This window comes from Trematomus bernacchii, unplaced genomic scaffold (assembly GCF_902827165.1).
Source record: "Trematomus bernacchii unplaced genomic scaffold, fTreBer1.1, whole genome shotgun sequence".
NCBI lineage: Eukaryota > Metazoa > Chordata > Actinopteri > Perciformes > Nototheniidae > Trematomus > Trematomus bernacchii.
Window position 1 is genome coordinate 1,493,568 of NW_022987839.1, and position 144,179 is coordinate 1,637,746.

The 144,179-nt window shown below is 39.9% G+C and overlaps 2 protein-coding genes across 3 annotated transcripts; both read right to left on the bottom strand.

The window, feature by feature from the left end:
• Positions 1–6,516: 6,516 nt before the first annotated feature.
• On the bottom strand, positions 6,517–63,476 carry LOC117500159 (netrin-G1-like). 2 transcript variants are annotated; one of them, XM_034152890.1, is made up of 7 exons: positions 63,398–63,476; positions 57,227–57,870; positions 37,398–38,041; positions 19,770–19,942; positions 16,837–16,863; positions 15,787–15,831; positions 6,517–9,409 (listed from the first exon to the last, which is right to left on the bottom strand). In XM_034152890.1, exons 2-7 carry the CDS (start codon positions 57,482–57,484, stop codon positions 9,171–9,173), a joined length of 1,386 nt encoding a protein of 461 aa, XP_034008781.1. In that variant the 5' UTR covers positions 57,485–57,870; positions 63,398–63,476; the 3' UTR covers positions 6,517–9,170. The 2 variants fall into 2 exon arrangements, with proteins under 2 accessions (XP_034008781.1, XP_034008782.1); XM_034152891.1 differs by lacking the exon at positions 63,398–63,476 and adding an exon at positions 62,006–62,364.
• A 62,480-nt stretch (positions 63,477–125,956) lies between these two features.
• Positions 125,957–130,476, bottom strand: LOC117500124 (pancreatic alpha-amylase-like). Its single transcript, XM_034152821.1, is given in 10 exon segments — positions 125,957–126,187; positions 126,810–126,935; positions 127,052–127,173; positions 127,266–127,488; positions 127,985–128,118; positions 128,822–129,052; positions 129,209–129,406; positions 129,859–130,005; positions 130,310–130,443; positions 130,446–130,476. Coding segments are annotated over 10 exon segments (1,536 nt in total). The 3' UTR covers positions 125,957–125,997.
• Positions 130,477–144,179: the final 13,703 nt, after the last annotated feature.

The following is a 144,179-nucleotide window of genomic DNA, read 5'->3' on the forward strand; positions in this document are numbered from 1 at the left end:
CACTACAAGCGCAATGTCTTATTGTAAAGAGCTGTGGGTGGCAAATGTATAACCCATACCCATTACCTATTCTATCCCTATTTTAGTTTAGTCCCAACTAAGTACACAACTGTTAAGTCTGTATTTGTCTTTATTGGTTTGCTATTGTGTTGACATCTGTCCACTTATCCAGTAAAAAAAATATCCACATCTGCTACATGGATAGCCATAAAACATGGAATCATCACATCACTTCAAAATGTAATTCTTTGCCGATTTAATTTCCAGTTATAGTTAAATATTACCAAGCTGAACCAATAAGCGTACTACATGCCAACAATCATTATTTCAGCATGCTCAAATTAGCATTCCATTCATAGCACTGCTGTACAACTGTAAAACTTCTTGGAGCTTCAAGAGAGGTTATAGACGCTTATACTTTCTAATCATTCATCTCCATTTTATTAAATAATAATGTTCTGAGATTAAGATGAGTTCGTCCAGAGAAAGAAGGAATAAGGAAGGGAAGGTAAGGACAAGACCACCCTCCTCTCTCCTTGTCTGGAAAGTGTTGCTAAGTCGCTGTGAGGACTCCATCAGTGCTACCCAGCAATTAAGATCTCACAGATCAAAGCGGACTAAATGAGCTAATCCTCAGAGAACTCTGCTCTCTTTTCCTCCGTCTATCTCCCTCTTTCCCTCTCTATCTCTCCCTTACCCTGGTAACTTCATCTTGACTCATTGCTCCATATGCTGACTGTGCTTTGATGCTTGACAGCGGTGGGTCTCCTTAATGTAAAATGGTGAATAAATGTGCATTAATGGGTAACACTTTCATATCCTTAATGCCAATTTGCACAGTCTGGAGAGCATGTTTTCAAAGGTTTTAAGACATAATTGGTGATCATGAATCTTTAGCTACTCTATCTGATGCCCACATGCAGCGCAGCCGAGCGCACAAGCCTAACATCGACTCATGAGGAAATTATTTTACAACACTTGATAACAAGTTATATACATACTATATGCCTGCATTAAACGTATGGTGCGACAAGCCCCTTCTGAGTATGGTGATTGGAACCAGCGCTGGCTTGAAAGCGACTGACTGCTCTGAGGTCAATAGTGGTTCAAAGGAGCGTGACGGTGCTAGCTGCTTAGCAGCTCGGCCATTATCATAGAAAAAGCAGAGCATCTGCCTGTGACTCCTGAGGACAGGTTTAACGAGGTGGTGCTGCTCAGCATGGGGGCTTTTTGGCACGGCCTGTCTGTCTCTCCCCCCTCCTGCTTCTTCTCTCTCCCACCTCTGTCTCCCCCTTTTTCTCCAATCCCTTCCTCCAGGTTTGCCAAACAGGCATGTTTGTGCTGCCTCTTTCCATCAGGGAACCATTGTTTCATGGCGGCTTTCGTTCTCCCTCCTTTACATGTATTTCTCCCCACTGTAACTTGAATCTCTTTGTTTTTGTGTGCCAGTTGTCTGCCTCAAACGACCTCCTCTCTGTCCCTTTCAGTGTCTCCGACTATCTTTCAGTGTGTCTTTTTTTTCTCTAGCCGCTTTTTTTGTACCAGTATCTCTTTGTTTAGGGATTTTCTACCACCAGCACCACCTGTGCCTCTTTTTCTTCCAAACCACAAGACAACACTTAGCTTGAATTAACCAATACCACCAGAAACTCTGATTTTCAACAAATGTTGAAAAATTTAGTTTAAAAAAATAAAAAGATTCCAGAATATTTATAGCGATTTTCAAGCACTAACATTCTATAAAGAGAGGTGTGTCCGACTAATAGATCTTTGTTGTGTCTATTGCACATGTTATTATTAATGTGTCATCTTTCAGATGTCCGCCTCTCAGAGTGTCAGAACCAGCAGCTGTCAGTTCTCTGCTCACAGCTTGTTTTTTATCTCCCCAGCAGGTCCATGGTTGGATGCTTCTCTGCGGGCAATAAGAGGACCTGCAGGCTCTATTTTCAAGAACCCAGCAGCGCAGCTACATCGCAGTCAGGTGCATTTTGCCAAATGTGTCGGGAACGTGCCAAACACACCTTTGGTAATTTTGTTACCAGACTCTTGGTGCAGCTATAGCACACTCTGTGCAGAAGGTGGGATTAAACATAACCATTTGTTATAGGTGGGTGCGTTACAGGCTGTGTCAATCACATTTACTACATACTGTCACTTTAATCACAGAGCTATTCCCGTCATGACGCACTGACGGTTTGGGAATCTTTTGAAGAGTTTTGCTTGGAGGAAACTAATTGTTCTCTCGGTCTTGGGACAGAAAGTATTTTTTTAAGTTGAGTTTTACACCGGAACAATCTCTATCACATTATTTTTCTCATCCCAGCCACGCATCTAGCTCTACTATCATACAACATGGAGACCAGTGGATCTGCTGTGTGTAATTGTGGCTCGAGAGTGACATCATTGTTAACAAAACTGACTTGCAACAATAATTGTACACAACTTTTTTAATATTTTTAATATTTTTATTTCTGCTGCCTGCCACTCTAGTATGGAGGTTACCCTTTTTCACGGAGGAAATAGTCCCTAAGTCTCCTGTAAAGTGCAGCATACTTACATCATGCATTAAAATACCTAAACCCATTGTTATCTATGTGTGTAAGTCTGCACAAAGGAGATACCCTGACCTTTCTCTGTCAGATGATTGTGGGATAACCAAGTCAACAACAGGGTGCACATCATTGTCCTATTTCGTAGCTTTGATGCATTTCTACTACATAGAAGCAACAACTGTGTCCCATTTCCTCCACTAATGAGCGCATTCTGTCAGCTGTACCTTGACAACTTCCTCTGTTGCATTTGCTGTGTGTGTTATGGTAGTCAGCTGACTCGTGTCATCCTGCAGTCACACAGGTCAGGATGCTGCCATTGTGCAGGCTTGCATACATAGATAACAATAGGTGCAGGTAGATTGATGTGTGTTGCCCTTTACTAAATAATGCCTATAACTCTTCTTGATGCACAGAATTACAGCTTTTGCATTTTTGTCATTTATTTTATTGTAGCTTTAACTTAGTGTATGTGTGTCCCTGACTGTTAAAAATGTACTGAATCAAAATGCAAAGTAGAAACAAGAGCCAAGACTTCGGAGTGCAGTCCTGTCTGGTTCCTCTTGGAATGATACTGCAAAAATACTAATAGTTAAAGTAGGCCGAGTATGGGTTTTTGTTTGCAATGTGCTTTGAAACAGGTGATAGTCTTTTATTATTATACTGGTACTGCATATTATTTTTGTTTTCCCAGGCAGAGGTGTATACGATGCAACCTAGGGACCAACACAAACCCCAAGTCTTTCTCAGCACGTTCGAAAAAAAAAGGATAAACCGGTTTCTTTCAAGCTCCAGGAACTCCGGAGCAGACTGTGAATGGTATCTTTTATTTATGGACGGCGTCGGTGTGATACATAAATAATTTCTTCAACAGGGTATCGGGGGCTTGCAGTGCCAATCCCAGCCGTGGCGGATTTGCAATTTAGGTGTGGCACTGAAGGCCAGTAGTGCTGGATTTGGCATTGAGAAAAAAATAGACAAGAGCTGTGATCGTGTGTGACACTGAATAGGATTACCATCTGTAGCCGAAGAGCCGATTGCTGCCCTGGATTGTATTAAAATGAGGGGACATCAGATTGGTTTGTGGTCGTGACAAGAAAGCAGATTTTGTTTTATAGCTTGAGCACGGTGCTTCTAAATAGTCCTGCTTAAAGCTGCATATGCATTTCAGATACTGATTTTAATTCAGATTTTGTTGCAATGGTTCAACTGCAATTACAACCTACACAACGTTTCTGGTGTAAGAGCTCAGTGATACAATGATGGTTTCAAATCAAATACGTGACTTGTACCTTTTTATGATGGGAATTTATTTTTCACATCTTTCTTGGGCTAATGGATGGAGGCAGAAAGGAGGCATTGCTTCCTGTTAAGTCTGTTCCATGAACTCTGAAAGGGCAGTAGGGAGAAAGTATTTCCATTATGTTCCAACAGAGGCAGCTTAACTTTCTCTTTGTTCTGTATATTGATTCTAGTGTACTGTGGCTCTGTGCGCCGAGCCAGTGAACCACCCACCAGCTGTCCTTGCGGTGTCAGCGAAGTGAATAGGAGTTTGATAAAGTCACAGATGGCTTGCTGCTCCCACTCCTCCATAACTGCCATTCCTGATGTGTTGCTACATACACGGAGTCAATACAATTTCAACCGTTGGAGCTGAAAATGGATTAGGTTAGGTGGGGTTGAAGGTCCTATGGATGTTGCTGAGTTTGTTTGTCTGTATTGTACACATTAAAGCACACAAGGTTATTTTTTCACATGTGTGTGTTTCAGGCATTCACATGTGATGTTGAACCTGTTCTCTGCACAAAAGCATTATTATTGCCCTTTTTTAATTAATATTTTAATAACATTTTTGTAAATAGAGCATGATACATACATTTTAACAATAAGTGGAATTCTACCCTGCACTGATTTCCCCTGTGAATTTTATTCAGCACTAGTGCATCTTTTTGCTTGGAAGTATACCTGGGGATCAAATCTGAAACAGATTTTGCTGATGTGTACAACTGAGTAAGGCTGAAACTCATTGGGAGGCTTGGTCACATCATCAAGTGAAAGGACAACAATTGCAGCTAAACCAATTAATTTGAATGGAATTGCTATGATCAATAAATGCAGTCGTATGCAGAGACAATGTATATCTGGGCACATTTCTTTTTTCATCATATTTGTGCTAATGATCAATAGTAATCCGACTGACAGTGTTAATGTTTGATTGAATCCAGAGATGGAGAGGAAGCATCTGAGGCATATCCGCTTTTATTGAACCTTCCATTGTCTTCATTTTTATTTGGTTACTGCCAATATTTTGCAAGAATAGATGTATTTTTCTTTTCAAATGGAGGAATTATTTTGCAATAAAAGTTTCTGAAGAAACAAACAAACTCACAAGAAAATAAATAAAGTAAGTAAGTAGTGCTGCTGCATAAAGGAAGAGAATGTCTTTGTGGAAACTGCTATTCTTCATATAGAGCCACATCAAACCTTGCACGGCGGGCAAAGACGTTTAGTTGTTAGTAACACAATACTTCACTTGTGAACAGCATCAACACCCTGCAACCTCTGCTTTATATAGAGATGTATATATCACGTTGCACGAGCATTACACATATTTGAATGCTTTCCAAAAATGCTTGCATAGTATCATTTAAATTGTTTGCTGTTAGAAAAGTTAGGCTTTCCTTGCCTGAGCAGCACCAATTTATGTTTTTGAGTTCTACTGCCGGGCATTTCAAAGACTGTCATTGATGATCTGACAATGGATCTTTGAAATCTAAACAAGCTGAGTGCTCCAGACATGTTGCTGACCCTCTTCTTTCCTAGATACTGAATACCCCTTGTCTTATGTTATGTAACTTTCTCCTGGAGCCACCAGTGCTGACAGTGGCAGAATACAAGGACTGCTCATGTCTAGAAATGTCCTCCTTATACCCCTCCAGAGTCTTAGAAGTGAAAGGAGGAAGGACAAGGCGTCACTGTGACACAGAGCATTAGAGAACAAAGGAGCAAACTAAAAGCTTAGGTCTTTGTGCACTGAATTCTGACCCCTGCTGCCAAATGTAGGTTAAATATGAACGTGTTGTTGAGCTATTAGAAAATATATGCTTGCATATACACAAGTTGGAGTTGCCACAACTTTTTCTGTCTCTAAATCTGGTGTGGAAGACAGGAGAGTTGCTTTAAATATCCCCACACCAATACTCCAGCAGTTAGCTGGCCAGGTAGAGAGTTATAGCGCTCATCTTCCCTCTGTGGCTATTCATGTTGGCATTGGCAGTGGGTTGCACTTGCTCTCAAGGCACAATAATGGTCTCAGTCCAGTTGTTCATCAACCTTTTCTGCCATAATTTGCATTAAAGTGCTAGAGACTTGGATGTAACCTTAAAACTTTTTGTGCTAATGGCTAAATACAGCCCAAAGCCAGGAGCAAGTGTCATAAAACACCAATTTTATTGCACTAACATGCCATAAAGGTAATTGTCTTTCACACACACACTCTGGCACTTAAACACTGCTCTAAAGCTTAGTTTCCTCCAACGGTCACCACAAAGCCTCAAGAGTGCCACTTCACATTCCGCAGAGCCGGTTTAGAGACAGAAACCTTGAATAATACTATTAAATCACAGAAGAGGATATCATTATAATGCTGGATTGATTTGATGCTGTTACTGTATTTGGGGTATAGTTATTTTTCAATTTATAGTCACATCCACAAGCTTGAAAGTGCAATTGACCTTTGGCTGAGCGCTCGTCCCTCTTTGTAATCGTCATTAAACTTAACAAGCTATCTCTTTTGGCGTGGCACTTATGCAGTTTACAATGACAACCAACACACATTGACCATTGTAACTGTTGGTAATTCTTAAAAACTATGGGTCCTTGATTTCAGGCAGGTGGGCATAAGCAGGCTTTCCCACTTCTATCAAGTATCTTTTTTTTTTCTATCCCCTGTAGCTAGCTGGCTATTTAAACTAACGTTTTTCTAAAGAAACCCTATAAAGGGGATATGATCTTACTGGCTTCCAAAAAGTCAGCATCTTCACCAGTTCATGATCGATGTGGAATACATGAAAAATAATGAAATAGTATTTTGCTTGTTTTGCAATGTAGTGCTACTTTGTCCTGGCATTAAGCGGGAATCCATCCGTCTGTTTAGCTTACATAATTTGACAAGCAAGACACAGGTTGGATGTTTACTTTCATATTTTTAAGCAGTATATTTCACTACAAGAGAATAGGCTTTTAGAATAATGACTAACCACATTTGGTAAACATCGGAACTAACACAGTTGGCTAGATTGAGTTCAAACTTTATCAAATAATGTCAACAACAGGATGATGGATGTGTGAGCTTGAAGACTACTCTGTTAACATTTAGGACTGGCTTCCACATAGTGGTTGTATTATTGTTCAACATTTATATCCCTTGTATCCCTTTTTGGCCTTAGAGCAATTCTAGGTTAGTTCGCGAGTGAGCTGGTCATGCTAATGCTCGTAGTTTATGTTAGAGCAGATAAAAGTAGTGTTTAATGCATTACTCAAAATGTTGCCCTTGTAATTTGAGTTCTGAGGCTTAAAAAGGTAATTATACATAATTGTTTTAAACACAACCCAATGCTCACCACTTCAACATGTTGGCTTGTTGTAGCTAATAATGGTTGCTAACCTATGATTGAATGATTGAACAATATCTGTTTTGGGAATTAAAAAATGCTCAATTCTTCAAGTATGTTTCTGATTTATTTAGGTGAATGGCAATCACTTGGTTGTCCTGCTTTTTGTCTAGCATATTTACACTGACAATGAACCTTTCCTTTATCCCCCCAAAAATGTGCTAAATAAGTAGCATTCATTTCTCTCAATTTCATTCACATACGACATTCTGTTTCAAGTACCTAATTTTAGTTTCAAGAAGTTGCTTTCCAAGGCAAGAGTCTCTGTCAAAAAATGCATTCTCTTCTCTTTCATCGACAGTGTCATTTAATGAGAGGCACTTACAGTAGTCTCTAACACAATTAAGTGTTTCATGACACCCTCGGTAAGAAAATTAATCTCTCCAAATGAAATTGGTCTCAGTGCTCAGTATGTCACCCAGTGGGATGCAACTTCATTCCTATTCATTGACCCTCCATGACTTAAAGCTCATTTCCTGAACGTGTCGCTTCTCGAGGCTCCCGCAGCAGGATGCAGGCTTTCAACCATACCAGCTCAGAAAGCCTTCCCCTCTTTCCATTTGATTCAAGGATTAGATTTGATTACAGATTTGAGCTGGACAACCTCTGCGGAAGCCGTGCAATCCCCCCCTTTTTTTTTTTTTTAAGTCTTGTTAAATTTACATAAAGCAGACAGGATTTTGGCTGGAGATTCTTCAGATTTTCCCATGTTTCATGAGCACAACAAGGACGGTTACAACACATTAGAATAACACAAGTGTAGTCAAAGATCTAGGAATTCATTTGTTGACTGATATATTGCTACCATCAACTGTTTCTTCAGTGAATAGGTCCACGATTGGCATTCAAAAATCCTTTAAAATGACATTCACTTTTTGTCATTGGCTTGAACCTATATCTACAAACAATACACTGTTTCACTCTACACATCTTGTCTCAAATGTCATGTTCCTAATTAATAAAATGATTACTGTTCAACAACAAGACAAAGACATGTTTTTTCTTTTTCCCTTTGGTGGAAGTGTATTGTGTAAGTGTTTATGTAAACATAGTTTTGACAGCAGCTCTCAAATGAAGAGTACCATGTGCCACACAAGCAAAGAAATAATACAACCAAACTCTTTGCACACTCATAGTCCACATCTAGGACAGGTTGGCAGCAATAGAAAACGAGTAATACATCTTTTTGTTTTGCGTAGTCATGAAAATATCTGTTTTATACAAAAATTAAATACAGTTACAGTATGTTACAACTTTTTTTGCCCCTTTTACAGGTGAGCTCAAGCATGACTACAAAGCCTCTGAAAAAGAAAAGGAAAAAGTACTAGATTTGTCAAGGGGCTCGATAATAAGACATGTGCAGCATTTGGCAAAAACAACAGACACCCTTCAGCAAAGTAAATTCACCAGAGTCACTGAAGCACAGGGGGGAGAAGGTGAAGGAAAGGAGGGGAACAGTGAGGAAAGGAGATAGCAAGTCGGGAAGGAGGCTGTGAGGCAAGATGTTTTAAGATGTCCCCGTCCACATTATTATTTTTTAATAACTTCAGATGATACTTAGAAATCATGTGTCTAGTTTTGTACAGTTTGCTCTCAGAGTGTGGGCAGCTCTATCCCAGTCTTCAGTCTGCCTTTTAATAAAGTACCAGCCAATGACATAATCAAAAAGCGAAGGCTCCAGCCGCTTCCTCTGTGACACTATCAGACAGCAGTGACTCCACCTATCCCTTCACATACTGTATCCATTTAGCATTCAGTATAACAGATCAGTGCACAAGCTGTTGCACCAGTAACACTGTCACCCACCACTGTGGCCTTGGATGTACAAAAAAAGTTGCTTATATTGTATGCTGAGCACATTGTCCTGTATGTCCTTAAGGTTGAAAGTTCAATCTCAACGTATGTGGTTTTAGGGTTTTGGTCGAGGATGAGAGGCCGTTCAGGTCTCTCAGCAAAGGGAAACAATCAATAGCGGGAGCACTACGAGGGTAAGTGCGAGCTGGCGGATGATGGGGGGATGATGGAAGGAGTCCTGTCCAGACAGTTGGTCGTCACACTCCCCGGGGCCCTGGCAGCGAGCTCTCTCACACAGGACGCCGGTGAAGCCGGGGGAACAATGGCACCGCTGATGATGGTGGCAAGTGCCACCGTTCTGACAGCGCAGCATCGCGTTGTCACACACCCGAGCTGCAGAGACAAAGCAAAAAGGGCAGGGGAGACAGGAAGGGGTGATTAATAGATCACTCAGTGATAGGGCGGCTGAGAACATCAACAGGCAAGTTCACAGGGCACAAGCTGCCTCTTCTTGTCCTGTCTGCATCGCTCTGTGTCCTTAGAGCACAGCTGACACATTAAGGGAGGGTGAAGCCAAGGACTTTGTGAAGAAGTATGCAGAGGAGGAGGAGACAGATAACCAGAACACATACTATATGAAAACTAGAATGTAGTCCACAGCCTGTGACAACCCCTTTCCACATTTGTTATGAAAAACAAGCACAGACAGACATTTTAATGGATTTATGGATATTTTTAGAAGCACCAAAGGGACTTCAGGGCAAATCCTGGCTCAACAAAAGAGCAAACGAACCATGGCAGTGATGAGGTAAATTAACGATTAGTGAATCCAGGGATGCCAGAGTATTGTGAAACAGCCCCCCTGTGTGGGACAGGAGAATTACATTTTGCTTCCCTGTGGCACAATGAAACCTGAAGAACAGAGAGGAGAAGACAAGGGATGGATACCTGCACCTTTTGATATGCAAATAAGCATGTTCAATGATAAACAAATTGCTGTTATTTTCTTTCTGGGTTAACCTTACAAGAAACAATACAACACTATTAGGATATAATAATGTAACATCCTGACCTGCACTGTTCTAATTGCCACCAAACATTTCTTTGTTTTGATATAGATTGATTAGGACTATAACCTAATATTCTCATTTCTAGACAATAAATCACAACACAATTATTCCAGGAAGCCTTTCCGCTGGCAGAGGTGAAATCCTGGAAGAGGTAATGTTTGCCAAGACATTTCATTGTAATTGGATATCTCTGCTTGCATAAATAGTAATCACATTTTTGGTTTTCGGTAATGTGTCTCGTGCATCAGAATACACGTTAGAAGAAAAATAATTGCTCCTGCCAAAACTATTAAAAATACACTGGTATTGCATTTAAGTTAATAATATTCCACTTCCCTTCACACAGACGCTGTTATGTGCTTTAAATGGATATTTCACCTGGGGATAAAGGAGATTTTATGGGATTTGCAATAATTCTGTGATGAATTGTTCTAAATTACTCTTTAGGTAAAACCACTTTCCTTGCGTTGTCTGCCTCTACTTCCGACAACCCTGAGAGGCTGGGTATGTCAGCCTTCTTGTGTTGAACTGTTTTTATGTATTTATAGACGGATTGATAATGATTGCATTATAAGAGCAAATATAGCTGCTCTTCCAGTCAGTCTCCTGACTGCATGATGGATTTCTCCCTGAATGACTGTTGAACACTGGTGCGAAATAATGAGACTGCCAAGAATCCACTGCTCTTTGATGACATTTCCAATTGATGTATTAGATGTAGTACAAATGTTAGATCACAAAACTTGAATCGCTGCGGGAAATATATCATAAGGTTTATAGAAGAAACACAAAATACACACACTACTCTGATCAACAAGTCATGTCATGAAGAATCTGTTTGTTTAGATTCAGGCCAATATTTTACTACATATCTTGGAATAGCCGTAATCCAAAGCAAGAATAGAATAACACTTAAGTGGCTATAAACCATATTTATTAAAAGTAAACCAAATGATATACCAAATTGTTATACATAAAATAAATTCTGTGATAACCAGTTCTACAGACAGTTATTTTTGTGAATTTCAACTCTCATAAAAATAAATGCTAAAATGTTTCTTGTCTGCTGGATGTGTGAATAAATTGATTGCAATACCAACTTAACATTTGATAATATATCAGCGTAGTATTCACAGATCATCTTAACTGGTCCCAAGTGGCCAAAAAATCAGTAATTGCAGGTTTGATGACCATTTAATTTGAGTGTACATCTCTAATCCAATGCAAAATTGCGATGTCCATATTTGTCAAGTAAAACAACTCCTCCACAAATGACATAACATATTTTGCAAACACAGAAGTAACGTGTTAATATTAGTTGGTATTAATATCATTTCTTGAAGAGGTCCCCCTCTAATACTAGCGTACGAGTATAGGGCTTTGACCAAGTCTGACAGGACCAAGACTTATAGTGAGTCCATTTATGCCCAACAAAGTAACACATTACTAATGCAAGAGTGTTTGTAGTTGAACTTTGCATGCATTAAACCAGACTCCTGAACTACAGAGTGCTGCTGCCCTGTCCTCCGTGGGTTCAAACATTAATGGCCCGGTGGCTCCACCCCAACCACTAATTTTCAAAGCAGCTTTCTTATTTTACAGCTAATGGAAAACACCTGCGCTCTGTGTTTTGGTGAAAAATTACCATGGGATCAGCTAAGTCTCCATTAAGGTCTACACATTAACTTTGTTTCCTGTGGCCGAAGAGTAATCTCTCTGTCCTCCAGCGGACCCTCAGGACCGTTGTCTTTCTAAAAGCATCTGTAGCCCAATTCGTTTTCTGATGCTGAGGCTTAAGCCTGCGGTGTACTTGTGGAGCCACAGGGCCCTGCTGCCAGGACAAATACTGAGGGGAGAAAAGGGAATTATTTTGTGTTGCTTAAAGTTAAATCTCACTAAGTGTTATGGTATGTGTGAAATAATTAAAAGTTAGTAAGTTGGTACCTTTTATTTACTATCCAGTAGAGACATGAACATTTTAGTGAACCTTTTGAGTAACACATAACAGTTAGGCAAATGTGATGTTAGGCTATATTTTTACTTTCTTTCTACAATACGTGAAATTAAAAATGGGATTATTATTTCATAATAAAAAGCCAGTCATTCATATGAAAAGGAAAAATAATGTTTAAAGGGTCAATTTATATCAATATCAATGTATTATATCCTATGTTTTTCCATCTCCACTCTGTTTATAACACGGCCTTTTGATTTAAAATGAGGAGCCTCCAAACCCAAGCATTAAAAACCCAGATGACAGCAGTACTCACTGAGATGAGTAGACTGTACTTGTTCCACCCTTACAATTGATAATAAAATTGAAAATCTTTCTTTTTGAATGATTTATACAACTGTCTCTTCTGTAGGCAAGCTGACACATGCCCTGTGTTACTTACTTTCTTACACTTACTCTTGGACTTGTGCTGGCAGCAAGTGAGAACACAGCAATATGAGTCCTGGCTAAGCTGGTACTCTCTCTGAGACATATGTGCACCTCACACCTCCGTCAGATGTGTGACATTTTAGTTGTATAACTGTTGTGACAGATCCAGCCTTGGGCCTTGGTGTTACACGAAGCAACATGGAGAAAATACAGCACAGCAACAGCACAATAGTGAGAGATAGGAAGGACAAAGAGCTGCATTTCATTTCATACTGCTTCTTCCAGAGGACAAAAGAAAATGTGTTTAGGAAACAGGGGGTGTATTCTGTTTTTCGACTGATAATACTACATTGAGAACATCACATCTGTGTTGAGATCAGCAGGAAGAGAGCTAGTTAATGCCCTAAGATGAAGCTTTTTTGTGAAAGATCTCCATCATACATACTAAAGAAGTTCTAAAGAATAGCCAACCTTTTTTAAAATGCGCCAAATTGTCGTTAACCCTCCTGTTGTCTTCGGGTCAAATCTGACCGATTTACTACTTTCATCAATCATAACTTTTTTGTTTTACATTCGAATGCATTAAAGGTGGGCTAGGTAATTTTGGAGAAACCAGCTCGAGTGCGCTAGAATTTGAAAATACACAGCCGGAAAAAATCTGCCACTTCCTTACAGAGCCCCTCCTCCAACACACACGTACGCGCACATGACCAATGAGGGCACGAGATAAGTGTGTGGAAGGCTGACAGGCAGGTAGGCCATCCAGTTATTTTAGCCGGGCCGGCTAAAATAACTGGATGGCCTACCTGCCTGTCAGCCTTCCATCTGTGCACAAACTTATCTCGTGCCCTCATTGGTCATGTGCGTGTTCGTGTGTGTTGGAGGAGGGGCTCTGTAAGGAAGTGGCAGATTTTCAGTTTGCAGTTTGTGCACAGATGGAAGGCTGACAGGCAGGTAGGCCATCCAGTTATTTTAGCCGGGCTGGCTAAAATGATTGGTCGTGCTTTTTACAGTACTACAGCTTCCACAGATGACATTTTTTTATGGATGTTTTGTCAAAGCACTTAAGATATTCATTGCTATCGGGATGTTAAGAGCATTCCATGGAATATAACAAAAAGTGTATCTCGAGCCGGTTTCTCAAACTTACCTACCCCACCTTTAAGGCTTTATGATATCCTTCACAGTAGACATTTGAACATATACAATTGCTGATCACCACTTTCATTGCATTTTGGATGATTTAGTCAACTTTGTAACACCCATGGTGGTAAATGAACACACACACACACACACACAGACAGACAGACAGACAGACAGACAGACAGACAGACAGACAGACAGACAGACACACACACACACTCTAGATGTGTTGCCCCCCATGTGAACACCTGACAAACACACACACAGAACAATTTGACACATTTCCCGCTCGTATGTGCCCATCCCCCCACATGGATCACACCTGGCACACGCAATACATGTTCAGTGTCTATTCTTTGTATATGTACTGCAGTTGTTCATGTATACCAGTAGTCTGATACAATATTTACAGTTTGAAAGGGTGTTAAATGAAATGTGGTGATGATTAATGGTTTTTGTGTTAATGTAATAGCAGTTAGAACAGGACCGGTCAAATTTTGACTGCGAACACCAAAGTAAGGGGGGGGGAACGAAGACAATAGGAGGGTTAAAATACCTAATATTGCACAAATCAAGGCGGATAAGAGCCCAGGGACACAGCAACACATAAACGGAAGCAATACAGAACGGTTTGTGGATATATATAGTTTAGGTATTCATAGTGATTAATTGAATATTTTAAATAGCTTTAATAACTATAGATTCACCATAGCAATCAACTATAACTGGAGACAGTTTTCAGATACAGGATCTTCTAATTATAAGCTCTGAGACAGAATAGTGTTGCTTCAATTACATTGGATCAATATCTTTTGCCATGGTGTCAGAGTAAGCTGAAACCCGCGTTCAGCCATGCCTCGTGTTATCATATTAACATGAAGGTTTCGTCATTAGTCATGACTCGAAGCTCTGAAGTTCAATACCGGGTGTTAGCTGCAAAGAAGCATTTTAAAGTAGGCATACAATATTGCATCTGAAGACGGAGAGGCGTGGTTTTCATTTTAAACATGTCAGGGTTGGTAAATGCTGGGAAATTGTTTAACATTATTTACTTGTTGAGAGTTTTTCTAAGCTAAGATAAACAAGAAAGCAATACACATACTTTTAAACATTTCAAGCTGTTCCTTTTAAATTATAGGATCTTTGAAAAATATTTGGGGTCTATCTATAATTGATGTCCAAGAGGCAAACAGTGTAAGATTGCTTTTCTTTTTAGATGTCAGAAAGGCGTTTTCTTTTTTGGCCCAGCAATAACAATTCCAATTCAACTTTGTTCAGGTAGTAACGATACAATAACATTTAGAATGCAAGGTTTTATTGCAAAAGCTAAATAACTTCCTTTTGTTTATTCCAGAATAATTAAAATGCCACCTCCCATGCACTAAACAAGGATATTCCTATGAAAACACCCACTGTCATGGGCATTTAGAACTGCTGAAGTAAATGCAGAGAATGCAGCACACGCTTTTCATTGACATTGTTCTCGGTGAGATAGATGCTGTGTTCTGACACTTTATATGGAAATGATGCAGATTACAAAGGAAAAGTGTTATTCACACCAGTCCAGTTTGTTTCACCTCTGACGCTGGTACATCTTGTTCCCAGCTTTAAAAGCTTCGATAAGAGAAGAAACACCCTCTCTTGATTGTGGAAATCCTGAAAGTCCTCTTTTCATTGTTTTTTCTTGTGGCTCTGAGAGCAGTGATGCAGATGCAACTTAACACTCACTACACAGGATATCTGGGCCGGAGGATTAGCTTGAGATAGCTGGAGATCAATCTACATAAACCCCCCTCGAGCCTGTTCTCTCCTTCCCCTCTTTCCTTTTTCTCCTTGCGAACATGGCAGAAAGGGTGCAACCCCAGAGAGCATTCTGAGTAATTAAAAAGAGGGCATGATCAAAGAGGTTATGAGGCTGTGGACTTGGTGATCATGAGGCATGTGGTCGATTCCCTATGGTGTTCTCACAACAAAAGGTCTACCTTGTAAGGACCAGTGTGTGTTTGTGTGCATGCAAGATGAAAGCACCTGGGCTTTGGGAAAACAATCAACTCCATACCTCTATTAGCATATTCTACATTACACTTTTTTTTTCAAATCGCCAATCAATAAGCAATCAGTTGTTGCTATGTATTGTTAATGTCATGCTGAAGTTACAAATCCTATAAGCCTACCTTGGTTACGATTTGCAACACCAAGAGATGAAGCATTTGCTCGATCTGTGTAAAAATAGGAAAGGTTATATATTACACTGGGTTGAAATATATTTCATGGTGTTATTTAGTTAAAGCACAGTAACAGCATGCAGAGATTTTAAATATATATAAATAGATATATATTTTTACAATAATCGGTACGTTTGTGGGCTGATTTTCCTTAGAATTATTGGAGAGTTTCTTGTGTTTTAGAGTAGTAAATGGACTGATGTACTGTAGAAAAGTGTGCATGCAGACTTGATGAGTGAATCCCCAAGACAAAATGCAGAGACATACATATGGTAGCTGCTTTTGTTATCCATTATTAGGAGTCCCCTTCAGGCATCAACACAGATAAGATGCATGGTGGGAGCCATGTCTTCATAGCAAAAATAATTGTTTTTTCTCTGGCTTTGGGCCAATATCTGTCTGTTCGCTTAGAGCAAATATTCTAGAGTAAAAGGGAGAACATTTTTCTCAATAGTGCCTGCATATTCACAGGCCAGCACATTTAGGACTCCTATTGTATTTAATGATCTAGAAAATATCTTCTTTAACCTTAAACTGTTATCGTTTTTTCTAAGTTTGTTAACTAAAAGTCTATACTTCATTAATTACTGCTGAAGATTTTGCAAGCCATGCTGCATACTGGTTGGATGGATGCCTGGAAAGAAGGAAACGTCTGTGGCTTCCCTTTTAATCCATTGGTCCATTTTCTATACGGCTATTTCTATTCATTTCTATACAAGATTTTAATAGGCCTTTTAAAACCTGGGTGGGGTCTGTTATTCAAAAAAACATGAACAAAGCTTTATTTTTCAGACAAAGCATTGGCTCACTTAAGATAAGGTTCTGCATTATTGCCTTGTTAGGATGGATATTTTTCACTGTAGAAAACATAGTGATGAATGAAGATGATAATACAGCACAACCCCTCACACCAACTTCATACGTCAAACAAGTGTCAGTCATGACTGAGGGAGGAAACCACAAGTCAGCATGCCAATTAAAAAAGTCTGATCAACTTACGCACTGGTCCATGGTTACTGGGGATACCTGTGGAAAAAGCAGGGACAGTGTTTCATGAAATCATGAACTAGTTTCATTTTACTCTTGAAACTTGAGTCATGAAACTTCTAGAGGAAACAATATTGTTTGCTTTGAATAATTCAAAGCCGAGCAGGCAGCACTTGGTCTCCACTGTGTCCACTGATTAACAGCAGTCATTGCTCTGCAGAGAACCTGACCACATGGTCCAACACCCTGATGATAATAACAGGTCTGCCAATGACGAAATGTCAACGGAATCAAAACTCTATGCGGTAAAGTAATTTTCATCAGGATTTTCATTTATCTTTTAACTTAACATTCTGTGGACCGCTTGCTTCCTTTTTGTTATTGGCTTGATAATTGTAATTGTTTACAAATCTCTGAATGAAACCAGTCAAACAGCATCTGCAAATCATTCAAAGTGTTTGTGTAATCTTCTCCTTCTCAAAGGTCAGTGGGATTTATGATATAAAGAAAACAGATGTTAAGCCAATCAAATAAATGAAATTACAAATATGTTTTGGAACATTTGCCCATGATTGATTTTCAAAATAAACACAGTCGGCTGGAAGAACAATTATAGTCTTTTTTCAAGCACTGTTATATTCAAAAGTCAGAATTTGGCAACCCTGTTCTAGTCTTTGTCTAAAACACGTGTTATCAGTGTCTGCCCGTGGATTCCCCATCTTTGTGTTGCATTAATGTAATCAGCTTTGTCTTGCCCCATAGTTTGAGCAATTTCTGGTCATTTTCTCATGCTTTTCCTCTTCTGTCATTATGTTACAGTGGGATTTTCATATTGTTTGCACCCCATTCATCATGTCATTAGCAGTTTAGGGCTGTCACAACAACGGCAAGCAGATGTTATGCTCCAATTTGCAAGAAAAAAGCAAGCTTAAATTCCTAACCAATAGTTGTTCTGTGTGAGAAATGGAGGGCAAACAATATTGCCCTTTTTAAAGCCAAAGCACATTCTAAAAACTGATCAAACTCTCAGCCGCAACCCCTCTTAACCTGTGAACCTGCTTTGGAACTCAAGATGAGTTGACGCTCCCTGCAAAGTGGACTGTCAACATAATTCTCAAAGTGATTCCTCTTCTGCTCTGCAGGATTTTTTCCCTCCTTTTGAAAGCCTAGGATTTGAATCACTCTCAGTCACTCTAAGCCGCTGACAGCTATGGCCCATAGCAACGCAGGGCTCCATTTTGGGCTCTAATTTATTAGATGAAGGGTCACGTATGTCCATATATCTACATGTGCAGGGATTTGAATATGTAATAGACCTCACCCTGTTCCTATCTGTGAAATAAATGACTTCCATGATTAAAGAGGAAAATTGATGACAGATGAAAGCTATTAAACTATAATTACATTTTGCACGTTCTGGATATTTGTCTTGATACGAGGCCTGTACGTTTAATATCCTTAAAGGGAACATGAGCTTCACATAATGGATAAAGGCATGTTACACGGCCTAGGGCGTTACTTATGAGAGAAATAAGAATAATTCAAGACCAAAGTTTGTTAATTTAACACCTGGGGGACCAATATTGTTACGTCACATGTGCAACATTATTGCATTTTATGCCACTGCCAAACAAGTGCTAATATTGCTTTTGATATGGCTAGACCTTTGTTTCATCGGTTCAGTGCAGATGCGGCCAAGTGTTGGATTTTTTAATAACGGCCTGTCAATCTGACAGTGAGCACCACATTGCAGGGAGGCTCATAACACCGAGGAGGTGCAGGGGCAAATCCAGCAATATCTCCTTAGAGCTCACAGACGTTCCTAAAAACAAACTCCCACTCGCAATCAAATGGGTTGCATGTGCACACACACATCCACACCGTTTCTGTGCTCATACATGCATGCACACACAACCACAGACACATAATACTCATACAAATGACCGTGTAATTGTCCAATTCATCAACACAAGCCCAAAGAAGAGCAAGATGAGGTACTGTTACTGACTGCACAAATGTACTCGCACTAAATCAGTAGATCAATAGCAATATCACATGTCTGGTAAATAATCTAATCAGATCACCATGTTAGAGAATTCAAGTCAGACAATCAAACTGAGCGTCGGGAAAACCTGCTGTCAATCCCCGCAGATGTCTGCCATGAGAGTTGCTGACTGTGAGTCTGAATCAGTGTGAATGGAGGACCAGAGGGCTAGATCTTCACCATCTGGCCTCGCCTGGCCGTCCACCACCACATCCATGAGCGGCTGTATTAGATTTATTGAGGCAATGAGCCCCCTGCCTCAGGCGTGGGATTTGATAAATGCGACTCAACTCCCATCCAAGATTATAATGGGGATAATGCAAAAGAGCACCTTCTGCCTCAGAGATACCGTGTGAACGGGTAAAGAAATACCCAGCATTATTTCACACTTTTCATGGTGTTGAGGCAGGAATAATACATTAAATGTGTAATTATTGGAAGGATGGTTGCTATATACTGAATGAGCAGAAAAAAACACATTATTTATTCCCTACAAATCAACATACCCAACAAGGGCCTAAGGGGGAAATGACTCTTATGACTGTTCCAGCATCACTATGGTTCAAGTATAGGTTATCTATACCCAAATACCTGTTAACAAAAAAATGCTCATTGTCTGCTTGCAAGCCTTTCCAGGAGCTTCCAGCTGTATCCTACTATTTTACTGATTTAAAATTGGACTAAAATAATTCCCTAAGAGTCGGCGGACAGCCAGAAAAATACTTAGCTGAACACAGACACACTCCAGCAGACAAGATCAGTGCATGTGTTGCTAATTAGCTTAAAGGTAACATTTGTACAGTTTGTAAATAGATTTTCTTCGGTGCAAATCCATGCAAAAGTAATTAGTAGTAAATTAGACGTATATCTACCATTACATTACAAATACTCATATACTTACATATATTTGCGGTTCCTTTGGGTATGGGGAGGTAGGAGCCCACACTCCAGGCTCTTCCGTGGTAATGCCTCTTACAGCGGCTGCAGTCTGGCCCTGTGGTGTTGTGTTCACACTCACAGCCCAGCTTCCCCTTGTCAAACACACAGCTGTTGGCATGCAGGTTACACTTGCACCTGAGACAGAGAGATAACAAAAGACAGACACATGAATGGGCATCATTCTGCATCCATTGAATCAATAACCTCTGGAGAGAATAAACAAAGTCTGCCTCTGCTGCAGCGTGTATTAGTGCTTTTCAAATGTTTTGACAGGAGTACATTGAAATCCTGGTGGGTTATCTGACTCGGATCATACCTTCACAAAGCGTCATTGTGCTCTTCATTTGTCTCTGCTTATGTGGAGAGAACAGTGAGGCAAATAACGTTACTTTTGCCACCCTGAGAGCTAGATAAAAGGCAATCTGTGAGATTCGCTAATTGAGCGAAAAACCGGGATCTGATAGAGATGAAGAGGAGCTGCGTAGCCTGAGAGTTCTCTTTTCTTTCTTTTCAAAGTCTTACATTGTCATTTGGCTAGGGAGCCTTCAGGCAGGAGACCCTAGAGGTTGACAGAGCTGGTTTATTAGACAGAGCTGTTACAGATGCTCCTGACCGTAGAGGAGAGAAGGCCTGACAACTTTTCAACACTTAACCAAATATAGCCCCTAGTTTGACCAAAAAGAACAAGTGTGCTTGTCTTTCCAAGATTTTGGGGAAAACACAAGTTGGTTTATCTCAATCTTGTGTTTCTAACAGAATCAGAATGAACAGGGAGTTCATTATTTGTTCTCAGAACTGTTGTGAGACAGAAATGCAGTGTTTGATGTCCAAAGAGATACTACAGTTTCATATTCAATGTGTATTCCAGCTATCATTTTCTATATTTTAGTCATAAGAGGGTAAAAGGTGACACCTCAGTAACCTAGGCTTCCAAGGACATTACGGGGTGATACATAATGAGTTGAATGAGGGGGAGGCAATCGGCTCTATCTGACACACAAACCCTCCCAAGTGGTTCGGGCGGCTCATGGTTTCACATCAGTCCTATGTTTGTTTTTACAAAGTGCTTCCAAGGGAAGATTTCTCCCTTTTGAGAGTGAGGTATCTGTTGCCTACAATCGCCAGTGAACATGAGACGGAGAAATGACAGCAGCCATCCAAAATACATCCATTCTAATTGACTGCCTGACCTTACTGTGACGTCTCACATTAATGATAGATAACTGCGGGAAACTGTAGCCTGGTATGTAAATCTGATGAGCAGTATAGAAGTCAGTGAATATGTTCTAAAGTAATGTGGGTGTCTGGTAACATCCACCTATTGGTAACACTTTAAAAGCACAATTCAGCATTTGTAAGTATCATACGAAAACATACTACATATTTTTATTTTGTTTTGCAATAATTTCTTTATAGATAAATATACCGTACAATTAAGAGACCACTGCAAAATGTCAGTTTCTGTGGTTTTACTATTAATAGGCATGGTCTAATAGAATGAACATGTATTGTTGATTTCGAAACCACTGACAACATTTCTCCCACACAAAAAATATATTAAGATAATTGTCCAGATCTTGCAAAATTCAGAAAGAGGGACATTGGGAAGACATTTTGAATAATACTTGTCATTCATTCATTTCATTTCAATCTTTATTTCGAACAGATTACAAAATAACAAATAAAAAATAACAAATGTGAAAAAACAGAATACCGTATTGTTAAAATACAGTATTTATCCACATTCACGATAATATTTATATATTCAACAAAAAAAATCTTCATATTAATAATAATAATAATAATTAAAAATAAATAATACTTGTGAATTGTGATTATAATTGCTTACTTAACAGAAGTTTCAAACATAGCACAACCATTGGGACACTGGACTGGTGTTTAGCCTCACTGCGATTTAACGACATAATTTGACCATTTTCTATAACTCAAAGTAAAATACTCCCCAAAACCTAATGTGACCATGCAGAAAATCTAAGATGATCATTCACCAGAAAAAATAATTGTCATTTAGCTGGGAAATGGATTTCCAATACTGCCACAACAATAAAGTTCCAAACAACAAAACTTCTTTTGTCAATCTTTAAAAGAAAATCACCATCTTTCCTCGGGTTAAGTGCTGTCTCACTACATACAGTAATGGATGTGACTGAATACCAGATCACATTCACAGCAACTAAACACTAGTGCCTCTTACCCCACATTCCCCAAAGTCCTTCACTTTTTAATCAATTAAAGTCCCTGCTCCATAAAATTAATGACTGGGTGCAGCTCTTCTGCCATGCAGACAGCAGCAGCTCCCTGAAGTCAAGTGCGATGAGATTTGACCTTCCACTTAATTAAAAACCAGCAAAATCTGGATCATCGAGCCCAACCGGTGCGCGCGGCACGCTGATAGAGCAGATGATGGGCACTCCGGGGAGCTCTGGGATGTAATGCTTTTGCCGCTGGCATTGTCATATTGCAATCAGAGAGGTTTTTTGTCCCTAATTTAGCCACAAGAGGGAAGAGATCTACTGTATGTCCAGCCTTTTCAACCTGCACCATTATGAAAACAGATTTTATAATAATGTAATGACCTTTAAACCAGTGTACAGTCAAATAACAATTGATATTTTCCAAACAAGTGACCCTCCCCTAGGAGATACTGGAAATCATCAAGCGTCCTTGACTCTAACTCATCAATTGCATTTGTTCAGCTTGGGGTAAAATGCTCTTAGAAAGGATGAAAGGAAACTGTTATGGATGTTTGTTATTGTTCTGGTGTCTTTCGTGCCACAAAGGAATAGTGGGAGTGATTACTGTACAAAGATGATACTATCAACATCTTGGTGTCTTCGAATGTAATCTTGGAAAATGTGATATTTTGCAAGAAACCTTATTCAAGGTTACAGTTGCTGCAAGGCGATATTTTGAAAGCAATATGAAATATCTATTGAAGAAGAGCGAGGTAAATATGACCTGTTACATTTCCAAACAAAATCAGTATTCACACTGTAATAAAGTAATGTGTGTTACATTTTTGTGTTCGTTTTTTACTGTAGTATTACATTGGTAATGCAATGGCAATATAGTGTTGTGCAATCCCTAGTTGAGGCAAATCATACATTGTTGTACTTCTTTTTAATACCAAATAGTTTAAATGAAAATAGTTTACAGAGAGTCTTTCATTTTCCAGAGTAACTAGAACATCACCTCTGTTTCATTTTGTGAATTAAATGTGTTCATTAACACCACAAGTAATTCCCTTCACCTTCTTTGAACTAGCCAAACGGCTCGCTGCACCAGCACTACGAGGGGGACCCAAGTTCCCATCAGCAAAAACACGTCGGTTTGCTATCCTGACTCCAAAATGGTGGAATGAGCTCCCCATTGACATGAGGACAGCAGAAAGCTTACACATCTTCCGGCGCACACTGAAAACTCATCTCTTTCGACTCCACTTCGAGCAATAAAATGACTAACAAAGCACTTATATACTAACAAAGGACTGGCTTATCTAAAGCCAGTTGAGTAGCACTTGAAATGTGTTGGCTCTATGAAACCAGTACTTATATGATTCTGTTTTCTTCAAGTTTGTATCTTCTTGGTCGAATGCACTTATTGTAAGTCGCTTTTGATAAAAGCGTCAGCTAAATGCAATGTAATGTAATGTAATGTAGCGTGAAGGCATTGTATAAGAAAAATCTCAACGCTATCTGCAAGGTTAAATCCCATTCAAGTAGAAGCATATATGTATTTTATTGATGTATTCAACAGGATGTACTTTAGGCTTTGTCTCATTATGAGTGTTGTCATGACCTTCTTTGTTACAAACTACCTTCTTTAATCCTCATAATCAAAACAATTATAATGTTCTGCATCTTATTAATGCTTCATCTAGTGAATAATGAGACACAGATACTGGACTATAATTGTGGCCTTAGAATGGGCACGCTAAATGTAACGGGACAAATCTCTCCAGTCAAGTAAAGGTGAGGCTAGGGGCTAATTTGTTGATATTCTGGAGCAGACAGCAGCAGTGCCCTGTCTGCCGTCTAACCTTGGCTTCTCCTGGATACTTGGCACTGTGTTGACAGGCTCTCTGAGTCTAACACAGCTTTTCTTTTTTGTGACAGCTTCTACTGTAGCGTCTCTGATTCAAGACAAGAGAGGAGCACAGCACTCGTTAAAAAGGAAACTCAAAGTACGAGCGCCAGAGCTGACGGGTTAGGAAAACTGTTCAACCTTTCAGAGACTGCTAAGAAAAATCACATTAAAGCCACTTAAAGTGAACATTTTTGCTTTACTTACATGGATGTTTCTGGTCTTGGCCACATTTACAGTAATCAAACTTTAAACTGAATTAACTGCATTCTTGCAAGTGTAAGTGTTTCACTGTAAAGCATACAGCCTTGAGGTAATTGTGAAAGACTACAAAGAGTATGATATAACTTCCATCTGTTGCATTACCTCTCAGACAAACTCCCAGTTGATAAATGACACTGAACAAAAAGATTCTGAGACAGTTTCTTCCCGCGGGCAGTGAGACTGTTAAACAATTGAACTGCTAAAACAATTTCATAACATTCATCTGCTACTTAGTAATATATATCTACTATCTAATATATATCATTCCAATAACTTGTATATAGACTCGTACTGCACTATTCCACTTTTTCTTTTCTCTCTCACTTTATTTTAGAACTATTTTTCTTTTTGTATTACTTTTACTATCTGTATTATTATGTTGCATTGTTGGAGAAGCCTGTGACCTAAGATTTTCAACGACATAATTACTCTGTAGCTATGTTAGTTTGACAATAAAGAACCTTGAACCTTGAACTCGGTGCCAAGCGATAGAAATGTTTGAATAGGGAGACAACACAGTTATAAAAAGACATAATAAGATGTCTAAGTGCAGATAATGAATAAAGCTGGATTAAAGTAACTGATAGGTGATGTTTTTTTAACCCATGCCACCCAGTAGAGGTATCTTTGTTTGAAAAATGCATTAAGAATGTAAGGAAAAATGTGGCTTTGAAGCCTACAATACATCAAACCTATACGGCTATATGCCTATTGCTTTAACAGCAACAACACAACGATATGAGCCTGGTGCTCTCTATGATTCATCTTGGGTTCTCTTTCACCCTCTGAGGAGGCAATGCTGTGGTTGACCTAATTTATTTTGTTCACCTTTGGTACAATATAAACCCTGAGGCTTACAGGGCCAGGTCATACACTGCTGAAGGGCTAGTGGTAGCTTAAAAGTCTGTTGCTTTGAAGATACAGAAAATAATAGGAAGAACTGAATATTATTTACCTTTTGAAGAAAGGTTGCAGTAACTCCTACAAAATATATTCTGACTATTCTGCAAAATTAGTTTGGCGACATTGAGCATTTTATAAAATGGCTATTAGGTATTTAAGACTGCACCTTTTCCATTTTTTTTTCCATTGGAGATTTAACCCATGACTGCCACTCTGACTGCTAAGACTGAGTGAGCAGACCAGGCTCCCTGAGCTCTGTGTTTCTCACCTATTCCCTCACACAGAGTGCCCATGGTCAGTAACTGTAATGCGCCTCCATGCTGTATAAATACATACTGAGCTTTCCTGAAACTTTCCTCGACACGGCACTTTGAGAGCCTCACATAGCCCGACCAGTGATAGCTCTGACAGATACAGAGAGATCAAGGCTGTTGAGGGGAAACTTTGGCCTTGTTGAAAGTTTTAGATGAATGTCAGTGTGTAACCTGGACAAACCAGAATAACCTGCCAAGGGCTTCCAGGGAAAGGCTGTTTGATGTCTTTTACAGTAAAAGAAGAGATTCTCTTGAAATGTGGAATGTGAGCTACACAGGAACCGACATGGAATTATTTCATTAAAAAAAATAGTTTTGATTTCCAGCCAAACAAATATAGACAGAAATAATTGTTCCTGGAGCCAAAGAAGAATGTTTATCATTCGTCAGATTTAAAGGGGCCATGTTGTGCTTACTTTCAGGTTCTAAATTTGTATTTTGTGCCTCTACTGTGACATGTTTACATGCTTCAATCTTCAAAAAGTGCTTTATTTTTCTCATCCTGCCTGTGATGCAGCACCTCTTTTCACAATGGACGGCTCTGTTGTGATTGGTCAACCACTTAGTGATGTCCCGCCCCTAAACATACAATGTGTTGGAGCACTAGCCAATAGAAGCGCAAGTGTTACATATTGATGTCACTATGTGGAAGAGCAATTCACTCTGAAGGGAACTTTGGGATTGTAGCCTTTGCAGACCATGTACATGCACAAAAGGAAAGGGAAAACCAAAAATGCATTATACAGTAGGGCCCCTTTAAAAAGAACAAAAATAAAATAGAAGATAAAAATAAGCTAAAGTTGAATAACAAGATTAGAAGGAAAATAACAATTACAGTGCACGGCAAGACACAGCATGAGACAATGGGCCCACATTTAATTTAATAAAAAGCAGAGTCAAACAGAGAGGGGGTTTAAGCCTTCTTTCACAGAAGATCTGTGAGGTCTTGATCTCTATCACATTGCAGCTAATAAGTATTACATCTTGTCTTTATGGGTTGCTCATGCCTTGGGTTTAGTACTCTTAATCTGCTGGCCATTCTACAACAAAAGGACAGCTTGTTTATTTAAAGGCTGTCTCGGTTTCTCAATACATTTAAATGTGACTATAGTTTTAGGCCCACACATACAAAAAAAAAATCATTTTACTACAGAAATACGATTGTGTGGTTAAGACTCAAGTGTGGACAAGGTTTTGAAATCACACCTAGACCTTTATCCTGGGAAATAACATTTACATCAATAAATTACAATAATTGATTGAATAAACAAAGATCAGTATTTATGTTATTCAAATGTGTCGTACAAGCTCTCATGTGAATAAACATGTTAAATGTAATCTGGTTTACTTAGCTGTGTTGACTCTTGGAATAATATCATTGATGTAGATTCAAAATGAATAATACACCTCGCATTAGTTAACACAGGTAAATGTTAAATGGCCCTAAAGCTGATAATAAATATTTGCTGTAACACACTTTGTTTAAAGTGTAGGTTTATTACTGAGAAGTAAACAGCCTACAGTTTACATGCAGATTCATGCCGAGCATTTGACAAAAGCTTAAGTGTTCACATTCAGGCTTCGTTTTGAGAAAACACAGGAGTAGGAAAAGAAAATCTCAACAAACATTTGAGCAGGAACCAGGCCAATCCGGCTAACATAATGAGTTTGACAACATTACTTTACATTGACTTTTGCTCCTGTTACATATCGTATGTTGTTGAGCTCTTTGCAGAGGAGGGGGGGGAGTCACAGAGTCACCTCATTACACCAGGCTGTGTCACCGTGAAATTGAAGAGCCCGATTAGGCTTGTTTTCGTCGCTCTGTGCTGTGGCCAATTGTGTCATTCTTCGATGTGTAATATAATACATCTCAGGCAAATTGTTTGTGTCCGCCATCGAAATATAAAGTAGCCACGCTAGGCCTCCCCAAATTGTTGGAGAAATATTAGGAATGGATCACAAGTTAATTCCCCATGCTTCAATTTTCTGCCGAGGCAAAAATGAAATTTGAATTTACGTAGCTTGGGCCAGTGGCAATGAAAGCCTGTGATTTCATTTCAATGACAGGGAGTGTTATTAAGGTTGTGCATTGATGTAGGCATACAGTATGGTAATATCTACACACCTCAGCCCTAGGAAGACCTTCTCATTCATGTGATGTAAGCCACTGAGACAAGAAAGATGCCATGAAGAAAATGGTATGGGAAGACATATTAATATGGAAATCAGAGGCCGTCTACATTTTTGTGTTCTGTTTGTTTTTTCCATGTCTGTGTGTGTGTGTGTGTGTGTGTGTGTCAGACAGAGCTCAGAAGCACACGAGTAGTGCTTTCTGAATGCACTCACTAGGGTGCAAATAAAATAATTCTGTTTTCAGAAACGTACTGTTAATAATTCAATGTAATAAAAAAAACATTATACTGCATTACTCAGAGGACACACACACATAAACGTAAACACACATTATACACCATTTGAACTGACATAATAACCTTGTCTCTATCACTGGATCATAAAATAACTGACGCAAAAGGACGTGTTGATTTGACTATTCATGGCTGCCGGCCCACTAGAGGCAGCTTATGTTGATGTTCATTCTCTCCATATATTATTTACAAAGAAAGCTTGGGCCTTAATGAGCACTAATTAAACGCTGGAGACAGGGAGATGACAGGGAGATGACTGGCAGGAAACATGGCGGCATGTGACAGACATCTGGTAGAAGATAAGTGAGCAGGAGTTGGCAGAGTCAGAGAGCCTTTTGGTGGAAGCAGAGTAACGCTGGGGGTCGTGTGAACCTGCACTTGAACCTGACTTTCAAACTCTGTCAATCCAGCTTGCTACAGCTGTCACGGTTCACAGGGCACGAGCCTGGAGGATTGAAAGCATGTGTGGATGTATGTTTACTGTATGTGAGAGGCTGGGTACGAGCCAGTGTGGGCGCATATTTACAGTAGGTGTGTGTGCAGTTTGTGTTGGCTGGTGTGGTTATGTGAAGGGCAAGACTGCAATATAGCTATTTAACGTTTTTTAATTAGTGTGTTGTGATTGGTAGGCTTGACTACTGTAGATGGTCCCCCTTCAGTGTAAACATAGCTGTTGGCCATCGTGAGGCTGTTTGAATTGGCCTGTAAACAGGAGACTCGCTGAATGCTTTTCTTGGAAACCAGAGAGAGTAAAAATAAGTCATTTTTAGAGTTGAATTACAGAGAAAAAATCTACAATTTAGAGATATTCAATTAAAAAAATATCAAAGCAGCCTTAAAAATCCCAAGTGCGTATTTTAGAATGTATAATTGTCCGTTTTTTTTAAAACCCTCACATCTCAAACAATATACAAATAAACAATATGTCTTAAAGGGGGAATCATCCAGAAAGATTGATTACTGTATGTACCTGAACTCAGTGCCTACAAAATCTCCACCTCTGTCCCGTTGCCTTCACTTTTTACATCTATGGCCTTTGCTGATTGGCTGGAATAGTTTTGTGTAGCTCCATTCAAGGCACTTTATGTGTTTCACTTTTACGTCGCAGGGATGGTGTATGAACACCAGATTGTTTTCAGCAAACATAAAGAACAGACAGCTAGTTGGCAGTGAGGAGATAATCACTGTTTTTGACAAAAGCAAATTGGATTAAAATCGCTGACTGCACTGCTTAGTGATAATTATGGCCTTGCTAATCAGCTATTTAGAGCTCATCTAAATGCTGTATTCAAGTTACAGTGTGTTGTTACTCAGAATATGTAGTTATGTAGTATGTATATGTGTTATATCCATTTATTCCCCAAAGAGGTTGATTAAAGGTAGGGTAGGTAAGTTTGAGAAACCGGCTCGAGATACCCTTTTTGTTATATTCCATGGAATGCTCTTAACATCCCGATAGCAATGAATATCTTAAGTGCTTTGACAAAAAATCCATTAAAAAATATCATCTGTGGAAGCCGTAGTACTGTAAAAAGTACGACCAATCATTTTAGCCGGCCCGGCTAAAATAACTGGATGGCCTACCTGCCTGTCAGCCTTCCATCGGGGCACAAATTTATCTCGTGCCCTCATTGGTCATGTGCGCGTTCGTGTGTGTTGGAGGAGGGGCTCTGTAAGGAAGTGGCAGATTTTCTCCGGTTTTGTATTTTCAAATTCTAGCGATCTCGAGCCGGTTTCTCAAACTTACCTACCCTACCTTTAAGGTTAAAGATCGCTTTAAGCCCTTAGTGTAATGCATTCCATCCAACAAATACTGGTACCTATCTGGGCGTAATTCAAAATGAAAATGAGGATTAACAATGGAACTTTGGCAATGGCTGATTCGTTCCATCTGCAAGCTTTGACACAGCCTTCAACAGACACGGAAAGAAAAAGCATCGATCTGAGGCAGCAAACATCCCAAAGGGAGAAAAACTGAATTGTTCAAAGATGAGTGTCAATCTGGGTTCAGAAAACCTTTGGAATGTGAAAAAGCTGCAGAAGATAAAAAATGGAGTGGGTTAAACACCCAGCTGTGCAACTGTGGATGCTCTGCTCTCTTTAGAGTGGAAAACTCTGCAACAGGCAAAAATTATGAAATCCATTCCTTCCACTGAGTTAAAAATCAACGACAAATTCCATCAAGCTACTCAGCAACATCCTTTACTCAAACACTCCAGAGGAGTATTGATTTATTTCCTCCTTCTGCATCCTGTCCTGCCTTTATAAATGCTATAGAGAGAAAGAAGGATACACACTAGCATAGTAAGGAAGTCTAGTTGTTCAGTAGGAAATTAAAATGTCAGCAATTTAAATTAGTATACATTAGATCAGTGCTTCTCAAACTTTATTCAGTAATGTACCCCCTTTGAAACATTTTCTCAGCCAAGTACCCCCTGACCGACCCCGGACATTTTTGATAGAAAAAGCCTATATAAATAATTACAATATAGTGATGTTCCATCAGTGTTTGATGTATTAACTCCTTCATGCATGAATTACAACAAACTAAGGATATTTGTATTTTTTCCAAGGAGTTTTTCAATTGAAGTAATATATGTTTAACAAACCAATGAACAAAATGATATATTATGAAAAACTATAAATACAATACACAAATGTAACATGTTTATATGAGGACCCCCTTAGTGGTTCTCGGAATATTTTATATAAAATTGTGTTTTCTATTTAACTTATTGTACTAAGATTATTTTTGTAATCATGCATGGTATTTTTTTAATTACAGTAACCTTTTTATTTTTTTTATCTCACGTACCCCCTGCAGTACCCCAACGTACCCCTAGGGGTCCGCGTACCCCCATTTGAGAATCATTGCATTAGATGATAGGCAAGGCAAGGCAAGTTTATTTATATAGCACTTTTCTGTACGCGACAATTCAAAGTGCTTTACAAAACAAATCAAAATACTTTTTATGAATAAATACAGTAAAAACACATTATATAATGGCATTTTAGGTAGATAGGATGTAATACCATTACACGTTTTAACATCTCGACCATTGAGCATTTCAAGGAATACTGTGGATAATATTTTGAGTGTAGATCTTCCGTATATGTGGTTCAGCGTGGTTTGCTCTGAGTAAGAGCTGCATACTTTGAGATAACATATTTTTTTAGTGCATGATACAGTTGAAGTGTGCGATGCAGTACTTTTATGAGCTCAGGACTCCCACCGGGAGAGGGTGATGCAAAGTTTGTCTATAGCTTGAGGGGGAACATGGGAAGTATTAAATGATGGTAAAATGTTTCATACCTTATCTAAAACTATTATTATTTTTTCCAAATTGCCTTTGAATAACTTATGTATACCTCAGAGGGAAGACTTAGCATACAGTTTTTGTCTTTGAAATGTGCTTTCTTTTCTGATATTCGTCACTTTACAAAGTCTCAAGGGAATAAAAAGTATCTTTGTTTCTTTTGTATTCTACAAGCCTGCAGTCATGTTAACATAAAATATTCTAAACTCCTCATGGGATACAACGCAGAGTTTCTGTGGGTATTGAGTTGCACAAGAATTGCTAGTTTAAAAACTGACATTATTTTTTATTCATTTGTTCTTTGTATAGTCATTTAAACGGGTTTTCAAAGGCTGCATAACTACTAGCTCTTAAAGGGGCCTTTGGGCTTTTGGGGGTTATCCCTTTCCTGTAGTGAGCTATAACGTTTTTTTTTGTATGTAAATGGTCTGCAAAGGCTAAAATCCCAAAGTTTACCCATAGGTTTCTCTCCGACACACTTACCCCGCTTTCTGAAACACCTCCATTAGTCTCCTTTGTTTACTTCTGCGACATAATACAGCTTCTATTAATTAGCGCACCAACACATTGTACATGATAGATTAAGGAGCAGGACATCTCTAAGTAGCTGACCAATCACAACAGAGTCGGCCAGCTAACCACTGGTTTCAGTTAAAAAATATGAACCTGGAAATGAGCATAATAGGGCCCTAGAGATTAGTTGATCTAATATTTACACGCTATAAAGCTGGGATAAAATTCCCACTCTTTCTATGAAACACAAAAGTATCAAACACATATTTCTCTGTACTGTATGTATATATAGTGAGCTAAATATCATAAAAACAGACCGGTGTTCCTGTACAGTTGTTATTTTCATGGCTAGTTTCACACAGGGTTTGTATACCAGGCCAAAATGGAAACAAGATAAACAGTGAGGACAGAAAAACGGTAGAAACAGTTAGGGAAAAGCCGAGAATGACATAGAGGGATGAGAGCAATAGCCCATTAGCACTTATGGATTAGCTGCCTCCGTTTCCCAGGCCCCGCTGCAGCCTTGCAGATGTGCAGCTCTGACCAGCAGCAGCCGGCAGCGGTCAGGTCTTAATTAACGAGCAGACATCAGATCAATAAGTGAGGAACGATGGAGGGGGAGACGTGAAAGGTGGGACAGCCTGCACGGTTCAAGGTTTTTGTTTTTCATTTATGTGGAATAACATTATAAATCAATAGCACGGGAAGTCCCGCCACACACAACTCAGATTAGGTAAAAAAAGTCCTCCTTCTACCATCTCCTCATGTGTTCTTTTACCCATAACCTTTGTATCAAACAATACTATTGTAGTGGAAGATGTATTGAGTATTTCAAAGCAATATAGGCCTGAGCTTTGTGAAGTCAGTTTTATAAACTTGTGCTTTGTAACAATCCTTCGGTTATTAAAGGAGGAATCTACTCTGGTTCTTTTTAGCTGTCATGTGTGGGATCTTAAGCTTTGCAGGATTCATTTCTGAATGAAATGTTATTTACTTTTATTGCTGTGTCTGCTTTGCTTCAACCTGCCTACAGCTCTTAATTTTGGAGATTACATTTTGTTTCTTGCAAACTTTTTCACGGAGGACATTTTGACTTCTCACAGTTGGAAAAACACAGCTGTAAAAACAGGCATTAATCAGTTCAGATTCCTGATATGTTGCATGCTGGGTCTCTGCCAATCATTCTTGAACACTTGAATAGAACGAAGCCATTATTAGGATTATTAGTAACACCTGCACTTTTCCTATTTTGACAAGTCTGCTGTGAGATAGGCATATGGCTTTCAATACCCTACAGGTAATACGCCGACTTAATTAAAGATTTGCACACACAACTTTGGTATCTATTTACAGAAGGGTTGAGGAAAGATTTTGAAAATGGCAGATAAATACTCAAGGTGTGACTGGTATGGTCGATGTATTGTTGATGAAAGCAGTTCAGTCTTTATAGTTCATGGTCAGGTTTCTCGTTATAGCACTATAGCAACTCTTAATGGATGTAACACAATGTTTTTCATTGATCGCTTCGCCATATGTGCATGGCTTTATTTACTGTGAAAGAGAGAGCAGGGGTTGCAGTAAGCAGAAGGTCTGCAGTGGAAATGGCTTTGTGTTGCTAGATGTGTCTTACTGAAAAGGAGAAGAAAGAGTGTGATGGTTCATGAGCACCAGTCTCCTGTTTGAAAATGCACCACGTCCTTACATTGTACTTTCTGTCTGACTGCATAAAGGACTCACTACTTCCTTCATTTGTACTGACTGTTGGTGTTAAACTTAAATCCCAAGGTGCAGAATTATCCCAAATGAATTTTATTGCTTGGATATTGGTGGACAAAGTGGTATATCCTCCATGTTGTAAAGATGTTTTAAGTTGCAGAATGTTTTATGCAATGAAGCTCTATTTTCTGTCTCAACAAACTGTTAAAATATGAAACCATCATAAGTAATTGACAAAATAATCCTTGAAATAACCCAGTGCATTGTTATCAGGTAGACTTAAAGGGACATCATTTTCCGTTCTTAGTATTTATTTGTCCTTCATTCCCCCCCCCCCCCCCAAATTAAGGACTTTTTCATTTGTGACACATTTTTGTATTCTGTTTTTGGTAATCATGGTATATACATTTTACTTTTGTCATTTTCTGAAGTATTGCCAATAGTTCAAAACCATTCACATATAGTTTTAGAAACATCATTTGTTATCCCTATACATTCACAGCTGTGACATTCACACACATGTCTGTAGGTTACTTGACATCGGGAACTGCCAGCAGTGTAAGAGTGAAAGTTAATCAGCGTTTGTGTTGGGTATTCCGGCAATCCACGGACAGGATGGCCACTCTGTGATAAGGCTTTCACATTTGGTTGTAGCCGGAAGGCTGGTGGGAGCTCTAATCAGTCTCCCCCCCACACACCCCCACCAGTCTCAATCACCCTCTTTCAAGTGAGTTACTGATCCATCTCTGGACACAATTCGTATGTTTATTTTATTTTCTTTCTCACTGCAAACTTTCTGTGGAAAATTGAATTTGATACCTGGGGGCAGGATGGAAACATCGGGCAAAATAGCTTATTTCCCTCCCATCCAACCTTTTGCCACTCTTACTAATGAATAGCAATATACAATATCTGTGGGAGATGTTATTCTGTGCTCGGTAGCAAGCCCTGCAATTTAGAACTCATCAATTCATGTTTACAGTACATGTGGAAGAGTGTGTCTGACTGCAGAACATGTATATCTCTCTGATAGGCCTGCATTGCAAATATCCCACCATTATGAAAAAGTTGTGAGTTATGTGAACAAAGATATCAAACATGTTATTAAAGCTCATGTTAGCTGAATTATTTATTAGGGCTTTACAACCAGCACAAACAAAATACTAGAGATATCTTACAATGTGCATTATTTAAAGCTTTTACTGTAGCTTGCTCAAAAAGGAAACCTCATTGATTTCAACATAACTCGTTATAAAACAGGGCAAAGCTACATTTGGAAACATTGACCGGCAAATCTGAATTCTCCACGTTTCACTGATGTCTCTCTGATGATTACCATTTAATCAGCTGCAAATGCTCTTAATTACAAGATTAGTCTCCTACCAATTAGCCAACGTGCTAATGGTTCTGATCTGCCATTGAAGTCGGCTGCATTCTAATTGGGGAGTAACTGTTTCAACTCACAGAGGGCCCATCTGATGGGTCATTACCAACCTAGTTATCCTCATATAAACCAAATGCAGCAAGCAACACCGGTCCCATTTGGAGAGCAGCTGTAGAGGCTTCATGAGCATCATGTGGGCCATTTTCATGCATCATGAAACGACAATGTTTCCATTCCCTGAAAATCACAGAGGCATTCTGATGACTCACTGATGGATATATTATACGATGCAACATCACAAGCTGTGTAAATGACATATGCAGAGGAGGTCTTCCTAATTTTACTGAAAATGTAGGTTTTCAACTTGGAAAAGAACATTTGAACTTTTTAAGTGGAGAGGAAGGAGTATGTAAAGTAAAAAGAATATAATTGTTTCATAACTGCATTTATCTATATAGTTGATATCAACATTAGATCAAAAATAGTATTAGTCATGTTAAGGGGGACTGTCAAACTAAGAAATCAACAACTCTGCAGTCTCTCCTAGCTGTTTGGGTTTTTGGACCTTCAAAACTACGCCCTTATTGAGCCATCACATCTTATGAACCCACAGCACTCTACCTGCTCAGCACCAAAGGGCAGACAGACACAGTTAGCAACTATCTAATGAATAAAGTGGCTCAATTAACAGCTAACAAGTTGGATCTTTCCCTCTAGAGACCAAAACACAAAAAAACATGTTCTCCCTGCACGGGCTATAGAGATAAAACTAGTGGCATTAAGATTCCCTTTCTAAAATACAGCTCATGTTTCTCATTAAAATCCACCCAGAAGAACACAAAAAGTTAGGGACATTTCACTTTAAAGACCACTTAAATCCTCATATAATTGGCAATAAACTCCATCTCTAGTCCCACTTAAATCACATAGTCTTTTCTCGCCAGTACTGCCTTTAGCTAATATACGCATTACAATAACTGTGAAAACAGATCCTTAGCTTTCGGTTTAATTCGCTGTAACAACGCTGTAGTTGTTTTTCATCAGACATTAAACACTTCACTTTAGATGTTTTATATCGTTCAGGTATTGTATGCCTACCAGCTTTTCTCTGCGTTCATGTGAAATCTGTCCTCTCTTTCCCTTAGTTTTAAAAGTGAACTGAATTGGTTTATTTGGACTTAAAGTGGACCTATCATGCTATATTTGAATAATATATTGTAGGGCCATACCTATATAAGGTATATTTATACGTTTTCTTTTTCAAAATATCAAACAGATCATGCATTTTAGCCATGCCTCATTTCGCTCTATTTTGCTCTCCTCCACCCTGTCTTTGCATGAGCTGCAGCTGACCACGCCCCCCTGCAAAGGAGGGGGCCGAGTTACGAGCGTCACGTTACCATGCTGTTACCATGCTGTTACCATGCCACGGCAACCTCTCATTCCCCTGATAGGTCAGCTCCGCCGTCCTGACGTCAGAGAAATGTTCAAATCTGTATCAGTCTGTATCAGATCCATTGCAGCCCCGTTTTTAGAGATTTGGGTATGGAGGAAAAGAGATAGGGTTGTGTTTTCTGACACTTGGTGAGTTCCCTGGAACACCGGGGACACATATTCATGTATAAAAGACGTACAAAAGTGCATTTTGCATGATAGGTCCCCTTTAAAGAAAAACAGTTTTGCTCTTTTTATCATAATTCTCTTTTTTACACATTTTGAAATCCTCCAAAAGTCATTGTTATCAAAAGAAAATATCTCTTTTGTAACGAAACATTTCAAGGCAGATAATTCAACCTAAGGTTTTCCAGCTCTCTAGAAAAGATGTGCTACCTGGCCAAATAATCGTAATGTCATATTGAGGGATTATGCGATGTCTGTTGAATCTTGATGAGTGTCTGCAATAAAAAATGCAGAGGGACATGCATTAAAACTCTTCTCTTTGCCACGGCGCACAGGAGGTAATCTCAGCCCTCTGTCCTTGTCAAGTTAGGGTTGTAATAAGTAATTTAGGAGTGTCGAATTTAGCGGCTGCTCAGGCTGTTCCTTTTTTTGCCTGATTCATTCTCCTTTTAGAAACGGTATTTTGGGCTTGGTTGAACTTACTCCAGGCCACTGCAACACGTTGGCTGCTCCGTGTTAACAAGTACAATTGTACAAAACATAGCCCGAAGGTATGGAGGCATTGAAGCGTCTTTTTGCACTTGTATCAGTTATGCAAAGTGTCAATTCACTTAATTACATGAAGTTATCCTCCTAGTTGAAATGTATTCATAGACACCAATTATCTCACTATATCCAATCCGGAGGACAACAGTAATTTAAAAGGCGTTGATACAGACCTACTCACGTTTTAAACACATTTCCCCAGACAAAGACTATTAAAAAAACAAAACAATCTAAGACTATTTTTACCACAGCTTGTTCCTGTTCAGATTTTGGAGACAAATGTCTGTGCAACGAAGCGAAGTAACAACCTAACAAAAGCAATGAAGAACAAGACTGCTAACAAGGAAACGGGATGTTAAACATGTCCAGTTTAAAATATTGACAAATCAGCTTCATGAATGTTTTACTAGAAAGGATTTGAACCAACACATATCTTTTTAGACAAACAGTGGTTTTTGGTGGAATATAAATGGATCTTACCTGCCCTGCACCTTGATGTCAGAAATAGCGTAGAAGTATCTGGACAGGTTGTTCTCATCCACCATGGTGGCTCCAGTGGCTGCCTTTAGCAGCTTAATCCTCAGATCAGTGATGGTGAAGAAGTCCCGCAGGTTCTTGGTGGTATCCAGCTGGCCGTACAGCGAGGCCATGTTGTGTAGCCGAGGCCCGGCAAAGAGGGCAAAGCGGTCCTTTATCTCAAAGCGTACCGTCTTGTCGTTCTTCCACACGTAGCCTCGGGAGTAGTCCTCAGTGCAGATGATATCCAGCAGAGTGCGCTGGGTGAGGTCTCCGACCGTCTTGGGCTCCATGGTGAAGGCGTCCAGGCAGTCTGTCGCGTAGAACTGGTACGGGGTCCAGGTCCGGCCGTAGTCCAGGGACTTTTCCAGGACCATCTGCTCGGGTCTGCCTGACTCAAAGGTCAGTACGATGTCATCAGTCAGCTCGACGGTTTTGTTCCATGACAGCGTGATGTTCACCTGGAGGGGCTTCGGGTATTTCTTCCATGAGGTGGACTGCCAAAACGTTGTGGGGTTGCGACCTTCAAAGTCAAACATCAGCTCTGGAGGATGAGCCAGCTCCTCAGTCGTAGCATCACATTCATTGTTGCACATGTAAGGATTCTCCTATAAAAAACAGAAATAGATACACGCGTTAGTGCACGTTGAAATCAGGGTATACAAATGCATATTACATCATGTCAAATTACATTTGAAAGATAGAGTTGTTACAAATCAAAGTATTTTTACATTTCAATACCCACAATGTCATTTGGAGACACACGCTCATATGATATGAAGAGAAATGTGCAACCAGTGTGGTAGTATATTATTTTAAAAGTATATTTTCATTACCGTAGCAATGCAATTGTTACTTGTTGAACACTAGGCGTCTGGATTTGGTGCTTCTTATTTTATATAAATGAAATCAATTGGTATAACCGAAAGCATTTATCTTGTTGTCCTTTTATTATGCACAGAGGAAATAATGATCCAAATCCAAGGGTGTGTGATTTCAACAATTCAACAAATACACAAAAGGCAGACCCCTTTAGGATAAAACGAATTGAATTAAACCTACAGTAATTATACCTGAGAGCCAGTTCATAATATGTATCTTAAAGAGGTAGGAATAATATACTCTTTCTTAGACTACTTGACTTCCTTGTTGACTGTTGGGATTACATCTAAACACTCTGGAGTAACTCCACAGCGTTTTTGTGCACATGACAAATGACTAAAAAACTAGGGACAAACTACGCTCTGTAGTTTGAGTAAAGGAGGTTATGCAATTGAAATGTAAAAATGTAGTTAAATATTTAGTTTTGCATAAAATATTCAGAGTAAAAGCGGAGTCCTCATAAACTTGTTACTTATAAAGTCACTGTAGTCCCACCATCACGATTATAAACCCCAAAGCATCTCTCAGGTCGGCTGTTGCTCCACTTTGCGTCAAAAGGTTATTTTATTTTCCAGTCCCTCGTTGGCTTGCCACCCTTTCACCATTCCCCCACCGTACTCAATAGCACTTCTAACACATTCAAGCCCCCCCTGTATTTTATAATCCGCGAAAGCCATAGTGGCCCGAGAGCTATAGGAGACAGTGACCCTCTCATTACGATGACACTGTAGATCCCATATTCTCCTTCAGCGCCATTCCTGCCTACACTGCCACCCAAATTGCCAGTGTAATTGATATTCCTGTGTGGTGTTCCAGCTGAGATGGGAACGGAATCCCGATGAGTGCTTCTTATGAAACACGCAAAGGGGACATGCATTTTTCATGGGCCTGTGTCTGCTCTGTACCACAGACATCCACCCAGTCTGGATGTTTGTGTGAGCGTGTTAGTGGGGAGAACGCGGAGCTCTTGATGTGTTTGTGTTTGTTTGCGAGAGGGATAGAGCGCTCTGAATGTGTTTGCTTGTGTGTGCACGAGGCTTGTATCCCTGTGTGTGTGTGTGTGTGTGTGTGTGCGTGTGTCAGTGTGAGTGAAAGGCAGATAGAGAGAGGGCGCTGAAACAGAGCCAGAGAGCAGAAGACACACTCCAATTGACATTCCTCTCACCTCTGCTCCAGGAACAATGAGGTTAAGTGCAGATGAGATTCAGATCAACTGTAAAGCGGTTCGATAATCAGCAATCATCTGACACTCTACACGCAAAATTATCTAAAGGTGAGAACATTGCTATCTGCTATATTACTCCCTTATCTCTCCAGTATTGCGGCGCATTCGACGGAGACTGCCACTTTGTCGAGTGAAGATCACTGGAAGGAATACTGATAAGCAGACGCCATTATATTTTATTTAAAAGGCCAATGACTGCTTTTTGTCTTTGTAGTAAGAACCATAAATCCTTCCCTCGCAAAGAAAAAAACGATTTGATGCTTTATCTTTTTCACAGTTAGATGTGTGTATGACTTGTTAGATACAGATCTTCTCAGTGAATTGTGTTTCCTGTGGTACTGTGATATGCTTTCAGCTCCTCTGCTACAGTAGAAGAGATAACTCTGGCATGAGGTAGAACAAGACAGAGGGATTGTGGGTCACTTGGCCTGCTCAGCTAACTCAAAGGAGCGTTGCATGATCCAATTAGGAGGGTAATAAGGGTTATGCTGCTAAGATAGAGAGTGAGAGCATAACAGAGAGTGGGAGGGAGAGACAATGTAAAACATGTACAACTTTTTGTGTTTTCAGGAGGTAGACCTGCACTTGCTGCACACCCACACACGTGCAAAGCCAACATGAAACTTGAAAGGCAACATAAGATGCAGAAACACAGAGGAAGAGTGATCTGAAAGAGAGTGTAGGGGTAATAGAGGGTGGCCGTGGCTGCTTGAGTTTGGCCACCGGGACATTCAATTGTACGAATGTCAACTGTTTGCCAATAACGTGTGCTGAGGCTCGTTAAATTCCCCACTTTAGCTCGAACTGCCTTGGAGGTTTGCTCAGACGATGACGGTACACGAAGAGTGCAGGAGGGAGGGAGAGAAACAAAGACAGTGTGAGACGGAAAGTGATTTCCCTGTTGTCATTCAGAAGCATGAGTTTTCACTTTTTCATTTTTCTATTCGTTTCATTTGTTGTCACAGTTAGGCCTGGGACCAGCAGGGTGGCTGCCTTTGCATCTTTCCGAAATGGGAGCCTTGTTCACAGATGATATAAAGAACTCAGACCGCAACGTCCGTGGCTAATGAGAAAAACAATTTCCTGACTTTCAATAGAGGCTCTGAAAAGAGCTTCATCACGCTAGCAGAAAACAAATAAGTGTTCAGAGACCAGAGGAAAGCAAGTCATAAATTCAATCCATAATCATTCTCTCGACTTCAGGCCTTCAGGGAAGTGATCATTCTCTCCGTTCACATATGGGAACTGGCTGGGGACAAACCTTTCATAAAAGCACCCTCTATCATTAATAACACTCTAATGTGAAGGCCATAACGTAATCTAACATTAAGTGGCATCGGTATTTACTTTCTCCCAGTAAAGCCCACCATACCGGAATGATTTCATACAACCCAGTGAAGGTGGAAGGGTAGGGACTTAGCCAAAGGTCAGGACCTTTCATCGGATTTCCTGCAGTGGTTATTTAACAACAAAAACATTGCCTTATGAAGATCGATACGTTCTGTGGTCATTTAAGTCCCAAGGCTTCAGTACTCTGCTGTGGGGCAGCTATTGGAAAACAATAAGTCCTCCTCTCAGCTTGATCCTTTAGCTGTGATCATGACTGTGGGAGAGGGAAATAGTCTGCAGAGAATTAGAGAGAAACAAGAGTTTTGTACCAAAATGAGATATCGACCAATTGGAAAATGTGACCTTCCCTTAAAAAATAATTGCTGCCATGAAAGTATAATTTAGCATGGATTATTGTCAGGTTGAAGGTTTTGTAACTTAAAAAAAGCTATATTGACGATGTAGTGATTGAGAAAGAAATCATCTGTGTGTCGGAAAGTTTTTAATCTTGATGTTTTGATTAAAGCACGGTCTTCCAGGCCTACACTCGTACATTTGATTGAATTATTACTTCTCATAGAATATCATATCACAGTAATACTAGACTTGGCTAACTGTGTTATTGGGATTATTATACCATGCTAATTTATACAATTATTATGCAGTGTCGCTAATAAGCTTTTATTCATCATAATATAATATTTGTATTATTTTATTATTTTGTTCTGAATAAAAATGTAAAACATCATAGCAGTTAGATAGCCTCCCTTAATCCACACCTTTGACATTACATACAGGGCTGCAAGGGCTTCTAATGGGGTCTGTCTCTGCTTGATATTGCTGACATCTCTATTGTCACCATGGCTGCTGTGTAACGGAGCCCAGCTGGTTTCTATCAGTGCTATATGATCTGTCCGGGGGCAGGGGCTCAGTGGAGGAGGCCTCAGCAGCGAGGCTGCGGCTGGGCGCACAGCTAATGATGTCCCGATCTCTGCAGCCTATAAGGTCAATCCAATATCAGGGTGTCACACAGTAGGAGGGCAAGAAAAGAGGAAGAGAGAGAAACACAGACCTGAGATGGGAATGTGCATTCAAATGTCATTCACTGGGGAAAAAGCATTCAAGTCTGCACATAATCATTAGAGCTCAGTGGATATTAAATCTAATTGCATGGTTGTGTTTAAGTGTTTTATTCTATAATAATATAATATACCAAATGAAAAACGCCACAGGACAGAATGTATCCTTTGCACAACAAATGTATGATAAAATCTTCTAAGTATTGACACAAAAATGTAACAGAAATACAGTGTTGGATTGTTTTTCTCTACTAAATGGGCTGCACTGACAACATCTGCAATTTTGCAAATACTCACATGCTTCAAACATCAATGCAAACACCGCACACACACACACACACACTCACACTCACAGATGTTGAAATGAGTGACATATGGCCTGTGAGATTGACAAAGCGTAGCCTCTCGTTGATGTGTCTTTTGACACAGGATGTGGCACGGCAGATAAATTCTCTGGCCAGCGACAGCTCCAGCTGAAGGATGGGAGCAGGCAATCCAACCAATCAGTTTAGTTGACAGATTTCTGGACTTGAAGCTCAGATCATGGATTGAACTCACGGCAGTTTTCCACTCTAGCCATATCCTTTAAATCGAGCTTTTTATTTCACCTTTTTGACATTTTGAAGTTTGATGTATCCTCACTGCTTTGTAACTCTGTAAATCATTCTGAGACACACATTTCTGCTCAGAATATGATTTTAAAAATTAATTTAGCTCTATTTGGCAATTTACCCCTTATTGGAAAAAATAAATATTGGGCTATCAGTCACCCACAGTCTCGAGGGAAATTTATTTTGGGTATGAACAAAGGTCCACATTATGAAATAGGTTCATTCATCACATACATTGATAAGCATGCAGTTTAGTCAAAAGGCACACACATGGAAAGGTATAATAATGATAATTGTCAGCAATTATAATTTAACAAATTGTGGGTCAATCGAAATAGTGACTTATTCAATTTTGTTTATTTCCCACTAGAGTTACCACTAACCTTCTTGCCTTCATATGCCTTCATTACTCCTGTTCTGGCTGCCTTACACTGGCTCCCTATAGAACACAGGATAGAATTTAAAATTCTTCTTCTCGCCTACAAAGCCCTTAATGGGCAGGCGCCATCTTACCTTAAAGAACCCATTATACCCTACTGTCCTACTAGGGCATTGCGTTCCAAGAATGCAGGGTTGTTGGTTGTTCTTAGAGTCTCTAAAAGCACAATGGGAGCCAGAGCCTTTTCTTATCAAGCTCCACTTTTGTGGAATCAGCTTCCAGTTTGTGTTCGGGCGGCAGACACCCTATCTGTTTTTAAGAGTGCGCTTAAGACCTTCCTTTTTGATAAAGCTTATAGTTAGGGCTGATTAGATTCAGCCCCTAGTTTTGCTGCTCTAGGCTTAGACTGTCGGGGGACACCTTACTTCTTCCTTCTCTCCGTCTGTACCTGCGTACTCTCATGTTCCGAATAACCCAGCTTCCCCCAAATTTCTTTTTGGTGTCTATCTACGCTGGGATCCTGAGTCGTGGCTGATCCTGAGTCCTGAGTCCTGATCCGAGTCCTGGATTTCGAGTCGTGGCTGAACCTGTCACTGTGGTCCTGCCTGACTCTCATCATACTACTTCCCTGATGGCTCCCACAGGATTGTTGACATCCTCGTGGATTCATCTTCTTATAGACACATGCATTTCCAAACATTTGGTCTACCTATGTTGTAAATGTATTATCTTTTCGATTTACACACGGCATCTATTGCACGTCTGTCCGTCCTGGGAGAGGGATCCCTCCTCTGTTGCTCTCCCTGAGGTTTCTCCCATGTTCCCCTTTAAACTGTGGGTTTTTCCTTTTTTGGAAGTGTTTCCTTGTACGATGTGAGGGTCTAAGGACAGAGGGTGTCGTATTGTCATACTGATATTCTGTACAAACTGTGAAGTCCACTGAGACAAATGTAACATTTGTGATATTGGGCTATATAAATAAACATTGATTGATTGATTGATTGATTGATTGATTGATTCATATAAAAAAACCTACACACAAACTGCATATTCATTCGTTACATGCATGCAAACATGGAATACCGTATGACATGTTTAAGATTAGAGTTATGGGAGGCCATAAGTACAAGCTGTCGTAGAAAGGTTGACTACAAGTGTATCCAGATTATCTAAACGACTGTGTCTGGAAAAATGAAAAAGCCCTCATTGTGGATTTCAATCTCTTTAGGCTAATGAAAATAATTTCAAATATCAAAATAAAAAAATAAAAAGTCCGTGTTTTAATGATAATTTTGTATAGTTGGTAGTTCATTCACCTCCATTTTTTATTAAGAATAGGTTTGTTGAAACCTACAGTAGGACCATTTGACTTCTTTGTCCCATTTTTGTCAGAAATTGGAATGAACCATATTTTCCCTTTTTTAAACGTGATGTTTCAGCAACCGTTATACAAACAGTTTAAAAGCTAAGGCTACAATGTGAAATCTACAGTAATATACCATTATTGAATCCGTGGCTTGGGCACACTTTACTCGTTAGAGCAGAGCCCTCCGTTCTTTCCTCGCTTCAGAGCCTCTGTGGCGGAAAGTCTCTCCCCCTGGACCCGAGGTGTTGCTGGATTAATCAGCCCATCATCCTGCTCAGCCTTACACCTCCTAACCTGCCGCACGACACCTGCAGACCTGTCGCCGGCCAAAACCTCTATCACACCTCCGGATGCCCATTCTCATTCATGGGGTGCACCAGAGGAGGAGAATTTGACAAATGACAGCTTGGTGAGATCACTTGTCTGTGATTCAATGTTCAGGGAGTTGATCCAGGACAAAGATGACGATGATTTGAGCTGAAGCACCACTTCACAAAATCACAGGATGCCCATTTTAAGACCACAATAAAAACTAAAGTTTCAATCAGTCCAAGAAGTCTAGCTCTCTTCGCCCTGCACTCACATGATACTTACGACATAACTGAGAATGATACGTTTGTGGTGATACTTAGAAGCTCTGCCAAAAAGGATATCAGGAGAGATCTTGGTTGGCTTTTTAGAAGCGGGAATGCTTGAGTTTAGAGCGAACACAGGGACTGGGTGTTGATCCTTTCAGGGCTCGGTATAAGCCCTGACGGAGGAGACAGCTGAAATGAGCCATGGTGAGATATTGGGAGAGTCAGAGCTTTGGCAGAAACTCAATAGAGCTTTAATGACCTGCAGTCAGGGCCAGCAGTGGCTCACTATAGAGGCAGGCTTTTCATTCTTCTGACCTTCAGAGGAATGAAGGACAGGAGGATTGCTCATCTGACCTGTGAGTGCACCATCATATCATAGCTGAGGTTGGAGGGCTTTGAAGGTCTGAGACCTGACAGCAGATAATGGCAGTTCAATATCATGCAAGTACTGTTATGTACTTTTGTTCTACCATTACAGGTAACATTTGGCTCACCTTCATTTCTGTACAGTGTGAAAATCAATTAGCCCAGGCTTGCTCGAGTAATGTAATCCAGTGATCGCCAACCGGTGTGCCTTGGACCATTATCAAGGCGTCTTCAGAAGGAATAAGTCATCAAAGAATATTATTATATTACATATTTGATCTGCGTTTGTTTCAGCAGTTAACAACATTCAAAAGAGGAACATTAAAGGTGGGGTAGGTAATTTTGGAGAAACCGGCTCGAGATCGCTAGAATTTGAAAATACACAGCCGGAGAAAATCTGCTACTTCCTTACAGAGCCCCTCCTCCAACACACACAAACGCGCACATGACCAATGAGGGCACGAGATAAGTTTGTGCACAGATGGAAGGCTGACAGGCAGGTAGGCCATCCAGTTATTTAAATGATTGGTCGTGCTTTTTACAGTACTACGGCTTCCACAGATGACATTTTTGTATGGATTTTTTGTCAAAGCACTTGAGATATTCATTGCTATCGGGATGTTAAGAGCATTCCATGGAATATAACAAAAAGTGTATCTCGAGCCGGTTTCTCAAACTTACCTACCCCACCTTTAAATATGAAATGTGGTTAAATTTGACTCTTGTTGAACCTATCAAATTATTTTAGTCCCTATGGATAACTGATCTCCTTTTAACATATTTGAAACAAAATGAAATGTGAAAAATCTCAAATACCCCATGCAGCACCTTCATTTTAGTTGCAGAGTTAGATCATGATAGCAATAAAGATTGAGTCATGATATGTTGGTACACCTTGCAAAGGCATACCGTTTCCTTTACAGTATGTGTCATGTGTGAGGGAGCATGAAGCAAACTAAATGAAAAAATAAGCATCGGGTAGTTCAGTAAGCAGCACATTACAGGGTGCAGAGGTGATGGCTGTTACTTGCTATCGGCACCGTCGTGTGATCAAAACAAAAACAGTCAAATCTCCCGGCGCTCGTGTTTTCGATTTGCCACACACCAAGCACTCCGCCCTTTGGAACGCAGCCCTTGCCAAAGCGGTCCCTTTGAGGACTGCAGTACAGCCAGTCTGGGCTTTTTGAAGTACACTGCTTGGCAACTCAGCCTTGATTGGGATTCACGCGGCATCGGTAGACGAGGGGAAACGCACTCCACATTAATTAACACCTGGCTTCATTATCTGTCCCATGTGGCAGAGTCCCACTGGGGTAAATTAAACACTGCCTTATTACCATGGGGGATGGTGATGGCATTTCACGTGTGTGTGTGTGTGTGTGTGTGTGTGTGTGCATTTGCTTTTCTGTGTGTAAAGCTAAATCAAAGTAATTTGTACTTGCATATTTGCTGCTTTGTGTGTATGTGATCATACCTGCATATTCAGTGTATTGGTGTGTGTTTCGCTGCATGCCTGTAGGTGTGTGAGCTTGGTTGCGTATGGGATCAGATTCCCTCTGATGTCAGGATTCAATAAGAAGCTTTAACATTGCTTTAATGAGAGGATGTTTAATTCTCTTTGCCAGATCTCTGCCTCTCTTTGCAGAGCTCCGTACTCCAAAGCAGTCTGGGTGAAACGCCGCCTGCTTGTGTGGGAAAATGTATATCTCTCTTGTCAATAGACTTGAGAGAGAATTCTTAATATGGGCAGATATTTGTGTGTAAAATAAACATATCAGATGAATTTTACAAGCATTTGGTTTGATCCTGTAGAGACAGAGCATGACACTAACAGCTACAGGGTTGAAGGTTTCTCGTGGTTTCTCATTGGCTTTAGCTGTGCAAAAAATGTTGAAAAAAACGAATACAAGATGGCGTTTGCAGTTTGCCTTTGGTTGTATTAATGCTTTTCAATTCTTTTATTTTAACTACATCAAGAGAAACCTTAAAAGTGTCATTGTACCGGTTAATAATGACTATAAAGACCATCTTACAGAACACTGTTTTGTCATGAATGAATAAGAAATTAGATGAGATGAAAGATTCAAGCGAATACATGAGATTTAACATGTTAATTAGTGAGTTTTAGAGCTGCTCGTTGTCATATTTTTGAAAAGGCTTATCTCTTCATTCAGCTCTTGCTCCATACTTGATGCACAGACAGTTTTAACAAGCCTTTTATCGAACTCCTATAAAAAATAAAAGAAACACTTCAAAGTGGAATTGTGCTTCTTCTTTTGAAATTAAAGGGCCCCATTATGCTTTGTGGGTTTTTCCCTTTCCTTTAGTGTGTTTATATACTGTAGGTTTTTGTGCATGTCAATTTGTGCAAGTTCCCTCCAGAGAGAGTTTTTCTCCCACACACTTCACTTCCCCCCCCCTGCCTTAAAACGACTTAATTGGACTTCTTTGTTTACTTCTGAACATAGAGAAATCGCTATGTAACACTCGCGCTTCTATTGGTTAGCGCTCCAACACATTGCACTCGATAGGCTAAGGGCGGGACATCTCTAGGCGGCTGACCCACAACAGATCTGCTATGCAATCAGAGCAGACTGGGCTCTGGTTTCAGACAGAGGGTGAAAAGAGGTGCTGCAGCACAGGCAGTATGAGAAAAATAAAGACCTTTCTGAACATTAAAGTATGTACACATGTCACGGAAAAGGCACAAAATACAAATATGTATCTGAAAATGATCCCAATAGGGCCCCTTTAACTGATTTCAACCCTTGCTTTGTATGGTGTAAATAGCAATGTCCTCAAGGATGGCTGACCTTTGCTAAGGCAACAGATTTGATCTCATCACGTCTTACCAGCCCAGAATTTCTATTTCACTCCCATTAGGCTGTACAGAAAATGAAAGTATAATCCATTTGCTACCCTAGAATGGCTCTACCTTAACAATGCCCTGATAAACTATTCTAAAATCATCAGGTTATTGATTTTGATTCTTGGTAGTTTCATATAAGCAGCTTCAAAACACATCAATCTGCCACTGAGGGATTTTAAGTGCTCTCTCATTGAGAAGAAAATCGGAGGACATAGACTCAGTTCTCACCCTGTTACAATGAGATGCAGGGGTCATCGCCGAGAAATTGATAGAAACTGGGATGAAATTGAGAGAGCGAAAGAATGAACGAGACACAGCGAGAGTGAAATTGCTGCATTGTTCATCAGTGTGTTAGCTCATAGTGTGTCAACTCGTCCTCCATCTTTTCAATCTGCATAGTTATTAGAGGCTTTTATTAATTTGAAATGCCAAAGTGAAGAATAAAGCATGACTGAAATGTCACCCTTTCACTGAGCATGATAAAATCACACCGGTCACTTTTGGAATAGGACATTCTTTACTTTGATCTGCCTCTCTCCTTCTCTTTCTTCCTACAGCACACTCTCTTTTCTTTCTCAGAGATCGATATGGCGTGACAACATGATGGCTGCGTTTCCTTAGGGGAGGTTGGTTGCCTGTCATCTTGCCATTATTTCTCTCTTTCAAGTCTTGGCCCTTTGACTCAGTTCATGATGTCTGGAAATAAATAATAAAATGAAAACAAAAAAATTGAATTCTGCCATGTAATGTAATTGACCTTTTCAAAAACCACAGCCAGTGTTTTGACCTCTAAGGGATTCTGGACACACAGACCATTCAAAATGAAAGTGCTGCCTGCAAATATTTAAACCTTTAATTAAGGCACAGTTTTGGGAAATTCGCTTATTTACTTTCTTTCAGAGAGTGAGATGAGAAGATTGATAGAAATCTCGTGTGGTCTGTACATTACAGTATAGAGCTTATGCTTGGATATTATTGGCCTAGCTTAGCAAATAGACTGGAAACAGAGGAAATCGATAGGCTTGGTTCAGTTCAAAGACACAAAAACCTCACTCATAAACACGTACGCACACTAAAATGTACAAATTCAAATGGGTTCTCCTCATTTGTGATCGTCCCCTGCGGCAAATTGTGTCAAGCAGCTAAAAACAGACGCCACATGATGCGATTAAGTAAAATATTGTTCCAAGACTTGATTTTGCACAATATCTGCATGACTTCTTACCTTAGAAAAATATTAAAGTCATTCCAACTTGATAGCCTCTTCTCCACATTAGTGCTATCCTTAATATTGACTCAGTTTCTCAAGCCACGGCAAGAAACTCTATATACGTATATGTCTGTTATTATCAGTCAATATCCTGTATTCATTCCTGTATAAGATTCAGGAAGAGTTTACCTGCTGTGTAAATATACAGGTGAATGTGCTCATTTTCAAAAAGGCTGTCAATACACAGTTTTATTTTCACCAACACACACTTTTGACGGTTAATTTCCCTTGATCGCTTGACACTACTCCGTCTTGCCAAAATGATAGACCGTGTCTTGAGGGAGGGGAAGTCTTTCACAAGCACATGCACTTCCCTGCTATGAAGGAAAAAAAAACCTTTGGCAAATGGGTGAACCAAGTTGAGTTCTTTTGGGCAGCAACACAGAGCTATCCTGCCAAATAGCTTTGGAGTAATTCAATTATTGTATCTTTTACAAGAATCCCATTCAGCTTGTCAGGCGTAAAAGAATGCTGAATGGTTGTGCAAGCACTGAAGGCTGGGAGGGCGCAAAGAATTCAGTTTAATGGTGAAGAAATTCTTTTTTTAAATGACAGTGAGGACAGTCTTGTTGTTACCCTGTTATTTCTTTATTGAAAGGGCAGCAGAGCTGTGTCAAAGAAGCTGAGGCACACAGGTTACCGCAAACCATTATTTACTAAGAAAGTAATCAATTTAAAGCTCTGAAATACTATGGCTCTCTAAAAACTGCTGTATATTTGGTATCGACAGGCACCACACAGTCTTATATAACTAATTATTTCCTGTGTAATCAAAAGTGTCAGACAAACACAGTGATTCATCGATGAAACAGTAATTCTTCCATTATAGAAATGCTGAAAAAAAAAAAAAATGCTTTCAGTCTGTAACAGCAAATTAGTTATATGCTGCTGGACTGCTGGAAAGAAGCGAAGCTGAGTCATATCGTGAGGTAAAAGGATTTCCTTTGAATTATACCAAAATACAATTTTATCTCCAGCAGTTTGGTTCCCTGAGGTGTGAATGCATCTTTCTTATCCTGCTTTCAAATTCAAACCTAAAGGGAAAAGGGAAGATTTAATATCTTATGTAAAGTTTGTTGATCTAGAATTTGAAACCGGATGAAAAGTGGGAATGTGGTCAACTGACTTTCAGTTGTTTTTCTTTCAGTAATCTGCCATTCAAATTGAATTCAAAGACTGTCAGAATTACACTTATTGTAAGTAAATACTGAAATGTAGACTGTGCTTTTAACCCACCCTATTATTAAGCAGTGGGCAGCTACTATACATCTCAGTGCGGGGGTCCTGTGCATTGCTCAAGGTACCAGTCCACTCCCCATACTTTGTTATTCAGGGACTTGACCCAACAATGCTACCATCCAAGTTATATTATACTGCGCTACTGCCGCCCCATAATCATAACAGCTGCATCCTCAAATCTAATTCAAGTATCTGATTTCAACAATGGATTTTCAGCTGGCCATGAGCGTCACTGGACTCAATGCTAGGTAAAACATGTTTGCAACAGCTGATTATTAAACGTACTCCTGCCTGCAGTGCAGCTGTGTTATTTCATAAATATGTAATCATCTCTTATGACGATAGGGGAGGTACCCTCTAAAACATTGTAAGGGAAACAAGACTTGGATTAAACCAACGTCACAATTTCATGAAACAATGTGGGCAAACATAACATTAGACTCCACATGGGTTTAACTGCCACCATGTTTCATCATACTTGAGTTCAAATGTAAGATAGGTAACTTGGATATTAGAGAACTAACATTGGTATGAATTCATGTATATGGATAATAGACAATATTTGTATTAGTGAATTACAGTCTTTTTTTATAAGCTATATTTCCAGTAACAATAACTATTATTGTAATTTTTTTCTGTGAAAGCAATAGTTCTGCTTACACCTGCAGAAAAATATTCCAAACTGTCTTTCTAAGTGTTTTGTCTGCTTAGAAATTCTTTAAACGAAAGAATGCGTATGGTTATAAGCGCTCCGTATTAAATGGCAAACATGCATTTAAATGTTAAGCAGCACAGAAAGACTCTGTCTATTCAAACCACAAAGCCCATCGCTCTCTATTATGTTCTCATGCATAATTCATCTGTGTTTGTATTTACAACCCTCTAAGAATTAACCTGTCTCAGATCCTAGGGAATAATGCCGACACATCTCCCTCAAGTGCTCCCCTCATACAGCGTCCAACCTCCACATGTTTAAACAAGGCATAGACATTGTGCATCATCAGCTGCCAGAGAACAAGAGACAGGGAAATTAAAAAGCTGGGACACAAAACAGGTGGCAGGCGAGTGAAAGAATAAATGATGACTCCCCCCCTCTCCGGGCGTCAGGGGACATGTTGCATGTCATCTCAGTGTCTTAGTACGCAGTGGTGCGGTGATGATGTGCCGAGCAGGGCCAGTTCAAAACAGAGTCAAGGGCACAGGGTTGACAGGAAGCTAAACGCTCCAACTGTTTGCTGTCCCCAAACAAATACAATGTATGGATGAATGAATGCAGGGAACAGGGATCAAAGAGTTATGACCTCTGAACTGCTCTGTCATTTAAGCAGCTAGAGTTATTCAAACTGGTTTTCCTCACACACAAGCTGTCTGAAATCGCTGTCTATTGATCCTAGCCTTTTCAATAAATGATGGCGGTCCAACATTGTATTGAAGTGTCAGAATTGTGTTAATATTATTTTCTAAGAGATTGATGGCATCAGCAATAGAGTGACTTGTGGACAATCTCCCCTAATCCTACACATCTCAAATGAGTAATATATGAAGTTAATATACTTGGAGTTTTGTTTCCTGCTATCTAATGATATTTAGTTTGATATGTATTGTTGTTGTTGTTGCTTCTCCAACACATGAGTGAACAGAAACAATGACTTAAGAGAACCACAGTTAAAAGAGGAGAAGGGGGAAACTTATAGGAGCTCTATTACGCTCATTAGCAGGTTTCTATTTGTAATGGTGTCTCTACTGTGACATGTCTCCATACTTTAATGTTCAAAAAGCTCTTTATTGTTCTCATACTGCCTCTTTTCACCCTCTGTCTGAAAGCAGAGCCCAGTCTGCTCTGATTGGTTAGCTTGCTGGCTGTTTTGTGATTGGTTAACCGCTTGGAGAAGTAAACAAAGGAGTCCAACGGAGTCGTTTCAGGCAGTGGGGGGAGTAAGAGTGTGGGAGAGAAACTCCCTCTTGGAACTGTGTGATTTTAGCCTGTGCAGACTTCTGCACCATGTACATGCACAACAACCTATATAACACACTACAGGAAATGGAGACCCCCAAAAAGCATTATAGGGCCCCTTTAACTTGTGTCGCGTAGCTTTAGGGTTAGGGAATGATCAGCTGAATATTGTCACAACACACAATATGGAATTCATGTATGCTTTCACTTTGCAGTCTTAACCACAACCTTTCTCAAGGCGTTATTAGCATCACATGGAAAGCTTCTGTCTCTGGTTACACTTCCTGTACTTTCTTGTATCTAAAACTGCCAGTAAGCTCAGTCCAGACAGCGAAGAGCTCAACGATTTAACTGGCAAAGCAAGTTAGAAGGCTAATATATTAACACATTGTGCTGGACATAGAGTTGAGGCACTAGCTGTTCTGCAGATGTATTATGTATGTCCTGACCTCTTGGCCTACATGTAGCAAAGGTTACTTCTTTTGTCTATAATCGATTAATTTCTAAAGTCTATTACGTCAATTCTTATGAGCATGTAAGACACAGATTGAATGTTCACAATGGCTCCCGTCATTGCCAGCTAAGATAAGTCTGCTGCATTGACTGTCAATAACGTTGCAGTCTCCGAGCAGCTTAGTAGGAGCTCTCGTCTCGTCTTTCCTTCCTAAGCCTCCGAGGGGCCGTGTGGTGATCTGAACGCCTTTCATCCATTCTGAGAGAACTGAATAAAGTTCAGAGGAATTACAAGAATCCACCCAGTCAGACTCGGAGAAGCTGGAATAAGCACCATTACTGAATCAGTCTCACAAATGTGTATACAATTGCCAACGTGACGGGGATGAATCAGCATGGCTGCAGATACTGTGGAGCATGTGGGCCGATGACACCTAACTCAAAGCTCACATTGCTTCACTTAGATGTGTTGCCAGATCACTGGAGATGTTGTGGGAGAACAGAGAGTCTGTCAACTTCTTCCTCCAAGATTTTCCCTGCCACAATTCAAACCACCACACCATTGAGTGAAAAGTTTTCTAATCAGCAGGGTACTAATCCAAACACTACTCCACCATGGCAGTCTCCGTGAGAAATGCTTCACAAGGGTGGTCTGTTTAACAAAACAGAATGTGTTTACCCAGCAGATTCACATTGTGAAATTTTAAGACGCTGTGGCAGCCATCTGCCAAACGCTTATTTATGTTTTGTGGAATAAACACATCCATGCCCATTACTTGGCATCTACAAATGATTTGGTTTGACTCTGAATTGCATGGAAATTAAACCTCCTCATGAAGCAAAGTAATGACCTGCCACCTTTGTGAATTGCCATTAAATCCACCAAAGCCAACCTGATTTGGACTTAAGGGAGGGAGAAAAGCGCTGTAATTAAAAAATACTCTCATGTCTGCTAACCATATCAAAAATGAATATGAGAGGTTTTTTAATGCAGATGACGTTCAGCAGGCATTCTTATGCATTAACAGATATTGTTAATTAAAGCCCATGTGGTGCAATAGTGTAATTAATGTCTTTCCTACGAACATTCAAATGGGTCTGATTGGATCATTTGTATTCATCTATGAACATTCTCAAAATCATTCCTCATTAGTTGCAACCAAATGCATGAATAAGAAATATTACACATTTGGGAAATGAATGGAAATTCATCTATCTTCTTAAATAACAGCATACGTCTATCGATGTTTTAGCTTGCCCACTGCCTTTAAGTGGAAAAGATATGAAAGCAGTGTTGAATGATAGTGAGTGACAGTGCCACAGCGCACCACAGGAGAACAGCTTTAATACCAACACCATTTTGAAGAACCCCTGAAGGTCTGCAGCTAAAAATAAAAACAGGGCTAACTCCCTGATGCAGAACACCTGTCCTAGACACCTTTTTTTTGTGGACTCTCTTTTATTACTTTCTCTAAAGAGAAAGCAGGCTTGGTATTAGAACAAACACTGAAAACGGTTTTCATTACCATTTCATCCAAAAACATAAACCACCTCAAACCTAGACTTATAAAAAAAATCCACTCTTGAATGATTAATGCCCTTTTTCGGTCAGCAGAGCTTAGTTTGGACAAAAAAAACATCCTTGAGCGAAAAAGATGGCAATCAAAAACACAAGACAGAGGGAAGGGAGGGTGGACGAGCCAACCAGGACTCTTCGACCGTCCGCTGGGAGGGAAACCAACTCCTGGGGAAAGTGATTAGACTAGGCTCACTGCAGGCAACTTAGTGATTGGCTAAAAGAGCCCATTTGCATGCTGCTCTCATCTCCAACAAAGTCTCAGGAAGCACCGGTGGATAAGGTCACCGGTGTCTGTCTGCCTGTGTGCCAACTGAGAATGTAAACAGATCAAAGGCACCACAGCCGTTTAAGCGAGTGCACAAGGAGCCTGCGTTTCTGATCATCTGTACAATGATGACCTCAGATTCATGTCAGAGGTGATCCTGTCAGATGCAGCGACGTATGAACACTCGCATAACACAACCTTTTCGTTAAGTTGAGGAACAGCTTGAATTGGCAAATGATACGAGGTGTGGATATTGCAAATTCTATATTCTACCCGTGATCACTCATGTCCTGTTATTAGAGATTGATAGTGTTTGTCATAAACAATTCCCTCTGAGTGGGTGGACAATCCACACCTTCGATGCCTGCTGTAGTTCTACTACAATGTGGAAAGGGCCATGGCAAAGTTTAGGCGCAATCCAGATGTCTACATCTTACATTGTTGGTGTAACAGTAGATTAACGTTTAGTGGTAGCAAAGTGTTTTGTGGTTGACTAAAATATATAGATCGATGGACTTTAAACATACTAGCTTTTTGTTAGATTGTCTTATTGAAAAGTGTCACACAACCTTTCTCCCCTTTTATCAGGGAATGATAGGGTGTGTTCCCTGGACACGTAGTGAGTTTACTGAAGCGTCAGAGAAGCAGGACGCACAACTAGCAACATTGCTAACATCAGTTGAATTTCAACATCAAATCAAATCAAATCAAATCAAATCAGGTTTTATTTATATAGCACATTTAAAAGCGATTTTTGGTCGAGCCAAAGTGCTGTACATGTAATAAAAACACATTACTACAATCACAATAAACGACAATAAATTACAACAGATATATATAAAAAAATAGTCATGCTCCGCTCTAACTAGAAAGCCAGAGAGAAGAAGTGTGTTTTTAATGTAGAGATTTAGTGTAACATCAAAATAGACTCAACTAGCATGTATCGTAACCATTATCATTTGAAACTTAACAAATGTCCAGTAAAACAACTTGGTTTATTAATCTTAACTATCAACTATAAACAAGCGTAATACAAGAATATTCAACAATATTGTAGGAATGTTTCAATTGAAAATATATAGACAAAGTTGTGCAAAAGCAACGTCAGGTACCAACAGTTACTGTAGCCAAATGAGGTACCAGTCTGACCAATTTGACTATGTGTCTCTTTATACTCCATGCGTTATTATAATGTGCTTTTTGGGATATTCAACTGATGATAAAGGTTTTACTGTTTGTTTTCATATAAAGCTTTACAGAACATAACACCTGACTAGCGACTTGCTTCTTTTTCATCCTACAGTGCCATTAAATGTCTCAATGCCATCTGGAGCTGCACAAATTAAAACTCTCCTTTTTAAAGATACTCATTTTAATTGGTAAATATTTACTTTCAGGGGCTCTCAGTGGGCACACACGCAACTTCTAATGAAGCACTTTAGAGCCTGTGGGCTCTTGCTGTTTCCTTTTGTGTGATTCTAGACAAATGCAACCTGCGGTTGAACTGTTGATAAGGGCCAATGAAACACGACGCTGAACACTGCTGTGAGCATGCAGTGCATAACAACTGCGCCAGTACAATTACCCTATCAGTGGTAAGACTGATCTACTGTGTGTGTGTGTGTGTGTGTGTGTGTGTGTGTGTGTGTGTGTGTGTGCGTGTTGTACGTGTGTACGTGTATACGTGTGTACGTGTGTGTGCAGTTCTAAAATAATAGTCATAATAATGCTTTAGTGTTTGCAGGCATATTTTTTTTGGCATGTGTCTGTGTTTGCTTATTAGAGCTAAGTGGTCAATTTAAAAATTGCCATATTTTTGGACCAAATACCTTAATTTGTCAACATGCTGTAAATGTAAAAAAACATTTTGAAAGAGGAAAATAAATAACTTTAAAGTTCTGCTGCGTTTTATGATATAGCACAAAATATCTATCTATTCAAAGAGATTAAGAAAAAAAGATCTCGCATTTATGAAATGGCTCATTAGAATATGCATAAATGACTATATGAGGCAAGTACATTCTTAACATATTACAGATCATACGAGAATGCTGACTTGTTGCTTGCATGTGCTGTACATATTAGGGTGCTGATATAAACCTTTGGATCTTAACACCTGCTTCTCAATGATTGTTTAGCATGTATTGATGTGTTTCTGCATTGTGTCTGTGCTGCTTCATGTAAGTGCATCCTAGTGTGCACACTGTTTCAATGTGCACATTAATCTCTGACGCAGCAACAGCTCGGCGCCTTGTATGCACCGCTCTCTATCCCTGACCCAGTACTCTGTGTGATCCTGCCTACAGCCTCATTTGTCTCCATCACGGGACGGGCGAGGTTACTACTCACCAAAGCGCAGTACGTTTCTGGCGGATCTCCACACGTGATGTTTGGGGGGTCGAGGGCCACTCGCAGGTACTTCGTCATGTCGGTGCCTTCTGGCTGACAGGCCATGTAGTCCCACGCCAGTCCCTCCTCTGTATAGATCTGGAACTTACACACGTCATAGTGTCCCCAGGCCGCGGGGTAGTTTTGCATGGCGTGGGCCACGCTGGTGCACCCGGCTTGAAGAGCGAACAAAACGGGCCAAAGCATCGCTGATCTCATTCTGTGTGTTTTTTGTTGAACTTTTAGTTTTTACAGCTGCTGCTTTGTCATAAAAAAATGACAAAATCCTTGAGAATTTTCTAATTCAACTTCAGCCAAATGGTGCATTTGGGAACTGTGGCAGCATGTTGCTACTTTTGTATGAGCAGCTTCAGGCAACGATTCACCCCCATTTAGTTATTTTGTTTTTTCGATTGCTGCCACTTCTGCCTGGTTGATGAGGTGTGTCAACAAGGGGCTTTTCACAAGTGTTGGGTGTTGATGAAAGGGTCAACTAACGGTAAGATGTGATGGGCAGAGGGGAGTGACACTCCTCATAAGTCAGCGGCTGTCAGATGTCCTAGCTTGATCTCCTCTCAGTTGTGGTTTTTGCAGCACACAGCATCCTATAAGACAGAAGAAAAGGACACTTTGGTGAATTTAACAGAACATATAAAGCATTTGAGACATTGTTATTATTACTTTTGAATTATATTATATATTTAAAGTTCTACATGGTTTAAGGGCACTGAGGTGGATAAGATGTGCGTCACATCACCTACTCACACACACATACATCATTTATACACAAAGACAATGCAGCAATCCACTATTTATACGTTACCCTCAATAATAACCTTGCCAAAATCACTCTATACAATTCAAATCGTGCTTGTTCTGCAAAGCCTAATCTCCATTTTATTTTCATACAAAAAGGCTTATTTCCATGTGTCATGTCACTGCATTTAAGTTATTGCTTTTACCGATTCTCTTGCTCCTTTTACTGCTGAATGTGGAGTTGCCTTTGTCTCAAAGCCTTCAGAGGCATTTGGGAAATATCAAAGTAAAATTGGGAAACAGAAATGGTCTATTTGAGGGATTGTATGTTTCCCGGAGCTATCACAAGCCATCAGTCAGATGGCCTAACTCATCAGGTAATGGTGCCTGGCAGCAGTCAGTGGAGACACACACAATCTCAATGTCTCAGGTAAATGGTCTGTGCGGTAGTGGAGCAAATAATATGGAGCAGCTATAACAAAGCTACCTGCAACAGAGCAATGCAACATTTCAGTAAATAGGAGTTAGGTGTTAACAGTCAATGTGCTCAGTAGCCGGAGGTTTGTGAGAGAAGTCTGTTGAAGTAGCCGCTAGTGGCTGTTCAGAAAAATGTACTTACATTACAATTGAACGTTTGTCTACTTAGGACCCAATTTCAACAAGCATGAACGGTTATCCTTTTTAAAAGCCCATTACAAGTTTGCAATGTCACATCACATTTATTCTAACGCAGATTCAGACGTAAGCTGTGCCTGTCACAACCAGTGGGAACATGCCTTTCCCTTCAACAGCTTTACTCCCTCCCCATTTAGGCTACAGCTGTGACTGACAGTCAGTGCTGAAATAAAAAACGTTTCTGGTAAAATTGGGTTGGAAGCATGTGGAGAGTCTTTTATGTTCAGAGGAAAAAGCTTCTTTTGGATTTGTGTCACGAGATTACCGTTTTATCAAGAGATGATCAAGTCATATACAATTAATTAAGGAAAGAGTTTCAATAAAAAAGGTTCATCGTGTGAAAGGACAAAGATATGGATCACATTGTGGAAACAGAAACGTATCTTAATGAGTTGCTACAGCTCACACACGCAGACTGGGTTCTGTGCTCCCTGCTGACATATGGAGGCATTAAAATTCAGTATTTTAAATTGGCCATCTTGTCTTTAACTGAAAATGGTGCCAATTTGAATACATTTGACCACATCTAAGGCAATCACCTCTTTCCTTTTCCCAAACTAACGCCAGTTTTACAAAAATGACTACGGGCGTGAATACATTCCAAATATAATGACAGATGTTCATCTGAAGCAAAATAAATATCTGCACTACAATTCAGGCTCGGCAGACCTTTCAACCTGAGCCATGTCAGGAGGTTTGAAGGCAGGCTACATTTAATAGACCTCTGGTGGGAGAGGAAAATAAACTGGTGAAAGAAAAATGTAAAGGGAGGCAATTTAGTGTTTTAAAAAATGCTCATGTCAATCAACAAGACTCCTAAGATGAGGCCAATTATGAATTTGATAACACGGCTGGAGCTCTGAGTGATGAATGAGCGATTTCTCTTGCGTGTATCAAAATTCATAAGTATAAATGTCAGTCGCTGATCAGCGATGCGTCACAGGATGGACCACTCTCCAACTCACATGGCGTCACACACACACAAGCACTCAGACACACACCTATATTCGTCCTTTCATAATGCTGAGGTTGACTTTCATTATAAAGACAGGTAAATTAGGTACCAGCTGCAGTGTCAGGGAGGTTATTTCTTTTATTTAAAAGGGAACATTCAAAGCTAATAAGCGACAGCAAATTGAGCTGACCGCAGGGATATTGGATTTAATTCACAGACACTTGGAGTAATGAAATCTACAGATGAAAGGAACATGTGTCAGGATGCACAGTGAACCTCTGTTGACAGATACCATTCAACATCAGAGCACGGCAATTTGACAAGAAAGGGAGTAAATCATGCGGTAACAAATGTTTTAAGACCAGTTTTCAGTTATTGTTTTAATTTAAAAAAAACCTACAACAAGTGTTTTGATACCATCTTGGCTCATTTAAATCCAATAGAGAGGTGCAAATATGAAAAAAACATTTATTATACAAATTACACTGAAACTATAAATATACAGGAATTAGAAACTACTCCTCTTGTCTCCCCCGCCTTTTCTCGTGCCACTATAATGCAAGGAGGAACTAAGGAATGTCATAATTTAACTGAGAGAAATATGAGGTCAGATTCTATATTAAAAGTCATAAATATTTGAGCAGCTCTCCGTATGCAGGGAGAGAGAGAGAGAGAGAGAGCTTAGGGTGACCATCCCACCCTCACCCTCAGCTTCCCCCTCTTTCCCTCTCTCTCTCATTTCCTTCACTTGTTTTTGAAGCCTCTGAAACACCCCCATGTGTCCGCTTGCATTCCATCCCCTGGGCAGCTCAAGCATGGCGGAGTGTTTTAAAAGTCAGCAGGCAGCCGTGCCCCGTGGCTTATATTGCTTACAAACTCCCAGCCAGACTCTTAAAAACCATGGCGGATGTATTCTATTCATTTTATAGTAATCCCGCTAAAGTGTGGCTTTGCTCTCTGTCTCCGAGTGTGGCTTTCTGACCTCCTCCTGGCTCCTTTAATGAGCAAAGTGGAAGAGAGCTGTCCATGGTTCTGAAATACTATGATTCACAGTAGTACACCTGTACCTTAAACACTGTCGTTGATTTCAAGATGACACTATTATTGATTTCAGTATAAAAACAAGAAAAAAGCCCTTGACAGCCTAAACTGATGCCCCATCTGCGGTTTACCTCGCAACAATTGCTGTTCTGTTGTCTTGCTGTTTCTGTATCGAGCACCTGGTCAGGATTTTGGATGTGTACACGCACAATGCCGCCTCGTTGTGTTTATTGATTTAGCTGACTTCCAACCAATAACTTTTGATCCATAGCCAGTTTGAGCAGACTGATGCTTTGTGGCTGGCTGATGAGTGCAACAATAAACGTGTTAATGCTTCCAAGGTCCTCCGCGCCAAGAACCAAACCCTTCCATATGAGTCCCAGTGGGATCCAATGGCAAGCAGAAGCATGTCTGTACTGGCAAGCATTTGTCTTCTCATTGTCTTTCACTCCTTCATTCTTTCTCACAGGGTCTCTCATTCAATCGGTCAGCCCTGCTCTTTCTCTCTTCAAACCCTTCTCCATTTCTTTGTGTCTCAACGGCACCATTACTGCACTAGATCTATAAGCACATTAAACATCACAATTACTGTCCAGGGGCTCCACCTTTAGCCTCTGAAATCGGAGTCACTTTTTATTTACAACAGTGGCTGTCTGTGCAAAGAGCTTTTACCCTGGGAGGATGTGGTTGATGTGGAGATAGTGTGAGGGTCCCTCAGTGAGGAGCCCAGCCAGAGAGGCAGTGGTGCAGCCTGCCTGCACCACTGAATGCCACACATGAAATCTGATGCCATACATTATTCAAAGTTCTTCTCCTTAACCACTAACATGCAAAAACGCAGAACATGTTGCATACATTCTAAAACATCTTACATTTATGCAATCAAAAACACACAACAGAGAGCAAGGGAAAAGTCCAACGACGTTATAGTTTGTCATGTGATAAAGCACGTTTCAAAGTAAGATGCACAGAAAGCAACCATTAGGCACACACTTAGATATTTAACAGGAGCTGTCTCGGTATGTTCTGGGTCAGATTTTGCGCAGAGGCGAGGCACACCTATATCTGACTTTACTAACCTGCTGCGCAACAGGTTAAAGTCCCATTATATATCAAATATTAATCGGAAAAATAATAGGGATGTTTAAGTGCATACGTTGTTTTTAGGCTCCCGTATGTTAAACAATACCACTTCAAACCTGATTAGAGTGACAGTTAACCTACACAGCCCACTGTGATGACTCTATAACTGTGACGGTGTGCACAAAAAGGAAAATGAACAATATGAATGCTCAAAGCTCGACAATACTCACATTTAAATTCGCTCCTGGGTCGAGCTGCTCATTCAACAAGTTAACAGCCAAAAGAAGTTGCAGCAGTACTTTGATACGCCTTTGAGTGATTCTTCTCTTTCCAGATTATTCAAATTTCAACAGATGAATCAAGAGAAGCGGCATTCAAATGAAGAGCTAAACGTTTTCTCTCTCTGTGCTTTTTTTTTTTTTACTTTGTTTTAACTTTTGAGTCTCATTAGAGTAGCTTTACTGTCCATATTTTGTTCCGGGACTTGCTCCCATTGAAACCTTTCCTTTCGCGCCTGCAAACGCCGCCAAGTAACGACAGTCCACACAGGCTGTTTGGCTTTACGCAGCACTGCTCTTGGCGCAGCATATATCGGAATGGCGCACGATAAATACTTCAAGAAGACGTTAAGGGGATTCGCAGTGGTCGCAAATGCATTAAAGTCCATCAACGCGTATGAAAACACATCCTGATGTTGAGCAATTTATGGAGGCTTTTGGATAGATTTGATAGTGTAGCCGAGTTGTGGACCGTAAAGGAGGAGGGAGATAAGCAATCTTCCTCAAATGGAGACGCTATGTCCAGTTACATACGAGCACTCCGCGGGGTCCTAAAGACAATTCAGACTTGCTTGTAAATCTCAACTTCAACCATTGTTTTTTACGACGTGGTTAAATTCGAGCAACTGCGTAAAATATCAAGCCTTCCCTAGAGTCGTTTATCTAACGATTCAGCCTCAAGATCTCTTTTTTTTCATAGTAGTTTATATTGTGTTTTAAATGCAACTCTGACTTTATCTTAGAGGGGATGCTTTTGGAAAATCCCTGACAGCATATTTCCTCCCGTTCACTCATATGAAGGAAATCATTTAAAACTAATTAACATGATTTGTTTCGTCGAAAGTCGAATCTTATATTTAAAGTTGCTCCAAGATGTCAACAGAGTCAAACTGTGGTACAGCCTCAACAGATGCAAAGCCAATACGCACTGACATCAATTGAAAAACAGTTAACACATTTTCGACTTCAGCAAACAGTAATTACAGTGTTCAGCTCTGATAAGACGTGTCATCTAACGCCGAGCAAACCACACCTATGAGTTAACTCATTGCGATTTTATTATCACATTTAGGATCCGTCAACATGACAGGGATGCATGTGGAGAATAAATCAACCAAATCTTAACAGAGGCAAGTCCTCAGGACATACATAAAAAAAGTACACAATTAGAATACATTATTAGTTGGAAGGATTGGATCGCCGAAGAAACTAAACAAAAATATCTGGAAATATAATATATGTTAGTTGTTTTGTTGACGCTCATAACAACCTGAGAATAAAGACGAACATAGTTTCACCGCTTCAGAACTCGATGTTTTCGGAAAAACAAAATAAATATCTTACCTTCCATTAAGATTGTGTGGATTTCTGCGCGTGCAGAAAACGGAAAGGGAACAAAGTCCTCCAGTCGAAGTTGTTGGTGTCAATAGTCGGCGAATTTTGAAGGGAGAGCTGATAGAATAACTACAGTTAGGTGCGTATACCGGGCTCCCTTGGCGAAGAGTCATAGGTGTCACCCTCTCCACTACAGGGTGCCAAGCAGCACGGCAAACAGCCGCGGTGACGGGTCGCTTTGAACACGCATTTTAATTGAGGTGTAATGCCAACTGGTGGAGATTGCACGATAAGAACAACCGCGCCCACCTGAAGGTCACCACAGTAATTGAGTGGACTGTATCCCATGTCGGTGCAAAAAAACTGAGTTGTACATGTGTACACTAGACCCTTATATTCTCAAATCATATTTTAAGAGGTGTGTAAATTGATTGGGTTCCATCGAAGCCACAAAGCAACCACGGTGTTTTCCTCTCTATGTAAATCATTTAGTTAGAAATGTGAAGGTGCACACTTATTTTTACATTATATTGTTTTTACTCCCTCCTGTTATCTTCTTGCATTCATGTTCAGAACCTTGGACAGCTCTTGTCTCTTATAGCAACTTCACCAGTGGCTTTTTAATCGCTTTTTCATATTCACAATGCTTTAAAACGTTGTTTGGTAAAGTAGACTGTGATGAATACAGTTTGGGGCTTGCAGTGGGTTCCTTTCTTTCCCTTATATGTAGTCATTAGATTGTCCTTCTTTCACCCACTTCATCCTTTTTTATTTCTAAATGTTAGAATAAACACATTGGAATGAACCATCTCAGTTTCAAGGAGTCCTTTTATTCCATCTCTTCCTCTAAGAAATCAGAATAGACACACTTCATTTCCTAACCTGTTTTCTTTGCACAATGATCACTATGAAGCTGAGGGTTTTAAAATGCCCCCAAATCAGCCTGTATTGATTTCTGGCTAATTAATATGCAAGGAAAGACCTGTAATCCCATTTTTGTTTTAAACGGTAAAAGCCCTTTCTTTTCTGATAAAGGCAGATTTGGTCCAGACCGGAGCTGCATGACAACAAGTCTCTCATCCCCACTGAGGTAAAGTGGCTCACATTGTATCAGAGGGTTCAGCCTTTGCTTGGAGCGACTGCTGCTCTTGACATTTCCATTAAATCATTCCTCCTGGAAATACTACCATGGCGCCCTGGCAGTCACATGCATGACTGTGCTCTGTCATTTTGATTATAAGCAGTGTAGATAGATAGATAGATAGATAGATAGATAGATAGATAGATAGATAGATAGATAGATAGATAGATAGATAGATAGATAGATATAGATAGATAGATAGATAGATAGATAGATAGATATAGATAGATAGATAGATAGATAGATAGATATAGATAGATAGATAGATAGATAGATAGATAGATATAGATAGATAGATAGATAGATAGATAAATAGATAAATAGATAGATAGATAGATATAGATATAGATAGATAGATATATAGATAGATAGATAGATATAGATAGATAGATATATTGTAGTTTTGGAAGTAGTCAACATGTAAATAAACAAAAAACTTACTTTCATTTTGCAGTGGCTTGTATGGAGTTCAACTACATTTACATTAGCATAGTAGTCATAGTAGTTCAATTGCTTATATTTTGGTCATGTTATGTGTACACACTAAACTACAATCGATTTTGGTCACTATAAAAGAAAGGGATTTTTTTTCTTTCATTTCTTTTTGGTCATTTCTTCTATAACGTAATGGCGTCCAGTTTTAGTGAAACAAAGACCTAGGGCCATGGCTCTCTTAGTTCTGACAAATTATTATGTTCATAGTAACAATACTAACATGCTCATTATGTGTTCAGAAGTGTTAGCATGCTAACTTTTCACCAAACACCAAGTACATCCAACAGATTTGGATCATTATGCTAGAAAACAAAAAATGTCACCCTCATGTTGGCGCTAGATGAGCTGAGAGAGAATAACCCAAGGCAAATGAAATTCATCCTATGGGGGTTTTAAATACCTGGACAAAATGGCATCTGATAGCAATCCATCTATTAGTTGTTGAGCTCTTACAATCTCGACCACAGTGTTGGACTGAAGGACTGACTCTCACTACTGTCCCTGCAGCCATGCCACTCTAAAAATAAAGCCCCAATGTTAAAACATTCCACACGGAAAGGTCAGACCATCACATTGACCTTGTGGATTTTTTGTACCTATATTAACTCCATAAACAGTATAAGCAACCACAAATCTACAGTTTATTGAATTTCAACGTTGCAAACTAAAGTAGATCAGAGTAGTGGGAATATAAATATACAGCAGAAGATGGCTTTCCTCACGCCCCCGCAGCCCCCGTGGGTCAAAGGTTTCAGGGTCATCTGAATGAATCCACAAAGCCTGCATGAAATCACATCAGAGCGTCCAGAATCCCTCCATTGCAGCTCCTTGGTTTTTCAGCGGCATGCTACGGTGCCCGGTGAAGAGACAGAGGTGGAGTCTGCCCTCTCACCCTCTGCATGTCCTCAACCCAGAGCTGGCGCTGACAGAGATGGAGGGTTTGCTGTTTGATTCAGCTCTCGGGGGTCTATTGATGGTTTCAAAGTGGAGTCCACCTGCCACTGCTTTAATCATCCGTGACCCCGGCTGCATGTTGGAAGACCGCAGAGGGGGACCGGATCAGCAGTCCTGTACGTGTGTGTGTGTTCGTGTGTGAGCAGTCAAAGGAAAGTAAAGAAAGAAGGAGAGACGGATATATATATAGAGAGAGGATGAAGAGACATTCAGATGTAAAGAGATAAGATGAGTATGAGTCGGTCCAGACACTTTTCAACTTTGTCATCATGTGGCATTTTCTCTATGAGCTTTCTTGGAATAACATTGTTTTGATCCCATCCAGCTCGAGGCTTTTACTTTTTCACATGAAATATTTCTATCTGGTTTAAGTGTATTATTAGTGTATTTAATAAGATTTTTCTCCAGAGGTGGAGCAGAGTGAATCAGCATGCAGACACAACTTATGGCTGCCACATTAATTCAATTTATTCCAAAGCCTTTCTTAAGGCCAAGGTTGTAATTATGGCATGCAATTAGCGGGGGTATAAATATTAGATAACTTCCCAATTCCCAGTGAAAGTTAACCCAAAAGTGTTTTTTTTTTTCACGTATTGGTGATTTACATAAATATCTCAGAGCGCTTCTGGCTATAATTAAAGTGAAATTCACATGGAGCTGACAAACATCACTCATCGTTTAGGTGAGAAGGTTGTGATAAGTGTTTATCTATTATTTTTGCGTCACCAGAAGTCTACTGATAATTGGAACGAAACGTCACCTTTAAAGTGCCAAGTGGAGCTACCGTGTGATGCCATATGACTCCACAGTGTTGGATTTGAGTGGGTTGTTACCACACATAAAAGTCACTGTGTACAAGGAGTAGTTGACATTTTTTGGAGAGTATGCCAAAGCCACTGCAGTGCAGCTCAGAACAGGAAGTGATCAGGGTGAGGAAGGAGGTTGCAGAGTCAGGAAACACTGTTTAGAACTAGTTCAAGCACTGCTGTGTGAGTACGTGTGTGTGTGTGTGTGTGTGTGTGTGTGTGTGTGTGTGTGTGTGTGTGTGTGTGTGTGTGTGTGTGTGTGTGTGTGTGTGTGTGTGTGTGTGTGTGTGTGTGTGTGTGTGTGTGCAAAATGATGAAAGTAATGTTTATTCGAGACACTGATCATAGAAATTATCCATGTACTTTGTAAACATCTTTAATAACTTATATGGTGACACGTTCTGCCCTGATTCATAGCAGTTTACTCCGCTTTTAATTTATTTTTGTATATTTCATTTATTTTATCAGGCAATCTCATTGAGATTAAAAATGATTTTCCAAGAGAGACCGGATAACAGGAAGAAAAACAGAAGGGAGACAACTTTATTCAGTAAATGAAGAACATGAGATACAGTAGTTACCTACAGTATGTTTGGATGTAAGAAGTTCCATCCAACTGTTTGATACTGAAAACAATGAGTACGCAATTTGTCATTTGTGATAAAACATAACATACACTCTTTATGAAATCTCGAGATGCTGTTGTAAAAATTATCAATCCAAAACCCCTACCAAATAGAGATAGAAATGCAATGAAATGTGTCTACTTTTGAGCCTAAGGGGCCACACTTTTGTCCTTTTTATAATTCAATCAACTGTTGGAGTCGGGAGGCCTGTTAATTTATTCCGGCAATTACTCAGACCTACTAATGGTGCTTTTCCACTGCAGGACCTAGCACGGCTTAGTACGGTATGGTTAGGCCTTGGTAGGCCAGGCTCACTTTATGCTGCGTTTCCATTACAGTTTAGTAACAGGGGTAGTAACTATAGTAACGCAGTGTAGGCGGGGCGATCGGCTGTTCGGCGGGCGGAGCGACGCTGCGCAAAACTGCCGTGACGTCATCTTCAATGCGAACCACAAAACCAAAACATCAGCCGTTAGCTGTTAGCTGTTAGCACTCAGAGCTCACAGCTCCTCATATCTGTTCAGAAACTAGACAAAAGTTAAACAAGTACAAACCACAGACCGTCTGTGTCATGGCGAATACAGTCGCTGGTTTATTTATGTCTGTAGGCCGTTGTTGTGAGTGTGGACGGAGCATATACTGTCACGAACTTGGAATCACAAGGAACTGAACTCAAATGCACGACCCGAGAGACAAAGGTATAGTATGCAAAAAGGTAGGTACTTTATTCCAAAAAGGATGTAAGAAAATAAGGATCGACACTCGAGGTGAAAACGGTTTCAGAAAAGCACTCAAGGTGAGGAACAACACTTACTAAAGACTTCTGGAGCATCAATTAGGCTTGAGTCATAATACTTAGTCGCTGGTACGCTGACTACTGGCATGGAGACAGGACAAGACGAACTGACACAAGACAAGGGGAGACTGGGGAATATAAACAAGAGGTAACTGGGCACAGGTGAAAACGATCAGGGGCGGGGCTGGTGCTGATGAGAGCGGGAGAAACACACAAGGGTAGGGAGTCAAGGAACCTGGAATGAACATAACAGGTGAGTGTCAAAAATAAAACAGGTTGTGGGAGACAATACAAAAATTGACTAAACAAAATCATGAAACATGACTAGACTCAACACTTTTGACGGGACACAACATATACAACGTTAGCTTAGCCTGATCGATCCGATCTCCATTCAGAAAACACGCATTTTAAAATGTTTTTCGCCTGCCGTCTTGTCTGCAGACCGGTATCAGTATGTTGTTACTTCGGCATCATTTTGAAACGTGTATTACAATTAAATCACGGTAAAATATGTTCTCCACAAAAGGACAGAAAAACCCCCAAAGACACACCTCATACCCATACAGTATATGTAGGAAAAGGTCATGGCCTCTGGTGTGCAGGACTGGACATGTCCAGACATATTCTTCTATGGTATGGCCTAAGTATTTTTCCATTGAGTCAGGGGCCCCCTGTGCACAGCCTGCTGTGAGTGAGAACAACTGTCCCCCCTCTTTAAACAGTGACACCCATAAACTATAATAGGCCGTAAACTTAACAAACCACTTGCGTTTGTATATACTGTGATTATAGAACAACATTAAATATAATGCATTTTCAGTGTGGGTTATACAAGAATATATTTGATTATATTTGATTATATTAACTTTCGTTTTAATTATTAAACCTAATATGGAGACCTCAACACAACCAACATAGTGCTTGAACGTAGACAGGGTTCCTGGTCCATCCAAACCAACTACAAGTAGGATGCTCCGACAGTACCTTAACTAAAAACCATCAATAAAACCAAATCTAATTTGAGGACAAAGTCTGATTTAAAACGAAATATTGAGTAGGGTATTCACTTCTGAAACATCTCATGTGACATAAGGAAAACGTTTTTGATTGGTATACATCATCATAAATAAATTGATAACATACATGTATGGCATTTCTGGATATAAAGATATATGAATAGTTAGAAATAAACCTCAAGAGAGAGAGAGAGAGACACACAACCGTGACTGTGCTCTTTGCACTCCTGGCATCTTGAATCAAAAGTCATGTTGAGTGGGTGGCACACTTCCTCTTGCCAGGTACCAGAGGCAGGGAGCAGCACCTTACATGTAGCTGCACCTAAACCAGGCCATTGAAGCAGCTGGAGCCCGGCCTTTCTTTCCTTGAGAGATGTTGGCAACCCGCCAAACTCTCTGCGAGCCGTGCTTCATTTCACTACATGATGTATGGCATGAGTCATGTTCAACAGTAAAAACAAATCAGTTCATCAACAGCCCTCCGTAATATGTGAGAGGAGATAAAAGCGTTCTGTTAGGATAAATACGGAGATTTAAATGAGGTGATAAATGTGAACGATACCCAAGGCCAATTAACACCTTTAGGTTCCTTCCTGACCTTTTACTGCAATAGACGGATGAGATGGTATTGAGTGTCTAATTGCGGCTGTATGTACTGCGGATGGCTCATACTTGCCACAGGCTTATTCAAATGTCCATGTCTTTAAATAAAATGGAATTCATAATGATATAATCAATGTACTCAACAAGCGTGAATCTAAGGGGAAAAAAATCACTGCTGGTTTTGGAGGTATAAAAAGAAAAGAAAATCCCATTAGGTAATAGTCCGGAGGAGGCTTTGTTTTTTGTTCTGCAAAGCGTTGATTCAGCTCTAAGTTTTGACTCAAATGTCTACAAACCCATGTGAGCCTCTTGACATCTATTAGGTACGGCATGCCAAAAACTCCACATATTCCCTGAGGTTCTTTTGCTTTGCTCTAAACAAGGTTTAGACGTGTTATGTGGTGCAGAGGAGAGCTGAGATTTTCTTGCAAGATTCCTGGTGGATTGACATGCTGATAAACACTCAGCATGCAGTACAGCTGGGTTTTATATTTCAGATTACATATCTGCAATACTTGACCATAACAGGTTCATTGCTTTGTGGTTTGATCCTTGCCAGGTTCGCCATTTTGTGAATTAAAGCCTCATTTACTGGGAAACGTTGGAATCAGTCGTTGGAGCTTATTGTAAAGTTTATGAAATCCTATCTTTTTGTCAGTGGTCATAAAAAAGAAATGAACGAATTAGACCAAGATAGTATTTCTTAGCTTGACATTAATGTCTTGAAGCTTTTCCGTAGTTGTGTGACCACTAGCCTGCTTCCCAGAAGGCAGACTGAGATGGAATATATCCCAGAATCAATTATCTATGAATTGGATTGTATTACAGAGAACAGTAGCTCTGAATACGTTTGGTAGAGGCACTCAGGAGATCGTCAACAGAGTGTAACCAACCAACCAACGCTGGGCGCATGTTAACACGCTTGAGCACAGACAAATGTTGCCTCTGTCATTAATTAAAATTCCAAGCAGCCATTCATTATTCTTTGTCGCTACTACATGTATCTCCATATTCTGCAGGCAGTGCAGCGGGGGTGTTGTCCCACAAACTATTAATTGATTGGATTTTTCTTGTGTTCTGCCTTATTAATCACTTGACTATCAATTAAGGCTGCACAGCCTGTGCTGAGCATGTTACTCCCATATATCATGCTATTTGTGTGTGTCGTGTTCTGAGCGGTTCATTATTTCCAACATGGACCATTGGCAGACGACAAGGTAGTCATTGACCTCTACCTAATCTTCTTTTGATTGAGGGTAACACATTGCGATGTGGAGACTGCTGGCTAATGTTTAGGTGCACTTAGAGAATATTGATTCAGAGGGTTAGCATACATTGTAAAAATAAAGTCCACTATCTTGATTTGTGTGTTTGTAAATGCTTGACTAAGCATTCACTCACCCATGTCTAATCTACTTTTCTTTGAGGTTAACCTGTTGGGATATTACAAACCACAGGGACCCGTGTGCTGCTCTTAAACTGAACTCAAACGGCTGAAGCTGCTGTGGTATCAGGAGGAGAGAAATCTTTGCAAACTTCAGCCAGCTCAACCAATAACAAACCTTTCGCTCCCACTGGCTCCCCTGAACAGCACACACTTTGAAATAAGAACAGTAGAAATAGTCTCACAGCTATTTTTGAGATTATAACCCGGAGTGTGTTTAGCCACTTAACATGGCAGGTTATTGTTTTGAAACATATGTGAGCCAAGCACATAACCTACCACATGGTTGTGAGGGAAACTTCTGAAGCAATTGGAAACAGGACTCAGAGAGACACGAGGAGAGCTGGAGCTTTGATGGCAAACACTGACGGTTTATTTGGAGCTTCGGCCGGAGAATTCACAAGACATGTCATGAGCCACGAGTTGACACAGATTGAGATGCCAAATCAATTCTGAAGAACTCTTCTGTAGTTCGAGGTTTTAACTAGTTAGGAGTGTAATAATCAACATTCTTCATCAGCGAGACTAAACAAATATGGACCCTGAATCGAACTAGAGCTGTCATCCATAGAAAATAATGTGCGCCAGGGAACCTACGTTTCAGAAAAGAAGGGCCTCTAGATGTCCCTGAACAATAAAATATCTCATGTCAGCTTGTGCTCGGTCATAAACTGCAACAACAATGCGCCCAAGCTGCCCCTCCTAAGAGAGATAGCAGCAATACCCAAGGCCGCAGAACTATGCCATGGCAAAAGAGACAGTGAAAGGAGAAAATTATGAACTGTGTCAAAGGTTGAATACCTAAGCAAATAATTCCCTAGCAATGTTATATGATGTTCACAGGTTATCCAGCATGGCCTCTGTATCCTTGGTGATGAAGTCCAGACAATATGTAGAGTAAATTCTCAGAACTCATCCAGTCCGGGTTGTTGTGAGTTCATTTTCAGAGGCCACCACAAACTCACATTATCCTAGGACATTAGTGTCTGGTCCATAACAATATATTCAAGTATTTTCCAATGTAAAATACCACTCAAAGCATAGGTTATTTTTTACAAGTCTCGAATAATGCCCACATTGGAGTGTATCACTTCAAGAGGACTTAAACTCCACATTTCTTGGAAAAATGTATTCTATTCAAGGTCAGTCAAAGTTTCAAATCTGTTCATTTATCCATTGAGGCAATTTCTAAACACAAACAAGTTTATTCTTTAGTTACACCTTTGTCACTTGTATTCTTCAGTGGGTTTACTGAGCATCAATTCAATGTCATTTCACATCTAAATGTTTTCCAAAACCAAAAATGAAATGTGTGTTAGTCAGATTTTTCACTACTTTTTTATTTGCTTTTTATATATTTTATCAACCATGTTATTAAATAGATTGATTTATTTCAGGTATTTAATTCATTGAATCAGTCAAAAAATATATTTGTATGTATATGTTTTTTCTCCATTAAAGAAGACATTATGCACATTTACAGGTTCATATTTGTATTTTTGCCTCTACTGTGAAGTTTACATGCTTTAATGTTCCAAAAATGTTAATTCATTAATGATGACTGCCTACATTTAGCTAATGACTTATTAGTAAGAACGATGCCTTTGAGGTTTTACTAATGGGTAGCATTCTTACCTGCGACCTATGTATATTTAAGAATGGATTTCCAATATTTATTACTGCAACTGTTTATACATCCAGCCATTCACTGTTGTGCTGCAGTCAGAGATCCGTTGGGTTGTATTTGCTCCCGGTATTAACAGGCTTTGACATGCCTCCAGCTGAAGTATTTCATCAGAAACTCAGGTGATTAAAAGTGGAGTGGAAGCAGAATTCAGATAGTTGGAATGCCTGAGCCACAAGTTTTCTGGAGCATTGCCTGAGCAGACTTTTATGTGGAAGATAACTGTCATCACATATTTTTTTCCGCCAATCTTATCTCCCCCAAAACATGATATTTTTGGAGATAGAGCTACTGTATTTTACAGGCTCACACATCCACCCATAGACTTCTCTGTTCTCCCTCTATACTGCCGCTGATATGTACGGTACCTTTATTTATTCCACCCACACAAACAGATACATGTGCACACAAGCATAGCAACACCAACACACAGACACACACACAAACACATCATCCCAACAAGAATACACATATTTGTAAACACCGCCCCCTAACAGGCTTCCTCGTCAAGCGTTTCCTGTTGTTTTCTTATTTAGGTTCACAGTGCTCCTTCAAGTAACCTTTCTCATTCTGAGAATCTGCAATGCAGGCTGTCTTCATTTAGGTGTTTGTTGGGTGGGCAGGGTGGAGCCTGCATTATTTATGATGAGGCAAACCAGCAGCAAGTGAACAGACACGAGAACAGCCCCTTACACCACAGCGAGGCAATCAAACACAGACAGTCCCCATGCATTTAGGGACACCTCATGACATCTCTTTTCATTTTAAACATAAAACATTCTCCCGTGCTGAATGCTTCGGAGAGAACAAAAATGAGAAGCTCAGAATTGGACGTCCTAAGGGAGCATATCTCCCCCGAATGTTGGTGTAAGAGGTGTTTCCGATGATTTGTCAGAAAATAACAGGAGTGCGTAGAAATCATGATAAACATTGAACAAGATGAACAAGGACATTTCTATCTCCAGCGGGAAGCATTGTTTTCCGTGGAAACAAAACGTCACATCAGCGCTGAAATAGGCTGCCGGCTCCTGAATATAGACGGATCTAATGAATTAATATTACAAAGCAAATAGCACCTATCCATTGTCATCAAGCGCTGAGTCCTCTTTGTTTGTCGGGGTTTACATTAAACACAGAATCTGAAGTGTGGCTGACAGACAGAGACTTACTTGTGATGTTCATGTTATGGAAAATGAATAAAGCATGAAGTGTTTGGGTGCATAGCAGGCTTTATGGAGAGGACAGGAAGGGGTTGAGAGATGGGTGGATAGGTGGGAAGGGGGCGTTGTGAGATGGAGGTTGGTGTAGAGGCCGCAGGTCACGTCTGGCAGGTGCTGGAATTCAGCGAAAAGCTCTTAAATATTAAACGCCAACCACCTGCCGTTTTTCCCTTTCCTTCTATTCAATAATAGAGGACAGCCGTCGAAGCTGTGATATTTCTATGTGTGAGAGAATAATGGTTGTATAACAGAGAATAGTACAAAGCATGTTTACAACAAAGCCATCATGCATCTAGCCACTGGTGTCTGTACAGGACATAGATTCATATCGATGGATAATAATACAACTTAAATTGCACTTTTACTGAATAAGTCTACATTTGAATTCCTAAAAAGTCCTCCTATTTGCACAGCAATAGGCTCATTTGTATTTCTTTTACGTAATTAGATAACCACAGGCTTAAAATTTGGCAAATAGATGGTTTGTTGATCTTTTCATTCCCTGGATTGACTGCAATCCCCAAAATGGATTTGGGTTTTTCTCTGGAGGCCCAGAGCTGGCCTCATTTCCTGATCAAAAGAGCTCTCCCTGTCTGGTACAGATCTGGGATTAAATGGCTATCTTTGATGACTCACTTAGCAAAATTACAACCCTGTTTCCAAAGATTACCCTCCCGGCTGCTTTCTTTTTCTCACTATTTCTGAGGTTCGGTCAGTCACAAGACTTCATTATAGATGTCTATTTAAAATCAAAGCTTTGATGACGTATTCACTAGATAATCTGACTTTTTTCAATTAGATCGTAACATCTAGAAAGAATTTACAAATTGTGTGTTTCTGCTTTTTTTCAATTATATAAAATAATATATTTGATTAACAAAATCATATTCATACACATATGTTGGTGATATATATACAGTTATGAAGATAAATGATACCTGTAAAGCAAAATGTCCCCATGATGGCAGGTTCATAAGGAAGCAAGAGTTACCTGTTAGAATATTTAAGACTTTCATACCCAGAGGTCCGAAGGATTTTTTCATTGTTCCCGATTCAAGCTTTCTTGGAGAGTAAACTTGTTTACTGCCGCTGCTGTTAAAACCGTTTAGATTTGTCCTCATTTAAAATATTTTACATCATTCCGAAAAAGGTGTCTAAACCTGAGAAACAGAATTAAAATAATTCACTTTGTTCACATCAATAGCTCTCCTGCAGGAAAAGAAAGGTGAATAAAACTCGACACAGGCCATTTGAATTTTTTGTTCACCAAGATTCCGATTTAACATTCAAGTTATAATGTGATTTTGAGACCTATTGATGTTTTGGTAAGGATAGTCACCTGTTTCTTACCCAAGCTTCCAATCTGTATGCTAAACTAAGATAATCCCTCTCTTGGCTTCAGCTTTGTAGTGCCAGTGGCATTTGATTTAAAATGCAGCACCTCGATTAATCCAAGCACGCTCTGTTTTGTTTAAGACAAATTTGTGTAAATATATGAAGTATTGATACAAGAAATTCTACATCTAATACCTTTAACATGTAGCGATGTGCTGGTATGACTGTGCAGGGGCTGTGCAAGTGTCTATTCACATTTGTCAAGACATAAGAGTGGTAATCATGTTCACATCTCTCTCTCTTTGCAAGTGAAATGACAGGAAAACAAGTGCACTTTGGGAAAATATGCTGCTGCTTCATCCAAGTGTTATGGTTTGCTATTTTCTCTTTAAAGTGTAGCAATTACTTTATTACATAAACAGTTCAACAGAGCAGATCCGAAAATTATGATCTGTGCATTGTGTCATTCCATTTTTCTTTAAATAAGTTATTTTACGAGTTCCTCATGGATACTTCTCTTCGTCTTACGTTGGAGCTAATGGGAGACAGAAAGTAATAGACCTTAATGCAACTGAAACAGAGAATGTCATTTATTTGAATGTCAAAGATGTAAGAAAGAACATACCTCTAGCGACAATGAATATATAGAGTGCACTCTCAGGCAGTGTGGGGACGAAGGGGCCGACATATGGAAATCAGTTTCCTTCAGGCTTCATTTCTTCTTATATTGTTGGTAGTCTAGAATTAGTGTCGGGCAACCAGTGGGAATATCATGTTATACAAAGAGTGAGTGCTCACAAGAACAGCAAATGCAGACTTCCACAAGAGATTTTCTTTTTCAATCATGCATTGAATTGTGTCTTCTTACCCCCTGGGTCAAGCGTATGTGTTCCTCCAGTGTTTCTCTATTTCTTCATGCTTATCTGTCACAGAAAGTTAAATAATAGATTTTTCACCCTTGTATAATAGGTTCATACACAAAGAAACGCATTGTGGGGAATGGCATGCAGGTTGGAGAAGGAGTTGTTGAATTAAATCTCTCTTCAGTCCCTCAATGTCTGCTGCTTAAATGCTTTTAAGCAAGCTCAGTTGTTCCTACATGCTTTCACTATCAACATGCAGTATTACATTTGACAAATAAGATATTTAAACCTTGTGCTGTGCTTGTTTCTAGGGGTTGCATTTTTCCCAAAACGATACAATTGACATTGATTAGATATCACATACTGTTGGATATGTACTCTTGTGAATTATTTATATACAGTATTGGTTTTAAGATGAGCCTAAACCAACCAAATGTTAAGCAAATCACACCAAACATGCCATTCAGGTTTTTTCTTTTCTGCCGGAGGTAATGTTCTTGACTACAGAATATTGAACAAACCACCCTGACATGATGATAACAACATTCTGGATTCACACGCATACACGCTACCCTTTTTCATCAGTACATTATATCTCAATAGAGGTAAAGACAACAACATCCCCTATAATAGACCAGTCAGTCAATTTCTCCTCTTAACTGTGTCCTCCCAGATGTGCACTTAAAGTTAATCCCGATTCGAGGAGCAATTGTAAATGTGTCACACTAGCGTAAGGCTTTAAAGCCTTTCTTAGGTGGGGGTGATGGTGGTAACAAGGCCCAACAGAGCACTATTAGGGTACATTTCAAATGTCGCCCTCGTGTCATTGTGTTCCCTGACAGCTGTGAATGGCAGAGACAGAGAGGTCATAACGGGGAATTTCATCCGCTCTCCGGCGAGGAGCGAGCCGAGACGCACACCTCGGCTGACAGATAACTGATACCTGGGCTTTAAAAGAAATGAGAAACGAGCGCAAGTCTAGGGCATCATAATCCCTTCGGAAAGGTTTTCCATCTGTCACAAACGGTGGTGACCGGGCTTGGGTAATTTCCCCACAGGATTTACAGAGAACATAAAAAAAAGAGCCATGTAATATTCCCCCCTAACTCAAAGAGCCTGGCGAGTAGACAGAAGCAGCGCAGCCAGGTATGCAGGGATATACTGATCCACTCTTTTCATTTCAGATGAAAAGCCAGGGTGTATGTTTGCGAGGCTTGATAGGCATATGTGGGTCTTCTGAACATGTAGAAACCACTGTATGGGTGTGTTTTCATCAGACTTGATTGACAGTGATGCAAAACAATACAGTGTTTAAAGCACAGCAAAGAACGACCCTGTTGCTCTTAGTGAAAAGCTGTGTGAGGACATGTCTGTGTGATCTGGTCTTTAATAAGGAGTGTTCTTTTTACTCCCCCTTTCCAACCCTGTCGTATAAATTACATTTAAATACACCTCACCTCAGGTGCAACACCAAATATATGTGTGGCTTCTGCCAAAATAGGCTTTCTGATCTTGAAAAAGGTACTGCGATATTAAACTTGTTTTTATATTCAACCATTGGCAGTACTTGGTTAACATTATGGAAATATTGCAGTCTAATAGAGAACAAATCTGAAGTGCCTTGAGATACGACATGTTTATTAACACTTACCAGCTAGAATTCATCATTGCTTTATCAATAGTGTGGCCATCACATTATCAAATGATGTCTAAACCTTGACTTTTCGTGAATGTTTTTAACTTGATATGACATCAAATCCTATGTTTCCCTATCTCTTGCCCTGTGTATAAATGTCGCATTTTATTCACTCAAACAAAATGTTGCTTCTGAATATAATTCAGATGTCAATGTGTGGCTATATAGCCCCCTCAATAAGCTGTATGATCAGCAGTCCCTCCCTGACAACCTACCACAGACACTCTTCGTCCATGGAAGAGGGAAACATGGTGCTACATGATGATGAGAATCTCTAACCTCATACTACTACATCTACAAAACAATCAATTACTATCAAGAATTTATATGAGGTGGTAAGTTTAATATTGCACGACAGATTTTAAAAGTAAAATCTGTGAATGTGAAGATGTTATTGTTTCGTAATGTAAACTTGATGCCCGACTTAAGTCATTGCAAACCAGCTTTATCTTTTGCAAGACCATGAGAAATCCAGCTGAATGGAGGAATGTCACAACAGCAGTGATCCGCAGCTGCATTCAGGTTATTAAGACGTCGGCACCAACAAATCGCAATGTGGGGTCAGGGGTCACTAGGGCTCATTACCCTTGACAAGATTCTGCCTTCTATAATTGGATACTGCATCATAAATGGTGTTGTTTCACATAAGGAAGGAGACACAGCTCTGGCAAATATTTACCTGCGGGTGATATGAATGGGCCATTGCTTTTCTCGTGTGTAAAGAGAGCTTCACACAGCTCATAGGTTTGTTTATGGCCTCTTACATACAAAGACAAACAGCAAAGAACTGTGTGTAGGTCTGTATATTCTCTTTGGCATGATATTTATTTATTAGAATGCTGTGTAATTTGTAAGTAATTTTTCTCAGTTTTAAATAACTTTGTAAGGGCAGATTAAATTGAACTAAAATGAAGCTTGTGTTCTGATACTGATTGTGCATGTACATATTTTAAGTCATGTTTATAAATGACACTAGTGTCTTCGATGTCCTTACTTGGCACCAGGAGCAGGCCTTGTGAGTTCTTTGTGACTTCGTTGTGTTTTGAGGTGTTGTTGTACTTCATACCCCTGCATATTTTGCTTCCCACCACCTACTGTTTGGCAGCTGGGAAAGCTGGTGGGTGGCATATGCTGCCGGAGTGTGGTTGATATGGAAGAGACCTGTGTACCGAGCAGAGACCTGTGGGTGTGAGAGGCGGATGCCTGGGCCCACTGTGCTGTGCACTGAATCAAACTTTGTGTGATTTACTGCAGGACTCCACCACCTTCGCTGAGAGGCGAAACTACGTAGGTGGCATATTTCCCTGATGGTTGATGTGTCAGGTATAGTGCTCTCCGGAGAGGGACCTGTGGGTATATAGGACCGGGGCTCTGGTCTTATGATGTGGTGCAAGGACACCGGCACTGTCAGCACGCTTTCAGCATGGAAGGAAAGTGCATGTGATGATTATTCTGGTAAACTTTGTGTGACAGTTATGGAGCTGTGTGCTTTAAGCCAAACAATGTGGCCCTCTTGCCCTCTGACAAGCATCTCTTTGGGTCCACAACATGGATGTATTACTGTTAGAGAGACAGGTAATCCCTTACAGCTCAAAAAGCACTACCCCCCTACTGTAGAACGATGAGACACAACAACTGTGGACATGACATATACTTGACCTACAAACACAGTCAATTATTAGAGACCATGAAAATGTAGCACAGACAGCCAAAGCCAGGACAACCCCTGATATATGTTGTGAGCAGAGTTGGGTGTAACATAATAATATTACTTTTGTCGGTAACGGAGTAGTGTAACGCGTTACTTTTATAATTCAGTAATCACACTACAGTTAGTAACATTGCCCCGACACGCGTTACTTCGTTACTTTTATAAAATCAGTCATCACACTGACAGACAAGAGGGGTTTCCGCCGCAGGTTTATATGTACGTAATCTGCGCGACTTGCACGTCCACATCTCCACGTGCAGTGCTGCATAAACATGGCTGAATCAGCGATAACTTTCGAGGGGTGGAGGTATGCCCATTATTTTGAGTTCGTCCGAAGAATAGACAGGAATGTGACGGTGAGGTGCAAACTGTGTCCAGGCCAGAAGCTGTTATCCACTGCTGTAAACACCACGTCAAACCTCAACAAACACCTGCAAAGAACACATGCTAAGGTGAAGCTAATAGCTAAGGACCCCCGAACCCAGAGTGAGGATGTTGTGAGGATGTTGTGAGTGCGCCGCCGCAAGAATTTGGAGGACCGGTAACCAAAGCAGAGATGGACAGGCTTGTAGCATCCTTCATAGTAGAGGTAATGTTGCCCATTTGCACAGTGGAATCACCATCGCATCGTTCAGAGATATACTGCGCAAAATACAGATAGCAGGAGACAGAGGATCAGCCATGGTCAGAGCTATCTGGATCAGTCTTATGCGACAATGGAAACTGAACTAAAGAGAACATTTGAAACTTTAGCAGTCTGCGTGATCTGCCTGCAGGGAGGGGCGGGCCGGCCCTGCGAGTAAAGTAACGAGTAAAGTAACGAGTAAAGTAACGAGTTACTTTATGTAGAGAGTAACGAAGTAGTGTAATATATTACTTTTTTTTAAAGTAATATGTAATATGTAATATATTACTTTTTTTTAGTAACGACCCCATCTCTGGTTGTGAGTCACACAACACAAAGCAAACTTGGAAAGAAATAATGTGAGGTGTGCAGTCGGAAAGCCACTTTCATTCAAATGAATGGGTGCTCTCCTCAGGCCATAATGGTTAAAAGAGTTGGTTATATATACTTGTATTTTAGCTACAAAGGGACTGTTATATTATGGAATTTGTTTCTGTTCCCAGGGGAAATATATATAATTAGCAGTATCCAATAATCATACATCATTATATCCATAATTATATGGTCAATAGATCTAAGAGGTTGCCTGATGATGAATTGGAAAACTTATTTGAAGATGCAACAATAATCTTTTCTTGCAAATGACTGGTTAAAAGTGGCAGCCTTATGTAACCAATTAAGGTGGGTCTCTGAGTTAGCATTACAACAGCGGAAGATGTACAGTTTATTTGTAAAACAGAATGATTATTCTGCATGTGAATGTAAATCGTAAAGACAGAGCCCTACACACCCTCATCTTTCCTGACAATTCTCCTTTTAGTTCAAACTAATCAGCTCATCAACATTGCCTGAGCAGGTTTATTCAAAATGTAATAACACTGAGTTGTGAAGACAAGGACATTAAATAAGTTCATCTGAGTTAAAATAGCGTTTTGTGTGTCTTTTTACCCCATATTCTAAAGATATACATGTCAAGTCAACTGTAGACTAAGAGGTGTCAATGTGAGTGTAAGTGTGTATTTAAGTGTTTTAGCACTTGTGATGAACTGTCCAGGGTGTCTCATGTTTTCTCCCAAATGTATCCTGGCATATGCTCAAGCCTCTGGACTCTAAAAAGGTCATAGATGGGTCTGAAGAAAAGATGTTCTCCATTAATTATTTATTTTGCCTTCAAAAATGACAGATTGTGATATCAAGGTTCTATTGAAATATAAAACAAGTCCCCATTGTTTAAATTGATCAAAGATTATTGCGGTCTTACCTGTTCCCTCTTTCTTCCCTCTGCTAAACAGGTAAATATGGCTCAGAATAGTAATGAAAGCAACAGTGCATGGCCTTGAAATTATGCCTGTCTGATGCTCACCCTTGAGACACAGTTGAACAGTTCAGCGATGAACCAGAGCGGAGCGGTGTGAATGAATATGCTCTTTGACTGGGTGAGTGGAAACCGTAACCCCCTCTGCCGGGCCGCCTGACAGCCTCCTGCTGTTCAGCACTTGACTCGTGGCAGCTAACAAAGTTCTTTGTTTTTATTATGGATGGTATGTTTTGGCAGATCACAAGATAAGTCACTCTGAAATGTAATGAGCGAAACTTTTTAAGATGAAGTTGTGAAGTACACAACTATATCCACCTTGGATATCTTTGACATGAATGATTAAACCTATTCATTATAAAGGGTGATCATCAGGAGTCAGACTCCTGCTTGATTTTAGCATCTGAAAATGGACGGGTGAAAAAAACTGAAGTATACTGGGTCCCTGTGAGTAACAACCAGTATGTGTGCAACTGCCTTTAATAAAAGTAAAAGTGGCAGATGAAAAGTGACTAAGGTTGCAGCTTGAAATCGCAATTTTTTTAAATGTGCTAGCGTAAATCTCTCTGCATAAAGCAAATACGCTTAACCCCCATTGATTTCCGGTGTGACTTTACCTTGAGTCTCACTTAAAACACACACAGTTGAATGTTTTACAGCAAAGAAAATACAATTATCTCAATATGTGAAGGCACACTATTGACATACACTTGAGATTCACCAAGATGTATCTGAATATGCAAGAAACACAGAATAACACCCTTAATATAACACTTCCTCAAAATGGTAAGTTATAAAACCCCTCTGTTGTGAAGTGATGCTTTGGCTGGCACACAGCAGAACTTTTATCACCTTTTCCTGAAATAAACAGTAACGAGGAAGTTGACTGAGTGTAATGCTCTGCACTGTGCGGCCTGTCACAATGAACAGAAGCTCAGTGGAGCGAGAGGAGAGTGGACCAGAGGGGGATGTGGAAGGAAGGACTGGGGCTAAGTGTTATGCGGAGAAAGGCGTTGACCTCATGGGAAAGGTACACACCATCTCAGTTCATGAATTGGCTCCAGATGGGAACTGGCAAGTGGCAAAAACGTAAGAGAATTGTATCGACAAGCCATGTCTGGGCAGGCCTGGAGAAAGGCCATTAGCCATGTCGCCCGCTCACCAGGGAATTCTCCTTCAGTCCGAGATTTCACTTCACCTGAGTGTTGATGGGAGCTCTCTCCGGCCAAACACTGAGGCAGAATCCCGATCAGGGTGCTGATGAGAAAACACACAACACAACTAAAGTAATAAATACCTATAATGCAGGGAAGGAATGGGATAATGGTATTGTCCTTGTTTTTAATGAGATTATTACAAGGTCTTATTACCCAAATGATTTGCGCCGTCCTTCCGTAGCTTTTGCTAATTCACACCATCTATTGTTAGTACCTGAAAGTTGGGAGGCTATTATCACTACAGCAGGAATGCATCATGTACTTTTTGAGATCCCTTCTGGCTGTCCTTAGAGAAAGCAGACTCAAATCACCAAGGGAAAGGTTATTCCGACTGATGTTCATTTTAGATTTTTGGATTACAATTTCATGTTGTTGGCAAAAGCACCAAGGTGTGCATTATTCTGTGCAATGCACATCCAGAACAACGATTACCAAATGTATGTCTTTCACATAATAAAACAATAACTGAAACATGGCACGTTAGAAAACAGAAGAAGCAGATGGAAATGTTGATTTTGACGTCCAGTCGTTTTTGTCTTGTGGTGTAGATGTGTACTCCAGTGTGAAGTCAGTACAAAATGAGATCACTCATGTGACTTCTTGTGCATGTAAGTTGTTTTCTTCACAGTGGATACATTACTTTTCTAAGTAGAATAACAGATAACGGTAAAGAAGTATTCCAATGTCTTTTAAGTAGGAACTGATGGAGAAAGTGTTGAAAATCATCTGACAAACTCCAGCGTGTTATATAACGGAACAAAAAACTAATATATTGCGCAAACACTTGAGTGTCTTTAAGTAAGCACTTTCCTATGTTCAAGGGAATTTTAAATGACTATACCTTCATACCTGCAGCCGGCGTAGTGGTCATTACTTCATTTCACAATAACTGGAGAAGTCATTTCTAATATTTGTCTGGATAAGTCAGTCAATACTAAAGCAATACCTGTTGCAGTCTGCTTCTGATGAAAGGATATGTTATACCTGAAACAAAGATTACGCTGTCTTGCATCAGTTCATACAGAATTCACTGTTGAAAGATCTTTGACCTTTTCCAAACCCCTTATATATTTTTCCTTTATTTATTGCAAGTCCAAACCTATACTTAGAGCATGAAAATAAGACCTGACAGTTAAAAAATATGTTACAGGCCATTGCCGTTTTGTAAAGTGAGCATCCAACTGCGGCCCCTACTTTTGAACAGTGGTGACAGATTGTGATGTGGAGCCCGCTTAGCAATGCTGAGAGAGGCGTCTATTCTGATCATCTCTACTCGGAGCGGGATATTTGGAGTGAACACTGTCAGAACCCTCTGCAGTCCTCATCTCAGCTGAAGACAACTCATGCCACAGCACATCAGTCACAGACAGGCCTCAATACCTCTGACGCCACAAGAGAAAGAAATGGTGTGAGGGTGTGAATATACAAAAGAGAACTTTACATGTGACATTTAACGCAGAGCAAAAACATCTGGGTAGACAAGCTTAAATCTATTTTTGATAAGCCCCACCATGCTAAAAGTTGTGAATTGAATAACAGCAAGTTGGGTATAAAACATAGGAGAACTTAAGATAAGATTTTGTCACATGACCACAGAGCCATATTTTTTACAAAGGTACAAATAATTGATTAATTAGAAACAATAAGATCTGAACTGCACTTCCAGCACATTTCTCTGTCTTGATAAATCCCTATATATCTGTCTGCAATCCTTTCTAGGCATGTGTGTGTGTGTCTCACCCCTACAGTATGTGTTGTCTGCTGCCTGTGTGTATGCATGTGTTTGCTGTCTGACTCTATAAGCCAGGGTAGTCGAGGGAGTTGTCAGAAGGTGGTTGCCCTGGTTTCCTTCGTAAGAAAGATGAGTATCTCCTGCACAATCCCAGAGGCTCTGCAGCAGGAAATACAACTTGCTTGATTGTAGCAAAAAAACATAACCATCGTCAAAAAAAAAAAGCTTCCAATCCAGTTGAATCCACCATCAAATTCGAAATAAATAGATTATGAAACTAATTAACACCTGTTCCTCATGTGTTTCTGTTACCTACCTCCATATGTGACTTATCAGGTCACATCTGACAGGAAGCATCCATTGGGAGGGAGGAATGAACGTCTTCCACACTCTCAGAAGAGCATTTTGGAGGCAGTTTGTTTGGTGAACTCTTTCCGCCAGCTGATGGATTTTGCATAGCCTGAGCGCAGCCTCCTTGGGCTCTGCTAAATGAATTAGGGAGGCCTGAGTAGCTACATTTTTAGCTTCATGCACTTGATGCACATTATCCTGAGCCGTTGAAAGCCTAAAGACCTTCTGGGCCTCCTAGCGATCACCGTCCGCCTGCCATCAAGAGCCCGCAGAGAGGTCGAAGAGAAGGAGAGACTGCACAGGATAGAGCGAGCGTTCAGCAGAGAGTGGCTGTTGACAGCAAAATCAATTAATTGAATGAGTGGACAACTCTCGCGCGGATTGAGTTGCACTGCTGTGATAAAACAAAGTGCACATTATGTTTTAAAATGAGTAAAAAAAATGAGTTAAGCACCTGGAGGCCCGGCAATGATGGGGACTGCATTCACTTCTTCACATGTTTTATAGCTGCGGGAGCTCCCTGTGCTTCGCTGCAGCTCAGACAGACGCAGAGGAGCCAGAAGACGCCTTTGCTTTTCCTCCCAGGAGACTCGCATCCTGCATCAATATTTAAGTTTGTTTATGTTTAGCAGTTCCACTTCATTGACCAGGCTCGGGCTACTTTTATATTTTCTGTACTTAGCGTTGTTTTCATTATGCAGCAGCTCTTTCCAGTTAGATGTGTGTGTTGTTCTGTGCAGATCTCTGAAGTAGAGTCAAGGTCTTCTTTTCATCTCAAGTACACTGAATGAAGTACCATCATTCTCTCTTTCACCTTGAATTGCTGTTTCTTTCCTCATGCACATTTAGCATGGCTGAAGCTATTATCAGCAGCATTATAAACTCTGTCAAACAATATATTCCCTAATAACATCCAGTTTAATGCTCACTTAGCTGCAAACTACTCAATGATTTGTGACAACCCTCACAAGAACCTCGCTGGTTTGCTGCCAGGTTTATCTGAGATGGAGATGGGGCAAGATAACCAGATCACAGCTGCACTACATCAGTCTCTGCTGGTGTCAATGGGATTACCTGTCCTCTGCAGCCCAAACCGTACAGAGGGGGGGGGGGGGAAGGAGCAAAGAAGCTGGGGAAATAGGTCAAGCACACTGATAAGGGCAGGTGTTCTTTTGAAGATGTCTTTACAGTCTCCGGGGAACCAAGTACAGCAAAAACATTTCTACTTCAATAAAAAAAGAGAAAGCTACTGTTCAAATCGGTGCAGCAGTTCAAGGGGTTTCCTTTTTGAAAAATGTTTGGTTTGAATCCCAAGTAAAAAAAACGACTGATAGTACTGCACGTCTGAGCCTTGTAATGAATGACGTTATGGAAACGAGCCCAGACTCAGAAGTCCAGGATAAATATGAGTAATCTTTACATTGATGTTGTCCCTTAGAGATGCTGCAGGAACTACAGACCTTTACGAGTAGACCGACCTTAAAAGTCTTGGATCCAGAGACTGCAAAGTGAGGATAACGATCTGGCAACACACAAAAAAGGTGGGTGCTGAAACTGATACTGCAAGACTGAGGAAACGGCAGGGCAGCTGCTGTCAACACTTACAAACTGACTTGGAGAGAAAAATAGATATTTTCCATCAGAAAACATTGTGGATAGTACCTCGACTTTGTCACCTCCAATCAAGCTGAGACAGTACTAGAAGGTGCTCTTAATTGGAGATCAATTATATTTGATCAGATATTGGTCAAAGAGAGTCGTCACTAGCGCATGATGGGACGTCCTGTATAGTCTACTGGATCCATCTGTTGCTTTTCAAATGTGTTCACATTTCTGTCATTTGGATGTTTGGATTTGTTGTAATTTTATTATCTTTTTTTATTCCATACACAACATCTTTCGGAAGTCTGTCATCCTGGGAGATGGATTCCTCCTTTGATGCTCCCCCACGGTTTCTTCAATCCCCCCCCCCCCCCCCATTGTTTCTTTGGGGAGTTTTTCTTGATCCGACTCGTGGTTCTAAGGACACAGGGTTTCATAAGCCTTACACACACACACACACACACACACACACACACACACACACACACACACACACACACACACACACACACACACACACACACACACACACACACACACACACACACACACACACACACACACACACACACACACACACACACGCTCACACTCACACTCACACTCACACTCACACTCACTCACACTATATCCACCTTGACATACGTGTGTAATTCATGATATTTGGCTATATACATTCATTTGAATGATTGATGGACATGCAGACATTTGGAGGTGTTTTGTCAACAAACCTTAAGGTTGGTCAAATTTGCCTCTTTTTGGTAAATCTAGTTAAAGGGGTTTGGATAATCCTGCTCAAACCGGGGCTTGTTAACTCGGTCGTCTGTTTTATGGCCAAAACGTAAAATACTGAGTTGCAAAGTCTTTAAATAGGATTTAGTCCAAAATCATGATCTTAACAGCAAATGGTATGCCAATCTCTGTGCCTAGACATTAAAGTGGACCTATCATGCTATATTATAATAATATAGTGTAGGACCATACCTATATAAGGCATATTTATACTTTTTTTTTCAAAATACCAAACAGATCATGCATTTTAGCCATGCCTCATTTTACTCAATTTGACAATTTCTAGCTCTGTTTTTTGCAAGGGCAGATTCAGTGAGAACAGCACCATCTACTGGCCTGGCATATGTACTACAGCGTCTCCAGCGCTTTCGAACGGCAATGGCCGTGGCTGTCTCCTCCTGATTGGTGGAGTTGGCCCAATAGCCGTAGCGCCACCGTCCTGACGTCAGGACAGTGTTCAAATCTGGATCAGTTTTTATCAGATCCGTTGCAGCCCCTTTTTTAGAGATTTGGGTATGGAGGAAAATAGAGAGGGTTGTGTTTTCTGACACTTGGTGAGTTCCCTGGAACACCGGGGACACATATTCATGTATAAAAGACGTACAAAAGTGCATTTTGCATGATAGGTCCCCTTTAAATACAATTTGAAAGAATTCACAGGAAAACCAATAGCGAGATAACATTTTTGAAAAAGAATCACAATGATATGGTCAGATTGCCAACATGCTGTATGAATTATACGGATGGAAAGTAGACATTAAGGTGGTCAAATATGAGACAGCAACTCACAGAAGAACAAACTGGATCATGGTGCATTTTCTCGATCAAAACAAAAACAATAATACTGGAGAAAGCGCATTTCAAAATCTAATTAAACTTCATTTTGGAATGAGGAAACAGACCTGTCTCCCATTCACTTTTAATGCAGAGGCTTCAGACCCCCTGAGGATATCCCAAAGCTTTTGTCTGAGCGGGGCTTTTGATTAAACTCTCCTCAACAACAGGAGAGATATATAGGATTCTTTCTTAATATACAGCATACCATTTTAATGAGACGAGTCCACAGGTGTAGCCAGGGGGATGATGTCATTGTGATGAAAGGCAAAGTGGTCATGTCTTTCATGTTGGCAATCCCTCCATTAAATAACAGATGAAAGAGCAGCTAAAGAGAAAAGAGAGCTGGTCACGGCGGATAGAAAAGACAAAGCTAATGCTTAGAACAGGATTTCAAGGACAGGTGGCATTGTATCTCTGCACCGACAATGAATCCGTCGACCCCACTGTCATCTTGGGAAGAAGCTTTGACCTGGCTGATGGATTTTGCATTTGGCATCCTTTTGACTTTCCTCCGACATGAAATAGAATCCAGATACTTTGAAGTGAGGTGTCAAAACACAAGTCCTAGCTTCCTGGTGAATAAGTTATGACAGTATCTCATGTTGTATAAGTTTTATTTCTCAAGGTTTGTTTGAGTTCAAAACACATATTGTACTGTTAAGTTGGATTTAACTTAAAATACATGATTGAGTTCAATTTAGTAATAGAGTCTGCTTTAGATGCTAGTTATTAGAGATACATCTATTGTCTCTTGGCCACTCGTTTAGGTTTTGTTCAGATTTAAAATAAAAGACTGACCTGCCATCTGATATTCTTTCTTTCTTTTACTATTACTGACATGACACAGTAAGCTGACATATTTTAACCTTTCTTTCATGGGGAAACATTTAATTGGATATTCATGTTAAATAATTTAATCCCAATCAACATACATTTTATTCAAAATGTAAAGAGCCTTTTTGGTTGTCAAAACCTTGATTTGAAGTTGTTCACCCATGGATATTTTTGGACATAAAGGTGTGAAATGTAAGCGCTTCTTTCATCGCGCTGAGGAACTTCCTAACTGATTTCATAATGTGTGTGTGGCTTTATGTGCTGTTTACACGAGAACGCAAACGGTTGTATCTGCTACTTTTCTCTTTCGTATAGCCCGTTCGTTCACACGAGGCCGTAACGGAAACGCAGAAACGGACCCCGCAAACGATAACGGGTCCCAAGGTGGATAGATCTGCAAACGGAACGTCCTGGGGGGGCAAACGGCTCCGTGTGTACGCCCTATACGATCATTTCCTGATAACGATGAAGCCTCTCCCCACCTCTGCTGCTCACTGCTGTAGCATGGTCAGTAGCTGCTGTCAGTAGCTACTGCTACTGCTACTGACCATGCTACAGATGTTAGTGCAACATCTACAGCTCCTCTACCACAACCATCAGCAACAAGTGGACATGGAGAATTACATGAACTACATGTTGCTAAGTCCACCGCGGGGCATAAACAGAAGGGCAACCATGGCAACCATGCTCGGGGGTCTTCATCGCTGCTTTTGGTGTATTTGGTGGCGAAAGTACAGCGCCACTTACAGGCCCGGCATATGTACTACAGCGTCCCCATCGCTCCCGAGCGGTCTCGTGTGAACGGAAGACTTTTTTGATATCGTATTCGGTTCGTTTGCGTTTCGTATGCGTTTGCGTTTGTGTGTAAATGGGGTCTGTGTGCCGCAGCACTTTGGTTGACGAGCATGTTGTGTATGTGCAACCCCTCTTACAAAACAACACTTTCTTTGTATGACCCTTGTGACTCTTTTCAGGGTCACTGGATTGTATACCATACGATATACTAAGTATTGATAAGTAGCTACACCTAGACCAACTTTCAGCAACGAAATACTGCTTACATGCCGTATATTTGACTATCCAACATTTTACGTACGTCTAATACAGTACCTAATAATATATTCCAGATGTACTTAAATAGAAATATAATGCACTAATTGAGTATTCATTTATCTCAAGAAAATGATCTGAGTTCCTCCTCTGACTGGGTTAATTTTAAATATGTATTCTGTGTGATCTAAAAACTGCAGGGCGGGGAGTGGGTAAATCAATCATCATAAATGAGGGACATCTGCTACAAAGATAAATGATTTCCCTCACACACCTACAGTTTAGCCTTCTGGAGGCGATGTGAACAAACTTCAACAATTCGTCAGTGACGGGGAGATGCCCACTTGATAACACCAATGAGATAATGCCTTGGTGTTTTGCTTTAAAATCCAACTTATCAGGAGGGAGGGGTTATTTCTACAACCCTCTGCATGAAACTCATTAAACTGATTTCAAACGAGCCACCATGATAGGCTGTAGCGGTTTAGTCTGCTGAGATCTAATTGTCTATTTCCCCAATGTCCCTGGATGGTGCGTATCCGCTACAACCTCCCGTGTTATCATCTTAACATTCCCATCCCGCCCCCTCATTAAGTGAATCACTTCTTGAGATGCTCTAATGGCTCCTACAAATTGTTTATGGGCCAATTTAATTTGTGTGTAAGGAATCCTAATAAACACTCACGAGTAATTATACGTTTGGCTAAATGGATAATTGGACGAGATTGAAGATAGATTAGTGCATCTGTGGAATTTATTTCTTGTTAAGAAATACAGTAACTTTTGAGGAAATGCAAGTTATTGAATATGCAGTAATTGCCTTCTATACTATAAGAAACACTGACATGTTGCTTGATTTGAAAGTTAGTGAATCTGGGAGACATTTGCTTTTTTAGGCAAATTTAACACAGTCTATTTTCAGGTTTAGAAAGTAATGTGTTTTTTATTGTGCAAATATTGAACGACTATGGGTTGGTGTATTTGCAATAGTTCCTAAACAGCATTACTATTATATATCTTCTTTCAATAAGATGAATTCTCTCAGGAAATCTCACATATTGTTTCAGTCACACAGGAATACTAACCTCTGACAGAGCAAGGAGTATTTCTATTGATGTCAAGCACAATATAGTCACACTGATGCTCTAATGTGTTAGATGTCATTATTCCTGCATTAGTCTATTGATTCCCAGTATTCATTTTAAATTATATTGACCAGAATAATAATGCCCTCAAGTTAGAACAGGGGTCTCAAACTCAAGGCCCGGGGGCCAAATCCGGCCCGCGACTTCATTTTATGTGGCCCGCAAGAGCTTGCAAATAATATAATACGTTTATTATACGGTTACATGCCACTTTACAGAAGCACGTTGCCCATAAACTACATGTCCCACAATGCATCTCGTTTTGTGACATGCACACTGAAGAGACTTGCAATTATTTGCACTGGACTTCTGCTTTCAGACGTAGTTAATTACGAAGTTATTATCCTATCCGATAATAATCCAATTCAGAGGCAATAATGTAATACATTATTTTATATATATATTATATATTTATATATGTATATTTATATATGTATATTTATATAGTTACAACCGGCCCTTTGAGTGCAACCATAATGCTAATGTGGCCCGCGATGAAATTGAGTTTGACACCCCTGAGTTAGAAGCATGACTTATTACATTTATGAAATTGCAGTGTGTGGTACATGTACATATTAGCATTTTACTGTATCATAGGTCTTTGGATGCAATAGATTTAGAGCTATACCAACACCAGTGACCATTTTAGCACATCAGCGTTTGGCCTAAGCCTCAATGGTCTTCTGTGGAAATTGTCATCATTGGAGCATCAAACATCCTGGGACTGTGTCAAACTGAAATCTCTACGCGGCAGAGCCTGAATGATTTATGCATTTGTCATTTCTCATTTGTTGAAACAAGGTGTCAACGTTTTTGTTCCATTGCACCAGTCAAGCCGTTCAGAGACGAGGAGGTAGAGGTAGAGTAAACGCCCTTGAAGAGAATGGCAAAGTCACCCGGGCAATTTGTCCAGCTGCGTCCCTTTTTATCAAGTATTTTGTCATGAAAGGTGCAAAGGTAGTAGACCATCACCTTGTGGCTCATTCGTAAATCATTTCAGTCCTTCCGATATATGATCTCGCATTGTGTACGTGTTGGAAAATGCAATTGCTGTTTTAAGAGAAATAAGATGAGGCATATAGATTCCCCACTCATGGCAGAAACAGATGTCAACTGCTTTAATCCCCTTTAACTTTGATGAAGAATTAATCAGTGTTCTGCATAATTCTTTCTTTGACTAAATCATTTGAATGAAATTAGTGAATCCTGCTGTTTCTACATATTTACTCACATAGTAATACTCTGTGCTAGCGAGTGAGTCATTGACTTTCTGCTGGGTGCATGTTTGCGTTCATCCTACCTAAGAGCAACTGTGTTCTTTCATTATGAGTCTAACGCAATCAAAGAGGGAAGCCAGGAATAGTTCTGATAAAAACATGATGATGACAAATTAAGCAGCTTGTTCTACATTAGCCAAAGTGCCAATTTGTCCATTCATCATGCTATGAATCACACGCTCACAGATGGAACCTAAACAAATCAGTCACTCATGCAACAAAAAAAAACCCCAAAGCGAATTCCTAATGAGGTTTCAGGTGCCATTTGCTTTTCACGCAGGACAATGAAACTAAGTGTGATATGATTTTAAAAAGTACTTCAAATAAAAGAGTAAAACCGAGAATGAACTGCAAAAGAAAGAGCAAAGTAACGCATCCATGTATGTGATATTTCAAATTAAATATATTGTCGATAATTTGGCTTTTAAAATGCTCACAGAGTTTCAACAACTGCATGTGTTTTGGACTTTCTACTTGGAAGAAAAAAAGTTGGAACTATTTGACTGTGAGTTGTATACGGCCACCTTCACTTATCCAACATCACATGCATGCAGAAGCGTGCAAGGAAGAATTGTATTCTCACAGTTCAATCTTGCATATACTCACGTACACCCACACAACTTTTTGGGGAAGCTTGGCCTCATCCTGTCAGCGCAGGAGCTGACAGACAGGCTTTTGCTGTGTGTGTCAAAGGAAGTGGTCCGGTATAGACTTGAGGGATTCACTAACTTAACACTGAACAGGGGAAGAAAGAAGGTGAGAGAGAGAGAGTGACAGACACAGAAAAGAGAGACCGAGAGGTAGAAGAGGAATAAAGCGAGTGTGTGTGTGTTTATATATGTATGCGTGTGTGTGTGTGTGTCGCGAAGGAGGTTTAAAGTGCCCAAGGCTTAACCACGTGTGAAGATGGCAAGGCCTGAGAACTCCCTGTTGCTGGGGAACAAGACAAAACAACAAGCCCAAATGTATAAACTTTAACACCCTGTCCTTCCTTGTAAATGCATGAGCAATACCCACAGCCCACTTTACATTCCACTACCTCTAGAGCACTTTAAAAATGTGGTTCACATGCATGTACTGCTGAATTCGGACACAGTATACTGTAATAGGTTAAACTAAAATATATATTGCTGAATATTAGACTATCTGGCAGTTCCTTCCAAAGTCAAGAAGCACCTTATTTACTAACTGCAATATGTTTGTAGGTTACCAGTTATATTAACAAGTATAGTTGTACGTCATGGATCATCAGCTGTTGAGGCTTTAACCTCAGTCTTATCTATTGGCATGACATGATGTACAGTATGTAGCCCTGAAGTGCATATTTAAAACTCATTTTTAGGGAGATTCCCTTTTTAAAACAACACTGCTGCAAAAATAAGGGAAATAAAGTCAGCCAGAGACAGCATTTTTAACAAACCCAACGGGCAAATGTTTGATTTATTAGCATGCTAGATACAGCTAATTGAATTTACAGGAGATAATTATCAATTCAAATGGTGAAAAGGAGTTCAAACTACCACCCTCAACATTTTAAACTGCATGTGCTGTCAACTAAGTAAGGAATTTAGTAGAAATGCCTGATTTGGATGTGGACTGAAAATTGTAAGCTACAGCACTTTAAGGGGATCACTCAACATACAGAATCAGAGCACTGACGTAAGATTTTCCAAATCCGAGACAGGACAGAGAGACAAGATACTTTGAAAGTCAAAAGGCTAAGGGCATTGGGAATGACTCCAGCGCAATCGTGGTTTGCTCAATGTTCAATTATTGCTGATGAAAGGGACATTTTGTGGGGCGGACATCAGAGAGTGGGATTAGCGAAAGTGATTTCCTTGTCCTCGGTTGTTTGACAAAGTCTGCCCGTAATCCTCTTGAAAACGTTGCCGTCTTGGCTTTTCCTGACTGTTGGCTTTCCTCTGAGCTGAAGATGGCAGGACAAAAAAAAACGATGTCCACTTACGCTGTGGAAAAGTGATCCAAACCGTACACACATAAATTGTAGAGGGTATATATTTCCTTCAGGACTTTTAGTATCAACTGAAAAATGTGAGTGTGAGATGAATTTTTAAGCTCTGGTATGATTTGTTTTCCAGTTCACGGTATTCCACTACTGGCAATAATAACATAATGAAATCCTTGAGAAATGTACCATCTTTTTTCTCGTCAAGTTATTACAGGAGCCTGTTCATTTAGTGCATAATGTTCCTGTTCAAATTCATAATAAAGGTAACCATCTACCTACATCTACAGTCTCGACAATATGTGCATAACTAAACTTTTGTATTAAAAGACTATGAAACAATGCAAATTATTCCAATGTGCTAATGATCATTACTAAATGAATGTTTAATGCAGCACTCTAGCACTGATGCTCTTCTTTAAAAAATCCTCTATGTATGAATCATTTAGCAAGGGCACTTTTGTTCTAATTCTTCCCAAACACTTCTTTAACTATTAAACAATAATTTCAGATGCATTACGGCTTATATTCTTAAAAATCAAAAATGAGATTAGTTGAAATTGGTTCGAGTCTAATTCAAATGTGATTTCGATACGTGTCTAAAATCTGATTGTTTTCTCCTGGCCGTGTCTCCGCCAGTTCCACGATCCAGCCAAGTAGATCCAAAGACATGAGGATTTATTAAAACATATACATTTGGCAAACTGGCCCCATTTGAATAAGGCAGGATTATAAAGATGGAGCATGCTGATAGCAGTGAGATCCTGACTGCCTGAAGCTATCACAGAGGGAAGATTTACCCCATTGTCTCCTTTCTGACAGGGAAAGAAAGATAGAAAATAATAATAACTTTATTCATATAGGACCTTTCATGCAAGATGCAGCCCAAAGTGCTTTACAGAGCAAGATAAGATACATAAACAGAGCAAGATAAGCCTACCTTATTTACGTTCTTTCGCATTACATAATTTCTTTTACAGCGATTTTCATCTTTCTCTTCACAGGATAAGAATTTATTTACTGTAAATTAAACCTACTTTCTAATCTAGTATTTTGACCTGCTGTTCCAAGCTTTCCAGAACACAGATCACAACATAAATGTAGTTAGTATTGCAGCGTACATGGTCAAGGATTTACTGTTGCGTGGCAGTCCTTCATTCCTTGGTACTTGTCATTTCCCTTATTCCTATTCATTTTGGCTGAACGTCACAATTGCCCCAAGGTTTTTTAAAGGATATTAGGATCACCTGTTGTGCGGGGTGTCGATATAGCATATCATTTCTCATCATCTCTTGGCAAATCAGGGTGCCAGCGCCCTTTCTTAAGAGCATAGTAGAGGTAGGGAATTGAACCCAGGGCATTCTAATCTTGATTTAATAAATATCAAATCTCCATATTTATTGTGAGCCAGAAACTCTGTTCTCGAGGCCATTTTAATACCTTTTTTTCTGTTTAACTTTTCTGATTGAGTATTGTTTTCAGCAATCTGTAACCTATCCTGAGTGAATATTAAATAAACACCTTTCCAATATGTTGCCTGCATAAGGGAAACTGAGCACTATTCATGCGGGGCAGTTCAGCTTGCCTAAGGAGAACTTAAAGCCTGCAGGGTTTATTTTGATTATTTTGAATCGAAAACACCTTCATACTCTGCACATAAAATGAGCTGGGGTATTTGTTTATTATTGAAACTGCCTTGTCTTATTAACAAAGACGTTTTTTATATGATAATTGAAGAGGCACTTGTGGATGAGCTTCCTCCTGATGAGCCATTGTTTGGGGAATTGCTTCTGCCACACTTGTTTGATGCCTCCTAAAGAGAGAGGAAGACACTTGGCCAGCATGAGCAGAAACAGACAATGTCACAACATTGAGCTCAATAGCTATATGTGTCACAAGATTTCTAGCAACAGCTGAGAGACAGGTCTATGAGTTGCCCTTGGGCGACGAAACATAGGAGCATAAAGATCCTAAATACTTCACTTTAAAAAATGTGGTGTCATGCTCTCCTGTGCAGCTGGACATGTTGAGTTGAATCTGAACAATAACAGTAGTTCTGACTTAAAAATACATGCTTAGCCTTAATGGATCATAAGTATAGATTTTAATATTAAGCCACTACTTTTAATCATAAACATAATGTGCATACCCACTAACATTATACTTACAATATTGTTGCCTGAGAATATAAATACAATTCCTTCATTAGAAATGTACAATCTATTCGAATTCTCTATATGATAATAGGACCACACCTGCTATAGTGAGGAGCTGCTGTACTGTATGTGTCAATTTATTTGCAATGAAGGTGGATTAGTGCTTTAATCTTCAGACTGGATTAAAATGCCAGAGACAGAGTGTGGGCAAATCCATAGCTCTCTATTCACAGAGGAGTGCTGGCCCCTCCGCATATGTAAAATCTGTTTAGTATGCCCAGGCAGGTCCGGTGCCTTTCCTTCAGATGCTCATCCCTTTTTTCTCCATCTATTGAATTGTAATAGGATATTTAAATGTAAAGAATGATGTTACACATTAGGGGGTGAAGAAAAAATTCCCTGTTGTGGCCATTACTCCGTGGCTAATGGGGGAACACCCTGCTGCGATATACAGCGCAGTGTTATGTGGTGACAAATGTTTGTTTTATGCATTGTGGTTTCCACACAAGTCACGGTGTGAGCCGCACATTGCTTTTTTCTATAACAATTTACTCTTCCATGACTCTAAACATGTGCTGTACAGAAGCATCACATACTTATCTTTGTTTTACATCATATATCCGTTTCCACATCCATACACATTTATTTAGGATAACAGATTAGTAAATTGAAATGTCTTAAATGCAAATCAATTTACAGATGTATAAATGCCTGGCACAATATGCTGAAAGGCTTCAGTATTCACTTCATTCTTGTAGACAATGAGACATTTTATGATTTAAAAAAAACCACCCAAGGTTACCTTCCGGATGATTTTTCCATTTTGATGTTCCAGGCCCTCGTTTTTCCTATTATCCACCCATAAAGGGACACTTCTCCAATTACTTACGTTATGTTATCTGCTGTAGGGGCATTTCTTTATATGGCATAATCCATCTCAGTGTTTTGGTCAAAAAGAGGGAGAAAGGATCCGCAGAAAGATTTGTACTTGATTTGCATCACAAGATCTATCAAACCATGACATCAGTGGGTTGTAATAAAAAACTACACAGTGAATTTAGCTAATTTCATTTTGTGTATCCTGTTGAGCGTTACTAAGCAATTAAATCGACCCTTTTTGTAGCATTTTATACAATTAGCAGAAAAAAGCTTCACGTGTTATTAAAAACTTGAATTACGGCCACATTCAATCACGCATTCAAGATCCAGGTTCTTGGTATTGTACATGCTGGCTCAGAGAAACGGCTCACTGCAACACTTATAAGAACTGAGCCATTGTTAACAAAGTTCTTTCAGTGTTAGAAAAATCTCACTCGTCACCAGCTTGAGGTTCAAAACAGGATACATGTATTTATTATCCTTGCAAGAAAGTCATCACATTCAGCAAAAGGTACAACTAGTTCCCCGAACAGTGTCCTTCAGTTGCTTGTATGCAAGATTTGTACAGTCACAAGATGGAAAAAATACCGGTTCAAAGCAGTATACATGCCGATCTCCCTAGAGGCTGAATCATCATGGTAATCGTTGCCACATAGCTTTCATATGCCAAAAACAGTGTGTCATGCTTCTCTGTTTGGTAATCAATCATACATCCTGTACACTGTTAAAAACTTGGGTCTTTTTTATCATGTGCACCTCTGTCCTTGAAAGAGTACATTCAGTATTTCCCAACAGTGAGTCGTGATATTCAAGGTAAAAACAAGTTACAGTATGCTGCTCTGTTACCAGTGTAATCTTAGCAAGTACAATGAGTCTTTCTTTGAACATGTATTCATAGGGGAAAAGAGGAACAAAGGAAAGAGTTGACTATTGTTTATGTCTCAACAATAGTAGTTGCTAAATATTGATAGCATAGTTGCTAACAAAAGTTAAGTACAGTGTTTATAGTGCATCGTCTGGAGGAGCAATATTAGACAATGCATGCACAGAAGATTGACTTTATGCTAAATGTTCCTAATTTCCAGAATGTTTGCAATTGTGTCGATAAATAAACTCTTGCATTGTACAGTTGCTGCAAAGAACAGACATACTCACCTACCCAGAGCCCATTTACGGTGCTGACAGTAGTCTGGCTCGGACTGGCATCACCTTAAATGTTCTCAACTGCTGGTTAGTTTCGGAGGGTAAGACGGAGAAGTGGCTTTGTTGCTTTGGAGTTCTTTTTCAAACATTTATTGTAAAGCGACAGTATAAGGGCTTGTTTGTTTTTAGACACCTCATTGTTCATACTGATTAGTACAGAGCAACACGTAGCACAGAGTGGGCTGTGTTTGAAGTGTGACACAGACTTGCATCAGACACCTCTGACTTGTATACATTTGTCAATCTGCAGCTTTCGGGCAATATAGGTTCTAAGATTGTTTGTTTATTGGCTTATGTATTTATTTGTTTGTTTATTCATTTATTGAGAGCTGTCAGCTGGAAACAATATATGTGAAGGTTTAATCCACTTTGCTGAAAATGAATGCAAACTAGATGGACACTCGCCAAATGCAGACCTTCCACAAGTCCAAATGCCCCATTTTGAAATGTTAACAAAAGTTAATAATAATTTGTATTTCTGCCCCATGTTTTGGATCCAATAAAAAAGAGTTTCTTCTAATAATAATAATAATAATCAATTTGATTTGTAAAGCACCTTTCATTGCTCACAGCAATCCCAAGGTGCTACAGGAGGCATGATAAAAACAAACAAAAGAAAGAAAGAAAGTTTAATTAAAGGCTTTTTTTAAAAGAAAGGTTTTTAGGCCTTTCTTGAAGGTGTCAGTGGTCTGTGGAGTACTCAGGTGGTCTGGGAGTCCTCAGGTGGTCTGTGGAGTCCTCAGGTGGTCTGTGGAGTCCTCAGGTGGTCTGGGAGTCCTCAGGTGGTCTGTGGAGTCCTCAGGTGGTCTGTGGAGTCCTCAGGTGGTCTGTGGAGTCCTCAGGTGGTCTGGGAGTCCTCAGGTGGTCTGTGGAGTCCTCAGGTGGTCTGTGGAGTCCTCAGGTGGTCTGGGAGTCCTCAGGTGGTCTGTGGAGTCCTCAGGTGGTCTGGGAGTCCTCAGGTGGTCTGGGAGGGAATTCCACAGGTGAGGAGCAGCTGCACAGAAAGCCCGATCCCCCATTGTGCGGAGTTTGGTCCTCGGGGGGCGAAGCCGATGGTTGGTTGTGGAACGGAGGTTGCGTGTGGAGGTTTGAGATGTGAGAAGTTCCTTCAGGTATGACGGAGCGTTCCCGTGGATGCATTGATGGGTCAGTAGTGCGATCTTGTATTCGATCCTGAATGAGACAGGAAGCCAGCGGAGGGAATGAAGGACGGGTGTGATGTGGTTGTACTTTCTCACCCTCATCAGGATCCTAGCGGCACTGTTCTGTACGTATTGGAGCTTCTGAAGGCTCCCGCTAGGAGTCCCGATGAGGAGAGCGTTGCAGTAATCGAGCCTTGAGGAAACGAAGGCATGGACCAGTTGTTCTGCATCTGACAGGGAGAGTGTGGGACGGAGTTTTGCAATGTTCCTGAGGTGGTAGAAGGAGGTTTTGCACAGGTGTTTGATGTGGGTTTCAAAGGTCAGATGTCTGTCAAATCTTACACACAGGTTGGTAACTGCTGTGGAGTATGTTTTGGCCAGAAAAGGTAATGTGGGTTATGGGGGGTGACTGGACCTGGTTTGGTGTGCCAACTAAAATAGCTTCTGTTTTGGAGCTATTCTGCGGCCAAAGCTTCATCCTACCACTAAGTTTCATGAAATCAGGCAAGAAGTTTCCAGTAGATCTGCTCACAAACAAACAAGTTAAACAAAAACATATCAAAGTCAACGTCAACTTTAATGTCAATTTTTCTGTGTTTGTACAGACAGAGAGATCGAAATAACGTTTCCAACAATCCCGAATACAAAATACAATAATACAAATATACAAATATGTATAAAATATGTATATCCTATATATATATAGTATACACAATCAACAGACAAATGTACACATATGCACACGTTAAAAATGAAACACAACAATCAATACATACAAAATAACAAAATAACAGTCTCTTCAATATCTTAGGGAATGTATAGATTGTCCATAGCAGCGTAAAAAAGTGTCTGGTGCTGGAATGTATACTGGATTATTCAGTGGTTGCAGGGAAAAGTTGCAGAAACATCACCTGAAATAAATGTTTTCTACTTTGGTGAAACTTCTAAATTACACAAACCTCATTAATTCTTCTATAAAACTCCACTCTAATCTTTTTGTAGAGCTTCTTTCCCAACAGACGTAATTCCATTACCGTAGACAAATATATGATCAAACATATGATGTTGTGATGAAATTAACTTTTTGCAATGACTAGATATCCTGGATAATTACCCAAGTGCCTGAGTGTGTTAACAAAAAGCTTTTACTGTGTGATCGCACTAAGCTGATCCAGCTTCAAGTGAAAACACAGGAAAGGTGGCACTTTTTAAAGACATGCATATTGATTTTTTGCAATGAGCAGACCGCTTCCTGGCAAGCACACTTCCCCTGAACTCACCATACAAGTTAAATCACACCAATCCACCTTCTCCACAGTAAACCTGGCTGTCCATTGTGGATCATTTGAAAAGTAATAATACTTAACATTACAATGGAAATGAATGTTTTAGGGCTTAGAATGAGTGGAAACCTCACGCTGTTGTCCAATCAGCCACTTGCAGTTTTGCCTGTTTTACGGCCAAAACTTAATTGCCTTACATTTTGGACAATGAATAAATGTATTCAAATACAAATATATGCTTTCCAAAAAGCAACCAGACCTGTGTAATAGAAACAGCACATTTACCTCGCTGATCATGTTAAAACAAAGTTCATTAGAACTCGGCAAGAACATAATAAAACTCGACCATCTTGGTTATTCTCTCCACTGAAAAAGAATAGCTTTAATTCACATTATTTGATATACTTTCTCCACACACTGTTTAACTTCTAGCCTGCAACTGTAACCTCATGATCAACGTCACTAACAATTATTAGTTGTTGTTTTTATTCAAGTTTTAAATTAACAGTGTACCTGCTATTCAACCCTGTAAACTACACAGTTGTGTGACTGTCAGCCTGTTACAAATTATAAATTCAGATTCACCAATCTCCACATCTATTGCGCTCCAAATATGTCACGACCGAAACATCAGGAGGGCTCCGTCACAGCCATTTCCCACCCACACAGTCAACTGCTGGAAAGCTTTGTAAATTTGTCACTGTGTGAGAGACAGAAACTGAATTTTTCACTGGAAAAATACATGGTGATAAATGATTGTATGAAAGATCATCTTTTGTGAATTGATCTGAAAGGTTTGTGTGGAAAAAGATCCTCCAATACAGTATATCTTTTTTTTAGCAGGAAGCATTTGTGCCCATGTGTTTACTGTCACACTCATGAGGTCCTTAAATAAATCATCCAATTTATTCAGAGAGCCGCATTGCAAAGATGCTTTATTTCTGCAGCCTTACATTGCATGCAAGGATCTTGCAAAGAGAATATGACACATTTTTGACATAAATTCAGTTTAAAAAGGGGCCTATTATGCTAATGTTAGGGTTTCATAACTGTATTTTGTGCCTGTTTTGTCTCCATGCTTTAATGTTCAAAAAGCTCTTTATTTTTCTCATACTGTCTGTGCTGCAACACCTCTTTTCACCCTCTGTCTGAAACCAGAGCCCAGTCTGCTCTGATTGGTTAGCTCGCCGGGCTCTGTTGTGATTGGTCAACAGCTTAGAGATGTCCCGCCCCTTATCCTATCACGTACAATGTGTTGGAGGGCTAGCCAATAGAAGCACAAGTGTTACGTTGTGTCACTATGTTACGGAAGTAACCAAAGGGCTACAATCGAGGCGTCTCAGGCAGGGGGGGGGAGTGTGTGGGAGAGAAAGACCTCTTTTAGGATGAACGACAGTAAAAATAAAAAATTAAGTTATTTTTGAGATTGCATCTTTTCATTTCACTGTATTGTTACACTTTTATATTATTCCTTTTTTTTTTTTTTTTTTACTTCATTCTGTCTCATCTCCTGTGTCCCTGAAATGTGGAATCTAACTGTTGCCAAGTACCAAGCTAACCAATTGTCTTTCTTCAATAAGACCTTTGGTCACAAGAGAAAAACACAATACAGCTGTTTATGAAAACTATCTACCAAACTCTGATTGCTTGAAAGCTGTTATATGCTTTATTTATTGTTAAAAAGCAATCTCAAACAGAGAGCTATCCTCTTCCGTGCTACTTTACTTGCGTACAAACAACCTACACAAAAGGAATCGCTTTCTTTTACTAACTTTAGTAAAATGTTGCAGTTTGTTATTACATGACACACTAAATCACTTGAAATTGACCTTTGTGTGTTTTAAATATTATATGTGAGATTTCATCTATTGCGTGACAAGCGGTTTTCCTTAACTGATTACTAGGCAGGTTTCAAGGCAATATTACCAAATCTTTCTACAGCATTGCAGCATCCAGACAACAGAAGGTGACTAGAAATGAGAATTTCTTCACTATTTGCAAGACTCTCAACGTTTTAATTGTGATTGACAGCCATAAATACCTACATACATAAAGTGGAGTTCAAAGGGGTTCATTTGCATCGACAACAAGATGGTTTTTGACAATTTCCCAGCTGCTCACTGTGGGAAACTTTCTAGAGATAATGATCCTCCCTGACAGATTTGGTGCAATCAAACTTGTTTCTGCAGGTTCTTTTCATTGCGCATACTCCACCCTAACAAGGACATTTTCAAAGCTAGGAAGGGATGTGTGCAGCTATGAGAAAAGTGTGTCCAAGACAAAGTTTAAAAAGACGATAAAACTGTAAGTCTGAAGGAGGCAGAACTCTAAAATGTCTAGCTCTGTCAGGAAATACCCAGTAGAGCAACTTTATTAGGGGAAAGAATTGAATTGAGAAGTTTAAGAATAAGTCATATTTTTACGATTTGGAGATGACCAGCGCTCAAAGCCAGATGTAGCTGTCGACAGGAGCGGACGTTTGAAGTTGTCAGAGGGAAGAGAAAAATCCAGGCAGTGAGAGAGGGATCCAGAGACAGACTGACAGATGGAGTGAGAGACGCCAGTGATTCATAGCATGTCAAAGAGCCTTGTGATGGTGAGAGGTAAAAAGAGAACCTCCATCTCACCCCAAGAACAGTGGCATTGTTGTTCTCTTGTTTATTATTCCAACCGCATGTGGTCTGCACGTTGATGCGATGCAGTTTTAATGTTCCAACTAGTGCACCTTACATCTCAATTTGTAACAACAAAGAGCAGTAGCATTGGAATTACACTGGATATATTTGCCTGTCGAGCAAATAACTGTGGAAAAACTGAACCGTGTTTGTCGAGTGCATGTCGAGGTTATTGTGGCCCTGTATTGCACCGACGACGATCTAAAAATACTCGCACTGCTTACAGCTCTTTTAATGTGTGGTGAAAATAAATACTGAGAGAGAACCCATATAGGCTTTTTAGAAAAGGCAAAGCAATTACCTGAATAAGTGGGGCGCTGTAGTTTAAGCAATCGTTACTCAAACACCAGAAACTAGTGCATTACGTGGGGCCATTCTTCAGCCACAAGGGAATATCCACATGGTTCTGAAGTGAATGTTTACAGCAGCAGGCTGGTTTATATGGGATTGAATCCAAATAAACTCTGTTCATGGTAACAAAATAACATGTCACAACAAATGCTATCCAACAGATAATGACCGATAAATCTACATTCAATTGCTTTGATATAGCCAGATAAATATTGGATAACAAAGCACTTTAGCCCTTTAAATTATAGTTCAAATTCACTATGAACTGTTATATTTCTGTGTAATAGCAGTCTAAGTAGCTTCTCACTCCAATCCAACTGAGTCTTCAAATTGCAATCCTTTTTTAAACACAGTCAGTCCAATCGACAGCACAATTGATTTCCTGATTAATGTCCCGGCCCACCTACTAGCACTGAAGCCTAGAGACATAATTTCCTTGTGAGCATGATCAATAGCTGCATCAACATAAATACATGCTGGAAGAAAATACATTTTGTTTAGTTAGTGCACCAAGGCCAAAAAGCTAAGTAATAGCTTTTTACCCGCTTGCATCCTCTGAATATTTTCATGGTTTTAAGTTTTCATAAAGCATGGTGGGAAGATAAAACAAGAAAGGAACAATGCGTAAGACAGAATAGATTTAACAAAAGGACATTTAAAGGGGACCTATCATGCAAAATGCACTTTGTGATGTCTTTTATACATAAATGTGTGTCCCCGGTGCGTCGGGGAACTCACGCAGCGTCAGAAAATAAAACCCTCTCTCTTTTCCTCCGTACCCAAATCTTTTAAAAATGGGTGTACAACGAGCGGATACAGATTTCCATCCGAACTGATGTGTCCATCCGCTGTGACGTCATGGACCCACAGAAAGTTGCTATCAGAAACAATGCCTGACGTGTTTTGGACGTCTTTGTTTACATTAGCAAGCCTCGCTAACACTCAGAGCTAACCTGTACTGTAGAGCACATGTGTTTAAAAAGCAGGAAATAAAAAAAGAACTCACCTTGTGATAAACCTGCAAGAGAAAAAGCATTTGAGCTCCATACTGTTTCAGAAATAATCCTTGATGTGGTTTAGAACAGGATGGCGTTTTATCACAGCAGAATTTAACTTTATCTCCGGTAGAATTCTGATCAGGCATTAACTCCGCCTCCTCTTCTTTTTATTTTTTTATTTTTTTATTTTATTTTTTTAATATTTTCTAAGGACCCAAGATCCGCGTTTCTCTAACAGGGCTTCAAAAGAGGGGTTTGAGCAGTAAGAGGCATGGCTACAATGGGTGATCTGTTTGGTATTTTGAAAAAAAAAACTTCACAGACATGTTTTGTATAGGTATGGCCCTACAATATATTTTTCAAATATAGCATGATAGGTCCACTTTAAGGTTTGTTTGATATGCTAAATTCTCTGTTGCATAATGCTTCGTGGTGAGGAGGAACAAACGGAAGAAGTACAAGCTGGACCTCGCGTGTTACATTTTCTGGTGCGACATGCAGGCAGGGAAGTCGCCTCAGTGCTGGACTGCTGACCTCTCCCTAGCTTGCCTTTGCACGATGAGCAGAGATAAAATATGTAGCAGGCCGTCATCTAATTTTAGCTTCCAGCTCTTCCATCATCACTTTCTAAGTTTAGTGATAAAAAAAGCTCTGTCGGACTCATCATCATCCCCTGAGTATATCACAGGGTGAGTTCTACAGAGAAAGACCGATATGAGGTTAGCGACTTCCACCTGATAAGCTTACATTTAAGGTCAAGAGAGAGGACATAATGTAACATACAGAGCAGATATCTATGTGAACATGCACTTTGGTTTCATTTCCTAATTGAAGAACCGTTTAAAGTTGGTTGTCTCCAATGCATTATGTTTTTCAAATGTTCACTAAACGCTACATAACTCTCACACGGCGGCTATCATTTATCGTCGCAGTCCCCGGCGTCGTAAAGCGATCCTATACAAAACCTGTGATTCATTTGTAGTATGCCCAAGACCAGTGTTGGTTCCAGCCACTGATGACTTTGAGAGAATAATTAAAGTGTGGGCTGAGTGTTGCTCGAGGATATTTTACATGCAGTAGAAGGGATGGGACGGGGAAGCGGCCAGAGATATTGATTACTGCTGGGATTACAGCACCATGAGCATCGCTCTCAGTCCAACAATGTAATCATCAGCCTTCTACTTGTAATGCGCAGGTTGCCACAGTCTCACCAGGGGAGGGAGGGAGAGAGGCAGAGGGAGAAGTGCAAGTGGACGCAGAACAGATGGATAATGTTTCATCTGCCATTGTCCTTCAACTCTTGATTAATTTAAGGTTGGAATTTGCCGACTGGGAGTTTGCTTTAAAAGAAGGTTTATAGGAGCTGTGTGACTCATAATGACTTGGATATCAGTGCCTGGTGTGTGCTTACTGTCAGGAATATCTTTAGGAGATGATTGTTTTCGCTCTAAACCTGCTCTGTGAATGACTTACAACCAATACTGTAAACATAAAGCTGTATTCTTCCCAAGGTTTAAGGCGATTGTTACCCCTTCGCGCTGTGACTGTTACCATTACCTTTAGATTGGATTCAGGGAATTCACTGATGTAAGTCGGCATATACTATGGAGAAAAAAAACTTCTCTTTGAGGGTTTAATCTTCAAAATGCATGACAGTGCTGATGCAGCAGTTCCACCTTACTTTGAAAAATATATATTTCTGACACATATTTTCTATCAACTTTCTCAATGAGAGCTGCATGACATCCATCCTATATACATTCATACCCAGATATCTTTCAAACACACAATGCACCTAACTGTACTGTAAGTAAGTGTCACCTCCCACTCCTCCTTTTCTACCTTCAGCATTGCACATGTTTTTCATTACAGTGATGCATTTGTTGTGGAAATGTTTATGTTGGATTGCCATCACAATCGGACTTCTTAAGTGAGTTAATAGATCCTAGTATGAAACATAAGCTGTACAGAAAATTGTATCACACTGCACCTTTAGATACGATTTTTAGGAAATCTGTATCTATATATAGGAAAAAAAACAATGTTATGTCCACATGTATGCAGCTGAACACATAGTGATCGAAATACAATTGAATCTGCTGCATCACATCTGACAGCTTACATTGTGATCAGCACAGTGTGATGACGAAAGGAAAGCACACTGCAAGTTGAAAGGTCACAAAACTCCAAGATATTCCTGCTACCTTAAGCAAGCACAGCAACAAGTAGAATCCGCTTTGTTTGTTGACAAGCCTCCTGATTTTCATTTGCATATTGTCATCCAAAAAGCATTGCATTAATTCAGAGAATCCTAACTAATACCATGCCTAAATACAAAAGCCCAAGGATAATATTATCCAGATAATGTTGATACCAGGAGAAAATGGATGAAGACATTTGAATTAACAAACTTTTAAACTTGATTTTTGGGCCATTTCTTTTCTTCTTTTCTTAACTGGCATACTGTATTTGCTAAATAGTTTTAAGGCCTGCACCTCCTGAGATTTAGATTCACATTAGTCAATGTATGGCTGTAGCATTCCTATATAAATACTTTACATTATTGTGGATGCTGCACAGTCAGCTATTGTTCTTTGTTTGAATGCACCTTCACTTTGAGGAGGAAGTGCTCTCGAGACGGTCAAGGGTATTTCTTGGAGTTCTTTGAGGCGCCGTAGCCCTGGGGCGTCCCTTGAAACAACTTCCCATCTGAGGCGGAGAAGCCGGGACATCTGAAGTAAACGGGCCAGGTGACATCACCGTGTTCCTGTCTTCTCCAAGCGTCACCCTTCCAAACTCAAACTTTCTGGCAACTTTTTGATATGGATTCTTATATAAATGTTACTGCTAGGGTAAAAAAGAGTAGAAAGCTTAGTTTTAACACTTCTTAGAATGAGAGCTTATCTGTACATATAAAAGGTTTAAACTTAACGCATAGACTCTTTATAAACCCATTCAAAATTACAACAGCTTTCATTTTTATTTTTTTAGTGTATGTTTTCCATTGAGGGTTTTATATGTGTTGCATGCTAGGACATGTTTATATTAACGGATGTATCACCAGATGGCTCCTACCAGTTGGTTTATCATCATCGAAAAAGAGACAGCAGTCCAGGCTGTCAATACTCAATCGAGTCATGCCTGGTGGTGGCGGGGATCTGGACTTGAGCCTGGATAATGACACCATCCAGTCTCATATGTGGAAGAGTGCAGCTACTTTCCCTCGGGGCAATGGAAGAGGAGGGAGATAAGCATCCTCTCTATGGCTCCCACCAGATTGTAAAGGATGACCAAGAAAAGCTGTGGGTGTAACTGAGAGACTTAAGTTTATACAAATTGGACGTTCAAAAAGAGTGTACAGTATCAACTTCGAGAAAAAAATTGCCTCCTCAAAACATAATAATAGCTCAAGCTGAAGTACATCTGGAATGTAAGCTCCAGTAATGTTGTGGGGTCACCCTTTACAGATGCCAGAGAGTGAGATTACACCATTTGTTTAAATACAGCCTGGTCAGAAGGATAAACTCAAATCAAACGGAACTGAATTGCCCCCTCAATTTCCACCGTTTGTGTGTTTGTGCTGGCTGCGGAAAACAAGGACAACTGGCACAATATTGACTATCATCAAACACAGATGTTCAAACCCATGCAAAGGTATCGCTGCTTATTTGGTCGCGGTCCAATGTGCAGAATTAAATAAGAAAAATGAAAACAATGATTATCCATCATATGGTGAGAGAAGAGTGGAATCTTCAACAGGTTCCCGATGTGGTTTCCTCTTGAGAAACAGCTTTTTGTCAAGCACCCGGTGTCATTGAAATTTGCTATCAATTATTACCCTCCTTAATGCCTAGAGATGAATCTGTCAGTTTTAAAACTGAGCAAAACATCCATTTCATGCTTGTTCTGCATTATGAAAGGCAGATAAAGCTGGAGTGTGAATTCCTTTGTTTAGGGAAAAGAGTGTCTGCAGGGCTTCTCCGAGGTGGCACTTGTCATTGAAGGAGTAGAGAGAGATAACCCGGGGGCCTGCAGATAAGTGAATCTAAAGACCTCAATAAAGCCCGAGCCAGGAGAGGAGGGAGAGGCAGGCAGGTATTAGTCCATCCATCATTTCCTTCACCCGATCAGAGAGTACAAAAATATACCACTCTCATCTAATCTGCCTAGTTCTCTCTATCTTTGTCATCGGTGGCTCCAGATAACCAGCAGAGGCTAATCCCCGGATCATTGATGACTCGAGGTGCTGGGTGATGTGGGTTATCTACTGGAGGGTCTTATTCTCCAGTGTTAGAGGGATACAAAAAAAACCTTACCCTATTTTTCAAATAATTATTATCATACCTCAAATTTATAATCTAATCCAAACCCTCGCAGAGGAGGATAAGATTTCAGATCAGTTTGTTTTTTGTCAGCAGGATTATGGAAAATCTGTGCCAAGAAAGAAACCATTAAATGTTGGTTCTGATCAAAATAGCAGAGCTAGTACGCATACTATTTTTATTTTCAGTTTCATTAACATTGCCCTGTGATCTTCAATTGTATTTAGGCGGATGCTATTTGCACCCGGTTGACTATAGTCAACAGTGCTATTTGCACCCGTATATGAGGATTTCTTTTTGTATCACATGTAGATAATACACGCCTAGTCCTGGCACACAAATCCAGCAAGCAAGTTGATGTTATTCAGTGTGCCATTGTCAACTTTTGTCTAAGTCCACCGTCTGGGATTACAAAAATGTAAGTTAAATCATTTTACGGCTATAAAAAAATGCAGACCTGAAATGTTCTTGTTCTGCTCTTATTAACACACATTTTTGTTAGAGTGGATAGGTGCGATATGGGGAGAAAATGTGGATTTTACTTCCAGTGTGCAGACATGGACACTGGTTCCTTGTTGCTGCGATAGTGGAATCGCGACAGGTCCACATCATGGACCCAGTCCTGCAAAAGAGCGGCAGTTCTTCTTGCACTGGAGGTATATTTACTCCTAGTGTATAATCAGTAAAGCCAATGACATGTTCTCACTAATGTTAGTCTTTTGATTAATGAGTTAATGTTCTTTTATTTATTCATTAGAAACTTCATGAAGGAGGTAGGCGCTTCAACAGGGGAGTGTCTGGATGGATGGACCCTACAAAAAGTCCCGGTTGGCAAACAGCAGGAAGGCTCAAGCTGTGGCCTTTTTGTGCTGATGGAAAGTGCTGTTTTTAAAAGCACAGATTTTTAAGAGTGCATTTTTATTGAGTCTATTTGTTTGTTTGTGGGTTCAACTTAAAGCCACATAAGGGTGGAGCATGAAATCATTTGTGGTACATATTAAATAGACTGATTGGGGCACAATTACATAATTTATTTTTTAGACACTGTTTACTGTTGTGGTAATATGTAAATAAACAGACTAAAATTCATCACGTCTCATAACTTATTTCCGACTGTTGTGGCAGATTAATTAACCCCCTTTCATCAGGGGGGTCTGTGGGACATTTATTAAGTTATGTTCACAATACAGCACAGGTGTTTTTTGTCCCTGATGTTCAGGCAACCTTACCAGGCCGTCGTAGAAAGAGCAAGAAGAGATGCAGTACAACACCCTGGTGTAAATAGCTACAGTGCTTAAGATAACAAGTGCCTTTATACATCCACCATAGGGGAATTACAATTTGATGCAGCAGCACAAGGGAAAGAAACATTTCCATATATACCTATACATCATAAACAGTATGTGTGGCCCGGGTGCAAATAAGATTGTTAGCTACGGACACCCGGGTGTAAATAGCATCTGCCTTATTTTTACTATTTCATATTTGGTAACTGATTTGACTGGACTATTTAAATGTTGATATTTACATGATAACGCTAACATTTTCCTGAGAGCCTTATGTTTTTTTTCTTACATATTTCAATTTTAAACTTATATCAGGCTTACAGGACACATATAATACTCACAAAATATATTGTCAATTAAATGTTGAACTATCAAGATGATTTCAGCCTCAACTCACATACATTTTGATTGCATCATGCTAACTGATGATGTAGTGAAACACCTGTGGAGAGATTATCTATTCCTTTTTCCTTACACATTGACGGTGGCTGACATTTTCCCCGATTAAGCAAATTATCCATACTGTCACATGGAGCTTAAGCATTTTAAAATGACAAACAATCACTCAATTGCAGAGGTGACAAAATGCCACTAGAAGAATTAATAATTTCATAACATTTCAGTAAAAACAGGCTGAATGCTTGTATCAACATGCCGTAGTATAATGTCAGCACTTAGTATTCAGCTGTTGTGCATCAAAGTGGCTGTGGATATATTGTAATTACAAATGGAGCACAAACTAATTAGAGAACATGTCTGGCAATACGATGGTATTTAATAGTGGATGAGTCAGACATTTCTTAAGTTGCAGGAAAGTGATGTTAAAGGATGGGCAAACGTGTCAATATAGAAACGTTACTCAGATTTGTTTAATTGCATTTTTTATCAACACTTTTTATTGTACTTAAACATTTGCAGTGATTAGTTATATTAAATAAAAGCAATGCCACGGTGATGGTTTTGGAAACTGATGACTGTCAGTTAATGTAATGTCTTATGAGACATACAGATTTGTGATACATGCACCTTCTTTATTGTTACCTTCACTGCTAATGGAGGAGGCCTGGCCGTATTAAAATAGCATACTAAGAATGTGATTAAACCTTTACTGTTTTTATTTTTTCCCTCTTTACTTTAAAGGTGGGGTAGGTAATTTTGGAGAAACCAGCTCGAGTGCGCTAGAATTTGAAAATACACAGCCGGAACAAATCTGCCACTTCCTTACAGAGCCCCTCCTCCAACACACACGAACGCGCACATGACCAATGAGGGCACGAGATAAGTTTGTGCACAGATGGAAGGCTGACAGGCAGGTAGGCCATCCAGTTATTTTAGCCGGGCCGGCTAAAATGATTGGTCGTGCTTTTTACAGTACTACGGCTTCCACAGATGACGTTTTTTTATGGATTTTTTGTCAAAGCACTTAAAATATTCATTGCTATCGGGATGTTAAGAGCATTCCATGGAATATAACAAAAAGTGTATCTCGAGCCGGTTTCTCAAACTTACCTACCCCACCTTTAACTCGATTTTAAACTAATAGCCCATGGTACAATGTCATTTTTATTTTTGCGCCGGATACTTACAGCATCTAAGAGACTTATGTTGTTATCTTAAAGAACTGATTTAAAATATGAACTAAAACTTCTTATTAAGTGCATGTTGTTATCGAGATGATCTAATAAATGGAAATCTAAGAAATGTTTTTCAAATGTAATAATGGTATAAGTTCTAAACCACATGTTACATTTTATTTGGCAAAACAAATAAGTTCTTCTGTTGGTCATTCTTTGTCATAATCTGTGTTTTTACATTTAGTCCATCCTTTATTCACTGTGTAAATATACCCTTGCTATTTTTAATTTGCGGTATAATATTAAATAATTCCCTGAATGCCTACATTGCTACCATCAAAGCATGACAGGAAATGTTGCTGAGACTCGCTGCAGGAAGATCAATAACAAGCTGACCTTTGTCACAACCTACACGACATTTAGCGTCTTACTTTAAGGTCATTGTGAGAGATCCTGGTTGTTCCTGCCCCATTTGATCTTTTATTGTGGGCTTTGATGAGGAGTATTAAAACAGGTCATTCGCTTTATGTCCCTCTCTGTCCCATCAGCAGGCAGATGATGTTGGCTTCACTAAAACTCAAGTCAGAGGTCGACATCAGTGAATTAATTGTGGAGCGTGAGAGACGCTATTATCGGACAACATATTGATCCGGGGGGTGTTGAATATGCTAAACATTTGTCTGACAGAGGTGCTTTAACAATCAGTGATAGTACCTCCCCAGAATACCAGCGGGAATCTGTAGGGGCCTGTGTGAAATTATGCTATTAATAAAGGATGCAGACTTGTGGTCATCAACTATTTAATCATGTGGTCCACATTTTGTCAACGGCAATTACCATGTTAAATAAGTCCTTGATTACAATTCTTAATACCTTTATTATTGATGTTTGCTTTTGTACTGAGCAGCTTTCAAAATGGCTTTCCTAGCTAAGACATGTAATCTCCTCCTGGGAAAGATGTGTGTGCACATATTTGAGTGCAGGAGTGCTCTTATAAGAGTGAACATTTCATTTTCTCTCTATAAGTTTCTGCAAAGAAGCTAGAAATCTTGTAGTTATATCATATTAAATCTTGTTTTAAGATAAGAGATTAGATCAGATAAGATAGATGTATTTATCCACAAGGACATTGTTGTGCCAGAGTTACAAAGATACAATAAACACAGCAGCATAATAATAATAGTAACAATTTGAATAATACAACTGTACACTAACAGAACAGTAAAAAAGAGTAAATTAAACATACACGAAACATAGTTGGCGAAATAATGAATGTAAAAACAGTACAGTGACACATTTATTAATAATTCACAAACATCACAGACAAATGACAAACAGTGCAAGAAGAGGCAAAAAACCCATTGGGCTAATTTAAAGCCTCGACCTAAATAATGTTAAAAATTACATTTTATATTTTATATAAAACACAAGATTATTATACCAATAATTAACTTAAATAAAAAGGGCAGATTCTAAGAACAACATGTACTATACTTAGAATGTTAACAAAATAACACTATGAAAACCAGGCATCATATCATGATTTTCTTTAGGTCGTTTTTAAAGCAATGCAGCGAGATACAGTTTCCCTTTCCTTTATTGTCACAGTAGAAGCACAAAATACAAAGAAGCTGAAATGAGCATAATATACCATCTTTAACAGGTGCATTTTTCTTAAAGTGGACCAATCATGCTATATTTGAATAATATAGTGTAGGACCATACCTATATAAGACATATTTATACTTTTTTTTTTTCAAAATACCAAACAGATCATGCATTTCAGCCATGCCTCATTTTGCTCAATTTGACATTTTTTAGATCTGTTTTAGCAAGGGTTGATTCTGTGAGCAACAGCACCACCTAGAGGCCTGGCATATGTACTACAGCGTCTCCAGCGCTTCCGAACGGCAATGGCCGTGGTTGTCTCCTCCTGATTGGTGGAGTTGGCCCAATAGCCGTAGCGCCACTGTCCTGACGTCAGGACAGTGTTCAAATCTGGATCAGTTTTTATCAGATCCGTTGCAGCCCCTTTTTTAGAGATTTGGGTATGGAGGAAAATAGAGAGGGTTGTGTTTTCTGACACTTGGTGAGTTCCCTGGAACACCGGGGACACATATTCATGTATAAAAGACGTACAAAAGTGCATTTTGCATGATAGGTCCCCTTTAACTATTATTTTTTCTTTTACTTCCCTCTTTTGCTACTTGGGACATCTGCTGGTGTTGAATTTGGGGAAACCTCTACATTTCCAAAAAGTTTGGTACCTGCCAAATCCCAGCTGATTGGGACCCAACTGTCCATCCAGTCATACGTATTCATGTCGAAGTGCCTTGAGCAAAACAACATCAAATTCAGTTTTGACAGTTAATATTTGAGTGCCTTTTTGGTTTTAGACAACCAGTCGTGTATTTCAGCAAACCAGAATTTTTTTCACCAGCCATAAGCCCTGCGGGGTGGATTGTCCATATTTGATGTTGAACTTTATCCCGTTGACCTGAGTGCCTGTGAGTCTACAGTCTGTCATTAATCTGAAGTCTGAGGGAAAAGGTTCCTCAGGTTCCAGCAGTGAGGTATGGAATGACTGTAAAAACCTGTTTAATCATCTCGATTTCCATCAGAGGCTCAACTCAGACTTTCTTTCACCTGCAGAGTGAGACCCCCACGCTGTGAGACCTTCTGTGAACGAGAAGACGCATGTTTGATAACCAATCGTAGCAATGCTCAGGGAATCAATGTGAGTGAGACATTCCTTTCAATTCCTAAAATCCTCGTGCAGAAAAAATGGCTTTCAGATCTTTTGTATTTTAATGATTAATTCCCTGCTGTTTGCTTCATTGTCAAAGTTACTCTCAGACTAAGGGTTGCACATAATGCCGTCAAACAAGCACCTTCCAGCGTATTGTAATTAATCCCTTATCACCTTTAAACTTCCCAGTACATATGATGTTTTTGAATATATAGATCAGTATGTAATCTACTGGTATGAGGTGCATTCACTGCAAACAAAGAGGTACTCTAGCCATTTAACGCTGAAAAAGAATAGCTGAAGTCAATGCAGATGAGGCATTAACCTCTTGACTTTTTTTTTACTGCATAATGGCTCAACCTTAGATGGATCCTAAACCCACACTATATCAAACTCCATCCTCAGTTTGTAACACAGTGTTCAAGCCCAAGGCAAATATACTCCAGTAAGGTAACATTGGCAACGAGTTACTGCCAAGTACCGCATCGTTCCTACGAGTCAGTCAATCTTACTGCAGTTGGTTCACTGATTTTTGCCATTTACCAACTACTTTCAGGTAAAAAACTGCAAAAACGCCAACATCAAAGTCTCCATCTTATGTGGATGATATAGACTGCATCTTGAACTGTAGTAAGATAACAGAGAATAAATAAAGAACCCTTAAATCCTATTGTGGTGAAGGTCAGAACACTGTCGAGCACAGGTCAGAGCGAAAAGGAGAATAAATATTGTAGCGTTCAGCTTATTATGCTTTTTCCTACAAACTGGGTCAGAATAAAAAGGTCTATTGGGGAAAGAGTGCTAACCATCCGGATCAGATTTGCCACAACCCTTTCTCTAATAGGCCTTTGAGAGGTCTCATTAGTTGCATGCACTTGGACTCAAATCTGCAACACGTAGCAAACGTCACATTTTAAAACACTCGACTCAGAAAGCACACATGGAAACGCATGTGCAGATAATTCCAATCAAGTTCTTTCCCTCCTGCTGGAAGAATTATACTCAAGATATTTATGCTAAAAGAATGAAAGAAACAAAACAACACAATTAATAACTCATGAATGTTTCAAAATAAGTGTTTCACTATATTTGGACTGATGATAATCATTGTATCCTTACTGTTGGATTGCCTTGCTTTTATTTCTCGATGCACTTCTCTCCTCTCTTATTATGCATTGTGCATTGCAACTACTATACAATACCAACAAGCCATTCCTCCAACTAACATCATTGTCATGCAGCAGCTCTCAGCTCAGTCATATTCTCCCCTCACATCTCCCAACCAAAGCCCCTCTCAAAGCCTTATAAAAAATCTGTGCCCACGGGAGGGAGCAAACTGCAGAATACCAAAGCGTGCCAGGTGCCGCGTTTAAAAAAGCCGTACTCTGTTGAAACACAGATGCATTATTTAAAAGACAACTGAGAGGCATAAATAGAGAGAAAGCATACAATCTGTGGCCCCTAATAGGCCCCCAGTGGTCTTGGTGTGGTCTTTTTTTGTGAGATCAGTCGCCTCGGTCCCCCTCTGGCTCATGATAACATGCTGTTTGTCTCACTCTGACCTTGAGCAGCTATTTCCCAGTCAAACCACGATAATTTAGCCACAGTCGGGCTGCAAAGTGAAAACATAGAGCTGTGTTGGATGGCAACAGATTTGACTACAGCTACTGTATTGTGCAGCTTTGATCCTTTTCTTGCAAGACGTCAAAACAATTATTGATACAATGCTTTGCAGTGTGTGTTGGCTCGTCTCTGCTGATTTGATGAATTATTCCCTTTGATTGGACATTAAAGACTTCATTAACATTTGCAGGACAGATTAAACTTCATTCCTTTGCAGCCTCCCCACATAGGTCTCTGCAGTACCCGAATTCTGGCTATCGTCACCACTGCCCCACCATAAGGATCACATCACTGTCATGTGACACAGACAAAAGCAGCTACGCCAAGCTGCGAGCACACGGCAGACATGTGACTAGCTGCTACAGAGAGTGATAACATAGGCTGAGTCACAGACGCTTGTGAGTCACAGACGGTTGTGACTCACAATCCACTCGTGGCCAAATCCAATCTTTATGCCAACGCACAGAGAGCCAGATGACAATCAAACCTATGTTAGAGAGAATTACAGGTAACACCTGATTAGCTTGCTGTGTTGTTCTTTGGAAAATCCGGCCGGGCTGCAAATCAGGACTCTTGTCATAATCAGCCAGTCTAATGCATTCTATACAGTTGTTAATGAAGTCAGTGCCGCATTTTAGGCACTCGAATTGCACTTTACTCAGTTCTTATACCTCTCTAGGCTCTAGTGAGCAATCCTCACAGATTGCCAGAGTGCAGGTGTGCCACTGAGACTCACATCTCATTAAAACGTGCATTACCCCCTTCCTGTCTGCCTATCTCCGCTCCTGCCCAACCCTGCTGTAACCATATGGACCCCATACTGACTCTCATTATACAGCAAGAAGTGAATTCATTCCAGGGAAGACAAGGAAGGCCCAGAAGTGTTTGCGTGTTTAGGGTGGCGTGTTAATAATCAGATCTCCGGGTGGATAGAGGTTGTTATGCTGACTCATCAAATCAAGTCTTTCAAGGGGAGGATTTGGCTTATTTGAGATGGAAGAAGGCACTAACCTGACGCGATGTACAGTAACTCCTTTTTACAGGTAATCCCATGATTAATACGATCACTAAATGCAATGTTTTACAGTCGTCTTTTTTGGTGAAACTTTCAGCAAAACAACATCCTCTTGAAATCTAATGCGTTATTTAAACAAAGACATTTGAATTTAGACTATACCAAAAAATAGGCTTATAAGCTTATGGCAATGATGTATTTACATGTAAAACTTGTTTGTCCTTAAATCATTTATATTGTATATTATGCCAATAGGATTTTATTTTTACTGTATATTTAATGAATGCTATTTCCTTTTTCTTTATTTTATTTTTTGAATTATATATACTTTTTTTTACTAAAGCTGTGTGTGACATTTAAAAAAAATGTATTTGTATAGAAGCTCTAAATGGCACACTAAACTGGCTAATGGTACTTTTTAGATGCAACAGAATAGGGTAAAGTATAAACTTACGAATGGTTGATGCCTCACTGCATCGGAGCAATGAAATTCATTGAAATCTGCTCAACTTTGAATTTTGGGCCTGAGTTTGTAGCTTGATATATAATGATCCGATTGAAAATGACGTGTTGCCTAACTTGCCTTGCTGCTTTGTTGCTTGTTGTTTGAAGATGGCAATTATTTTCTGTTTGGACAACTTTTTCGTTTTCCTCTTGTAGACTCTTTCATCCTGGCATGATGGACAATCTAACTCATTTGAAATACGGTCAAGACTTTTGTGAATTTAGCTTTGTAACTCTTGGTCTAGCTCTTGTTTCATCATGTATCTTCTAATATCAAATCACTTTCATCAGATTTGTTCTTTTCAGAGTGTCCCTGCTGCTCTCAGTAAAAACCTGAAAGGCCAACTGCTCTCTTGAACACTTTTGGGAAGTAAATTATAACAATGACATTATCCAAAACGTATTTCTAAGAAGTCATAGTGACTCAAACTAAATATAAATACACATACCATGTAGTTAGAAACAAAGAAAAGCTTAGCAGTTTGGTACATAACCTATTTCTAAGCAGAGAAAACCGTATTCTGAACGAAAGAAAGAAGATACAGAAAACATGTAAACAGTTCGAAAAACCTGCAAATGGCTTTTTAGAGTCACACATGCACAGACATGTAGCACTCTCACCATCACTCTTAATCCATTACGTACTGTGAAGTTGCATGTCCTGCGAGGCGAGGTGTACCGAGAGCACTCTCAGCCCCCAGTCATTAACCCCCTCTCCATCTGCTGACACAACAAAGTGAACAACCGCATAATCAGATGACAAGTGATGGAAAGAAATTAAGCAGGAGGTAGGGGAGGGTGGTGGAGAAGATGTCTTAAGCTTTCCTTAAAAGACAGCACACAGCAGGCGGCTCATCAGGAAATTGGGGTGTCAGCGAGCTGTCAGGGTGCATTGACCTAACAGGGTTAGTTTGCAGGGCAGCTGTCGTTGACGTGTCAATCTTCCTCGCAGCCAATCAATCTGCTGCAGAAAGAGGAGAAGACCTGTCACTTATCCTATCATATATATTTAAAATGATATTCATTTATAAATATTTTTTACCTTCACTTTGAAAGCGCAAAGCAAAGGAGTTTGACCTTTCAGTCACCATAATAATTGACATACACTCTACTCTATATGAACTTTTGCCACGCCCTGAATCTCTCAAGTAAGGAGTTGACTCTCTTTTTAACTCGGCACTCGCCCAAACCCTCTTGCTGTCTCTGAAGGTCAAACGAGTGCTTGGAGTAAGTGCATGTTGGTGCAGAGGGAGAGAGCTGCTGCTTGTGTTCAGTGACCACAGAGCTGCCTATCTCCCCCCATTGCTCCCACTCCCCTCAGCCTGGGCATGTCAGCTTTCTGGGGCACAGCGGCCTGGTTCCCTGGGGAGAGGGGACAGAGCGGGACGGGAGGGTGGGAGATGGGTTGGGTATAAACAAAATAACTTGTGTTTCACCTTGGAGAGGCCTGTTGCCTGTTGTTGTTTCCTCTATGCAGATTTTACTCCAGAGAAGCTCATTAATATCCCTTGGAAATGTGACATCTTCCCTTGGGTGTACATGTATTCAGCCCATGGTTTGGTCATTGTTTGGGACGACTGCATTGTGAATGAAGAGCTTTCAACAACATACAATGAAATCCGCTGGCGAGAAGCTTGCTGATTCAATTTGTATGCCAAGTATGCAATTGACTTGTTTTACAGTCAACAGGAGCCATAATAAATATAGTGACTACAGTAATGACATCCAGACCCTTCATATTGAATTCTAGATTAAATTAATAATTTCCAGATTAAACTGGCATTACATTTTATAGAAGAAATTATTCAAACAAAAATACAACAAATATAAAAATACTGCCAGGAAAAATGTAGGTAAGCTAAGCATAAAGACAGAAAGCATTCAGCTGGTCTGGGTGTAACAATCATGTATTTTTAGTTATACCTATATTTCCTTTATTATTTTTCTTTTTAAATATTATCTTGTTTTGTTTGACTTCATGTATTATTGCAAAATGTTCAAGGTGGGTCCGTTGGATTTGTACATTCGAACCTCAAAAAGGTTAGCACTCACGCTAGTGTGTGTTAACATGCTAACAGAATCAAGCTGTGGTTGGTGGGAATTTCATGTAAACTCACTGTTAATCAGACTGACTTATTAATACATATCTCAATCTTTATTTATTTATTTATTTTACATATTGATATAGGGAGTACAATAATTGATTCAAAGTCCATCATTTCCATATGGTTTTAATAGAAACTGATTGACTTTTTGTTTTTATAAATTAAACTGGGAATACAGTGGCAGAGCACTGGGCCGGGCTGGGTCACATAACTGATTTTGACATACTCTGTCTGAACTAAGCCATGCAACTTTAATGTTATGTGTTGCCCAGGGCTGCCATGTTTAATTAAAAACATTTATGTGGGCTCCCCCCCACCCCCCTGCTACTCCTGGTAGACGGATAAGGAATTAGGTGGGACAAATGTTTTTGAATTGCTGACAAGAATTGAAAATAATATTGTAAGAGAACAGTGTAACCCTGATAAGAAATTAAACTGTACCTACAATATTTGACATCCTTCAGTGCTACTTGCACAAGGACAAAGAGTATAGATGTTTCGAGTGAACTCCTCGTAAAGAAGTCCCAGACCCTGCATTACAGTGTAGTAAGTATGTCAGAGTGGCAGTAATGACCTTGATGATTCTGCCACTCTGCAAAATCCGGCGATGATGGGGCCATTCCAACACATCAATTATGAGAAGCGTTTGTTGAGGTAATGTGCTGCACGCAAGGCAATGGGCGGGGGTGGACAGGACCTTTTGCACTATTCATGTCACCATCTGCTTCCTTTCACAAAGTCTTGCTCCACGGGCCTGTGGGCTCTGGACCCAGGCCCCAGGCTGCATCCCTGGTCCAATTCCTCCAGCAGTGCTTGGAGCCACTGCACAAACATGTGATTTAGACCGGCCAGGTTTGCAGCCATCACTGTTCAGGTCTCTGCTATACCGCCATGTGCAATACAAACAGCCAGGCAGAGCACCTGTGCAATTGGAATCTGCTGAAATGGAGAGAGAATGTGAGGGAGCAAACATCAGCAGCAGGGGACTTCCACAGCAATAACAGGGATCAATAAAGAAAGCACAAGGGCGACAGCTGAAAGGGGTCATCACATAAGATCCCAAAGCCAACAGATGAAATATGAATGCTGCTGGATTTCTTTTGGGAACACATTTCCAACGTCCAAATGTGCTCTGTGTTTTCAATTGTTTCGATCTGTTCTAAGACCCGTATCTAAGGCACTTGTATTTGCAACCTGACTCAGGAAACTGTTGACCTACTGGCTAATTTATCTATGTGGTGATTAAGGCCTAGCATAGGCCTAATTGAAAGCTTTAGTTTGCACTCCTCTGAGTGTGTTTGTAAAGTAAATCCATGCTCTGATTAAATATAATATCCACAGTGAATATCCATGCATAGAGGGGGGCTATGTTTCCTGATGGAGGCATCTTATCAGTATGCAAATTGAACAGCTCACTTTGCTCATTATATTAAATGAGCCGCGACTGAATGAGTTTGTCTCAATTATCAATTTCAAAGTTGTGCTGGGCGCATAGTGGTATTTTGGCTTCATATTACAGTCTGTGTTTTGGATTCAGGGCTAAGTCAAATCCTACATTCAGCTTGCCTGGGGTCCAGATCACACAAACACAAACACACACACACACACACACACACACAACACACACACACACACACACACACACACACACACACACACACACACACACACACACACACACACACACACACACACAACACACACACACACACACACACACACACACACACACACACACACACACAGACACACACACATGCACACCATGGACCATACATATTGGCCACCCTGTGGGGTGTCAGTTATAAAAGATGACTTAGCCTGGCAATGATATCATTAAAGACTAAAGCAGAGAAATGTATGAGGACACAAAAGGCCAACCTTCACGTTGCTCTGTGTGTGGCTGTATAATCTGTTGGTGGGGGGTATGAATAAACTCACTGCAAGGACAGCAAAGGTGTTGTAAAAGGGTAACTGTGACAAAGACCAATGTACTAATATATCAACATGCTATTTTCTGTTGTCTTTGGAAAGATCGGGGGGAAAGTATTCTATTTAGTTAAATTAATTCAGATGTTTTGATAAAATTATTATACGTTACGATATGTAACTGTATGTGCTTATTTTAAACATTGTTTAAAAAAAGGATCCAGTTCAGGTTCAGTTTACCTTGTATGCCTATTAAATACAATTTGCAGCACTTTTTCAGATTGACCAATTTAAGAGTTTTTCAAAATATATATCTTGTGATAAATTATTTTGCAATGTCACCTTCAAACTAGTCCTTAAATTCTCATTTAATCCATTTAGGTTGCATCAATTTGAACCGGTAAAATGTCTCACTGCACTTTGTCAAGATGATTGTTGAATATCATACAAATAAACAATGAACTGCTCACATTACAGTAATGGACAATGAAGGCAGTTTCAGCTGGGAGCAAACACTGACAGCCAGACATTATGCAGTTTTGCATGTATTAAGTTTGTATGAGCAATACGATCATACATCATTCACCTCTTTTATACTGTCATTGACAATATATATAATTCATGTTCAATTCGTAGAATTAAACATCATTCATGAATTCTTTTCGCATCTTGAATAATTCTGCATTGAATGTCAAGTAGTTAGGAAATAAATATCACCGAAAGCACAATGTCTCATGGACCTGTTTAATTCTGTTTTGGAAACACTTCTGTTTCATAGTTCTTGCTTCAATACTGCCCCCATGTGATACGAAGCAGAATATACCCAGGCACCACGTTGCTCACTGGAACCATGACATGTTTATGATTACTGCAATGGCCATGAACAAATACATTAGCACTAATACTCCATCGTTATTATGCTGAAATAATGCCAGTTCAAGACATTTTTAGCAATGTTAAAAATATGTAACTGCAAGGTTTGAATTGAAAGATTTAAGATTGAACATGAATTTGTCATCCTGTAATTTATTACATTTGACAACATTAAAAAGCCCTTTATCCTTGTCTTCATCAGAGCACTGCATGAACCTCCCCTCCACTGTCTTTTTTTTACTTTCTCGGGGCAGAGTGAGAGACAGCTGAATATCCCAAAAAACTCAGTTGCTCGGTCTTTAAGTTGATGACTGTCTTTCTCCTTGGGTGACAGGCAGGTCTGGAGCACCATATGAAATATGAAACAGGATGGGGACACCGTTGACAGCCATGTCACAAAGCATCAGTGAGGATGACAGGACCAAAGACCCCGGTCTGCTACACTGACATCTCTGCAGCTAATCGGAAGGTACAGGCCCTCACAGCTGCCGGACCCAAAGATGGAGAGAGGGTCAATAATTTAGCAGTCGCAATATGTTGAGGCTAGTCCAACGTTGAGGTCTTCTTCCATCCTTCTCCTGCAATCTCTGTCACTTTGACTTGCTCACACATTTTGAAAATCATCACCTGCTGTGTAGCTTTGAATAAAACAGCACTTCACAACTTTACCTGACTGTAATGCTTAATATACTTTAAGAAATGAGGAGAATGCAGGTGAAGCTGCAATATGGCTTTCTATTACTTTTTCTATAGCCCCAACAAGTCTACTGTATGTGTGTATTGTGTGATCACATTAGAAACAATATCACCTGTCCCTGTTATCTTTGAAAATATAAGACTCTCTCTTTTAGTCATATCTGAGTCTTGTCATTTCTATGAAGCTTTAAAGATTCTCCCAGGTGCCTCTGCTCGTAGTTCACGTTGTCATGACAACCAATATGAAAATAAATTTCTGGCAGGCATCACCTTTTCTGTCTCACCTCTGGTGGCTGGCACTACAGCGTCACCGCTCCAGATCTGCAGACGGCAGTGAGTCCGTAGATGAGACGGTAGATGGAGAGAGGGAGGACAATGGGGCAGGGAGACAGGTGGAGACAGAGAGGGAGGAAGGAGGTGAGGATGGGGAGACAGGTAGAGACAGAGAGGAAGGAAGGAGGTGAGGATGGGGAGTTGGCTCATCGCCCCTCTGGGCCCCAACGCTGCCCTAATGATGGATGCCAGCGCTGCACTCAGGTGGAACTGAAGTGGCTGCAGTGTGATGGCATGGATTCGTCCCAGTGGAGGAGAAGCTTACACAATAAGGGAAGGACATCCACAGGCGTCACAGGACGTGTTCAGGACACTCACTGATCATGTAACTGTCTGTGTCGTGGCTTCCTTCCTTGTTTTTCGATCAATCCACTAGACGCCTTAAACAGACATTTTTTTACTTGTTTTCTTTCCTCTATATTACTTGGTTGAAGAGTTGCTTGGCCTCCGATGATGATATTATGCGATCTGTTTGCTCAAAATAAAAACGTTTTCACATGCAACAAAGAAAAGCGGCCTTTACAATAGTCAAAACAAATAGGCAAAACTCAAATAAAATAACAAACAACTTAGGTATTCATTCTTTCGTGATAAGGCTTATATAACTTGATAACTTAAAGGGTAATTGAACGGTTAAAAACTGTGCCTCGACGGCGTCTTTCTAGCAGCTTGCCCATCACTGTCACTTTTAGCGCAGGCTAATTGTAGTGGGAATTGTAGTCTTTTATAGTGTTGACTACAGACGTCACAATTAGGTGGCCTTTCTTATAAAAACAAAATACTGGCACTAACAGTCAGCTTAAGAAGCTTTTAAATATAAATGTATAAAATAATTTCAGTCAATGATTAAACTTGAGTCTTGACCATTCCAAAGACCATTCCCTGAACAGCAAGTTTATATTAGCCTAAAACATTGTGCATGTGTCTCTGATAAAAGTAATACTCAAGTGTAGTCTCAGAAGATCAGCTTTTACAGAACCAAGTAATAACCATACAGTATATTGTATATTAAATTGTGTATTGAAGAAATATGCTTAACACGTTCAACCCTGGCCTTTGGTGTTTAATGTTTTTGACAGCCTTTTACTACTGACCACGCCAACTCTTAAGAAGGCAGTTGTCATTCAAAGGCTTGAATGGTACTGCAGTTTGAGAAACATTTATTTTTTAACAGATGATAGAAAAACCTTATCATATTATAGTTTTCCATGCCTGATCTGATAAGATTTGACCAACAGATGGACAGATGTTCTGCATTTCAATGAGTCATGTATGTTGTCCTTTAATTTGTTAAACTGCTACAGTAGGTTACCTCCCATGACTAGGAAATTGCCAGAATGTGGATGCAAGAAAGGGCCCTTTACTTGGATCTTGAGGAGTTGCAGTGTTTATTCATGGACAAATTGAAACATACATTTCACATTACCTACCACTTGACTACTAGTCAATTTCTTCTCTGCTCTGATCCCTAACACCTGTCTGCCTTGAGTGCATCCACAGTTACTTTTTCTCTTCGCTTGACCACACACTCGCTATGCTCACACTTTGTTACTCTCATAACATACAGTGTAGCATCAAATATAAGTTTGAATCACCATGTTTCAAACACATACTGTATACAGGGAGTTTAACGTAAAAGAAAAAAAAAAAATCTCAAATGAAGCTTTTTTGTTCAAGAATTCCGGGGAGAGTAACGACAACAAATTGTATCAGTTAAACAAAAAAATGTAGTTCATAATTCAAGTTTGAAATTAATATTTATTTGACATTGTACTGGTTAAAGCTTGGAATCAGCGTGAATAGCAACGTAGGGGTCCTCATCCCTGTTGCTGATCTTGAAGTGGGCACGGCCATCACCTCCAACATTGATCTGCTTCCCTGTGCAGCGGCTTCCTTCCTTCTGGCCAGAAATGACATCACAGTAGGTGCCACCGGGCATGCCAGTGTTCAGGGTGACATCCAGGTTCCTGAGGTGAAGAAAAAGTACATGTCATTTTTTTAAATCACCACAATCTCATAATGAAACTCTTCTTTGAGAGGATCTTGACGTCTAATTTTGCTGTATTTTCTATTAAAACTGGATGCAAACAGGACGTGTAGGGAGATAGGAAATCAATTAGGAAGCATATGCAGTTTTTATGTGATGGGAGAAACCAAGAAAATTATTTAAAATGTTTTATTATTTGTTGGAAGTTTTTTGAGCACATTCTAGTGCATGTTTGTTTTTGATAGTATAACATTTGTTTGCTGTTTTAGGAACTGCAAGTTGTGTTATTTTTAAGCAAAGACTAAAAAGCCAATTAACTGTTGATAGTAGTGGCTGATCGTTCATGAGGGTTCTATTTTGTTACATATCATACATGCATCTGCATCAAGTCCTACTGTATGTATTTGTTCAATTTGGCGTAATTTTAAATGTAAATTCTAGTGTGTAGTATTTAGGGGAATGAATTAGGAGGTAAATGGAATATATTAACTATAACTATGTTTCATTGCTGTATTAGAACTAGCCTTTCACTTGTTAGCTAAATCTTACACAATGTCCAAGTTGGAGACATTTGTGTTTGTTACAGTACTTAAAGTCCTTACCAGTCATCATTGTTGAAGACGATGAAACCACGATTGCCACGTCCAAAGGCAACCTGGTTGCTCTGGTTGTCCCACCAGTTAGAGTGAGGCTGTCCGTTGACCACGTTGCGGAAAATAACCATGTTCCTAAAGGGTGATATGACAACATACATGACAATAACATACAACGTAGCAAGCAGAAGTGACTAATGTTCTCTGGGTAAAGTCAGCAGTTCCCTGTCTCTGGCTTTCTGAGGACTTACTTGATCTGACGCCATCTGTGCTCACACACCCATCCGTCTCCACAAGTCTGGTCAGCGTTGATGGGAACAGGCTTAGTGGATCCATCACCATGGCTGGGAGGACCCATCCAGTCATTCTGATCCTACAAAATAATAATTATCGATAAATGAGTTTTACAATTTTTATTTTTGTATTATTCCTACATTAAAAATAATCCAATGGCTATTGAGGTACCTTTCCATTGACAATGTTGCGGTTCCAGCGGAAGCTAGACATGACCCTGGTTACTCCGTAAGGGTGGGCCAGCATGTAGCTGACAGCCATCTTGTGAAGCTTGGGGTCCCAGAAGGTAACAATGGCCGCCCCTCCAGCACCATGGCCTCTCTGGTTGTCGTGGTTGTCAACAAAGACGAGAGCATTTCCGTTGGGCATGAAGCCCCATCCCTCTCCCCAGGACCTGCACACATTAAACCCTTTTTACTAATCATTTCTAAAACACCCAGGTTTGGACAACATATACACAATATCTAATTCAGAAAACGTTTAAAAGCTCCAGTGCTAGTCAATTATATTTATTATATTCTACTTGCCAGCATAGCGAACCCGTACATGTTGAGTACACCAACACTTTTTGTTATAAATGTATAGTAGGCCTACGGGTCCCCAGCACATAGAAACTGCCGGATGCTAACTTGCATATGTTGGGCAATTAGCACAATTAGCATAAGCGGAGTTAAACAAAATGAATGGCATTATAGCCAATGTTAACAAAAGTTAAAAAATGACTTGGAACTCCAATTTTGGACTGGTTTTCGGGTTATTGAGGATGCTGAATCAATTTCTGATGTTTTCAGGATCAAAAATAGCTCCATAGTCTATAATGCTAATTAATACATATTTTTAATATATCCATTTTCTATAATTTTAAGGTAGCACATAAATAACACACATACTTGGTGTAAGACAGCTTCTCTCCGTCCCATTTTCTGAAAATAGTTCCAAGTTTGGCACCATATTTGAACTCAGTCACTCTTCCCAGGTTGAAATACTCTCTAGACGAGATGGCCTCACCTCCCAAATCAATAACCTAGAGGGAAAATAAACAGCTTTTCAATACCAAAGTAGATGTGGTTCAGATTAACTGCACAGTACCAGTGATTTGTGGATTGAGAAAAAGTAACTCAACCAGTACGATTTTTTCAGCAGTAACACGAACCATATTCCTGCTGATTAACAGTTATTATTGAGATCCCAGAATGCTTTTGCATCAAACTATTATTTTTGAGTTTGCCACCTTTGGCTTGTTCCTTTGTATCAGCATTGGCTGTATTTATATATGTTTACTAGTAATGTTTTCTTTGATATTAACATCTGCTCCAAGTTTGCATGTGTTTGTTTGTCATCTTGATTTCTGTTCTCATTTTCCCACGGCTCTGTTTACTGCTGTTGTGCACAGTCATAAATATTGGTCATGTGGACAGTTAGGACTCATCCAATCATATCATGGTTAGTAGATTTCAGCAATCGTTGACTTGATTGCAAATGAGTTTTAATGGCAGCAATTCGTTTTCCTGGCACCATGTTTTCCATTTTAAAATAAGTACATCCAGCCTTTTGGTTCAGTGAAACAAAGTTATCAAATACAGAGGTGAGTTGAAGCTACATTTACAGTATATGTTTCTTTAAGACACCAGTCAAATGTTAAAGGTTGTTGTGTAATGGTTGGTATTCTTTGGGTCTTTTTGGAATATCTTACAATTTCAGAGTAGAAATCAATCAAGAATACGTACCTCCTGGAAGATGAAAGGTTTAGAGCCACCGGAGAACCACTTGGTGTTCAGGTTGTGCAGACTACCGTAGATAGCAGACAGATCACCGGGCCACATGTGCTTGACGGCATCCACTCTGAATCCAGCCACCCCCATGTCAATCAGCTTGTTCATGAAGTCAGCCACCTTTCCCCTGACGTAGTCTTTCTCCAGAGCGAGGTCCAACAGACTGACCAGGCGACAGTCGCGAACCTTTAGCAGCAAATAAGCATTTACATCGCAATTAATTAATCGGAATTTATGTTAAGACAGTCCTTTGAATTGATCATTTTAATGGAGCTTAAAAATGCTGTGAAGAGTTGTTTGTAAGCCTAACATCACATGTTGTTTCTGAGTGACATTCATTACCTGATTGGCATCACCATAGTTCTCAATATTGCCACTTCCAGTCCTGCATTTGTGGTCATTGAAGTCGCTCTGGCTGAAGGGAACAGTGGGGAAATCTTTATTGTTCGCATTAAACCAGCTTCCACATGAAGAGTGGGATCCCTCACCACCACTGGAGCCGCACATGTGGTTGATGACAGCGTCCACATAGATGTTGACCTGGGTTGGAAAGATACAGAACATTAGGTGCAGTATAAACTAATCAACGCCTCTTTTCTAGAGCTCCTGCAGTTTAACTTTTGTCTTAGTACTTTTATTTCTGTCTCTTTGGTCACAAGAATAGCTCACAGCTGTGCTGCTCATTGTGTTGTTGGTGGTCCAGCAACTCAAGCATAAACTCTCAACAAAAATACTAAATTAAAAAAATCCAAGTTTGATAATAATTCCTCAAGACAGATGCATTGATTCAGTAAATTGATACTCTTTGTTCAAAAGTCTTTGTTTTAAAATGCCAAGTTTGTGTTATTATGCAACTTTTTGATAATGATGCAGCGTCTGTACAGTATCTGGTAATCATTTGTTGTGTCGTTCAAGGCTGTAGATTTATGAGTTGCTGTCAGAAAAAAAAGAACATTGTTCCTTATGAGGTTCACTAAATCACTGCAGTTTACCCCAACGTTGTTGCATCTGGTGATCATGTCCCTCAGCTCGTCCTCATTGCCGGATCTGGAGCACAGGTTGTAGCCGATTGGTTGGTATCTCTGCCACCAGGGCTTCCAGGGATTGTTAATAATAATGTGCTCATTTGGAGGGGAGATCTGAACAACAGAGAAAAAACATTAACATTTAACACAGTGATTGTCCACAGACAGGAGATTAATGTTAAAAAAAAAGGTTTGCAGTATTTGTACACATGAACTTGAAGGAGTAGTGATCAGACTGTGAAGAAATTATTAGGATTTCAGAATTATTTCATGAAGGGATAATAAAAAAACAGAATTATGGTGTTTTGATACATTCCACAAGTCAAGATATTGCTGTTTATGATTAATGAATTGAGTTGACTTTATGGGAGTGCAATCCCTCTCTAGATTAAAAAAGCTCACTTCTGTTCAAACATACCTGAACTCCACCGAAGCCATTAGGAGCCAGGAAGCGCTCACACTCTGCAGCGATGTCAGCCCAGCGCCACTCGAACAGGTGCACGATGGCTGTCCTGCCCTGCTTGGTGTGGGGGTTGTGCTGGGCGAGGCTGACCCGAACAGAGCCAGCAGAATAACCAACTTCATGTTTCCTCTTGAAAAGAGTTCACACTCACCTGCTGCCTCACTGCTAGTATTTATAACCGTTTTCTATCTTTCCTGGACCAATGACAGACGGGCAAATATCATTGTGGAGGTTAAACAGGTGCTTCTTTCTCACGGTTTCCTAACTTTTTCCTAATACTAAAAATAGTATTAGGGAAAATAGTTATGTTATCATATCAGGCCGAAAACAAACCGAAACCCAATAATCACACACACCTTTTCATGGGGCAGAAAGTTTAGTTGAAATATTATTTCCTTTACTCATTACCATAACACAGAATATTCAAATATAAAGATACATAAAACACTTAAAGCTCTTGCTTTATTCAGGTTAGATTTGTCCTGCTTCAGTCAAATTCAAACCAGTTCAAAGACCAGATCATTTTTGTTCAAACTTTCCCTGAGTTACATAACCTAGATTTGGAAACAAAGCAGCAACTGGCTTTGGCAAAGTGTTTCTTTTGCAATATAATATATGTTGTCTTTTAAGGATACTTTACAATATGTGCCAAACGTGGCAAGATTATTGATAAACAATTTCTAGGTTTGATGATCTGTTCATTGGGTCTTACATCTGATTGGTCAGAATAAATTACCAGCAGAGGTCAGATACAAAACATGCCATAAACTGATGTGACCACATTATCGAGGAAAACAAACACAGATAAGCTAGAGTCAGGGTGTGAAAGGAACTACAGTTACCTGCCCTGACTAAACACAAGCATTTTCCCATGAGGGGCTGACCAATGACCATTTCAAGTCACATGTTTGTAATCATGCTGCCAAGGCAGGACTTTAAGGTACTACCAGTGGCGTAACTATCGACGGTGCAGCCGGTGCAACGCACCGGGGCCCCGAGCCGGCAAGGGGCCCATGCAAAAAGAAAAATAATAATAATAATATATATGTTTTTAATATTCTTTTTTTATATATTTTTTTTGGGGCCCAATGGCATTCACGCAGTCTTCAAAGTAACCAAGCAACCTAAATTAATTTGTAATTTGTCTGTCCAATGACCTTGCTCCCTTTCATGTCATGTGATACCTTGCGTGACGAGAGAACCGTTTAATCAACCTGTACTGTACTGTAGCTAGCAGCAGCAAGTTCGGCAGCATTATAACAAATCGAATAGCTTGCATTTATAATGTACAGCAAACCAAAGCACAAGCGCGGCGCTCAAAAGAGAAAGGACAAGAGAGAACAAGGAAATGTAACAGCTAAACTGACAAAATTAGACCGTTTTTTTTGTCATACATCGTCCTCGAAATCGAGCGCTAACGTTAGCAATGTTGACGTGCAGCGGCAGCCGGAGCCGGAGGCTAATGATAGCTCACCACCATCATTGCCATCTAGCTCCACAAGTGAAGCTGTATGGCGTGGTCGTGGCTGTGCGACCTTCTTCTCCAGCCAGCCAGGAGGAGAGGCTGGATTTGTCTGTGCCCGGCGGTGGTCCAACAGTTCCCCCAAGGGCCCCAACCGATAGGGGACTCTATGCCGCTATTGAGACCCCCGACGCCAAGATCAAACGCTATATTATAGCAACCGGTCTATGTAGGCCTACCGGCCCATTCCCCAGAGACAAACATCAAGGAAACAGGTGTAATCCTCTTCTTAGTTCGCTGTGCCGTTGTCAGGCTGTGGTGGTCTGAGGCCAGGGCAGGCTGTTGTTGATAGCTTATACATGTGGTGCTTCTGAGTGGTTGTGTATGTCCGTGTGTGTGTGAGCGCATCAGCGTGCGCTTATGTTTGGGGCGATGGGGGGGCCCAAAACAATATTTGCACCGGGGCCAATCACAACCTTGTTACGCCACTGGGTACTACAGTACATCACAGTACAATACACTGATGAATCTGCATTGGCATGGATGTGTATAGTAGACTTGAGTGCTTTATTGTGGGTAGACCGATCACATTTCTTTAAAATCATCTGTGTTAACAAATATTTTTGTGCTGTGTAAACTTTTATCATCTTAAACCCAGTTCTTACAAAATAATGTCAAGACTTTTTTTATTAACTCTTATGTTTTTAGTGTGGTCTGAGCCCCTCAGTAGCAGCTAAAAAACACTTTTAAAGGTCTAACTGACGCAAAATAATAAAGTATGTAGTGTGTGTGTGTGTGTGTGTGTGTGTGTGTGTGTGTGTGTGTGTGTGTGCGTGCGTGCGTGCGTGCGTGCGTGCGTGCGTGCGTGCGTGCGTGCGTGCGTGCGTGCGTGCGTGCGTGCGTGCGTGCGTGTGTGTGTGTGAGAATACTTCATTATTCTATAAGTATTTATGCATAGCCTTAATAATATCTCAAACATTTCCTCTTGCGTAATACCTTAATTCCAGGAAATTTGCCAGATATTCTAACTTCATCAAATGTGCTACCAATTAATACCATTGCTTATAATTCTGATGAAATATGGAGTAATATCAACAGTCACCTTGGCAGCATGCTGTAATGGTAATTGTAAGATTTATTATATTATATTATATTACAATAGCTCCCTCAATGATTCTTGAGAGAAACTGCTTCATTTGCAACACACAATGTATACAGTATACATACAGTATAATATTGCTTGTTTAATACAACTTTTGTAAAAAACATATTTCCCTTAAGTAAGTATACTAAATTGCATTAATCCATATTATCGATATAAAAGAAATGTGGAGGTAATTTTGTAAAAACTGTATGCTCTTTTATTTAATTTATTGGATTGTATCCTGCATTGTTGCTAAATAGAGACGATATTAGAGCAGCTAAGGACCATTAAAGGTAGGGTAGGTAATTCACTTCAGAAACACTTTTTTTTCTAGCGCACTCAAGCTGGTTTCTCCATTCTTACCTATACCCTACCTTTAAGAGGGTTAATCACACAAAACTAGCCACCCTAAAATATAAGCGTTTCTTTTACTGCGACTATACGAACTCAGATTTTTTTTCTTTTTGAATATTCTGTAAAGAAATCCTGGTGTGCCTCCTCCCACCTGCTTACTAATCCGACCCAGCTCCTGCCCCGTCCCCCGTCCCCCCTGTGGGGAGTGTGTCAAACGGACATCTGACCTACCTTACCGGGTTTCGTTCCGGGTCACTCCTCCCAGTGAGTCTGTGGGTCACAGGTGTGGAGGAAACTTCTGTGTAGTAATGCATGGAGTCACCGACTCAGGAAGGAGACACGGTGAGAGTTGGAGCTTTGATGTCAAACACTGATGGGTTTATTCAGAGTATTCGGCATCACAAGTCAAAGAGTCAGAGGTTCTGACCACACGGTAGAGTTGCCACGTCAATTCTGAAGAACCTCTCTCTATGCTAGACCTTTTAACAGGTTCACAGAGAGAAATCAACATCTCTGAAGGAGTAGACTAAACACTGAATCATCTGCGTCCGACGCTCATGGCCTCAAGGATTTCACATCCTAGAGCCCACAAACACCGATAAAGAAGTGCTTCAGTGTTCCCACAACAATTACCCTTCGTACGAGTCAAGTTGACCGGTCACACACTGGTGACAACAACACATATGGCACCAAGGCCTTTCCTTAAAGGAGATAACACATGTCAGAGTAAAAGGTTAGATATCTAGAAGAATTATTCCTTAACAACAGGCATGTAAAAATGAAGGGGCCCCGACACATTTGTGGTGAAAACACTTCCTAATAACTCATCTGAGTGCAGACTCTGTATTGACACATGAGGACTAAAGGGGTAAAGATCTAATTTTACAGTGCAGGTTTTGCTTATAGGTTGTGACCTGACGCCCGGTCTATAGTAGCAGTATTGTTGTCCAGTGTAATTTGAAGCTGTAGTAATAGTCCATTGAAAAGCAGAAAACATTTTATATTTGTGAATCTTTATCTGAACATCAAAAGCTAAATCCACAAAGCTCCTAAATATGAAAGTATCTAATGTCTATGAGTGTGCGGTGAGGTATGCCTTCTATTTCAGGTCAAAACTACTTTTCATATTTGATTATTCTTGTAATCCCCATTAAACTTTTGTTCATAGTATTCCTTTTGCTATTTTAGGATCAAAGTAGACATTATTTCTAACCTGCAATAACTGATTTGTTGGCCACTTGGGGGCGGTAGAAACAAGTCGTAAACACATTGACATGTCGTCGCTTTTTTAAAGGGGAAATATCATGAAAAACTCACGTATTCAGTTTTTGTGCTCATAAATTATATCTGGAGTGACTCCTACCCCTGAAATCATGTGATTCAACAACTCATTCAGGATTGGCTCCTCCCCTGTGTCGCATGCACGCTCATTTGAAAATACCACCCCCAATCTGAGTATCTCCACCCATAGTTTAAAAACTACCTTTGCATATGTGCTGCTTATTTATCTTTCAAGCTTATCAGAGCAGAGCTGTTTTGGGAGGGGGACTTAAAGAGACAGGCACTAGAACCGATTGTTTTGAACAGGAGGTAATGGAGGTATATTAGACAGAGAGTATGAGTTAAATGTTGTGTTTTTTCCTAGGCATCTTCAATAAGAAGTCAAATATAAACCTACAAAATTATCATCTTATGTCCCAATTAAATTGATATATTCTGAATATGATAGCAAACAGTTCCATGTATGCAGCTGTTACAGAACTATTATCGTATATTTGCTTAAATATCAGGCTCTTTTGCTGCTAATGATATGTTCACTACGTAAAAGACTGCTTGCTCCGCCTAAAGATGAGAAAAGTTGCATGGCAGAAAAACAATAAGCTGATACACTTTAAAGTCTGTGAATACGAGGGGAGCAGCAGAACCAGGTGACCATTTTCCGTAGGTTGATCACTAGCAAACCATCCTTTCACATTATTTTCTTATTTTCATTTGACACATTACTATTAGAAAGTACAATTTTAGCCACAAGCTTTTCTTATGAATTACTGGCATGAGGGTTCCCCCCTAATGACGCATCACGCTCTGTGGGAGGAGATGTCAGAGAGAGTTAAGGCCTGAACTCACTCACATTTTCCCATGGGCCCCAAAAATTCCAGTCAGACCAAAGTCCTTTCCTGTACGGACAACACAGGACATACCTCCGGAGGCGATGAAGGGTTTTGGGGACAAAGCTTTCTTTCACAGCCCGAGCTCTGAGACCAGGTGAAGGCAGAGAAGCCGGTCATTTGATTCACGCCCCTGGTTCTGTCATGGGAAAGTGGAAGAGTCATAGCAAAGTAAGGGAGGCCGGAGGGTTGACTGAAGGGGGGAGAGAAAGTGAGGAGGGATGAGGGAGATGAAAAGAAAAATGAAGGGGGTCAGCAGGTTGAGAGGGTAAAGGAAGAACAGAGAAAAGAATAAGAGGCATGTGGGGGGTGTGAGTTGAAGACAAACCAGGAAAAATAAAAGATGAGAGAGTGCGTGAGATGGCAAAGGGGTGCTGCTGTACTTCAGGGCAAATGAGGAAAAACACAGAGGGAGTGAGTGGAAAAAGAGAAGGGGGAGTTAAAACCGTGAAGAAAAATAAGGAGTTGGGGGAAGGATAAGAAGCTGCATGTAGCTCGTCTTCCTACACCTCCGGTCGATCTTTCAGACAGACAGCCTAAGCTTAAGAGCTGTTGGCGAACAGATAGCACATGGAATAATGGTTAAACAACATGACTGTGGAAACTCAAAACAGTTCTAACAGTGTGAATGATATTTAACCTGTTAAGCGCCAAAGCCCCCGTCAGCGGGTCTTTTTTTTTAAGTTTATTTTTTATTTTTTATTAATTTTTTTTTATTTTAATTTTTTTTCTTTGGATGGAATGAATACCTATGGTGATAATTCAATGTAATACATCATTTTTATAGTCTGGTACCTGAAAAAGGTCAAATGGCACTGATGGAACCAGATGTACCCAAATGTGCCGAAAGCTTATTCCGCCTGGAACTTGTTTTTGCTAAATCTCTCTAAAAAGGTCAAATTTAACTTGTTTTGCCTCAATCTTGATACAGGGTACTTATTATATGTTATAGTTTGGATTCCTAAAGCTTTTAGTCTACCATCCCATCATTCAAGGGTGGTTTTCACTATAAGTAATGTTTTTTCTTTAGGCAGAGGTAAGAATTTACCTTTTTTTACTATGTTCCATCTGAATTTACTCTGACTGAGAAAAATCTATATTGATTTTGACACTTCTACATCCAACTCACAGATGTGACCTTGCTTTGATAAAAGAAATTATTCATATAACCCTTTTAGAAGTGAAGTTGTAGTCATTTGTTTTGGGCATGTCATTTTCGAGCCTGAAACCTGAAAAACAGGCTCGGGGCTTAACAGGTTAAGACACAAGGCACCAGAGTAAGATTTAACACAAAAGCTGCATAAGTGGTGTCAATATCTACAATATTGGATGAAGAGGTGTCGAATGAAAACTTTAGCCACATTTATGTTCTGGTTAAGAGTCTGATCTGAAGCAGAAATGTCCCATCTTACATTTCCATGGCTTTTTAATGATCCCAGTAATGCCATCAAGTATACTAACAACCTGCTCCAACTAGAAGTGTGTCACTACATTTTTCCCTCTACAAATTTAAAATATTCTAATAAATGAATCGCATTTTGGGAGCTTCTCAAGTTTCCTCAGCTAAAGCAGGCATACCAGGGAGGAAGAAAGTCCTATAAAGTAAAAATCCACAGGCTCTTCCAAAGGAAAGTTTTAGCCCGGTGTCCTCCTTCTTTCTTCTTTCTTTTTTTTTGCCATGATGATATGTTGTGCAGATGTTGGGAAAAGCTTTCCATCTCACTGCAAAGAATAACAGCAGCAGCGGATGTCCCCCAGGAGAGGTTCACGCTCTGAAACGAACACACACACACACACACACACACACACACACACACACACACACACACACACACACACACACACACACACACACACACACACACACACACACACACACACACACACACACACACACACACAGGCAGATACACACACACCTACACACACACACACATTTGCAGACACAAACTCACATACCTTTACATTTTTGGACACGTCATGGATTCAGACACTCTCTCACCATCTCTTCCTCTCACACTTTACTCTCCTTCCAGCCTGAGAAGACACACAGGGATTGTTGTAGAGACACATGCTTCCAACTTGAGACTTTAAAGAGACACATGTACTTGACTTGAACTTGACTTTTAAGAAACATATCAAGAAAGTATCCAACACCATTAAATTCAACTTGCAAAATGTTAAACAAATTAGACCCTTCTTAACTGTCAATGCTGCTAAGTCATACCTCCACTGTATGATTCTATGCCATATTGAATACTGTTTTACAAACTGGTCGTTTGCTTGTGCCACAAACCTGAAGCCAATAGAACAGCTGTACAAGAGAGCTATCAAGGTGTTTGTCAGAAAGCCAAATTCATACCACCACTGTACCATCCTTGAAAAACACACAGGTCAGAAACTAGAGGAGACTGTGAAGTCCACCGCAGACGGACCACTTTTGGACAAAATGTCCTTTCCATTAAAGGCAGCTCACTCTGGAATAGCCTCCCAACTGAGATACGGGATTGTCCCACTCTCAATAGTTTTAAAGGTCAACTCAAAGAATGGTTGAGAAACAACCAGACGTGCAATCACCGCTAAATGCAGGGGTATCTCCTCTTGCACTTTATGCATCTCTTGTATCATCTCTTGCACTTTATATGTCGTTGCTGCTATAGCGTACTGCCATGTGGTAAATACTTGTGTGTGCTGCTCTTGCTCTTTTGCACTTATTGCATATCATGTATTTATTTTTTGCTATGTTTAAAAATGTCATGTTCTTATATGTTGTATGTCAGGGACTACGGATGGAAATTAGCTCAAAGCTAAAATCCGGCATATTTACACTTGAAGCATTATTTGTCTAAAGTGTTCATTAATGTGCATTGTCCCTATTCAAATAAACGATTAAATGAAAAAATGAAAATGTAGACGCTAATCTTGACCATATAAATTACAGTCAGTGTTTCCTAAACAAAACCTGTCGGTCAGTCCCCCCACTTTCAGCGGAAAAACAATAGTCTGGAATTCCATTATCAATACGTCATCGTATAGGTTTTTCATTCACTTATTATTTATTGTATACTAGAAATTAGTTTTCAGAGCTTAAGGTGTTTCATTGCTTATTTTTTTCGGGGGAAAAAAATTGTTGAAAACATCCTATAGTTGTAAGAATAGTTGCAAACGATCACACTGAAGAGGCCGGAGTCTCCAAACTTTTGGAATGTTCATCTGATTACTAACACCTGTGATAACTGATTATTCTTTAACCAATTGGGGGCAGTAAAAACAAGCGGTAGGCAGTGTAGAGTGGATTTTTAGAGATTCTCACAGCAGCTTCTTTCTGCAGCTGAGGAGGCTGAAGAGAGCAGTGGGAGTGAGACACAACAGTAAAGTTGCTGGTAGTTAAACCAAAATTATTTTTGCTAAAAGACACTAAAACTCTTATTTATTCCATGTGGGTTCATCAAACCTTTATATTTCAAGACTGAGTGGATCTCTAAAAAGAATGTGTCTTGCATATATGATTACCTTTTCTCCTCCTTCCCTGGTGAACCCCTATGTCCTGGGGGCCTTTTATGCTTTTGTTGGGGTTTTCCCTTTCTTATAGTGTGTTATAAAGATTTGTGTGCATAGTTTGCAAAGGCTAAAATCTTCCTCCTAAGTTCTATCCAGAGGGAGTTTCTCTCCCACACCCCTGCCTGAAACGCCTCGATTGTACTCCTTTGTTTACTTCCTTAAAATAGTGACATCACTACAGTATGTTAGACTCGCGCTTCTATTGGTTAGCGCTCCAGGCTAAGAGACGGGAAATCTTTTATTAAAGTTTTGTCAAATGTTCAGCAACAAAAGTGGAATACCCCTGATAATACATGTTCAAATCCAACTCTTGCCATGACTTTGCAAATAATCTCTCTTCACTTTCAAATATTTGCCACACACATTCAAGACTATAAAAGAGACACTTATATGAAACAGCTATCCACAAAAAGCCTTATTCATCTCAAAGACTAAAGCTATGCTATGCATGTCTTCAAGTAGATTTTAATAGATCTTAATAGAAGGAATGCCGTCGAGCCGCTGGTAACTGGAAGGTTCACCATAAAATTACATATGGAGTCAATTTTATGATCCTCTTTCACAGTAGTCAGCGGGAAATGAGAGCTTTGCTTTCATGGTCAAAAGCTGAGCAACAGTTTTTCTGTGAGGAAAAATCCTGAGCTCTCCTGGGCAGACTGCTTCTGAATTGTTTGTTCCCCGTATAAATGTGTTACCTTTTAAACCAATAGGAGCGCAGAGTTTAAGCTTTTAGAAACACTTGAATCAACCTTTGCCTAATTTTCCGTGATTGCCTTCAACTATTTCATGTTGCTCTCAAGAGATGCAATCACTGGGTAAGAAGTAATGATGAAACCACATTATTGGTTTGATAAAATATTTAAACAACTCAGAATGAATTCCATATGATTGCAAGCTTTGGATAAATCACGTTTGTTAAACATTTGAGGATCTTGAGATAGCAGCAACAATTCCTTTGACTCTCTCCCACACCTGACTGACTGTCAGCCTTTCCATGATATCACGGCTGGCTTTGAGATACAGAGAGTTTCCTTTCCTTTGCAGTGCTGTGCTCCTCCTGAGCGAGAAGAGAGGAAGATGAGAGGAGTCTTGGTGAGGGGGTAGAGCAGGCAGGCATCCTTCAAGTAACACAATATCACCCTCCCTTTTGTCTAACACGTGCTGCCTCAACTCACTGGCCAAAACATTTCCTCTAGTATCACGTCACTTTCACTCTGGTAATCTCTAGTTCATCTTAGATTAGTCATTTCAACAGACACCCTGGTTCACTTCGTGTAAAGTGAGTGTGAGGGGCCACTGCTGGTTGAGTATCAAATATGTTGGTGAATGGAAATATAATGGATTTTACTGACAGCCAAAAACGCTCCCCAGATGAACATCTTGAAATGTGCGGGGCAGATGTCTGTCCGTGGCACAGGAGGTAGCATTACAGCACTGAAATCATCTCTTTAAACACTGCTGTCCTCTCCCTGAAGAAAAAATAGCAACAAGTCTTTAAAGGGGAAGACGCAGTGCTGTAGGTCTCAGGCTTATACTTAAAGAGGAATAATCACAGGTTGTATAGTTGGCACGGAGAGGGGAGAGGTTGGCTGTAAACCTGGACCTGATCTCACACTAATGAGCTTTTGTATAAATGTGCAGAGCACCCGTCGTTTTTCTTCTCGGCTGACTTTATTTGTTCTCAGTCGTAAACTGTGAAGGAGGATCTGTCCAACTTCCTGTCTTCAGCCGGCTGCTTCTCTGTGCTCACTGCCACAACAGTAGCAAAGCAGTACCTCTGTGCGACCAATGGCACAATCACACAAATGTCCAGTCAATCATCAACTGGCATGATACATACAGTGTGTTTATTGGACAATGTGTTTATTGGACAGTAAAGTGTAAAAAACAAAACAACGAAACACCCATATTCAATTAAAAATGATAGCATTTATTTACTTGAACATTGTTTAATTTCAAGCCAAGCTAATCCAATGAACATTAGCTGCAGACACTTTTATATCCCTTTCAGCCCTTGTCTTAGTAACAAAGATGGAGCGCACTGCTTACAACGTGATCATAACCAGCTCTTATTTGACTTCACAAGAACACCACAGGAAGTGTTCAAAGTGTAGATACTTGTAATACCTAATTGATGTCCTATGTGGCGGGATATCGTCAGCTATTAATCTTTCATAGATTGTACCTCCTTCAGTCTGCGCTTCAAAACACATGGTGTATTATTTAGGAAACAATGGCCGCTTTCTCAGAGAGAAAGAGGGAAGCAGAGAAGAGAGAAGGACGTTGAGTAAGAAAGCACATCCCTTTTCCATATTGAAATACTTTTAACCCAGTTTTTCGTGAGTAAAAGTCCCTTAAAGTAAGGCTCTCTAGTACAAACTGGTGATACATTCAAAGAAAGGAAAAGAGGGAAAATCGGAATAACTTTGTCCAGCTCATATCATATGTATGTTTTCTTTCCTCAGCTGTTAATCATCACACAATCTTTTAAATGATCTTCTGACCCCTTCCCGCCCCCCATGTTGGGACCTCTGGTTTTAGCAAATTACTGGATGAATTACTGGACGATTTATCTTTTATAACAATGCCATCTAATAATCTTAATTTCAGATAATTGTGTCTCTCATGGTTCCTCTTGCTTGCATTTTCTTCAGTACTTCTCCCTGCTGTCTCTTTCTTCTTTACGCACCCTTTCTCTCCCTCTTGTTCTATTTGGATTGCTATCATGCCCTGACAGAAACACACCACCGTAAAGTTGGCCAGAACACCATTTGGGTATGAGAATGGATGTAGACATAGAGGCCCTGTAGAATATCCAGGAAGTTAATTTTGGAGGACTTCCATGAGGCATTCTGGAAAAATCAACTTCCAGCCAAATCAAATTAAAACCCCCAGAGTTGTGAGAGTTTGCAGCTAAATGAGATTCACTCGTCCAACCTGTCCCATGGTTTCTATTTACTGTCCATTATCTGCTCATCTCAAAACACACAACAGTCACAGAGGACCTTCACACACCATAAACACCAAGCTTTGACTGATGGATGTAGTTCTAGGTTTCCAACACTAGGGGTCTCTCTATGGACTTGCTGAACGAAAGCCAAACTGCTTAGCAAACAAAACCGACAATTAGAAAAACCCCTTGGTTCCAAATTAGGCTCACCTCGTCAAGCAGAGGAGAAGTCACTGATCCTGTGCCCAGTGACTCCACCAGTGCAGCCTGGAAGTGGGCAGAACGTTTATTGACTCTAAAAAGCTCCCAGAGGAGAGAGCTTTGCCAAAGATTTCTGTTTTTCAGTCACCCTTTTAATATCAGTTTACTTTGGAATATGTTGCCAAAGCATATAGTAAAGAAAGACAAGGTGTAAAGACAAAAGAAGCAAAAAATAAAAGGGATTTCTGTACATTTCTCCAACTCAATGCGTGCACTTTCTGCACAGTAAGTCAGTAATACTTTGATTAATACATCTTTCAAATTGTTTTTGTATTTTTACACAGTCCTACAGTGGTGGAAGATAACTAAAATAATTTCTTCCTGCTTTATGCTACTACATCTCAGAGGTAAATATTGTATGGTTACTTTACAGATTATTTTTGATATAGTAAACAGACCAGATCAAATCAGATTAGGCTTGTAAATATGATTACCAAGAATTTAAAGGATTGTTATAAATCATTCATTTCCAAGCTCAACAAGTATATTCTGTCCTTTTAAATGCTGTTTTGAAGCCTTTGCTATCCTGCTGAGATATAATATGTGGAAAGAAATACTTCCCCTTGTTTACATTTAAAAAGAATCAACAGCCTAACAGCTCTCTGAGGCAAAGCACAGCGGGGCTTTGGAATAAGTTTGCTGATAGGCACTAAGTGCAGCTGAGGCTAATAGAAACTTAATAAACTTGGTCATAAATCAAAGCATTGGACACGTTGAAAATGTTGACCTGATGATGGCGCTAGATGGAAAGTCAGGGGATCACAAAGGTACCACATTTCCATCTAAAGGGGGGAATACATGTTTTAAAGGCAATATATCTGTTTATGAGGGTTTCACGACGATAAATAGTATAATATGATTAGAGAGAAATATAATATTTTGAAAGATCTAACGGTAAGGCAAAGAGGAATATTCTAAATATATTGTAGCATAAACTCAAACTAATATTTTGTTTTCTTAAGGTGGCTAATATCCCTGGATTGCTCTGAAGGATCAACACGCTTTGCTTCTGTGCCGGTACTCCCGTCGGTTTTACCAAACTGGGGCATGCTGACCCCATGCACTAACCATGGATAAGAACCTCATACAACCCCATTAAAACATCCAAACTATTCCTTTAAGTGAAAAAAAATAACTCCTTACAGCGAAAAATAGACCATGCTCGGGTTGTTAAAGCCTCCTCAACAGTACAATGGGCCAGGCTAAGACATACAAATAGCTTTATTGACCTTTTTTGTGAGTCCAGTTTAAAGTCAAGCTTGTTTTCAAATTTCACAGTCTCTAACACAAATCAGATTTGTAATTATCAGAACTTCCACGTTGTCTGAAGTTCTGAATGGTGCAATAAAAGTCACTCCGTTGTTTTCGCTTCTTTATTGAGTGTGATCAAGCTTCAACCAAACGTTTGGAGCCAAACCTTATTCCAGACCGTGATTAAGTGTGTGTGTAGCACATATCTGAAGCTTGTCTGACAAAACCACCTAGTATTGGGAAATGTTGGTAACAGTGGTTTCAGTAACATAGCTGCAGCTATAAGGCATTGATGTGACATCATGTCTTAAATTACACTGACATGATCGCCTGCTGATAGGGCCACTTGTCACATTTACATCTGATTTATTCATCAGAGTAAGAGCTTTCTTCAAAACCCTTGAAAAGGTTTTCCCTCTATAAAACAGATAGGATAAAAGGATTCTTTAGGATTTGTGTAAGTGTAAGATTCACACATATATCACTCGTGACTGTTATTCTTATCCTTTTCATTATTCCTCTCAATCTTTAAGAAAACCTTCAATGTCACATCTTATTTTTAGGTTTCTCTCCTCACTGAACTGTTGAATCTTAGAGACTGAACAATGTGCCCACATTTCTCACCCACTTGCACCTCAACAGGAACTTTCAAAGTATAGCCTTTAACTTTGTAT

What these genes read in the sequence shown, in the direction of transcription:
- LOC117500159 (XM_034152890.1), bottom strand. Translation starts at nt 57,484, where the DNA reads ATGAGATCAGCGATGCTTTGGCCCGTTTTGTTCGCTCTTCAAGCCGGG. An exon ending in CAGAAACGTACTGCGCTTTG is followed by an intron (nt 38,042 to 57,226) that starts GTGAGTAGTAAC and finishes TGTTTTTTATAG; the next exon opens with GAGAATCCTTACATGTGCAA. An exon ending in CAAAGGAACCGCAAATATAT is followed by an intron (nt 16,864 to 19,769) that starts GTAAGTATATGA and finishes CTTTTTCCACAG; the next exon opens with GTATCCCCAGTAACCATGGA.